The sequence below is a fragment of the Rana temporaria genome, chromosome 12 (assembly GCF_905171775.1).
Source record: "Rana temporaria chromosome 12, aRanTem1.1, whole genome shotgun sequence".
Classification (NCBI taxonomy): domain Eukaryota; kingdom Metazoa; phylum Chordata; class Amphibia; order Anura; family Ranidae; genus Rana; species Rana temporaria.
Window position 1 is genome coordinate 144,017,440 of NC_053500.1, and position 144,179 is coordinate 144,161,618.

The 144,179-nt window shown below is 47.5% G+C and overlaps 2 protein-coding genes across 2 annotated transcripts; one reads left to right on the forward strand and one right to left on the reverse strand.

The window, feature by feature from the left end:
* Nucleotides 1–22,159: 22,159 nt before the first annotated feature.
* Nucleotides 22,160–23,731, reverse strand: LOC120918388 (E3 ubiquitin-protein ligase TRIM39-like). Its single transcript, XM_040329933.1, has one exon. It carries the CDS (start codon nucleotides 23,729–23,731, stop codon nucleotides 22,160–22,162), a length of 1,572 nt encoding a protein of 523 aa, XP_040185867.1.
* Nucleotides 23,732–34,100: 10,369 nt separating this feature from the next.
* On the forward strand, nucleotides 34,101–58,240 carry TRIM16 (tripartite motif containing 16). The gene is made up of 6 exons (XM_040331084.1): nucleotides 34,101–34,693; nucleotides 44,189–44,284; nucleotides 45,687–45,920; nucleotides 47,080–47,251; nucleotides 53,285–53,380; nucleotides 57,375–58,240. The coding sequence occupies exons 1-6, from the start codon at nucleotides 34,187–34,189 to the stop codon at nucleotides 58,142–58,144; spliced, it is 1,875 nt and encodes a 624-aa protein (XP_040187018.1). The 5' UTR covers nucleotides 34,101–34,186; the 3' UTR covers nucleotides 58,145–58,240.
* The last annotated feature ends 85,939 nt before the right edge of the window (nucleotides 58,241–144,179 follow it).

Consider the following 144,179-nt stretch of genomic DNA (forward strand, 5'->3'; position numbering starts at 1 on the left):
CCCCGATAAATACGGTACCTGAAATAATAAAGTGGTTAAAAATGCAGCACAGTGCAAAGATAGGAACAGGGGGCCATATTCTCTTACATTTTCGGCGGGCGGCGCGTAAGCCATTTACACTCCGCCGCCCCAAACTACAGGAGCAAGTGCTGTATTCCCCAAACACTTGCTCCGTAGTTTGGGGCGGAGTAGTGTATTTGGCCCGGCGTATCCCCGCGTAAATCCAAGGGGGCGGCTTCTATTTAAATTAAGCGCGCCCCCGATTCTAACGAACTGCGCATGCGCCGGGCTTAAAATAGCCCAGTGCGCATGCTCCAGTTCTCGGCGTAAAACGTCAATGACGCCAACGTGAGCGTCATTGACGTAAAGTAGTATTCAAGAACGACTTAGGTAAACGACGTCCCCGACGGGAAAATATGACGCGGACCCGACGCCATACTTAACATGGCATACGGCGGAATGGCGTAAGCTTACCCCTCATATAGCAGGGGTAACCTTACGCTTACGGAAACTACGTAAACGACGATGACGCGGTGCAAATTAGTTCGGGAATTGGCGTATCAGGCTTATTTGCATAGTCAAATGAGAACTGAACATAAACGCCACCTAGCGGCCAGCGTCGAATTACATCCAAGATCCGACGGTGTAAGTGACTTACACCTGTCGGATCTACGCCGTATCTATGCGAAAATGATTCTAGGAATCATACGCATAGATACCCGGGGCCAAAAACAGAGATACGGCGGTGTTTCCTGAGATACTCCGTCCTATCTCTTCTGAGAATCTGGCCCTCTATCTGTTTTTATGGGGACATCAGTTGCAGTGCAGTGTAAACGGGTTGCAAAGGTTACAGAACGGGGACCCGGCACTTCTGAAAACTTGGCCAGACTCCACGCACCTTTGATCGGGGACAAAAGAAAGCCACTTAAAGGTGTCATACACCCGGCTATCAGACGTTTTCCCCCCTATACACACTGTTATTCTGTCCATTGTGCACACAAGTATTTTCTGACCCCCATCACATTTCTGACCCCCGCTGTGTCTGCAGATTAAGGATTTTTTTTTCCCTTCAATCCCAGGCCTGCTTTCAGACAAGGGTCTCCTTTCATGAATTCACTAACAGGATAGAAAAATCAATATCCCACTGAATAGGGGAGAGGGATTAAAAGGATTCCACTCTCTACTTTCTCACCGCGAGGATTCTTGCTGATTCTTTTTTTTTTTTAATGTTGCCTTACAACATACTTTTAACTCCTTTTGTATGGTTATGTCCAGGTGGGAGCTTGTTTGATGATCCGCCATTGTGACCGGCTGGATGAAAGAACTTCATAAAGGGTCCGAAAGACAGAAGATGGCGGTGAAAGGGATTGTTTATTAATGGGCGTGTGGAAAGGCACCGGATTGTACACAAGGAGTAGAGATAAGTGTGGCCGTCCCTCTGGACGTAACTCTGAACTTGCACTCTTTTACTCCAATCAGCATCATAAAACGCATGGAGAGTGAAACTGAAATTCCAGCGCTGCCAAAACACTATCAATAGTCATATCAGATACCCATAACAAATACAACCACATAATATCTGCACAAACATTTTAAAATGTAATACAACATGGATGGTGTCAGTAGGGTAGAGGACGGTGTCAGTAAGGCAGAGGACGGTGTCAGTAGGGTAGAGGACGGTGTCAGTAAGGCAGAGGACGGTGTCAGTAGGGCAGAGGACGGTGTCAGTAGGGCAGAGGACGGTGTCAGTAGGGCAGAGGACGGTGTCAGTAGGGCAGAGGACGGTGTCGACGGTGTCAGTAGGGCAGAGGACGGTGTCAGTAGGGCAGTGGACAGTGTCAGTAAGGCAGAGGACGGTGTCAGTAAGGCAGAGGACGGTGTCAGTAAAGCAGAGGATGGTGTCAGTAAGGCAGAGGACGGTGTCAGTAGGGCAGAGGACAGTGTCAGTAAGGCAGTGGACGGTGTCAGTAGGGCAGAGGACGGTGTCAGTAGAGTATAGGACGGTGTCAGTAGAGCAGTGGACGGTGTCAGTAGGGCAGAGGAGGGTGTCAGTAGGGTAGAGGATGGTGTCAGTAGGGCAGTGGACGGTGTCAGTAGGGCAGTGGACGGTGTCAGTAGGGCAGTGGACGGTGTCAGTAGGGCAGTGGACGGTGTCAGTAGAGCAGAGGACAGTGTCAGTAGGACAGTGGACGGTGTCAGTAGAGCAGAGGACGGTGTCAGTAGAGTAGAGGACGGTGTCAGTAGGGCAGAGGACGGTGTCAGTAGGGCAGTGGACAGTGTCAGTAGGGCAGAGGACAGTGTCAGTAGGACAGTGGACGGTGTCAGTAGAGCAGTGGACGGTGTCAGTAGAGCAGTGGACGGTGTCAGTAGAGCAGAGGACGGTGTCAGTAGAGCAGAGGACGGTGTCAGTAGGGCAGTGGACAGTGTCAGTAGGGCAGAGGACAGTGTCAGTAGGACAGTGGACGGTGTCAGTAGAGCAGTGGACGGTGTCAGTAGAGCAGTGGACGGTGTCAGTAGAGCAGAGGACGGTGTCAGTAGGGCAGAGGACGGTGTCAGTAGAGCAGAGGACGGTGTCAGTAGAGCAGAGGACGGTGTCAGTAGGGCAGAGGACGGTGTCAGTAGGGCAGTGGATGGTGGGTGCCAGTAGGAGGAATAGTGTCCCATCATCGGTGTCAGTGGGAGGAATAGTGTCCCATCATTGGTGTCAGTGGGAGGAATAGTGTCCCATCATTGGTGTCAGTGGGAGGAATAGTGTCCCATCATCGGTGTCAGTGGGAGGAATAGTGTCCCATCATCGGTGTCAGTGGGAGGAATAGTGTCCCATCATCGGTGTCAGTGGGAGGAATAGTGTCCCATCATCGGTGTCAGTGGGAGGAATAGTGTCCCATCATTGGTGTCAGTGGGAGGAATAGTGTCCCATCATCGGTGTCAGTGGGAGGAATTGTGTCCCATCATCGGTGTCAGTGGGAGAAATAGTGTCCAATCATTGGTGTCAGTGGGAGGAATAGTGCCCCATCATCGGTGTCAGTGGGAGGAATAGTGTCCCATCATTGGTGTCAGTGGGAGGAATAGTGTCCCATCATTGGTGTCAGTGGGAGGAATAGTGTCCCATCATTGGTGATCAGTGGGAGGAATAGTGTCCCATCATTGGTGTCAGTGGGAGGAATAGTGTCCCATCATTGGGGTCAGTGGGAGGAATAGTGTCCCATCATTGGTGATCAGTGGGAGGAATAGTGTCCCATCATTGGTGTCAGTGGGAGGAATAGTGTCCCATCATTGGGGTCAGTGGGAGGAATAGTGTCCCATCATTGGTGCCAGTGGGAGGAAGAGTGCCTCCTGCCCCCAATGTAGGAAATGCACCTGGATTGAAGCACAACACAAGGTATCTCACTGTGTGAATGATTTTATTTTTGATACATGAAAGTCCAAACCTGCCTGGAAAGTGATATCATTTCACGCCGCGAGTACCAATCATCACATGCGCCATTTTCTCCCCATGTGACCCCCTCACAGATAGCGCCGCATAGAACATTCCGGCCTCAGAATTATAGGATTCCGGGGTCTCTGTTACATAACACAGAAAAGCTCGGCCCGGATTCCCTCCAACAAGGCGGCCCGTGTTATACGTCCCCGAGCAACAAGGAGCTCTTCACCAATGGAAGAGAGAGAAAGAGAGAGAGTGGAGCACTTCTGCCCCCTGCTGTACAGATCTACACACTGCAACCTACACATCAAAGTGGACTTTGTTTTTTGGTAACATTTGCAAATCAGTCTGAATACATTCCTGACACAAAATACAGCAAGAAGATCATTTCCTCAGTCTCCCCTCCCCCAGTAACTTTTTTGAAGGAGGAGAAGTAATTTTCTCAGTCTCTCCTCCCCAGTGATCAGACTGTACACTGTAACTTTGTAGAAGGAGGAGGAAGCATTTCCTCAGTCTCCCCTCCCCCGGCGATCAGACTGTCGGTATCTCAGTCTGATGCCGCGTACACACCATCACTTTATGTGATGAAAAAAAATGACGTTTTTAAAAACGTCACTTTAATTGACTGTGTGTGGGGGAAAACGTCGTTTTATGTCTTGTAAAAAACGACCAAAAAAAATTGAAGCATGCTTCAATTTTATGTGTCGTTTTTCAAAAGTGCACTTTTTACTTCACAGAAATTGACCGTGTGTAGCAAAAAACGTCGTTTTCTAAGACGTTTTTTCATCCACGCATGCCCAGAAGCTACTTATGAAGCAAGCTTCAATGGAAAAAAGTGGTGAGAACGTAACCTCACTTTGCTAGAACATTGTGAGAAAAACGATGGTGTGTAGGCAACTTCGTCTTTGAAAATTGAAGTTTCAAAAACGTCATTTTTTACTTCACAGAAAGTGTCGTTTTTTTTCATCACATAAAGTGATGGTGTGTATGCGGCATGAGGAGTAGATGGTGCTCCTGGATGATGCCTGAACAAAGATGGCTCCGTCCTTCTGGAGAGATAGGCCCAGATTCACAAAGCACTTACGCCGACGTATAACAAGTTACGCCGACGTAAGTGCAAATGTGCGCCGTCGTATCTGTGCGTCGGACCCACAAACTAACATGCGCCTAAAAACAGGCTACACACCGCCGATGTGTCTTGCTTACGCCGGCGTAGGGTGGGCGCACATTTAGGCTGGGCGCATGGTGCCGCTCCCATTGATCAGCCATTCAAACATGCAAATGAGGGAAATACGGCGATTCACGAACGTGCGTGTGCCCGGCGCATGCTACGCGAGATGCGCGCAAGTTCTACGTCCGGCGTAAAGTTATTCCCCATAAATGAGGTGCAACCCAGCAACAGACATGCTCAGGTCTGCACCAGGGAACACAAGCCGGCGTATTGTGCGTTGGACGTGTGTCTGGCTGGGCGTAGGTTACGTTCACGGCGTACGCAGTGATCCGGCGTAGCTCAGGCAGTTGTGCCGGCGTGGTTGTGAGCAGGCGCGGGGGGGTGTGCGCATGCGCAGTTCGTGATATGTACCTGTCTGGCGCTCGGCCCATCATTTGCATGGGCTCTCGCCTCATTTGCATGGGTCACGCCCACTCCCACCTACGCTGGCGTACGCCTACGAAACCCACGCCACGCTGGCGCATCGTTGGGAGCACTGGCTTGCTGAATTCAATGCTTGCCTCTCCGCGCTGCGTTGGCGTAGCGTACGGCGGTTACTCTACGGCGGCGTAATGTGCGCCTTGCTCTCTGTGAATCTGGGACGATATACCTGACACTCAGCACTTAATATGAAATATCTTTGTGACTTTTTTGTTGCATTTTTAATTATATAAAAATATAAAAGAGAAGTTGCTGCTCTCACCTTGAGTTCATCCCCATAAAGGAAGAATCTGATGGAGGTTCGGCGTCCTTTTCCTATGAGGATTTCTTCAATGTGCTCCAATCTTCTCCTAGAGATCAAAAAAAAAAGAAAATGTAATAATAACAAGCGGGCCGGATAAATGGGCGCCACCCCATGCCCAGCTCCCAGTCTGTGCGCCTCTGCTCAGGACATCAGATTTGAAGCTTTTTCAGGGACAGACTTTCAGGGCCGCCATCAGGGGGGTACAGGCAGTACACCTGTAAGGGGCCTGGAGGTCCCCAGGGGCCCGGATGGCAACCCCCTTTAAAAAAAATTGCCGGATGGCAACTCCCCTTTTTTTATTTTATTTTTATTAAAAAATATATATATATTTTTATATATTTTTATTTTATTTTTTATTAAAGGGCCAATTTTTTTTTTTTAGGGGTCCCCAGGGGCCCGAAGGCCCCCAGGGCCCCGGATGGAAACCCCCCTTTTTTTATTTATTTTTTATAGGGTACGGGGGGCCCCGGAGATCCCCAGGGCCCCAGATAACAACCCCCCCTTTTTTTATATAAAAAAATATATATGTATATATATATTTATTATTATTATTATTAAAGGGCCCAGAGGTCCCCAGGGCCCTGGATGGCAACCCCCCTTTTTTTATAAAAATTTTTTTTTTAAATATAATTTTATATATATATATATATATATATATATATATATATATATATATATATATATATATATATATATATATATATATATATATATATAATTTTTTTTTTTTATTAAAGGGCTCAGAGGTCCCCAGGGCCCCATGTGGCAAACCCCCTTTTTTTTATTTGTTATAAATGTTTATTTTTTATTTATGTATATTTATTTTTTATGTTTTTATTAAAGGGCCCAGAGGTCCCCAGGGCCTTGGATGGCAACCCCCCCCTTTTTTTTTTTTTTATAAATGTTTTTATTTTTTTATATATTATTTTTTTTTTATTAAAGGGCCCAGAGGTTTCTTTTTATTATCATTATTATTATTAAAAGGACCCAGAGGTCCCGGATGGCAACCCCCCTTTTTTTGTAATTTTGTTTTATAAAAAAAAAAAAAAAAAAAAAATTGTATATATATATATATTTATTTATTTTTTATTAAAGGGCCTAGAGCTCCCCAGATGGCTACCCCCCTTCTTTATATATATTTTTCTTTATTTCTTCGAGGGCCCCCCCCTGCTTCTCAATTCGCAGCAGCCCCCCCCCCCCCCCGGTTCTCAATTTCAGGCGGCAGCACCCCCCCCCCCCCGGTTCTCTGCTCCAGGGGGCCCATGCCTGAAGCTGTGTAAGGGGCCCCATAATTCCTGATGGCGGCCATGCAGACTTTTCTGTGATTGGTCCCAAACACGCATAGAAATTTTCTTTCAGTGGGATTTAATCACCAGGGGCGGGGTTATTTTTTGCTAAAGAAACAAAAAAAAAAAAAACCTCAACATTTTGAAACAATAAAACGATTTTTGGAGTTTGTTATAAAATTTTGCAAACGGGTAATTTTTCTCCTTCACTGATGTGTGCTCATAGGCACTGACGAGGCGGCACTGAGAAGTAGAGCTGACGGGGGGCACTGATAGGTGACACTGATTGGGATCAATGGTCCCTGTAACAGAACTGACACTACAGAGACCCGCCCCCGGCTGCATTGGGAACACAGGAGGTCGGCCACTGGGCATGGGCGCCATTCACATAACACGGTGCATTTTCAGAATGCTTTGCACAGAATCTTCTGATTGGATGAGGTGGGGTGTGACACAGTGGCGGTGCGTCCATAGAGGGCGCAGGAGCGCCGACCCCTCTCTCTCTCCTGCACCGCCACTGAAATACAATACATAGATTCGTGCGTTGCATGAATCTATGTATTGTCGCCGCTGACGCCCAACTATTCAGATGGCCGGCCCCCCTGGTGAGAGCCAGCCATCTGAATAACGGCAGCTGGTTGGCTTTGAAAGCGTCTGTCAGGGCCGGCGGCTCTGATAGGCTTTCCGATTACAGCCTGAGGGCTTCCAAATAGTTAACCAGGGGACGCAGGGGGTGTGCGTTCCCTGTTTAACACTGACACGCGTCTCAGCCAATCAGGTTCACCGGGTGGGGGAAATCTGACGGCATTTAAGGGGCAAACTGGCGGCAATTGATGGGCACAGTGGCAACAATTGATGGGCACAGTGGCTGCGTTTGGCATGGCACAGTGGCGACAATTGATGGGCACAGTGGCGACAATGGCATGGCACAGTGGCAACAATGGCATGGCACAGTGGCAACAATGGCATGGCACAGTGGCAACAATGGCATGGCACAGTGGCAACAATTGATGGGCACAGTGGCAACAATTGATGGCGTGGTACAGTGGCGACAATTGATGGGCACAGTGGCTGCGTTTGATGGCATGGCACAGTGGCGACAGTTTTATGGCACAGTGGCTGCGTTTGATGGGCACAGTGGCGGCAATTGATGGGCACAGTGAGGCTGCAATTGATGTTTATTTATTTTTTTCGTATGTTTGGGCCCCCCCAAAAATTGATGGGCACAGTGGTGACAATTGATGGGCATGGTGCTGACAATGGCATAGCACAGTGGCGACAATTGATGGGCACAGTGGCAACAATGGCATGGCACAGTGGCGACAATTGATGGGCACAGTGGCGACAATGGCATGGCACAGTGGCGACAATTGATGGGCACAGTGGCAACAATGGCATGGCACAGTGGCGACAATTGATGGGCACAGTGGCTGCGTTTGGCATGGCATAGTGGTGACAATTGATGGGCACAGTGGCTGCGTTTGGCATGGCATAGTGGTGACAATTGATGGGCACAGTGGCGACAATTGATGGCATGGCACAGTGGCGGCAATTGATGGGCACAGTGAGGCTACAATTTTTTTTTCCGTTTGCGCCCCCAAAAAAATGTGGAAGCCACTGGTGCGACATCTCCTCTCCACCGCATCCAATCAGAGACCACTTTGTTTTCACTGAGAAAATGCAAAGTGATCCTTGTGTGACACCCATGCCAAACTGCCAACCTCCCATGTTCACAATACAGCAGGGCAGCTGCTGGGCATGGGACCCAGAAGCTAGTGCAGATCACTGAGGTAGCGGTTTAGTACTCTATTCATCCTGTAATCATCAAAAGGGAAAGAAAACGCAAATTCTTGTCCCCAGAACAGGAACAGAGGGGAAATCTTCCAATGGGGACACCCAGAGATTCTCTCACTCTGGAGGAATTTGCTGTCACTTCCTGTTTTGCCTATGGGACAGGAAGTGGAGGGAAATCCCCCCAATGGGGACACAGATGCCAAAAAAAACCTGAGCGTGGTTATAATCCTCCCTTGTACTACCCAAAATGGGAAAAAAAAAGTTTTACTTTAATACATGCAAGTGGACATGACAGGAAACGTAACCTGTGATTTGCTTGTGAAGACAGAAACAAATGTCAACCCCACCAGCAGCACATTCTCACCTTGCTCTTTCACCACTCTGAAAATGAAGGAAATACCCGGTACTTCCAGGTATGGAGGAGAATGTCACTGTCTCCAGGTAACAGAGGTGATCCTTGGTGAGACAAAATGGCCGCTGCCCTCACAGGAGTGGGAAAATCACCTCATGACTGAAGAGACACAGTAGGCCACACCCCCTATACTGCAGTGCTGAGGTGACCAGGCCACACCCCTTATCCTGAAGCAGTGAGGTAACTAGGCCACACCTCCTCCTGCTCCTCCACAGTGACTGTGAAGACTTTGCCACTCGCTCCCTCTTCCATAGCTCCCAACTGTCCCTGATTTGGAGGGACTGTCCCTCTTTCCTCCTCATTTGTCCCTCATGTTGGTCCGATCTATATAGTTCTATATAAAATGCACTCTATTAGGTAGATTCAGGTACAATAGTGTAAAGTTACGGCGGCGTAGCTTAGCCTGTTTAGGCTACGCCGCCGTAAATTAGCTAGGCTAGTAATGATTCTCAATATACTTGCCTGCTAATCTACGGCGGCGTAGCCTAAAGCGGGCAGGCGTAAGGGCGCCTAATTTAAATAGGTCGGAGGGAGGCGTGTTTAACGGTAATGAGGCGTGACCTCACGTTTTTTTGCTACTGCGCATGCGCCGGGCGCCTACATTTCCCAGTGCGCATTGCGGCTAAGTACGCCGTACGGGCCTATTGATTTTGACGTGGACGTAAACGACATAACTCCCGATTCGCGGACGACTTACACAAACGACGTAAAAAATTCGAACCTCGCGGCGGGAACGGCGGCCATACTTTAACATTGTTATTCCACCTCATAGGTGGAATAACTTTAGGCCGCCTAAGGCCTTACGGAAACGGCGTAAATCGACTGCGGCGGCCGGGCGTACGTTCGTGAATCGGAGTACAAACTCATTTACATATTCTACGCCGACCGCAATGGAAGCGCCACCTAGCGGCCATCCAAAAAATTGCAACCTAAGATAGGACGGCGCAAGCCGTCTTATCTTAGTTATGTTTAAGCGTATCTCTGTTTGAGCATACGCTTAAACATAAGTCGGCGTAGATTCTGAGTTAGGTCGACTAATCTACTGATAAGTCGGCCTAACTCTTACTGAATCTACCTATTTATGTTTCAAAAAGTATTTCCCAGCGCTAAACCTTTCATCCAATCTCTAAATTGCTGCATTTGTAAATTTCCAAGTCCAATATAAAGGAATAGTATTGGTAAAAAAAAGCCCTTGTACAAAAAAAAGCTCATGCACAGAAGCGAACACATATGTAAACAGCATTCAAACCACACATGTGAGGTATCACCGCGCACGTTAGAGCGAGAGCAATAATTCTAGCACTAGATCTTCTCTGTAACACTAAACATGTAACCTGTATACATTTTGTAAACCGTCGCCTATTGAGATTTTTAAGTACCATGGTTCGTCATCATTCCAGTAGTGTGCACAATTTTAAAGCGTGACATGTTAGGTATCCATTTACTCGCTGTAACATCATCTTTCATATTTTACTAAAAAAATGGGCTATGTATTATGTTTTCTTGCATTAAAATTCAGTAAAGTGTATTCAAAAAAAAAAATGGTTTAGAAAAACTGCTGTGCGAATACCGTGAGACATAAGAAATTGCAAAGATCACCATATTATTATTCTGTACACCACAAAGACAAGGCCCATGGGCCGAATGTGCCCCCCCAGGCCATTTCATGTGGCCCACGCACCTCTCCTGCAGCTGGGGTACCCCTCTCATCTCTGTCCCCATTTTGTCTCAGCAGTCGGCAGCAGAGAGGAGGACAAATTCTGTACCTCTCTGTGCAGCCTGCAGCACTCCCTCATCTCTGTCCTCACCTTGTCTCCACATTCAGAAAACTCCAGCCCTCCTGTGGTCCTCCTCCAGACCCTGGGCCTTTCTGCTTCCCAGCTTTATCCCCAGCTTCTTCCTGGCAGCAGCACATGGTAAAGGGGGTGCACCACTGAGATGTAAGGGAGGGTGGGGCTACTTTTGACATCTGATGCAAGGTGGGAAGTGGGATACTCTGGACATCTAGTTTTACAGATACAACCGGCCCTTTGAGGGCCACCATGATGCTGATGCGGCCCGTGGCGAAATTGAGTTTGAGGATTCCCCACAGATGATCAATAGGGTTTAGGTCTGGAGACACGCTTGGCCAGTCCATCACCTTTACCCTCAGCTTCTTTAGCAAGGCAGTGGGGGCGCTCAGCGCGGCGATCGGTGGTGTGGGGTGCCAGTCTGACACCCTGCATCTCCGATCTCGGTAAAGAGCCTCCCGCGGAGGCTCTTTACCATGTGATCAGCCGTGTCCAATCACGTTGTAAACAGGAAGAGCCCTTGATCGCCTTTTCCTCACTCGCGTCTGACAGACGTGAGCAGAGGAGAGCCAATCGGCTGCTCTCCTGACGGGGGGGGGGGGGGGGTCTGTGCTGATTGTTCATCAGCGCAGCCCCCCCTTGGATGCCCGCCCAGGACCACCAGGATGGCGTCCACCAGGGATTGCCACCACACTGGACCACCAGGTATGCCACCCTAGACCACCAGGGAAATGCCAATCTGCCCAGGCAGCTGCCAAACAATGCCCATCCACATCCGGCGGAGGCTCTTTACCACGTGATCAGCCTTGTCCAATCACGGCTGATCACGTTGTAAACAGGAAGAGCCCTTGATCGCCTTTTCCTCACTCGCGTCTGACAGACGCGAGCAGAGGAGAGCCAATCGGCTGCTCTCCTGACGGGGGGGTCTGTGCTGATTGTTCATCCGCGCAGCCCCCCCTCGAATGCCCGCCCAGGACCACCAGTATGGCGTCCACCAGGGATTGCCACCAGATTGGACCACCAGGTATTGCCACCCTAGACCACCAGGGAAATGCCAATCTGTGCCCAGGCAGCTGCCAATCAATGCCCATCCACAATGCCTACCAGCGCCACCAGGGATGCCTATCAGTGCCCATCAGTGTCCAGCAGTGCCACCTATCAGTGCCCAGAAGTGCTGCCTATCAGTGCCACCCATAAGTACCCACCATTGCAGCCTTTCAGTGCCCATCAGTGTCGCCTATCAGTGCCCACCAGTGCCACTCATGAGTGCCCATCAGTGACGCATATCAGTGCCCATTGTCTGTGTCCACCAGTGCCACCTCATTGGTGCCGCCTTATCAGTGCCCATCAGTGAAGGAGAAAACATACTTATTTACAAAAACAAAAGAAAAACTTTTTTTATTTGTTTAGCAAAAAAAAAAAAACGCAGAGGTGATCAAATACCACCAAAAGAAAAAATGATAAAAATTATTTTTGGGTACAGCGTTGCACGACCGCGCAATTGTCATTTAAACAGCAACAGCGCAGAAAGCTGAAAATTGGCCTGGGCAGGAAGGGGTTGGCCCGGTGTTGAAGTGGTTAAGCAGATACACGTCGGCCACATGTGGACCCCGAGCCACTGGTAGGGTTACAATGAGACGAGCCTTGTTCTTGGGTGAAGTGCACCTAGAACTGCCCTGTGCGCTGTGAGCCCGGCTCAGGATAAAAGAGGATTATCTCTGCTTTACACAACTGACCGCTCGGTTTAAGTCGCACCCGTAACTCTCATCCCTCCTTTTATGTTCTCCTTTGATCATCTTATGAAGGATCCAATATGTCCTGACGGGGATGAGACATGCCAAAAAATTCCGGCTCTTCATCTTCCTAATGAGTGCGCCGCGTATCTCTCACCTCGTTATGGAAAAATACTCAAATCCTCCTTCAAGGGGAAAAGTCGCCAGCGAACGTTCGATCCCTGGGGCTGGGGGCGCTGTGCTTTCTTTATTTTTTTGTTGTTTTAGGGCCAAAACGCACTGTATATAGTGTAGTGTAGTGGTCAGAGCTCCTAAATCTGGTGCAGCTCTGCATAGAAACCAATCAGCTTCCAGCAGCGGCGGCTGGTGCTCACAATTTTTTTTCGGGGGGGGGGGGGGGCAAACAAACTGAAAAAAAAAAAACATCAATTGCTGCCACTGTGCCATCAAACGCAGTCCTGGTGCCCATCAAACGCAGCCACTGTGTCCATCAAACGCAGCCACTGTGTCCATCAAACGCAGCCACTGTACCCATCAAACGCAGCCACTGTGCCCATCAAATGCAGCCACTGTGCCCATCAAATGCAGCCACTGTGTCCATCAAACGCAGCCACTGTGCCATCAAACGCAGCCACTGTGCCATCAAACGCAGCCACTGTGTCCATCAAACGCAGCCACTGTGTCCATCAAACGCAGCCACTGTGTCCATCAAACGCAGCCACTGTGCCCATCAAACGCAGCCACTGTGTCATCAATTGCCGCCACTGTGCCCATTAAACGCAGCCATTGTGCTCATTAAACGCAGCCACTGTACCCATAAATTGCCGCCACTGTGCCATCAAATGCAGCTACTGTACCCATCAATTGCTGCCAGTGTGCCCATCAAACGCAGCCACTGTGCCATCAAATGCAGCCACTGTGCTCATCAAACACAGCCACTGTGCCCATTAAACGCAGCCACTGTGCCCATCAAACTCAGCCACTGTACCCATAAATTGCCGCCACTGTGCCATCAAATGCAACTACTGTACCCATCAATTGCTGCCACTGTGCCCATCAATTGTTGCCAGTGTGCCCATCAATTGCCGCTACTGTTCCCATAAATTTCTGCCAGTGTACCTATCAATTGCTGCCACTGTGCCCATCAATTGTTGATGCTGTGCCCATCAATTGCTGATGCTGTGCCCATCAAACGCAGCCACTGTGCCCAATTGCTGCCAGTGTGCCCATCAATTGCAGCTACTGTGCCCATCAAATTCTGCCAGTGTGCATCCCCCGCCCGCCTGACACTTACCTGTCTCGGTGGGGCATCGGGTCACGGCGGCGATGTCCTCCGCGCTCCTCAATGTCTTCTCCCGTCCTCTGCTATGATTGGATGCTTGATAGGTGTCCAATCACAGCGCCTGTCGTTTCAGCCAATCAGGTGACAGGTAACAGACCCAAGCACCTGATTGGCTGAGAGGCGGTTCAGTGTTAGGAAACCGAATATTAATTTGCTTTCCTAACACAACGCTGAGTGAACTGCGAGCGCCTAGCATGGCACCCGCTGTTCACCTTTTTGGACGCCTATTAGAACCTATGGCTCTAATCAGATGCTTCCAAAAAATACCCCGCCGCTGTAATTCAGGTGCCTGAAAAGGGGTTGGGCACCTGAATAGGGGGTGGCAGCGGCGACCATAGATAGATGCAGGCAATGCATCTATCTATGGTAATAGACAGGTGGCAGGAGATAGGGGGCGTCGCCCTTTATGGACACACCGCCACTGGCTTCCAGTTTTTATTTTCAAAAGCCTAATTGAAGAAGCTGAAGTTAGAAGCTGATTCATGCAGAGCTGCTCCGGATCTGCTCCCCCCATTAGAATTTTCACTTTTTGTTGATCTTTTGTTATTGTCGAATTTCATGCTATGTGGTTACGGTGACATCTAGTGGTGAAAGTAGGTTTATGCACAGAAATAAGCACCAGCAATTTCGTTCTAGTTCGATTTTTAATCACTATGCCACGTACACACCATCATTTTTCGGCATGAAAGAAAATGTTGTTTTTCAGCATGTCCAAAAAAACATTGTTTTTCCAACTTCATCATTAAAAACGACGTATCCCACACACCATTGTTTTTAAAAAATTATGAACAAAGCGCGGTGACGTACAACACGTACGACGGAACTCTTGGGCCCCGTACAGACGACCGAACATGTCTGCTGAAACTGGTCCGCGGACCAGTTTCAGCAGACATGTTCGGTCGTCTGTACAGCCGAGCGGACAGGATTCCAGCGGACATTTGTCCAGCCGACCGTTTTCGAGCGGACAAATGTTTCTTAGCATGCTAAGAAACATGTCCGCTGGAATCCTGTCCGTCGGACATGTTCGGTCGTCTGTACAGACTTACCGTACATGTCCGAGCGGCCACCATCCCTCGCATGCGTCGAATCACTTCGACGCAGGCGTGGAAGCATTGAACTTCCAGGGCCGCGCACGTCGCCGCGTCATCGTCGCGGCCTCGTCACCGCGTATCGTGTACACGCGGATTTCTGTATGATGGTGTGTACAGCCATCATACAGAAATCTCCGGGCGGACATGTACGCTGAAAACGGTCCGGCGGACCGTTTTCATCGGACATGTTTGCCCGTGTGTACGAGGCCTAAAGGGGAAGTTCAATTCGCCTTTGGGCGGCTTTAGCTGATTCCTTGTTAGTAAAAGACGATTTGCGCTTTTCTGTCTGTTAGAGCGTGATGAATGTGCTATCTCCATTATGAATGATAGTTTTACCAGAACGAGCGCTCCCGTCCCATAACTTGCTTCTGAGCATGCGCGGGTTTAAAACGTCGTTTTAGCCCACACACGATAATTTTTTACTACCAGAAAAACGACATTTTTTTAAAACAACGTTAAAAAATGCAGCATGTTTGAAATTTTTTTTGGTAGTTTTTCAAAAATGCTTTTCATGGTTTTGGATTTCCCATCTTTTTCAGTCTCGGTAACAATGGTAAGCAGGACAAATGGAGGGGGGGGGGGGGACGACGACACAAAGCAACACAAATCTGGATAAAACCTAGAGCTGGTCGATTTTGGCCCCAAAAAAATCTGCAATCTTTTTAAAAAAAAACTTGATTCACGATTACAATCGAGTTGGACACCGCGCCGGTCCTAAGGAGCTGCGGGCAGGAGTTTTTAGGCTTGGGCCTAGTCCGCCGCGATCCTAGGAAACGGCTGCGTACTAGACCGAAGCCGCGGCCTCGCCTAAAAAATCCTGCCCGCAGCTCGCCGCGATCCTGGGAAAAGGCCAAGGCTTTGGCCTAGTCCGCGGCATCTGGCCTCGTGCCCTTGTCCCAGGATCGCGGCGAGCTGCGGGCAGAATTTTTTAGCCGAGGCCGTGGCTTTGGCCTAGTCCGCAGAGCGCCAGTCCTATGGGAAAAAAAAATTGATTTGGTCAAAATCTGAATCATTTGACCCAGGGTTTGACAAAGCCAAAAAACGCACCCCGTCCCGCCAAGCTCGCGCGCAGAAGCGAACGCATACGTGAGTAGCACCCCGCATATGTAAACGGTATTCAAACCACACATGTGAGGTATCGCCGCGATTGGTAGAGCGAGAGCAATAATTCTAGCCCTAGACCTCCTCTGTAACTCAAAACATGCAACCTGTAGAATTGTTTAAACGTCGCCTATGGAGATTTTAAAGGGTAAAAGTTTGTCGCCATTCCACGAGCGGACGCAATTTTGAAGCGTGACGTGTTGGGTATCAATTTACTCGGCGTAACATTATATTTCACAATATAAAAAAAAATTGGGCTAACTTTACTGTTGTCTTATTTTTTAATTAAAAAAAGTGTATTTTCTCCCCAAAAAAGTGCGCTTGTAAGACCGCTGCGCAAATACGGTGTGACAGAAAGTATTGAAATGACCGCCATTTTATTTTCTAGGGTGTTAGAATAAAAAATATATATAATGTTTGGGGATTCTAATTAGAGGGAAGGAGATGGCAGTGAAAACAGTGAAAAAACACATTAGAACTGCTGTTTTGCTACTTGTAATGTAACTACTTGTAATGTCAACGGCCACCACAAGGTGGCGCCAGATCACAGAAGGAAGCTTAGGCCTGCAGAAGGCGGCAAAGCTGTGGCCTCAATTACCGGCCGGCCTGCGCCGGCCGGTAATTGAGGCCGTGGCTTTGCGGCCTACTGCAGGCCTAAGCTTCCTTCTGTGAAGGCCGCAAAGCCGCGGGCCGGTAATTGAGGCCGCGGCTTTGCGGCCTTCTGCAGGCCTAAGCTTCTTCCCAGGCGCCAGGTCACAATTTCTTGTCGCAGTTGCGACTGGGCGCCTGGATTTTGTCGAGCCCCGATTTGACCTAATTTTATTAATGCAGATGCAGTTATTATTATTATTTTTTTTATAAAAGGTGGACAGTGCCTTTAAGGTCTCCTCCTAACATCCCCATGCTGCGAATGAACATTCCTTTAATTAAAGGCTTTAGTAAATCTGCCAGAAACTCGTGAAAGCTTGGCCTTAGTCGCAAATCATGCAAAAACAGATTTAAAAATCCTTTGGTCAGCGGTAAATCTTTCTGTATCCTTCTCAATTTACAAGTGGTAAAAACTATTACACTAAATTGCATGTGAGCCTTAGCTTACATCTTTGGTGCATGCTGGGAGATTTTCCAATCCCTGTTGTAATCCTTAGATGGTAATTGATCTGCAGCTTTAAAGCGTAACTCCACTTTTGTTGGGAAGAAAAACCCCTCCCCCTCTGGATGATCTCTGTACGTTGCAGGGATTGTAACAAACTTTGTTGCAGATTCCTACCTTTTGTTACTTTGAAGAAATAGCTGTTTGTTTCTCTGTGTCCATGTGAAAAGTGACTGTGAATGGGAGTGATTTTATAATTATCAATCAGCTGCTGCACCTGCAGGGCTCTAATGTGGAAAGTGGCAGGGTCTGCAACATCCCTTTAGACGTTTCCCTTTAGTGATATCCCTCCCAAACATACTTTTTTGTTGCAGGGGACGAGCGAGTTTGGGGTGGGGGAACTTGACTGGCCTGCACAGAGTCCTGACCTAAACCCGATAGAACACTTTTGTGCCTTCTTTTCCAACATCAGCGCCTGACCTCACAAATGCTCTTCTGGAGGAACGGTCAAACATTCCCGTAGACACCCTCCTAAACCTTGTGGGACGGCCTTCCCAGAAGAGTTGAAGCTGTTATAGCTGCGAAGGGCGGAGCCAACTCAATATTGAACCCTCCGGGCTAAGACTGGGATGCCATTAAAGTGCATGTGTGTGTAAAGGCAGGCGTCCCAATACTTTTGGAAATATAGTGTATATACCTGGTACCCAGCCTGCGGTCCATTGGTGTAGAATCAGGTTGCTAGGTATCCATAACCCTGGCGCCCAGCCTGTGGCTAGGGTTGCCACCTCATCCCTTTAAACCTGAACACATATGAATTTCACAGGTTCTGAGGCTAATTCAATGGCAGTAAGGTACCAAGTGAGTATAATTACCACCTTAACCACTTAAGGACCGCTTAATGCCAATATACGTCAGCAGAATGGCACGGCTGGGCACATGGACGTACAGGTATGTCCCCTTTAAGATGCCCAGCCGTGGGTGGCGAGCGCCCGGCGGGGGTGCGCTCGCGACCCGGTCCTGTCCTCCGTGACCGCGCCCGCACAATTTCCCAATCGCGGGACACCGGCGACGATCGGGAAATTGTGACCTGGCGCCCAGGGAAGCTTAGGCCTGCAGAAGGCCGCAAAGCCGCCGCCTCAATTACGATTGCGGAGCGCGGGCTGGCCGGTAATTGAGCCTGTGGCTTTGCGGCCTTCTGCAGGCCTAAGCTTCCTTCTGTGATCTGGTGCCATCTTGTGGTGGCCGTTGGCATTACAAGTAGCAAAACAGCAGTTCTAATGTGTTTTTCACAGTTTTCACTGCCATCGCCTTCCCTCTAATTAGAACCCCCAAACATTATATATATTTTTTATTCTAACACCCCAGAGAATAAAATGCAATACTTTCTGTCACACCGTATTTGCGCAGCGGTCTTACAAGCGCACTTTTTTGAGGAAAAAAATACACTTTTTTTAAATTAAAAGATAAGACAACAGTAAAGTTAGCCCAATTTTTTTTTATATTGTGAAATATAATGTTACGCCGAGTAAATTGATACCCAACATGTCACGCTTTAAAATTGCGTCCGCTCGTGGAATGGCGACAAACTTTTACCCTTTAAAATCTCCATAGGCGACGTTTAAAAAAATCTACAGGTTGCATGTTTTGAGTTACAGAGGAGGTCTAGGGCTAGAATTATTGCTCTCACTCTACCAATCGTGGCGATACCTCACATGTGTGGTTTGAACACCGTTTACATATGCGGGGCGCTACTCACGTATGCGTTCGCTTCTCACGCGCGAGCTCGGCGGGAAGGGGGGTGCGTTTTTTTTGGCTCCTAACTTTTTTAGCTGGCTCCTAGATTCCAAGCAAATTTGTCAAACCTTGATGTACAGCCCTTGGGGACATCAGGGGCCACATATAAGGCCTCCTATACCTTGTACATTGATCACCACTTACTTATAAGAACAGGTTGTATAAAAAAATTAAAAATAAAGAAGCATCTTTTTTTTATTTATTTGCATTTTATTAAAGATAAATGTATATATATTGCTTGTATATGATTTTTTCTAACAACACAATACAGATCGATAGCACACATAGCCAATGAGGACTTGTTAAAGTGGACCTGTCATTAGATTGTTACATGCATAGTAAGTACCAGTTAGCAATACTCTGATCACAATGTGGCTCCTCCAGAAGGGCCCGGCTGAATTCTGAGCAGTGTGCTTCCCCCACGTGTTTAATTGTATTGGGAACGACCATTCAGCTGGAAAGGACCGCGACAGGTGAGTTAAAATGGTTGTTTTCCTCTGTGCTGTCCTTTCCCCATTGTTAGAAGCAGTACTGATAGTTTCAAGTATAACTGAAGACAAAACTTTTTTATTTTTTTATTTGGATGGGATGGAGACAGGGCCGCCATCAGGAATTATGGGGCCCCTTACACAGCCCCCTGGAGAAGAGAACCCGGGGGGGGGGGGGGTGTGCTGCCACCTGAAATTGAGAAGCGGGGAGGCTGCCACGAATTGAGAAGCGGGGGGGGGGGCCTTTACAAAAAAATAAGAAATAAAGAAAAATATATATAAAAAAGGGGGGTAGCCATCCGGGGCCCTGGGGACCTCTGGCTGGGCCCTTTAATAAAAAAAATATATATATATATATATAAATATATATTTAAATGTATTTATTTTTAAAAAGGGGGCCCTGGGGACCTCTGGGCCCTTTAATAATAATGTATATATATATATATATATATATATATATATATATATATATATATATTACACACATTTTTTTTTTTTAGAAAAAGAAATTACAAAAAAAGGGGGGTTGCCATCCGGGACCTTTAATAAAAAAAGAAACCTAAATAAACATTTATTAAAAAAAAAAGGGGGGGTTGCCATCCAGGGCCCTGGGGATCTCCGGGCCCCTGGGGACCTCCGGACCCCTAAAAAAAAAAATTGGCCCTTTAATAAAAAAATAAATAAAAATATATAAAAAATATATATATTTTGTTATAAAAAAAAATGGGGGTTGCCATCTGGGGCCCTGTGGGCCTTCGGGTCCCTGGGCACCTCCAGACCCCTAAAAAAAAAATATATATATATATATATATTTTTTTTTAAAGGGGGTTGCCATCCGGGCCCCTGGGGACCTCCGGGCCCCTTACAGGTGTACTGCCTGTACCCCCCTGATGGCAGCCCTGGATGGAGATAGATTAGAACCCCTGTCAGGTTTTTATTGCTGTCTGTGTCCCTGTTAGGGGAATTCATCCCATCTGTAAGTAGTAAAGAGTAAAAGAAAACCCCACATTTTGGGTTGTCACCAGAACAGTAATAGAGGGGAAATCTTCCACTGGGGACACTAGTTCTGGTGACAACCATGGATTCCCTCTCACTTCCTGTTTTGGCTATGGGACAGGAAGTGAAGGGGGATCACAGAAGAAAAAAATAATTGAAAGGGGTTATAATCAGTGGCAGAGTGCTCAATTTTTTTTAGGGGGGGGGGGGGGAGGGGGGGGCAAACAAACCACCCGACCACTCAGTGGTTGGTACTAACGCAGTAGGACTCTGGCTTGTGTGTTGGCGGTGACGCAAAGCCGAGAGATCGCTCCAATGAGGACAGCCATCTCCCGGATCTCCCCGGTACTGGCCAATGCGGTCGCTTCTCCTCTCGGCCAAACGGGTCTTAAGACTCGCTTCCTGATTGGCTGGGAGGAGAAGCAGGAAGACAATAGCGAATATTAATTCACTATTGTCACACAACTGGGTGGGCTCAGGGCGTAGTGCTCTGCGCCCCGAACACACCCTTTTTTTAAGCCTATTAGAGACTCATGCCGCATACACACGATCATTTTTCGGCATGAAAAAAACGTTGTTTTTCAAAAACGGCATTTAAAATGATCGTCTGTGGGCTTCACATCATTTTTCAGATTCTGAAAAACGACAAAAAAAAAACAGGATTGGGGGGCTGACATATATACAGATGTGAGGGGGCTGGCATATATACAGGATTGAGAGGGCTGACATATATACAGTACAGGATTGAAGGGGCTGACATATTGTATATACCTCCCAACTGTCCTTGATTTCGCGGGAATGTCCCACGATTCGCTGTAAATCCCGCACGCGAGCAGCGATATAGTCCCGCGAATTTTGCGCCACCCCCCCTCGCCATTACCGCTACCCCCCGCTCACCAACTCTGATCCACGTATCCCCCCCCCCCCCCCCCCGCTCAACTACTTTGTTCTGCGACCACGTAATTCTCCCCCCCCCCGCTCAACAACTCTGATCTGCCGACCCCCCCGCTCTACAACTTCGTTTGGGGGGTATACTCATTTGTCCCTCATTCTGAAGTTGAAAAGTTGGGAGGTATGCATATATACAGGATTGAGGGGGGGGGGGGGGCTGAGTGCATACAGGTGAGGTGGTTGGTGTGTGGATTCGGTGGGATGGTCTGTGGGCAAGCCCTGGGGAATGTTGGTGATCAGGCTGGGGGGGGCAGTCCCAAAGCTGTTTAAGGGGCCCACAAATTTCTGATGGCTGCCCTGCCTGTGCTACCACTGCTTTGCCCCAGCCCTGACCCTATGTATACAATCAAATGTTCCTAAATTACAGACATTTTTTTTTAATTAAAAGTACTGTGGAGCCTCGGATTATGAGCATAATCCGTTCCAGGAGGATGCTCGTAATCCAAAGTACTCGCATATCAAAGCGAGTTTCCCCATTGAAGTCAATGGAAACGAAAATAATTTGTTCCGCATTGACTTTAATGACATGCAAAACCGCATGCGGCCAGAGGCGGGGGGCACCGGAGAGCCTCGGAAATGGCCGGAAAGGCCCAAGGACAGTTCGGCTGACCTCGGCAAACCTCGGAAAGACGCCTTCCCGAGGTTTGCCGAGGTTAGCCGAGCTGTCCTCAGGGGTTTCCGTGCATTTACGAACAGCGCTGATCGCAGCCGATTGTTCAGCTCTGGCGTCCCTCCAACTCCGCCTCTGCAACTACTGCACACCGCTTTGGCCTGAATCCTGCTCGTATTGCGAGACAACAGTCGCAAACTGAGTTAGGATTTTAGGAAATACAGCGCTCGTATTGCGAAACACTTGTTAACCGCGTTACTCGCAATGCAAGGTTCCACTGTATATGTGATCAATCCCCAAAACTATTCCTGACCCAGAATTGTCACCCATGCACTATCCCAGACACTTATGGCAGCATGGAGGGGCTGTGTAAAGGTGGTGGCAAAGGTATGTACTGGTACAGTCAAGTTGTTTAAATCATAAAAGGTCAGGCGCCCAGCCTCGTAATCCAGACAGATCCTGAATTTCCTACAGCCAAACTTGACATTAAGATGGATCTGTTTTCTGTTGTGCAATGTAAAATATTGATTATTCCATTTGCAAAGACTCCATGACTTATCATTCTTCCCAATAATGGCCTGACTTCCCTCCCTATCAATGTTGGCATAGGCCACCCCCACCATCCAGTTGCCCGTTTCACCAGTTTCTACCTCCCAATAATGTCTTCCACTTGAAAAAGCCTCAACACTCAACACCTGGTGATACTGAAATCTTTCCGGCCCCCTCGGACGACCTTGGTTCACTTGCCACGAGGCAGTTTTGCAGTCGTCCGAAATAAAAACATTATTAGCCGCCGTCTTGATTTCTAGCGTTATTTTCGCCTCTCTCTCGGACAGCAACGTATTCTTATAGCTACTGAAAATATCAGACAAACCCTTATGTAATGTCTTTAAAAAACAAGACTCGTCCGCGTCTTCTTCCGTCGTCTTGCTACAATCCATTACATCGTCTTGATCCTTACTTTCGAAACGTAAAATCGGGTTGCCGCCAAGATCTAGCTCTTGCAAGACGGCGATGGGATCGGTCATGCTACACAGCTCCATGATGTGATCCATCTTCTCGCTCAGTTCCCGCTTCTTCTTGTCCAGTTCGGAGATTTGCTCCGCGATGTCGTTCAACGTTTCTTTGTTCCGAGCTTTGATATCTTGCAGGGTTCTTTCCTTGAGCTTCTCCAGCTGTCGTTGGATGTCGTTAAAGATGGAGGACACCTTTTCTTGGGTCGCCTCGAACTTACGCTCCAGTTTTTCCTTGGGCTTCTTCAAATCTTGTATCTTTTTCTCGACGTCCGTTTTGGCGAGGTTGAGTTCGTTGTGGACATCCATCAACTTTGCCTTTTGCTTTTTGCAAAAGTCACTTAGGAGCTCCATCTGGTGCCCGGTGTGCTGTCCTGACAAGGTACACGAAACGCACAAGTGGGCGGCGTCTTCGTCGCAGTAGTACATGAACACTTGATGGTGAGTGGAACATTTGACTTTGTTGAAGGAGGAGATGGGCTCACACTGGATGTGCTCTGGTGACTTGCTGTGGACTTTGAGGTGTTTTTCACACAGAGAAGCTTCGCACATTAGACACGATTGAACAGCAGGTACAGAAGATCCGATACAGTACGTGCAATAAATCGCTTCCTTCTGCGTCATTTCTGAATAACGTCCCGCAATATTTCCGAGGGTTATGTTCTTCTGCAGAGCAGGACGTTTCCGTAATTCCCTCCTGCATTCGGGGCAATTGTAAACCCCAGATGCCCCCTGGGTCTCCACCACCTTATTAATACAGACCAGGCAGAAGTTGTGTCCACATTCCAGCGTCACGGGATCCGTAAAAATGCTCAGGCACACGGAACAACTCAGCTCGTTGCTGACATCGAACAACGCCATGGTGGAGGACAAACCGAAAGTAAAAGCTGCTAACATGTTTGTCAGGAAGTACGGCGCTGAGCTGTTAACCCTTCACGATCTCAGCTGTAGATCGCTTTGTAGCTACGTGAAAATAAGAGTGAAAATGATACGTTCGTAACAAGTTTCTTATATAAAGAGAAGAAATAGCCCATCCTCATAACATGTACAATCAAAGGGCTTCGGGGTTACATTGTAACATTTTTAGTTATTTTTTGTAACCTGTGAGTGTGCCTTTTAAGAAGAAAAACATCAGAGCGTCGTGGGTGTGTCTTAAAAAGGGTGGTTTCTGACCATTACGACAAACAAAACGTAGACGAATTGTACTCTATCTATAGTTTAAAACATTTTTAACAAGGTAACTTACTTTAACCACTTAACCCCCGGACCATATTGTTGGTCAAAGACCGGAGCACTTTTTGCGATTCGGCACTGCGTCGCTTTAACTGACAATTGCGCGGTCGTGCGACGTGGCTCCCAAACAAAATCGGCGTCCTTTTTTCCCCACAAATAGAGCTTTATTTTGGTGGTATTTGATCACCTCTGCAGTTTTTCGTTTTTGCGCTATAAACAAAAATAGAGCGACAATTTTGAAAAAAAATTATATTTTTTACTTTTTGCTATAATAAATATCCCCCAAAAATATATAAAATTGTTTTTTTCAGTTTAGGCCGATACGTATTCTTCTACCTATTTTTCGTAAAAAAAAAATCGCAATAACCGTTTATTGATTGGTTTGCGCAAAAGTTATAGCGTTTACAAAATAGGGGGTATTTTTATTATTTATTTTTTACTAGTAATGGCGGCGATCAGCAATTATTTTTTGGTATTTCGACATTATGGCGGACACTTCGGACACTTTTGACACATTTTTGGAAACATTGGCATTTTTATAGCGATCAGTGCTATAAAAATGCATTGATTACTATAAAAATGCCACTGGCAGTGAAGGGGTTAACACTAGGGGGCGGGGAAGGGGTTAAGTATGTTCCCTGGATGTGTTCTAACTGTAGGGGGGTGGCCTCACAGAAGATCAGCATTTCCCCCCCCTGACAGGACCGGGAGCTGTGTGTTTACACACACAGCTCCCGTCCGCGCTCTGTAACGAGCGATCGCGGGTGCCCGGCGGTGATCGTGACCGCCGGGCACGCGCGCGGGAGTCAGGAGCGAGCGGGGGGGTGCGCGTGCCCCTAGTGGCCAATAGGAGAGCCGACATTATATGTTACGTGCTCTTGCGCAGGAGAGCCGACCTGTCGTCGTAAAACAACGGCGGCTGGTCTGCAAGTGGTTAAAGGGGCTGTAAAGGTTTGTTTTTTATTTTCTAAATAGGTTCCTTTAAAGTGGTTGTAAACCCAGAATAAAAAAATAAAAACGCCTGCAAGACAAGGCATAATGAGCTAGTATGACTAGCATACTAGCTCATTATGAGTTACTTACCTTAGATCGAAGCCTCCGAAGCCGTCCTCGTCTCCCCCTCTGGCCGCAGACATCTCTCCGGAAGGTTACTTTCGGATATCGCTGCTCCGCAGTGGCGTCACTAGGGTTGGTGTCACCCGGTGCGGTAAAACATGGTGTCATCCCCCCTCTGTCTAGGCTGCCCAGCACCAAGCAGGCAGCGCACGGGGCGCACCCCAAACCAGCCCCTGTAAATGATAGTATAGGGCAGTATAGTGGCAGGTTAGGGTAGTATAGAGTGGTATAGTGGCATGTTGGTGTAGTGGGGTGGTATAGGACAGGTTAAGGTGGTATAGGGCATGTTGGGGTGATATAGGGTAGTTTGGGGTGGTATAGGGCAAGTTAGGGTGGTACAGGGCAGGTTGGGGTGGTATAGTGCAAGTTAGGGTGGCATAGGGCAGATTGGGGTGGTACAGGGCAAGTTAGGGTGGCACAGGGCAAGTTGGGATGGCATGGGAAAGGTTGGGGTGGTACAGGGCAAGTTAGGGTGGCATTGGGCAGGTTGGGGTGGTATAGGGCAAGTTATGGTGGCATAGGGCAGATTGGGGTGGTACAGGGCAAGTTAGGGTGGCACAGGGCAAGTTGGGGTGGCATGGGAAAGTTTGGGGTGGTACAGGGCAGGCTGGGGTGGTGCAGGGCAGGCTGTGGTGGCACAGGGCAGGCTGGGTGGTACAGGGCAGGCTGGGGGGGGTACAGGGCAGGCTGGGGTGGTACAGGGCAGGCTGTGGTGGCACAGGGCAGGCTGGGTGGTACAAGGCAGGCTGGGGTGGTACAGGGCAGGCTGGGGTGGTACAGGGCTGTTTGGGGGGGGGGGTACAGGGCAGGCTGGGTGATACAGGGCAGGCTGGGGTGGTACAGGGCATGCTGGGTGAAACAGGGCAGGCTGGGGTGGTACAGGGCAGGCTGGGATTGCACAGGGCAGGCTGGGCATGTCAGCTAAAAAAAAACAAAAAAAAACGGGATGGTGTCACCCCTCTAGCGGGTGTCACCCGGTGCGGACCGCACTCCCTAGCAACGCCTCTGCTGCTCCGGCGCTGTGATTGGCCAGAGCGGCGAGGACGTCACTCCGTGCATGCGCGCGGGAGCCGTCACACCTACAGGTAAGCCTTAATCTAGGCTTACCTTGTAGGTGCAAGTTGCAAGTGGGTTTACAACCACTTTAGGATCGTGCATTGCTGGTTCACTTACCTTTTCCTTCGATTTCCCTTCTAAATGTTTTTTTTCTTTGTCTGAATTTCTCACTTCCTGTTTCTCCTCAGTAAGCTTGCCCCCATCATCCGAGCGGTGGTTAGTCAGCCAGAACAGCTTACTGAGGAGGAACAGGAAGTGAGAAATTCAGACGAAGGAAACAAAGTAAAAAAACATTTAGAAGGGAAATCGAAGGAAAATCTGGGAACCCTGATCTAAGGAGAGGGACACTGAGGACCCTAAAGTATGGGTGGAATTTGGGCACCCCGTTGAAAGGGTGGACTTTGATGTAAGGCAAGATCTTTGGGGAATCTAATGAAGGGGGGACCCTGATGTAAGGAGGTGACACAGGGGACCCTGATGTAAGGAAGGGGACTCTGGGGAACCTGATTAAGTGGGACTGTAAGAGGGGAAGAGGAACTTTGGGGACCCTAGTAAAGGGGGGGGGGAGACTCTGATGTAAAGAGGGAACTCTGGGGACCCTGATGTAAGGGGGAGACTCTGATGACCCTAAAGAAAGGGCGGACTCTGATATAAGGGGGAGGGACCTCAAGGACCTTGATGTAAGGGGGACAGGTTGGGTGCATTTCTCTCTTCTGTCAATAGGTGGCACTGCTGCCTTTGGCATTAGAATGTCAAGACCACAGTGAGTTCAGGTTGTGAATAGACACAATTTCTCAGCCAATGAGAGTAGCTACTTGGCATGCTGGGATAGTCTATTTTCAGGGTAATGAGTCAGGTGATCAGTGCTCTTTTAGCCCCGGGCTGAGGCCTGGGGGCTGTATGTGAAGCAGCAGCTGAAGGTTAGGCCTTAGGCTGCATTCACACCTCGGCGTACAAAATCGCGGCGTTTTGTCCCGCGAATTGCGACGACAAATAGCGGCGTTTTGTGCCGCGATTTGTGAATACAGCCTTCACCCCCTCTATGGAGATGGTTCACATCTCCTATGCCGAACGCCGAAAGCCGCCTGAAAAAAAGGTCCGGGACTTTTTTTCAGGCGGCAGGCGTACGGCGTTCGGCGTGGATATGTGAACCATCTCCATAGAGGTGCATGTTAAATCATCCCTCTGGTGTCTCGGGGCTGCAGCGGCGTCGCACTACAGGCGTATATACGCCTAGGTGTGAACGGGGGCTAAGCGTGAGGCCTTGCTACATGTGTAGAGGCTCAGCCCGAGGAGATACAGGCATTACACCTGTAAGGGGTCCGATGGTCCCCAGGGACCCGGCTGGCTCCCCTCCCATTTTTTTTGCATTACACATGTAAGGGGCCCGATGGTCCCTGGGGCCCCTTACAGGCCCGGCTGGCCCCCCTCCCGTTTTTTTTTGTTTAATTATTTTATAATTATTTTTTGCATTATACCTGTAAGGGGTCCGATGGTCCCCAGGGCCCCTTTCAGGCCTGGCCTGCCCCACCTCCTTTTTTTTATTTTTTTTATTTTTTTGTTATTTTTCTGCAATACACCTGTAAGGCCTCGTACACACAACCGAACATGTCCGCTGAAACTGGTCCGCGGACCAGTTTCCGCGGACATGTTCGGTCGTCTGTACGGCCGACCGGACCGTTTTCCGGCGGACAAAAATTTCTTAGCATGCTAAGAAACTTGTCCGCTGGAACGATGTCCGCCGGACATGTCCGATGGTCAGTATGACCGATCGGACATGCCTGCTGGCCCGAGAACCCGCGCATGACGTCTAAGTGATTCGACGCATGCGTGAAAGCATTTAACTTCCGGGTTCGCGCACGTCGCCGCGTCATCGTCGCCTTCACGTCGTCGTCACGTCACCGCGTATTCTGTCCGCGCGGATTTTGGTTTGATGGTGTGTACAACCATCAGACCAAAATCTCAGAGCGGACATGTCCGATGAAAACGGTCCGCGGACCGTTTTCATCGGACAGATCCGGTCGTGTGTACGAGGCCTTAGGGTCCCCAGGGCCCCTTACAGGCCCGGTTGGCCCCCCTCCCGGTTTTTAATTTTTTTGCATTACACCGCACTTTTTTTCGTCAGCCCCCCCCTCCCGTTCTCTGCTCTAGGGGGGCCCTACCTAAAGCTGTGTAAGGGGCCCCAAAATGGCTGCCCTGTGTCTGCCTATTTTGTCTCGGAGTCTGCCAATTGCTATTGCATCTACCTAAGGGTGTTCGGGCCCTAACCCTCTCTCTCCCCCAGTTCTTGCATAGCTCCCAACTGTCCCTGATTTCCAGGGACTGTCCCTGATTTGGAGCAATGTCCCTCTGTCCCTCATTCCTCCTCATTTGTCCCTCATTTTGATCTGATCCATATAGTTGTATATAAAATGCACAATTTATCTTTCAAAAGTGCTAAAAATGTCATCCAATTTCTAAAGTGCTGCATTTGTACATTTTAAAAGCCAATATCAAGGATTAGTAGTGGTAAAAAAAAAAAAAGCCTTTGTGGATTTTATTAAACTTTTTTGGGGTTAATTCTCCCTTAAGGGGGTGCGGCAGGGGGGCGTGTCCTATGCCTACATACGTTTGTTAGTAGGTGTCCCTCATTCTCATCTCAAAATGTTAGGAGGTATGGTACTTGTTTAGAGAAAATAAATCTCTTTTTTTTCGCAAAAAAATAAAAAAAGTGACTGGCGCCCATCATTCTATCTTGCATTGCACCCACTATGCCTAGTAACCAAACTCTCCAAAGAAGGATGTCAGCTCTCCCTGACTCGAGCGAAAAACAAAATAAAATATTATGGGGCAGATCCACAGACGCTGCGCTGGGCGCAGCGTATCTAAGATACGCTACGCCGCCAGAACTTATCTTTTTTAAATGGAATCCACAACGAATCCGCGCCATAAGTTACGGCGGCGTAGTGTATCTATTGCGGCGTAAGGGCGCGGAATTCAAATGGATCTAATGGGGGGCGTGTTTTATGTTAATACGTCGTGACCCGACGTAAACAAAGTTTTTTTGGAACTGCGCATGCGCCGTCCCTGGGGCATCCCAGTGCGCATGCTCGAAATTAAACCGGAACCCGCCAATGCTTACGACGGTGATGTCATTCTACGCAAATTCCTATTCGCGAATGACTTACGCAAACGACGTAAAAAATTCAAAATTGTACGCGGGAAGGACGGCCATACTTAACATTGAGTACGCCTCAGTATTGCAGCTTTAACTATACGCCGGAAAAAGCCGAACGCAAACGACGGAAAAAAATGCGCCGAGCCGGCGTACGTTCGTGGATAGCCATAAATAGCTAATTTGCATACTCGACGCAGATTTCGACAGGAACGCCACCTAGCGGCCGCCGAAAAATTGCAGCTTAGATCCGACGGCGTACGAAGACGTACGCCTGTCGGATCTAGCCGAGATGCCGTCGTATCTTGTTTTGAGGATTCAAAACAAAGATACGACGCAATAATTTTGAAATTACGCCGGCGTATCAACAGATACGCCGGCGTAATTTCTTTGTGGATCTGCCCCTCTGTCTTTTAATGTTTCGAAGGTGGAGCTCTTCTGAAAAAGAATGCTGCTGCTGTACATTGTGACGTGTCTGGGATTTATTCATGCAGACTTGCAATGTTAATAAAAGGCTCAGGAAGCAAATAAACATATAAAAATGTTACATATAATAAAATACACGGCAATCATAAAATGTGTTGTTTAAATGCATGTAATTATGTAACATATTAAAATAATTTACTGATGTTCAGATGACATTCTTGGCTGCTGTTTGTCTGTTTTGTTCATGGTCAGAGATGTTTGCAGGAAGAGAAACTAATCGGAAGAAGGAGCCTACTCCAGTGTTTCACAGTCCTCAAGGCACCCCCAACAGGTCATGTTTTCAGGATTACCCTCAGATGAAACGGCTGTGGTAATTACCAAGGCACTGAAATTAATCAAATCCCCTGTGCAATATAATGGAAAGCCTCAAAACATGACCTGTTGGGGCACGGACAGGCAACTGGGCGCACAGGTACGTCCCTTTAAAATTTGCCGCCGTGTGGTCACAAACGTTTTTTTTTTTGGCAAAAATAGGTAGAAGAATACGTATCAGCGTAAACTGAGGAAAAAAAATGTTTTTATATATTTTTGGGGGATATTTATTATAGCAAAAAGTAAAAAATATATTTTTTTTTCAAAATTGTCGCTCTATTTTTGTTTATAGCGCAAAAACGAAAAACCGCAGAGGTGATCAAACACCACCAAAATAAAGATCTATTCGTGGGGAAAAAAAGGACGCCAATTTTGTTTGGGAGCCACGTCCCACGACCGTGCAATTGTCAGTTAAAGCGACGCAGTGCCGAATCGCAAAAAGTGCTCTCGTGGTATATAACAGGTTCACAAAGCATATAAACATATACAGTAAAACCTCGGATTGCGAGCATAATGCTTGCAACATGCTTGTAATCCAAAGCACTTGTATATCAAAGCATTTTTTTTACAGAGTATAAAAGAGAAGAGAGGCGCCTCTAAGTGTAGCAATAAGTTGCTAAATGTTGTCCCTTCATTAAATGTAACCATATTGCTACACTTAGAGGCTCCTCCCTTCTCTTTTATACTCAGTTGTGACATGACGCTACTCTTATATCAAGACATCGCTTGTATATCAAGGCAACATTTATTAAAACATTTTGCTTGTCTTGCAAAACGCTCTCAAACCAAGTTACTCTCAAACCAAGGTTTTACTGTAAACATTTTACATATAATAAAATACACGGCAATCTTAAAATGTGTTGTTTAACTGGTTGCCGACCAGCCGCCGCAGTTCTACGACGGCAGGTCGCTCTCCTGCACGAGAGCCCGTAGATCCACGTCGGCAGGGGAAGTAGCCACTTGGGACGTGCGCCCCCCGCTCGCTCCTGACTCCAGCGCGCGTGCCCGGCGATCACCGCTGGGCACCCGCGATCGCTCGTTACAGAGCGGAGACCGGGAGCTGTGTGTGTAAAAACGCAGCTCCCGGTCCTGTCAGGGGAGAAATGCCTGACCAGCGATGTATGAACAGCGATCAGTCATTTCCCCTAGTGAGGCCACCCCCCCTTACAGTTAGAACACACCCAGGGAACATACTTAACCCCTTCCCCGCCCCCTAGTGTTAACCCCTTCCCTGCCAGTGGCATTTTTATAGTAATCAATGCATTTTTATAGCACTGATCACTATAAAAATGCCAATGGTCCCAAAAATGTGTCAAAAGTGTCCGAAGTGTCCGCCATAATGTTGCAGTACCGCAAGAAAAACGCTGATCGCCGCCATTAATAGTAAAAAAATAATAATAATAAAAATGCCATAAAACTACCCCCTATTTTGTAAACGCTATAACTTTTGCACAAACCAATCAATAAACACTTATTGCGATTTTTTTTACAAAAAATATGTAGAAGAATACGTATCGGCCTAAACTGAGGAAAAAAAAGTTTTTTTATATATTTTTGGGAGATATTTATTATAGCAAAATTAAAAAATATGAATTTTTTTCAAAATTGTTTATTTATTTTTGTTTATAGCGCAAAAACTAAAAACCGCAGAGGTGATCAAATACCACCAAAAGAAAACTCTATTCGTGGGGAAAAAAGGACGTCGATTTTGTTTGGGAGCCACGTCGCACGCCCGCGCAATTGTCAGTTAAAGCGACGCAGTGCCAAATCGCAAAAAAAGTGCTCTGGTATTTGGCCAGCCAAATGGTCCGTGGTTAATAACAGGTTCACAAAGCATATAAACGTATACAGTAAAACCTCGGATTGCGAGCATAATTCGTTCCAGAAACATGCTTGTAATCCAAAGCACTTGTATATCAAAGCATTTTTTTTACAGGGTATAAAAGAGAAGAGAGGCGCCTCTAAATGTAGCAATAAGTTGCTAAATGTTGTCCCTTCATTAAATGTAACCATATTGCTACACTTAGAGGCTCCTCTCTTCTTTTTCAGTTGTGACATGACGCTACTCTTATATCAAGACATCGCTTGTATATCAAGGCAAAATGTATTAAAACATTTTGCTTGTCTTGCAAAACGCTCTCAAACCAAGTTACTCTCAAACCAAGGTTTTACTGTAAACATTTTACATATAATAAAATACAGGGCAATCTTAAAATGTGTTGTTTAACTGGTTGCCGACCAGCCGCCGTAGAACAGGTCGCTCTCCTGCACGAGAGCCCGTAGATCCACGTCAGCAGGGGAAGTAGCCACTTGGGACGTGCGCCCCCCGCTCGCTCCTGACTCCAGCGCGCGTGCCCGGCGATCACCGCTGGGCACCCGCGATTGCTCGTTACAGAGCGGGGACCGGGAGCTGTGTGTGTAAACACACAGCTCCCGGTCCTGTCAGGGGAGAAATGCCTGACCGTCTGTTCATACAATGTATGAACAGCGATCAGTCATTTCCCCTAGTGAGGCCACCCCCCCTACAGTTAGAACACACCCAGGGAACATACTTAACCCCTTCCCCGCCCCCTAGTGTTAACCCCTTCCCTGCCAGTGGCATTTTTATAGTAATCAATGCATTTTTATAGCAATGATCGCTATAAAAATTTCCAATGGTCCCAAAAATGTGTCAAAAGTGTCCGCCATAATGTCGCAGTACCGAAAAAAAAACACTGATCGCCGCCATTACTAGTAAAAAAAAAAATATTAATAAAAATGCCATAAAACTATCCCCTATTTTGTAAACGCTATAACTTTTGCGCAAACCAATCAATAAACGCTTATTTCGATTTTATTTTACAAAAAATAGGTATAAGAATACGTATCGGCCTAAACTGAGGAAAAAAAAGTTTTTTTATATATATTTGTGGGGGATATTTATTATAGCAAAAAGTAGAAAATATTGCTTTTCTTTCAAAATTGTCGCTCTATTTTTGTTTATAGCGCAAAAACTAAAAACCACAGAGGTGATCAAATACCACCAAAAGAAAGCTATATTTGTGGGGAAAAAAAGGACGCCAATTTTGTTTGGGAACCACGTCGCACGACCGCGCAATTGTCAGTTAAAGCGACGCAGTGCCAAATCGCAAAAAAAGTGCTCTGGTATTTGGCCAGCCAAATGGTCCGTGGTTAATAACAGGTTCACAAAGCATATAAACGTATACAGTAAAACCTCGGATTGCGAGCATAATTCGTTCCAGAAACATGCTTGTAATCCAAAGCACTTGTATATCAAAGCATTTTTTTTACAGGGTATAAAAGAGAAGAGAGCAGCCTCTAAATGTAGCAATAAGTTGCTAAATGTTGCACCTTCATTAAATGTAACCATATTGCTACACTTAGAGGCTCCTCTCTTCTCTTTTATACTCAGTTGTGACATGACGCTACTCTTATATCAAGATATCGCTTGTATATCAAGGCAAAATTTGTTAAAACATTTTGCTTGTCTTGCAAAACGCTCTCAAACCAAGTTACTCTCAAACCAAGGTTTACTGTTGAAATGTTACATATAATAAAATACACGGCAATCTTAAAATGTGTCGTTTGAATGCATGTAATTATTTAATATAATAAAATAATGTACTTATTACAAAGGTTACACAAAGTAACAGTGCTCCTTTAAATGATTTTTTATAGGAATGCTGTACATACTTCGCATTGTCCTTGCATGCCTGATGTTCAGCTGACATGCCTGGCTGAGTCTGTTTGCAGGAAGATCTGAATGTAATCTGAAGAAGGCGCCTACTCCTTGCCTTACTCCTCGCTCCTAACCTTCCTGCCTTTTCCTCCTTCTGGCACGCAGATGGTTAATGGCTCCTGGCTGCATTGCTCATTCAGGTGTGGCTTTCTCACAGCCCTGCTGATATCCTGCTGTGTGGAGTTGGAAACTGCAGAGAAAGTTAGAGAGCTCTGAGGACATGGCCGACACTTCCATCAAACCCGTCTCCAAATGCCAAAGCTGCATAGAAATTCCAACCTTCTCAGAGTCAGAGGACCCTAAGGTGGTCAAGTATTGTAAAAGCCGCTCCGTCACGGAGCTGGGATCCTTAAAGGTTACGTCCAATGGCTCCACCGCTGCAACTTCAGTTAATGTGCATCTTCCAGGCGACAAGGAGGCTGAGGGTGAGGCAGTCCTTTGTGACTTCTGCTTGGAGGAAAAGGTGAAAGCGGTGAAGACGTGCCTTACCTGCGTGGTGAATTACTGCACCACCCACCTCAGACCCCACTTAGATAACCCCAAGCTGCACTCCCATCAGCTGGTGTCCCCTCTGAGCGATACCGACTTGCGGACTTGCGCTTTGCACAACAAACCCCTGGAACTCTTCTGCAAGTTGGACCTCTTGTGTATTTGCGAGGAATGCGCAGAGTGGCAGCATAAAGACCACCAACCGATACCCTGCGCCGAAGCAAAGAAGCAAGTAGAGGTATGTGGAGCAACCCCATATGGACAATCGATCAACGTGTATCTTTGGGTAGAGTTTATTTTACAAAATTGCACAAAATTTTATTGGGCTTTAACATTTTCAAGAGAGTTGAGTTGAGAGGTATGTTGATATAGCGCGGTCTTACCCCAAAGGGTCCCAGGGATGGACTGGCCATTGGGACTACAGGGAGTTTCCCGGTGGGCCGATGGCTTAGTGGGCTGACTTCAGTGACAGTGGACCACCGCCCCCCTCCGCTCCTCTGTCTCTCCCTCCCTGGAGCGCTCACCTCCTCTCCATCCCCGCAATGCTCACCTGGGGGGCAACAGAGTAGCCGGGGGAAGACCCGTCGGAGCAGGGGGGACCAGAAGGAGCACGGGGGAGGGGACAGACAGCTGACTCAACAGCTATGGCCTGGGAGTTTCTCACTTCTGCCTAATTTTGTCCCATGGGGGGGGTGGGGGGCACCGAACTGATTCTTTGCCCGGGTACTGCCTATAAGAGTACCAATACCAGCAGTTTTACTCTAATAAAGTAGAATGGCTAGTGAAGGGGGAGAGGGGGCTTGGGTGGCGGGGGCAGGGGGGGCGGGCGTTGTCCGGCCGCTATAGGAGAGACCTATAAAAGTGGGCCAGTCTGGATGAAGTCCAGGGCCAAATTTTTGTCCCAGTCCAGCCCTGAAGGGTCCCGACATTGGTGGTATACCAGCGGTTTAACCGACAAGAAAGGGACAACAATTGATAACCAATGGCATTGATTTTCGTATCAGAAATTACAGACAGTCATTGTTGCAATCGGAAAGTCGAATAATCGGGGGAAAGATAAATTGAATATTAACTGTAAATCCCAGTGAGTGGAAGGTAATTATAGGGGAACGTATAGTAAATTAGATAAAGGCACTTATTACAAGGTATGGGGTAGAGCAGGGGTAGGCAACCTCGGAACTCCAGCTGTTTTGAAACTACAAATCCCATCACGCCTCTGCCTCTAGGAGTCATGCCTGTGATTGTCGGGGTCGTGCAATGTCTCATGGGACTTGTAGTTTCACCACAGCTGGAGGGCCGAGGTTGCCTCCCTCTGGAGGTAGAGTATAAATGAAAATGAGTTGTAGAGACATAAAAGGGGGGGAAATACAAGAAAAATTGGAAAGAAAGGGTCGGGTTGTGCCAGGGTTAAGAGGTCAGGGGTGAAGGGGTAGGGGGTTGCAGGAGATTTCCTTGGGATCCGGGTGGCCATACAGCTCAATGAGCACCATGCAAGTTATGTTAAAGTAAAAGTCCATTCAAATACTAACCATACTTAAACCTACTCCCACCCCCATTCTAACTACCCTATTCTATACTTACCTATTCTGAGGGTGCTCCGGTCTGGTCATAGGATCCCTCCAGCTGCTGGCTTCAGTGAAAAGAGAGATAGCCGACAAAGTAGGCTGTATGGGGCCCCGTGATTTATAACAGCAGCCCTGCCCAAAGGCATTTTCGACTGTCCTTCCTCTATACCAGGGGTCTCCAAACTGACGTCACCGGATCTCCGACGGAACTCCCTGAAGGCCCAGAAGCCGGCGGAGAGGTGAGTACCAATCAAAAGAATTTTAATCGATCAAAAAGATTTTGAACGATCAAAAAAATTAAAGATTAATCGATTAATTAAAAGTTAATTTGCACAGCCCTAGTTTTTAACCATAAGTAAAATTTAAAACAGGTTCTATTATTTTTTTCACGATAAAAAAACGATGGGGCCCACACATGATCGGTTCGTCCGATGAAATCGGTCTATTTTTCATCAGACTAACCGATCGTGTGTACGGGGCTTTAGAGGCGCCTCATTTCTATTTTATACTCTGGAGCTCCTGCTGGATTTTGCTTCTAATGCCCTTGTGGAGGCTTCCATTTCTGGATGAACATTTTATGGACACACAACCAATCACATCGCTATAATCTTTTTATATGGTCTATAAACTGAAGATCTTATGAATAAATGGTTGTGGAACAAATCATTTGCGTTTACATTATTTCTTATGGGGAAAATTGCTTTGATATACAAGTGCTTTGGATTACAAGCATGTTTCTGGAACGAATTATCCTCGCAATCCAAGTTTTTTTCTGTATATAAATCCAATAACCGTGGAATGTTTCAAGACAGATGTTGATTGTCCAGGAATGGGATGGGAAGTTTGAAAGTTGTGGACACACCCCGTTCTAGTTACATAATCCCATCCTTGGTGTCAGGAAGTCTGCTTAGATGGTAATTGTTCAGTTTATTTGGATGAGGGTGTGGATTATTGCCAAATCACTGGGGTAGAAATGTTAAAATGTTTCTACCCAAGCAGATTAAGTTGGCTGTGCTACTTGTGTGGCTATAAACTCTAATGCCGCGTACACACGATCGGAAATTCCGACAAGAAAAGTCCAATGTGAGCTTTTGGTTGGAAATTCCGACCGTGTGTAGGCTCCATCGGAATTTTTCTGTCGGAATTTCCGCCAAGAAAAATTTGAGAGCAGGTTCTCAAATTTTCCGTCAAGAAAAGTTCTTGGAGGAAATTCCGATCGTCTGAATGCAATTCCGACGCCAAAAAAACACGCATGCTCAGACTCAATTTGACGCATGCTCGGAATCATTGAACTTCATTTTTCTCGGCTCGTCGTAGTGTTGTACGTCTCCACGTTCTTGACGGTCAGAATTTGGTGTGACCGTGTGTATGCAACACAAGTTTGAGCCAACATTCCGTCGGAAAAAAATCCACGATTTTCCGATCGTGTACACGGCATAATGCCACGTACACACGCTTGGAATTTCCGACAACAAATGTTCGATGTGAGCTTGCTGTTGGAAATTCCGACTGTGTGTAGGCTCCATCGGGACATTTGCTGTCGGAATTTCCGTTCTCATAAATGTCGGTCGTGTGTAGATAATTTCGACGCACAAAATTCCACGCGTGCTCTGAATCAAGTACGAGACAAAAGCGCCTGGTAAAACTAGCGTTCGTAATGGAGATCGCACATTTGTCACGCTGTAACGGACTGAAAGGCACGAGGCTGAAAAGCGCGAATCGTCTCTCACCAAACTTCTACTGGTATGGAACTTCCCGCGCAATTGTCAGTTAAAGCAACGCCGTTCCGTATGGCAAAAAAATGGCCTGGTCATGAAAGGGGGTAAATCTTCCAGAGGTTAAGTGGTTAATATTTGTATTGTATACATTATAGATGCCGTTAAATAAATAAAACTCTCACTACAAGTGTTCCGAAAAACTGTCCAGTCTGGGAAGGGCGGGTATTTTCGGCTTTTGTCATGGAACAATTGTTTCTCGGTATCTATGTGTCATACATATGATGACTCCTCATGGTGAGAGATAACCTGTGACAAAACATTTCCACTTTCCAGTCAAGGAGAACTCGTGAGTTTGGCGCCCCCACCTCTGCAGGCGTCTGGGTGCAAAGCACCCTGTGCACCCTGCCTAGGATGGGCCCTGGGCGATCCTATTGGATGCCTAGGAGGAGAAGGGATGAGATGACCAGCGGAAGCCGCCATGATGCAAAGGGGGAGGAGACACCCGCCCGTCGCATCGCTGCCTGCCCCGGAACCTAGATGGGGGTAAATGCTGGCTGACCGACTGACCGTGAAACCCTGTGTGGGGGGGGGGGGTTGGGGTGGTGGTTTGCGGCCCTCCCCCCCCAAAAAAAAAACACCAGCTGCCGCTGGGTATAGTGTATCAATTTTAATATTTATTACATTAGAGACTGCAGACGTAGTACAGGAGACAGTCAGAGACTGCAGACGCAGTACAGGAGACGGTCAGAGACTGCAGACGCAGTACAGGAGACGGTCAGAGACTTCAGACGCAGTACAGGAGATAGTAAGAGACACATCGGTTCTGGACGGACATAAACAAGGAGAGAAGGAGGGAGAGGAGAACTTGGTGAGTTTGGCGCCCCCCACCTCTGCAAGGCCCTGGGCGATCCTATTGGATGCCTAGGAGGAGAAGGGATGAGATGCACGGGGGAAGCCGCCATGATGCAAAGGGGGAGGAGACACCCGCCCGTCGCATCGCTGCCTGCCCGGGAACCTAGATGCGGGTAAATGCTGGGTGACCGACTGACCGCGAAAAACTGTGGGGGGGTTAAGGTGGTGGTTTGCGCCCCCCCCCCCCAAAAAAAAACACCAGCCGCCGCTGGGTATAGTGTATCAATTTTAATATTTATTACATTACACCACAAGCCAAGGAGATCTTCTGGGATGTAGAAGCTGCGTTTCCTTCAGAGCGCATGCGCGCATGACGTAATCGGCGGGGTATACAGTAAATTTCTCCTAGACAATGCAAGTTTAGGAGATATGTACAATACCTATAAGGGAAGACTATAATAAGGCTTATCTATAGGAACAAACAAACCAGGGGAGGTTACTTCCTCTTTAATCCATTACAACTGTGAAGTCTTTGAAGCATCTCTGGATTGCCCCATTGTTGTTGTTAACGCTCATTAAAGCTGATTCTCTAAATGAGTAGAATGTCCACCTAGTGATGTAAAGCTGTGTTCACTTCAAACACCCGATTCTGTGAGGGACAATTCCTTTTTTCTTTCTCTTTTTTCTAGATTTCCCCTACACATAGCCAGATATTAACTAACAGTAAGCTACGTTAAACTGTGTATTTCCCCAAAAATTTGCCTAACTGTTTGTCTATCAAAACTGCATGTAAATTCCTTCTGTGCGATGCAAAATCCGACTATCTTCTCTGCAGATCGAATGTTACTCATTTCAACAAAAAAAAAAACGTGTTAATGAGGAAAAATAACAGACCAGACCTGGTGAACCTGATTGGCTGAGACGTGTGTCAGTGTCAACCAGGGTCTCAAAAATATTCCAATTGCACACCTTCCTGGAAAATGGCCGATAAGAAAGAAGGGTGCTGAAGCGAACCGGAAAGGCAAACATATTCGCCAGCACACCGAGGATCATTTAGAAAAACATCCAGAAATTCTTTAATGCATAGAAACGATCAAAACGGCAACGTTTCGAGGTCGCACAAGACCTCTTTGTCAGGCAAATGATGATCATTTGCTTGACGAAGAGGTCCTGTGCGACCTCGAAACTTTGCTGTTTTGATAGTTTCTATGCATTAAAGAATTTCTGGACGTTTTTCTAAATAATCCTCGGTGTGCTGGCGAATATGTTTGCATGAGTGTCAACCAGGGAACGCACACCCTGAGTGCCCTCTGGTTAACCAATTGGAAGCCGATTAGAGCCCACAGGCTGTAATCGGAAAGCCTATCAGAGCCGCTGGATCTGATAGACACTCCCAAAACACACCCACCGCTGTTATTCAGATAGCCGGCGCTCAACAGGGGGCCGGCCATCTGACTAGTGGGCGGCAGCGGCGACAATACATAGATTTACGCAATGCATGAATCTATGTATTGTTGAGTGACAGATGCAGAAGAGAGAGGGGGCGGCGCTCCTGTGCCCACTATGGACGCACCGCCACTGTCTATGACTCTCGGAGGTCTGGCAATTGTAAATACGGCCATATACTCGCCTGGAGAGCCGAGATCGCCCTGTTTTTTTTTTTCGATCTTATACTTTCCAGCCTGGAGGAGAGATGTGGGGTCTTACAGATTTAAAGAGGACCTGTCACGCAATATTCCTATTACAAGGGATGCTTACAGAAAGTGATAGACCTCAAAGTTGGGATTTTTAAGGCAATTAAAAAAAAAATGTTGAGTTTTGATTTCCAAAAAATGTTGAGTTTTTTGATTGCATCGCATAGTAGTCCATTATGTGTCACTTACCTGAAACCGAAGCCTGCGACGTCCCCGATTACCTGGAAGCGTCCATCTTCCTTCTGGGGGTCGCGTGACGTCACTCACATGCACGGTGTGAGCTTGATAAAGTGCGTAAGCACCGAATACTTTGGCGCATGCGCAGAAGAAATCCTCGTACGGGAAACTGTAAATATCTCCTAAAACAAGTAGGTATAGGAGATATTTCTTTCACCTACAGATAAGCCTTAATCTAAGTTTACCTGTAGGTGAAAGTGTGTTGTAAGGGTTTACAACCACTTTAAGAAGATAAGATAGAGAAAAACCTTGGAGGGAGGCGGCAGCACATGATGCATAAACGCCGGCTATTTGTCTATGCACGGGTTGTCTGACCGAGGGGGCGGAGCTCCACATATCGGCCCCGCCATTCCCGATATCAGAGCTTGACTTTGACAGCTCCACTCACTCTCAATGCTACTGCGGCTGTACGGTCCCGGCTTGCCCACCAATTCCTGGCTGTGCTGGATGGATAGTGACATTGCTGCATGTCCTTCTAGGGCTAGGCTGTCAGCAATATGTATGGGCACCCCCCCCCCTCCCTGAATCCGGGGACAGGCTTGGCCTGGAGACACTGCCCCCAGGAAACCGGGGACGTCTGGTCACCCTACTCTTTAAGCTAAGGTTACCAAATTTTTAAAATGAAATCAAGGACATATTTTTTTTTTTTTTACTAGTAATGGCGGCAATCAGCCCATCGCCGCCGCTGACCTCACAGCCTGTCAAGTCTTACTCTTCAGGCCCCAGCTACTGCTGGGTGGGGAGGAAGATATGCAGGCTGGCGGCTGGTCGGGATTTGAGCCCAAGGCAGAAGGAAATGCGAGCGAAGCTGAATGGGCATGCACCCGAAACTGAAGAAATATTCCCTCCCCTCCGACCAGCTCAGAAAGGGGCACAGATAATGGAAAAAATATACACCCCCTAAGCTAGTAGGAGCGGCAGAGCGGGGGGTGCAATTCAGAATTTTTTTCTAATTCTGCACTGACTGTCTTTGAAATTTGCCCCAGCCCCTGTTCAAATACAATCCGGGGACAGACTTGGTCAGGGGACAGTGTCCTCAATCCGGGGACTGCCCCCCGGAAACCGGGGACGTCTGGTCACCCTACTCTTTAAGCTTTGACAAAAAAAAACTAGAAGATGATTGGTTCCTATGCAAAGCTGCACCAGATTTTGCACTCTACAGTTTTAGTAAATCTTTCCCCCCAATGTATTAAACCTCTTAAAAGGATTACAATTGGCTGTACATTCTGGGACTTGTAGTTCCTCTAGAGCTGCAGAGTCAATAACAGGATGCTGTATACCGCACACAGGCTGTATGTATCCATCAGGAATTATGGGGCCCCTTACACAGCTTCAGGCATGGGCCCTCCTGGAGCAGAGAAATTGAGAAGCGCGGGGGGGGGGGGGGGGGGGGGGATGTGGGTGCTGCAAATTGAGAAGCGGGGGGGGGGGCCATTACAAAAAAAAGGAATAAAGAAAAATATATATATAAAAAAAAGGGGGGTAGCCATCCGGGGCCCTGGGGACCTCTGGGCCCTTTAATTAAAATAAAAAAATAAATTTTATATATATATATATATATATATATATATATATATATATATATATATAATTTATTATTATTATTTTTTTTAAAAGGTGGTTGCCATCTGGGCCCCTTACAGGTGTACTGCCTGTACCCCCCTGATGGCGGCCCTGTATGTATCTAAGCTGTATACAGACTGATCAGCAGGCAAAACGCCCAGTAATTGTTTTCAAACCAAAATATACAGTATTGTGTTCTCAGGAATATTATGAAGTGGACCCGTCCCGGGATATGGGAGTGTCCTGTTCTGCCCTGGAAAACATTTCCTGCTGTGAGCCGGTTTATATCAGATTGTACGGCATCAATAATGGGAATATGTTTGCCCAAAATAAACCTTGCAGTATCGGCTGACCTATTTTGCAACTAATTGGTGCCCTGTAGCATCCAGCAATCCGATTGGTCACTTCCAGGTACTGAATGGTGTCATGTATGTGTGTGTAGACAAAGCTGTTAGCACTCCAGGCTGAACACAGATAAAATACATACAGTAATACCTTTTGGATTATGAGCATAATCCATAATTCCAGAAGCATGCTTGTAATCCAAAGCACTTGTATACCGAAGCGAGTTTCCCCATAGGAATCAATGGAAACTCAGATTATTTGTTTCCCCATGACTGCTGGTGTATGCAGTACTGCAGGTGGCCAGAGGTGTGGGGGGCACTGCTGGTGTATGCAGTACCGCAGGTGGCCAGAGGTGTGGGGGGGCGCTTCTGGTGTATGCAGTACCGCAGGTGGCCAGAGGTGCGGGGGGCACTGCTGGTGTATGCAGTACCGCATGTGGTCAAAGGTGCGGGGGCGCTGCTGGCGTAGGAACTACAGTATGAGGTCAGAGATGTGGGGGGCGCCGGTGTATGCAATACCTCATGTGGCCAAAGATGCAATGGCACAGCTGGTGTATGCAGTACTGTATGTGGCCAGAGGTTCGGAGGCGGCGCTGTATGCGCTGTATGCAGTACCGCATGAGGTCAGAGGTGCGGGGGGTGCCGGTGTATGCAGTCCCACATGAGGTCAGAGGTGCGGGGGCGCCCGGTTCACCGGTTCTGGTTATCGGTAACCTGATTGGCTGAAGCGTCATCGAGGGCGGGAGAAGACATCGAGGGACGTGGAAGGACTAGGAGGATGGCTGACTTCCAGAAAGGTAAGTGCCGGGCGGGGGGAGGGGCATTTTACAGGGCACAGTGGTGACAATGGGCACAGTGGTGACAATTGGCACAGTGGCAGCAATTAAAGGGCACAGTGACATCAGTGGCGACAATGGGCACAGTGTCGACAATTGATGGGCACAGTGGCTGCGTTTGATGGCATAGCACAGTGGTGACAATTGATGGCATGGCACAGTGGCTGCGTTTGATGGCATGGCACAGTGGTGACAATTGATGGCATGGCACAGTGGCTGCGTTTGATGGCATGGCACAGTGGCTGCGTTTGATGGCATGGCACAGTGGTGCGAATTGATGGCATGGCACAGTGGCTGCGTTTGATGGCATGGCACAGTGGCTGCGTTTGATGGCATGGCACAGTGACTGCGTTTGATGGCATGGCACAGTGGTGACAATTGATGGCACAGTGGCTGCATTTGATGGGCACAGTGAGGCTGCAATTTTTTTTTTTTTTTTCGTTTGCGCCCCCCCAAAAACTTTGAGCACCAGCCGCCACTGGTGGCAACCCAACAGGCCACGTCCTCAACGCGTTTCGCTCTGCCCTCCGAAGCTCAGTCAGAGATCAGCCACAAGGGGAGTGCATTGTTTTCAGTAAGTTGACTGATTTTATAGGTTTCATCGTGGGCAGTAAAGCGCAACTGTTGTGCAGCTCTTCAAAGTAGAAAATAAGAATAATGAGAATAAAATGGCACCACACAAACTTTGATAGGAGTCTCACCAGTAAGCACAATGAAAGCTCTGCTGAATCTGCCTGCTCAGAATAATGATATTCAGGGGAGGATTTTAACACGTCTGCAGTTTTTTCCCAGCAGCCCCGTGTCTGATGTCGGCCCGGAGGGAGCTCATATGATCACGCTGGGGCGTAGGTTTGAAATAACAAAAAAAAAAAAAAAAACGGGGATCTAAAGTAAATATAATTTTTTTTTATTTCCTGTCTGCAGGAGGAACTACAGAAAATAGTGACGGACTATGACTGGAAGCTGAAGTCGGCTGAGAACTCCATCGTCAAATTAGAAGCCAATAGCACATCAATACAGGTGAGATCTTCGGAGGCTTTAAAGCGCTCAACATCTGAAATGGTCAAATCATTTTCTACGGAAAAAAAAAAAAGCATGGTGTCTCCATACATCTAAATATCAGATACATGTACAATTTTTTTTTTTTAATTTCTTTCTTGCGGTGTGTGATTTTGCCTTTTCATATAAAATTCTATATAAATAAAGGAAAATTCAGCGCTATGTGATATTAACCTTACTAGTGTTAATATAAATACCAAGGGCCAGATTCACGTAGAAATGGATCGGCGCAGCGTATCAGAGATACGCTACGCTGCCGTAACTTTTCCGGCTTTGGTTCGAATCCTGAAAGATTGCGAGTGAGTGAGTGAGTAACTTGTATAGCGCAGCAAATGCGAACTTAATCGCCTCAAGGCGAAAGTTACGGCGGCGTAGTGTATTTCTGGTGGCGGAATTCAAATCGGCGATTAGGGGGCGTGATTCATTTAAATGAAGCGCGTCCCCGTGCAGATTGAACTGCGCATGCTTCATTTAGAAATTTCCCGCCGTGCTTTGCGCGAAATTACGACGCAACGACGTAATTTTTTGAACTTAGACGTGACTTGCGTCCATCCCTATTCATGAACGACTTACGCAAAAATAAAAAAAAATGCAAATTTCAACGCAGGAACGATGGCCATACTTAACATGGCAAGTCTATCTATACGCCGCAAAATACCAGCTTTAACTATACGCCGGAAAAAGCAGACTACGTAAGAGAATGCGACGGCGGCGCGTACATTCGTGGATCGTCGGAAAAAGCTAATTTGCATACCCGATGCGGAATACGACGCAAACTCCACCCAGCGGACGCCAAAGTATTGCATCTATGATCCGAAGGCGTACGAAGCCGTACACCTGTCGGATCGAACCCAGATGCTGTCATTGAAAAAGGTATACAGTGGAACCTCGGATTACGAGCATAATCCGTTCCAGGAGAATGCTCGTAAACCAAAGCACTCGCATATCAAAGCGAGTTTCCCCATAGAAGTCGAAAAGGCCTAGGGACAGCTCGGCTGTACTCGGGGAAAACCTCAGAAAGACTTGGGAACTGAGTATTTCTGAGTTTTTCTAAACGGCTCAGATTGGCTCTGGCGCACCTGCACCTCCACACCGCTGTGGCTTAAATCCTGCTTGTTTTGCGAGGCAACACTCACAAAAAAATTGCTTGTATTGCGAAACGCTCGTTAACTGTGTTACTTGGAACCCGAGGTTCCACTGTATCAACAATACCCTTCACTGGAGATACCTGAACTTAATCATTTGGAAAGGGGTCCTCGAGGGCCATATAGAGTGTATATTGCAGCTTTGTATCCTTTCCACACCATAACTTGGATCATTTTAAGCCTTTCCCTTTTTTAATTGTGAGTTCTGCATTCCTCAGAATTCTGTCACGGAAGCCAGAAAGTCCATCGACCTTCAGTTTGAAGAATTACAGGAAGCGGTGAAGAAAGCCCACACCAAAGTCCTAGATTTCCTGGATCAAAGGGAGAAGGCGGCGATCAACCAGTCTGTAGGGATCAAGACCCACCTGGAACAGAAATGCAACGACCTGAAGAAGACCAAAGCCAAAGTGGAGGACATCTCCAAACACAAGAGCAAGTCCTGTTTCCTTCAGGTAAGAGTTGTCAAATAAATATTAAGACAAAAAGTAAAGAACAATAATGGCAACTAGTCTATTATCATTTTTAATGTTTATATAGAGTCCAGTTTTTGCTTTTTAAATTCTTGGGTAGCACGAGGGATGGTTAAAAAGCAAAGAAATTGGAAAACCTCTCTTAGATAGTTGCCACCAGGAGAGGTGACCCCATTGGAATATTTCTCCTCTACTCCCTTCACCATTGTACAGGGATGTCTTAATGGCATCATGGGCCCCTGGGCAAAGTAATGCACTGGGCCCCTACCAGACTGCCCCAATTTACGCAACTACTCTCAAGAATTAAACTATATATAGTTGATTAGAATTAAACATATATTTACTAGTACTTTCAATAACATCAATTTTAAACAATATAAAAAGCATTCCATAAATCAAAGACTAATCAAGACAAAGGGCACAGTACAGGGGTGGAGGCAGAAGGGCACAATACAGGGGGGTCAGGAGGGCACAATACAGGGGGGTCAGGAGGGCACAATACAGGGGGGTCAGGAGGGCACAATACAGGGGGGGGGTCAGGAGGTCACAATACAAGGGGGGAGGTCAGGAGGTCACAATACAGGGGGGGTCAGGAGTGCACAATACAGGGGGGGGGGTCAGGAGTGCACAATACTGGGGGCTCAGGAGGGCACAATACAGGGGGGGGAGGTCAGGAGTGCACAATACAGGGGGGGGAGGTCAGGAGTGCACAATACAGGGGGGGTCAGGAGTGCACAATACTGGGGGCTTAGGAGGGCACAATACTGGGGGCTCAGGAGGGCACAGTACAGGGGTGAAGCCAGAAGGGCACAATACTGGGGGGGTCAGGAGGGCACAATACTGGGGGGGTCAAGAGGGCACAGTACAGGTTCCAGGACGCTGTTCAGGACTCGGCCATCCTGGGACAGCTTTGTAAAAAGCGTGACTGGCCCAGCAAATCCGCGACAGTTGGCAAGTATAATGTAATGCAAGAGTATCATGGGCCCCTTATGCACCTGGGGCCCATGGACAGTTCCCTGGGGTGCCCATGCATTAAGACAGCCTTGTTATTGTATCCAAAACAAAAAAAATCTTGTCTTCGTTTGCTTTTTTTATTTTTTACACCCCTCTTCTAATCATGCCTGTTGCGCTGCCTTCATAGGAATACTGTGAATTTAAGAAGACTGTGGGTGACGACACGATCCCCAGCGTTTATATCGGGCTCAAAGACAAGTTGTCTGGGATCAGGAAGGTGGTGACGGAGTCAACGGAAAAACTTATTCAGCTGCTGCAACCCTCGTACATAGACACGCTTGAAGAGTTTGCAAAGGAAGGTGGGTCGTTGTTACGTTGGCCATACACACGTGGCTCTGACATGATATTTATAATTGTAATGTATGTGTGTTTGAGATCCATTTCATCTGAAGAACCTGTAGGCCTGTGGTCAGGGTGTCTGGCATTGGGTTCTGGTCCCTTCCTACCTCCAATCCAAACACAGATTCTAATAGTATATGATAACCTCAGGCCATGTTTCACACTTTATAGCATTGTATTACATCGTTTTTTTCTTCCATGGCAAACAGAAGGTCCTCTTTTTTGCCAGACCCCAATACAAATGTCTTTAACCTCTTGCTGGCCCCCAGCAGTACATTTATCGCTGGTGGGCGGCAGCCCCGGGCAACGCAACGTACCCAAACATTGCGGTTTATTTTCTAGTTGTCTTCCAGTGATGTTTGTAAAAAGAGTTGCTTAAAGTGGTTGTAAACCCACATTTTTTACTTTTTCCTACAGGTATGCCTATAATAAGGCTTACCTGTAGGTATAAAGAATATCTCCTAAACCTGTACGGTTTAGGAGATATTCCCCTCGCAATGCGCCGCTGATTGCAGCGGCGCATGCGCAGGGGGGATCCTCGGCTGAAGGGCCGGCCCCGCTGACCCATGTCGGATTGAAATCTCCCGCGCGCACGTCTCCAGTGACGTCATCGCCGCTTCAGCCAATCACAGCGCTGGAGACACGCTCGGCTCGGCGTGGACCAGGTAAGTTCCCTACCTCGTTCCAAGGTAAGTATTTCATAATGAGCTAATATGCGGTGCATACTAGCTCATTATGGCTTTTGCCTTGCAGGGTTAAAAAAAAAAAAATATATATATATATATGCGGGTTTACAACCGCTTTAACCACTTTTCATCCAGTCCAATTCTGGCACTTCGCTCCTACATGTAAAAATCATATTTTTTTGTGCTAGAAACTTACATAGAACCCCCAAACAATATGTATGTTTTTTTTAGCAGAGACCCTAGACAGAGAATACAATGGCGGCTGTTGCAACTTTTTATCTCGCACTGTATTTGCGCAGCAATTTTTCAAACATGTTTTGTTTGGAAAAAATTTTTTTTTTTGCATAATGTGAAAGATGATGTTACACCGAGTAAATAGATACCTAACATGTCACCCTTCAAAATTGCACACGCTCGTGGAATGGCGCCAAACTTCGGTACTTAAAAATCCTCATGGATGACGCATTAATTTTTTTCACTGGTTACATGTTTTGAGGTACAGAGGAGGTCTAGGGCTAAAATTATTGCTCTTGCTCTAACGTTTGCGGCGATACCTCACATGTGTGTGGTCTGAACATCGTTTTCATATGTGGCGGGACTTACTTATGCGTTAGCTTCTGCGTGCGAGCACACGGGGGCAGGGGCACTTTAAAAAAAAAAAATATGTTATTGTTAAAGCGGATGTCCGCTGAAAAAAAAATATTAAAAGCCAGCAGCTGCTGACTTTTAATATTAGGACACTTACCTGTCCTGGAGTCCAGCGACGTCCACAGAAGAGGACGAGTCTCTCTGCTGCCCAACCCCCCGCCATCCTCGGTGAGGGAACCAGGAAGTGAAGCGCTCGGGCTTCACTGCCCGGTTCCCTACGGCGCATGCGTGAGTCGCGCTACGCCTGCCGATTAGCTCCCGCTGTGTACTGGGAGCCGAATGTTCCCAGAACACAACAGAGGGGGAGGTGACGTCATGCCCGCAGTCTGCCCGAGACTGTGTGGCCGGAAGTGGGTGCAAATTCCTGTCTTTAGACAGGTATCTGCACCCCCCTCCCCCCTGAAAGGTGTCAAATGTGACACCGGAGGGGAGGAGGGTTCCGATCAGCAGGAGTTCCATTTTAGGGTGAAGCTCCGCTTTAATTTTACTTTTTACTAATAAAAAAAACAAAAAAACATTTAGTTTACTTTTATTCCTATTACAAGGACTGTATAAGCTTGACAGGTCCTCTTTACAATGAGATATGGGGGGGGGGGGGGGGTCAATAAGACCTCACATCTCACCCCTGGAAAGCCTGAAATAAAAAAAAATTAAAATAAACCGACCTCAGCTTCCCAGACGTTTTCTTTTTAATGCAGATGCCGGGCGTGATGTCATAACATAGCATCGCCTCCGACGATCATAGAGACTCCGTGACCATCTGGTCCGCCAGTAATCTCTATGGTCGTCATCCGGCGGCGGCCGATTCTTTGTGTCCCCGATGCCACGGGAGAGCCTGGAGAAGCACTGTATGGCGGCGGGAGGGGGGGACATCCCCTCTCGCTGCCCGTAAGAACGATTAAGCGGCAGAACAGCCGCTATGATCATTCTTATGGTGCAGGGAATCGCCGGCTCTAAAAATCCCCACACAAAGTCAAGGACGTTCCTATACGTACCTTAGGCGGGAAGTGTTAAATTCACTTAAATGAAGATATGCAAGTAGGAATAGAATAGTACCGTATTTATCGGGGTATAGCGCGCTCCCGCGTATAGCGCGCACCCCTAAAGTTGCCCCCATTCCTGTGAAAAAAATCGTTTTTTGTAGTTACAGTTTTGGTGTCTTGAGCGGCGTCCATCGGCGAATCCGGCGTCCGTCTGCGGCTTCGGGTGTCCTCTTCGTCGGGTCCGGCGTCCTCACGTCCTCCCCGCTCGTTTCCCGCGCCGAGTTTTGAATACTGCGCCAGCATATACCGAGCGCAGTACACTCGGGCAGGCTCGGCAACTGTCGCGCTCACGTCCTGTACGTCCAGGACGTGAGCACGGAAGAAGACGAGACTGGCCGACTATACCCGAGTGTACTGCGCTCGGTATATGTCGGCGCAGTATTCAAAACTCGGCGCGGGAAAGCGGGTATCGGCGTATATCGCGCACCCATGATTTTGCCCTGATTTTCAGGGCAAAAAAGTGCTCGATATACGCCGATAAATACGGTAATCAGTAGTGTTTGATAACTTTGTGTCATTAGTAATGATGGTATTGGGGGTGTATAGCATACATTAGTAGGGCTCTGTAGTGCATAATGCGGTTCCTCCCTGACTGTAAATTCCTTTCCTCAATGACTGTGCCTTTACAGAACACGCCAAGCATTGCATGCAAACAAAGGAAACGTGATAATAGATTTAACACGGGCAGATAAACAATCTCAACAAAGATTATGATTCAGGATAGTTATCGGCTCCTATTGGTACATGACGTGTCGGTTGACCGTTTTCTGTGAGCAAATGTTTAAACTTGTGTTTTAAGTGACCTAAATGGCCTCAGATGTTTGTAAGAGGCTGGTAGTGAAATGTCTGAAGAACAGAACTGAGGATAAAAAATAAAAAATGTAAGTTACATATTTAAGGTGCAGGCTCAGTCTCTTCACTTGACTTCACACACAGCAATCAACTACTTTGTTACAATAGACTTCACCAGCCGCCCCGTTGGTTCCAGGTCATTGATCCATTAAGGTTTTGGATTGCAGTTGTGGATCTTGTACTAATAAAGGTAAGGTAATAATGGCAGCTCCCATTGTTCCGTCTCAGGGACATATAGCTAAACCTTCTTGTCCCATAAACTTCAGATACCATATTTGTTTGATCTCAGTTTTATTAGAACAAGCCAGGTGAAACTACAAAATAACAGAAATGGACCTCAATAAGTACAATATTACACACATCACAGCATACATTACAGAAACAACAATCTACAATAAAGGATGAGATCGTAAAAACTTACCGTATTTATCGCGGTATTACGCGATCCCGCGTATACCGCGCACCCCTAAAGTTGTCCCGAATCCTGTGGAAAAAAAGTATTTTTTCGTACTTACAGTTTTGGTGTCTTGCGCGGCGTCCATCGGCGGCCTCGTCGGGTCCGGCGTCCGTCTGCGGCTTCGGGTGTCCTCTTCGTCGTGTCTGGCGTCCTTCTGCGGCTTCGGGTGTCCTCTTCGTCGGGTCCGGCGTCCGTCTGCGGCTTCGGGTGTCCTCTTCGTCGTGTCTGGCGTCCTTCTGCGGCTTCGGGTGTCCTCTTCGTCGGGTCCGGCGTCCGTCTGCGGCTTCGGGTGTCCTCTTCGTCGGGTCCGGCGTCCTTCTGCGGCGTCCTCGCGTCCTCCCTGCTCGTTTCCCGCGCCGAGTTTGAATACTGCACCGACATACTGTATACAGAGCGCAGTACACTCGTGTATTGTCGGGCAGGCTCGGCAACTCTCGCGCTGACGTCCTGTACGTCCAGGACGTGAGCGCGGAAGGAGCCGAGACTGCCCGACTATACCCGAGTGTACTGCGCTCGGTATATGTCGGCGCAGTATTCAAACTCGGCGCGGGAAAGCGGGTATCGGCGTATACCGCGCACCCACGATTTTGCCCTGATTTTCAGGGCAAAAAAGTGCGCGGTATACGCCGATAAATACGGTACTTTTTAAGGTCTCTAAGGGGTGATGGCGATAGATTGAGAAATACATGTCTTGCTTCCTGCAGTATCTTCTCAAAGAATATTGGTTACTTCACTTCCTGTGAAGATTCTACCCAGAATTCCCTGCTTACTAACAACTTCCTTAACTACACATACAGTAAATCAAATAAACAGAACAACTGCAGCAATGCCAAAAAAGAACACTAGATGGAGCCTGCACTCCACATATGTAATTTTAACAACACAGATACAGATAATCAGCATAGACATCTGGTGACGGAACACCCATAAGTTTCCCGTTAAAGTGGAAGTTAAAGTTGATTTCCAGGCATGGTTTTAATTGCATGGTCATACAGTATTAGTCTAGCTTAGACCAATGTAAATATACATATCCCATACCTTAGACTCTCTATAGTAGTCAATGCTACTACAGTGATTGATGTGCTCTTCTTCTGGGTCTTGTCCCAGCCCAAGCGTTTGTAATTTTGCATAGTGATCACAGGGCTCGCTCTCTTAGCACAGGCGCCATTCACAGAACACCTTGTATGTATTTATTTTTTAGAGGAATACAAGGCGTACTTTGAATGAACGATTTGGGGCAGCAACATCACGTTAAGCACAAGACGTGGAAGACTGCTGTAGCCGCCGCAACTACAGTGATCACCGTGGTCTTCCGCTTCTTGTGCCGCTCATGGCGTCACCGTCCCGCCTCATCCAATCAGAGAGTGGCATGTACTCAGGGCAGCCATTACGAATTTTGGGGACCCTTGCACAGCTTTAGGCAGACAAGTGTAATCTCTTTTCTCCTGACGCAAGATAATAAGGAGGGGGGGGCTGGGGAACTTTGGGCCCCTTACAGGTGTAATGCAAAAAAAAAACAGGAGGGGGGCCAGCCGGACCCCTGGGGACCATCGGGCCCCTTACAGGTGTAATGCCTATACCCCCCTGATGGCGGCCCTGCATGTACTCATTGATACAAATACACAGTGTTCTGTGAAAGGTGGCAGTGTACGTCCATGACGCTGTAGGGCCAAGGCGCGCTGCACCATTTGTACCATTGGTATGGTGCTGGCAGTTGGTTCACCCGCACCATGGCAATACAGGTCTCTGATTAAGGGCATGCAGCATGCAGGCCCACCCTATATAATCAGGGAAGATAGAAGTCCCCCTCCCCCAGACCTCCTTTTCCTCCTGGCCTGCTACCGGAGCCAAAAGATAGGGTGGGTACCGTATGGTGATGGGGGACTCATTTTTAAGGGGGTCTCTAATGTATGTGCGGAGATTCTGATTTGATGGGTGGACCTCTAACACGATAGGTGGCCTCTGCTGTGCAGAGGGGCTCTGATGTAAATGGGAGGACCTCTAAAGTGATGGCGGACCTCTGATGTGATGAGGGGGGGGGGGCACTGATGTGATGGGGTGGCTTTGATGTGAAGGTGGGACCTCTGATGTGATGGGGCAGCTTCTAACAAGATAGGGGTCCTCTGACATGATGGACGACCTCTAATATGAAGGGGTGGCATTGTCCCAGGCTCAGGTTTCTCATTGATATTGATGAACATTTACATATTTTTTACATTTTAGAGTGGGGTACTTTGAGACTGTGCATACTTTTAAATATAAATCTAGAAGAAACTCAATTGTTAATTTTTTATACATTTTTTTCAGATGAGCTGTCAATCAAGAATGTGGTGTCGGCAATAGTCCCTGCCAACCACAGGATATCGGCTCCGGAGCCCTCAACAAGAGAAGAGTTCCTAAAATGTGAGTGATTTTAGAGCACGCTTTTGGTTTTCGTTCACCTGATTGGTGAAACCATTTTTACCACAACAGAAATGGGTAAAATCTTAATGCATGGGCACCCCTGGGCACTAACCAGGGGCCCCAGGTGCATAAGGGGCCCATGCTACTCTTGCATTCCATCATACTTGCCAACTGTCCTAGATTTGCTGGGCCAGTCAAGCTTTTTAATAAGCTGTCCCATGAAGGCCGTGTCCTGAGCAGCGTCCTGGAACCTGTATTGTGCCCTTCTGACCCCCCCCCCCAGTATTGTGCCCTTCTGACCCCCCCCCCCCCAGTATTGTGTGTGACCCCCCCCCCCTGTATTGTGTCCTTCTGACCCCCCTGTATTGTGTCCTCCTGACCCCCCTGTATTGTGTGTGACCCCCCTGTATTGTGTGTGACCCCCCCTGTATTGTGTCCTCCTGACCCCCCTGTATTGTGCCCTTCTGACCCCCCCCTGTATTGTGCCCTTCTGACCCCCCCCTGTATTGTGCCCTTCTCACCCCCCCCCTGTATTGTGTCCTCCTGACCCCCCTGTATTGTGCCCTTCTGACCCCCCTGTGTCTCTGATGTGTCCGTTGCATTGTCGCAGCACTGCTAAAAATCGAAGATCACAGGCATTGGTAGTAAAAAAAAAAATTATAAAAATGGCAAAAAAAAAAATTATGCAAACTAATCAATATACGCTTAATGCGATTTTTTTTCTTTTTTTTTCTTTACCAAAAATATCTAGAAGAATATATATCGGCCTAAACTGAGAAAAAAGGGATATTTATTATAGCAAAAAGTTTTAAAATATTAGTTTTTTTTCCAAAATTGTCGCTATTTTTTTGTTTATAGCGCAAAAAAATTAAATCGCAGAGGTGATCAAATACCACCAAAAGAAAGCTCTATTTGTGGGCGAAAAAAGTTAAAGCGACGCAGTGCCAAATTGTAAAAAGATGCTCTGGTCAGGAAGGGGGGTAAAACCTTTGCGGGGCTGAAGCAGTTAATTGCGGACACGTTGCATTTTGATGCAATGCACAGAACAATGTTTTCAGGGTGCTCGTGCGGTAACCTGCGTTGATGGTTTGCGAAAAAATGTGCATGGTGTGAATGAGCCCTAAAATATTTCCTGTATTGTGGGCCAGATTCAGAGAAGAGATACAACGGCGTATCTCCTGATACGCCGTCGTATCTCTGAGATACGATTGTCGTATCTATGCGCCTGATTCATAGAATCAGGTTACGCATAGATAGCCCTAAGATCCGACAGGTGTAACTTGTGTTACACCGTCGGATCTTAGGCTGCAATTCTAGGCCGGCCGCTAGGTGGCGATTCCATTGCGGTCGGCGTAGAATATGCAAATGACTAGTTACGGCGATTCACGAACGTCCACGATGCCCGTTGATCTAAATTTACGTTGTTTCCGTAGCGATACGCGTTGTAAAGTTAAGGCTGCCTCCTAGGTGGTCTAACCAATGTTAAGTATGGTCGTCGTACCCGCGTCAAAATTTTAAATATCACGTCGTTTGCGTAAGTCGTCCGTGAATGGCGCTGGACGCCATTTACGTTAACGTCAAACCAATGACGTCCTTACGACGTCATTTAGCGCAATGCACATCGGGTAATTTGACGGACGGAGCATGCGCAGTATGCTCGGAGTGGGAACGCGCTTAATTTAAATGGTGCCCGCCCCATTTGAATTAGGCGGGCTTGCGCCGAGCGGATTTGCGTTACACCGCCGCAAGTTTACAGGTAAGTGCTTTGTGAATCAGGCACTTACGCCGTAAACCTGCGGCGGTGTAACGTAAATGGGATACGTTACGCCGCCGCTGCGTAACGTAAATCTACGTGAATCTGGCCCTGTGTCTTTATAGACGGCCTGAATGAGCAGTGCCGGGAATTGGCCCGTGTTTCCTTGTAACAATGCGGTTCCTCAGGTTACTGTGGTTGCTCGCGCTGTAACGTTATACCCAGGGTTGTATGTAGGTCACCCTCACCGTCGGATTATCTTTCATTATCTGAGGACATAGTGATACTGGGTGGAGGGCGTGACTTTAAATGCATTACAATGAACTCTGCCACGCATTTCCTCTGTTGATCTTACAAAGTCATAAACGCCAAATGTTGCAATTTTTGTTTGCAGAACTATTCAACGGACATCCAATAATCGCAGAAACTCCATACTAATCTATTTATAAAAGTGTCGTGATAAGAACTTTATTTGTCTACAACAGCCAATCATATTCAGATTAGTACTGGAAATGTACTTTGTTAATCCCATTGTTTTCTCTACGGCAATACAGATCAATCTTATTGAACAGAAGTCAGGCCTAATTGGAGCTGTCCCTTATATACAAACTGTTTGGGGTTGATTATTGTCCGAGAATAGGTGGTTAAAGTGGATGTATCGTGACTGCGACATGGCGGACACATCGGACACTTTTGATGCCATTTTGGAACCATTGTCATTGATACAGCGATCAGTGCTATAAAAATAGACGATTACTGTAAAAATGTCACTGGCAGTGAAGAGGTTAATCAATAGGGGGTGTTAAAGGAGTTAAGTGTGTCCTAGGGATGTGTTCTAACTGTGGGGGGGGGCGGGGCTACATGTGACACGACCCTGATCATCGCTCCCAATCACAGGGAGCTGTCATCAGTGTTCTGTCACTAGGAAGAACAGGGAAATGCTTGTTTACATCAGAATTTCCCTGTTCTTCTTCTCTGCGAGACGACCTTGGGTCCCGCGCACTCGCGGTCGGACTCACGGAGCTTGCGGCGGACCCACAATGCTGCATCTTAAAGGGGACGTACCTGCGCACGACGATATACGACGACATAATGGCTCGGCTGGGCATATGGGCGTACAGGTACGTCCCCTTTAAGATGCAGCATTGTGGGTCCGCCGCAAGCTCCGTGAGTCCGACCGCGAGTCCGCGGGACCCGCGGTCGTCTCACAGAGAAGAAGAACAGGGAATTTCTGATGTAAACAAGCATTTCCCTGTTCTTCCTAGTGACAGAACACTGATCACAGCTCCCTGTGATTGGGAGCGATGATCAGTGTCGTCTCACATGTAGCCCCTATTGGTTAACCTCTTCACTGCCAGTGTCATTTTTACAGTAATCGTGCATTTCTATAGCACTGATCGCTGTATCAATGACAATGGTTCCAAAATGGCATCAAAAGTGTCCGATGTGTCCGCCATGTCGCAGTCACGATAAAAATCAATGATTGCTGCCTCTACTAGTAAAACAAAAAAAAAATATGAATAAAAATGCCATAAAACTATCTCCTATTTTGTAGACGCTATAACTTTTGCACAAACCAATCAATAAACGCTTATTGCGTTTTTTTTGTTTTGTTTTTTTAAACCAAAAATATGTAGAAAAATACGTATCGGCCTAAACTGAGGGAAAAAAAATGTGTTTCTTTATGTATTTTTGTTTTTTTTATATTTATTATAGCAAAAAGTAAAAAATATTGCTTTTTTTTTCAAAATTGTCGCTCTATTTTTGTTTAAAGCACAAAAAATAAAAATCGCAGAGGTGATCAAATACCACCAAAAGAAAGTTCTATTTGTGGTAAAAAAAGGACGTCAATTTTGTTTGGGAGCCACGTCGCACGACCGCGCAATTGTCAGTTAAATCGTCCGGGGCCGAAGTGGTTAAGGCTTCAGCATACCAAGACATTTTGGACAATTTCATGCTCCCAACTTTGTGGGAACAGTTTGGGGATGGCCCCTTCCTGTTCCAACATGACTGTGAACAGGGGCGTAGATAAGGGGAGAGTTAGGGGGTCCAAACCCCCCCCCCATAGCATCAGTTAATTTCACAGCAGCCAGGCTAGTGCACCAGTACCCAAAGCAAGCCCCATAAAGACATGGATGAGCGAGATCCTGCACCGCGACTTTTTATAAATGTGTTTATTTCTATTGTCCGATTTTTATATTTTTACATGTTTTTTATTTTTCCTCCTATCTACCCTTGCAGATAAATCGAATGTTACATTGGACCCAGCGACGGCTCACTGTTTTCTGAGACTGTTACAAAACAACCGCAAAGTCTCCAACGCTTCCCCTTGGCAGCAGACCTACCCCGACTGTCCAGAACGATTTGAAAACTTCTGCCAGGTCCTCAGCGCAGAAAGTTTTTACGTGAGCCGCCACTATTTTGAAGCCGAGTTCAAAGGCGAGCTCTTCTACATCGGCGTGACTTACAAATGTATCGACAGGAAGGGCTCGGAGAGCAACAGCGCCATAACGGGCAACGACTTCTCCTGGGCCCTGAAGTGGAACGGCAAAGAGTTCTCCGCCTGGCACAGCGAGGTGGAGATTCCAATAAAGTCAGGGAAGTTCTCAAGGATCGGCGTCTACATTGACCACCAGAGAGGAACTGTGGAATTCTACGGTGTGACCGACTCAATGACACTCCTGCATAAGTTTGAGGGGCCTTTTGCTGAACCCTTGTATGCAGCCTTTTTGCTTCCCAAGAAGGAAAACTCGGTGACTATTATTGCACCCGAAAACATGGCCCAATCTGTGGAGGCATTGCCACCACCTGAGACCAAGGTGACCACAACCACCTCGAAAGAAACCATCACAGCGAATACCAAGACCGAGGTTACCATCAGTACCACTGTTCAGATCATCAAGATGGAGAAAAACATTACAGATGCCTCAACCGTGTCTACAGATGGAAAAACCAACAACCAAATAACGATGGAGACAGAAAAAACGTTGACCAAAATCAGCACTGTGTAGTGCCTCAGCTTGTGTTATCTAGAACTGTTTAACCGCTTGATGACCGGCTCACGCCGTTATACGTCGGCAGAACGACATGGCTGGGCAGATCGACGTGTGTGTGTGTGTGTGTGTGTGTGTGTGTATGTGTGTATATATGTATATGTATATATATATATATATATATATATATATATATATATATATATATATATATATATATATATATATATATGTCGCCTTTAAGATGCGGCATTGTGGGCGCGCGCCACCGCGAGCTCCGTGACTCCGACCGCAGGTCCTGCGAACTCTATGTCCCGCGATCATCTCACGGAGAGGAAGAACGGGGAGATGCTGATGTAAACAAGCTTTTCCCCCAGTCTTCCTAGTGACAGGACACTGTACACCGCTCCCTGTGATCGGGAGCGGTGATCAGTGACGTGTCACACACAGCCCACCCCCCTACAGTTAGAAGCACTCCCCTAGGACAAACGTAACCACCTTCAGCGCCCCCTACTGGTTAACCCCTTCCCTGCCAGTGTCATTTTTACAGTAAACGGTGCACTTTTATAGCACTGATCGCTGTATCAATGACAATGGTCCCAAATGTGTCCGATGTGTCCGCCATAATGTCGCAGTCACGATAAAAAACGCTGATCGCCGCCATTACTAGTAAAAAATAAATAACAAAAAAATGCCATAAAACTATCCCCTATTTTGTAGACGCTATAACGTTTGCACAAACCAATCAATAAAGGCTTATTGCGATATTTTTGGAAAAAAAATTAAAAAAATGTAGAAATACGTATCGGCCTAAACTGAGGAAAAAAATTGCATTTTATATATATTTTTGGGGATATTTATTATAGCAAAAAGTAAAAAATATTGCTTTTTTTTTCGAAAAGACACACCCCCTTCCTGCCCAGGCAAAATTTCAGCTTTCGCAACTGCGCCGTTTTAACTGACAATTGCGCAGTCGTGCGACGTGGCTGCCAAATAAAATTGACGTATTTTTTCCCCCACAAATAGAGCTTTCTTTTGGTGGTATTTGATCACCTCTGCGGTTTTTATTTTTTGCGCTATAAACAAAAATAGAGCGACAATTTTTGCTATAATAAATATCCCAATTTTTTTTTTAACAATTTTTTTTTTCTCAGTTTAGGCCGATACATATTCTTCTACATATTTTGTAAAAAAAAAAAAAAAAAACGCAGTAGGCGTATAGTGATCGGTTTGCGCAAAAGTTATAGCGCCTACAAAATAGGGGACAGAATTATGTTTTTTTTTTTTACTAGTAATGGCAGAGATCTGCGATTTTTATTGGGACTGCGACATTATAGCGGACACATCGGACACTTTTGACACATTTTTGGGACCATTCACATTTATACAGCGAACAGTGCTATAAATATGCACTGATTACTGTATAAATGTGACTGGCAGGGAAGGGGGTTAACACTAGGGGGCGAGGAAGGGGTTAAATGTGTACCCTAGTGAGTGATTCTAACTGTGGGGGAAGGGGACTGACTGGGGGAGGTGACCGATGCTGTGTCCCTATGTACAAGGGACACCGCATCGGTCTCCTCTCTCCCTGACAGGACGTGGATCTGTGTGTTTACACACACAGATCCACGTCCTTGTCTAACGGCCATTCGCAGGTACCCGGCGGACATCGCGGCCGCCGGGCACGCGCATCGGCACCGCAGTGACGCGGCGGGCGCCCCCCCCCCCCCAGTGGCCTGGAGGAGCCGAGGACGTCAATAGACGTCCTCCCGGCATTTGAGAGCCACCTTGTGGCTGTCTTTTGCCTATGGCCCCTGGTTAAAATGTGTTGGTGTAATCGCAAAGATGGTATAAACAAACGCATCAAATAACAATATCAACCTGAGGCAAAAGCGTCCATCCAAACATGGCACGGTAGGAAAGCCTTTTGGGGGGGTTGTACCCCCTTCTTCAGAGCTAATCCAACCTCAGAGAACCCTACGCTGTGTTTGCACACTTACAGATGGCTATATTCATTCTATTTTATTCTATTCCTTTAGTTTCTATTCTTTTCTATTCTATTCTGATTTCTATTCTATTTTTCCTATTCTGTTCTATTCTATTATTTTATATCCTATTCTATTCTTTTCTCTTCCATTCTCCTTATTTTCTATTTTATTTTATTCTATTCTGCAGCCTAAGTAGGAATCCTCATCCTTGTACCTTGCAGTATTTATTGCATTGTTTAAAATACATTTTTGTAATTCGAATTCGTTTTCAAATTTAAATTCTGAGAATTCGTTCTTTTTTTTTTTATAACTTATTTTGGATTCGTGGAAATTCGTTACTTTTGTGATTTAGAAATTTGGATACAATCAATTCATAACTAAATGAATCTCGCATGTCCAAAAGGAGGTTGGGTGAAACTATGGGAGCTAGGAGGCACTGTGGGCAGTTGGTGGGTCTGCAGCTGGCCGGAGGCCTGGGAGGAGGGAAGCCACGGCCTTGTGGTTGAGAACCACTGCTATAGATCTCTAACTTTTCGACTTACTTAAAAATTATTTTAAGAAACAACATTTCAGCTGGCTGACTGTCAACAACATACGCTATATTGTCAGAAGTATTGGGACGCCTGCCTTTACACACACATGAACTTTAATGGCATCCAGGGCTGGATTGGGACAAAAAGTTGGCCCTGGACTTCTTCCAGACTGGCCCACTTTGACAGGTCTCTCCAATGTCCAATGGCAGCCGGACAACTCCCCCACCCCCCCCCCCCCCCCCCGGCCACCCAAGCCCCCTTTCCCCCTTCACTAGTCATTCTACTTTATTAGAGTAGAACGGTTGGTACTGGTACTCTTATAGGCAGTACCAGTGGGGAAGCTAGACATTATTTCACCCGGGGCAAAGAATCAGTTTGGTGCCCCCCCCCCCCTTATGGGACAAGATTAGGCAGAAGTGAGACACTCCCAGGCCATAGCTGTTGAGTCAGCTGTCTGTCCCCTCCCCCTATGCTCCTCTGTCGACATCCCTGCTCCTCTAGTCCCCCCTGCTTCTTTGTTCCCCACCAGGTGAGCACTGTGGGAAGGGAGAGACAGAGGAGCGGAGGGGGGTGGCGGTCCACTGTCACTGAAGCCGGCCCACTGAGCCATCGGCCCAACGGGAAACTCCCTGTAGTCCCAATGACCAGTCCATCCCTGCTTGTGGACGGCCTTCCCAGAAGAGGTGAAGCTGTTATAGCTGCAAAGGGCAGAGCCAACTCAATATTGAACCCTGCAGACTAAAACTGGGATGCCATTAAAGTTCATGTGCGTGTAAAGGTAGGCGTCCCAATACTTTTGGCAATAGAGTGTAGGCCCACTCAATACACGCACCCTAAAAACAAATAAGAACTAGTGAATGGCATGGAAAAATGTTTGTGTTCCAAATTTTAATGTTTCTTGTAGGGTTTAGCAGTCCATAAAATATGTTTTGTTGGTTTTTGGTGTCAGGAGGAAAAAGTGTTATTGTTGTATTCTTTTGTAAATGACTTCCAACACTGCCATAGAGAACGGAAAGATATGATGGAGCCCCGGAGGAAAACTGGAGGAATAAAAGGGAAAATATCTTCTTGTTACTAAATAGGGAAAAAAATGACATTAAATGTAGCTTTTGATGCTCATTTGCAAATAAACATTAAATTATCTTGTGAATTGGATACTTTGTTATTATTATTATTATTATTATTATTATTATGTTTACATACAACACTTATTATAACAACAGTTTGGGCTTTACAATATGAGTGGAAAAATTACAACGTTATGATCTCACTTGTATAAAATGTTTTATTTTAGCTAGATTCAGATAGCCAGGCATATCTTTGAGGCGGCGTAGCGTATCGCATATACGCTACGCCGCCGTAAGTCAGAGAGGCAAGTGCTGTATTCACAAAGCACTTGCCTCCTAAGTTACGGCGGCGTAGCGTAAATGGGCCGGCCTAAGCGCGCCTAATTCAAATGTGGAAGAGGGGGGCGTGTTTTATGTAAATGATTCGTGACCTGACGTGATTGACGTTTTTTACGAACGACGCATGCGCGGTCCGTAGACATATCCCAGTGTGCATTGCTCCAAAGTATGCCGCAAGGACATATTGGTTTCGACGTGAACGTAAATTACGTCCAGCCCTATTCGCGAACGACTTGCGCAAACGATGTAAACATTTTCAAATTTTGACGCGGAAACGACGGCCATACTTGACATTGGCTAGGCCAGCTATTTGTTCAACTTACTTTACGCCGGAAAAAGCCTTACGTAAACGACGGAAAAAAATGCGCCGGGCGCACGTATGTTTCTGAATCGGCGTATCTAGTCATTTGTATATTCTACGCCGAACTCAACGGAAGCGCCACCTAGCGGCCAGTGTAAATATGCACCCTAAGATACGACGGCGTAGGAGACTTGCACTGCTCGTATCTTAGCCTAATTTAAGCGTATCTGGTTTCCACGGCGGCGTAGATTCAGAGTTACGACGGCGTATCTACTGATACGCCGGCGTAACTCTTTGTGAATCTAGCTATTTGTGTGGATGTGACAAACATTTGCAGAATCAGGATGAAAATTCCCATACTTCTGTTGTGTGTGTGTGTGTGTGATTCCTAATTAAATAGGGAATAAAATACCCTCCCAGCAGCCAGCATCAGGTGGAAACTGATTACTGGGATCTGCTGGCTGCTGGGAGACAACTGCTGGTGGACACTGGAACTACAGCCCTCCCACGCAGGCATTTACAAATAAGCATTAAACTAGTAGCGCCACCTAGTGGCCACAATTAGTATTTTTTCCTGAAAAACTTCAATCAGGAAAAATAAAATAAAGATTGTGGTGCTGATGAAATAGGAAAAATGTTGTCTTTGGGAAATAGATGTATGAGTGCTGCCAACATTGCTGCAGAGGTTAAAGAGGTGGGGTCAGCCAGGGCTGTCTTTAAGACAGGGCAAAGGGGGCTGCTGACCCCCAGGCTCAGTCATTGTTGTGGGGCCCAAAGCAGCTGCCCCTTTGAGCCTACACTGCCTGAAAATAGGTGACAAGTGGATTTAGGAAGGCCCAAGAAAATGTTTGCCCAGGGTCCAATCAATATTAAAGACGGACCTGGGATCAGCCTATCAGTGCTCAGACCATATGCTGCACACTGCATCAAATTGGTCATCCCAGAAGGAAGCCTCCTCTAAAAATGATGCACAAGAAAGACTGCAAACAGTTTGCTGAAGACAAGCAGACTAAAGACATGGATTACTGGAACCATGTCCTGTGGTCTGATGAGACAAGATAAAGGTATTTGGTGTCAGATGGTGTCAGGCGTGTGTGGCGGCAACCAGGTGAGGAGAACATAGACAAGTGTGTCTTGTCTACAGTCAGGCATGGGGGTGGGAGTGTCATGGTCTGGGGCTACATGAGTGCTGCCGGCACTGGGGGGCTACAGATCATTGAGGGGAACCATGAATGCCAACATGCACTGTGACATACTGAAGCAGAGCATGATCCCCTCCCTTCAGAGACTGGGCCGCAGGGTAGTATTCCAACATGATAACCACCCCAAACACACCTCCAAGACCACCACTGCCTTGCTAAAGAAGCTGACGGTAAAGGTGATGGACTGGCCAAGCATGTCTCCAGACCAGTGGCGGCTGGTGCTCAAAATTTTTTGGGGGGGCGCAAACAAACGAAAAAAAAAAAAACATCAGTTGCAGCCTCACTGTGCCCATCAATTGCCACCACTGTGTCCATCAAACGCAGCCACTGTGCCCATCAATTGTCGCCACTGTGCCATCAAACGCAGCCACTGTGCACATCAATTGTCGCCACTGTGCCATCAAACGCAGCCACTGGGCCTTGCCATCAATTCTCGCCACTGTGCCCATCAATTGCCACCAGTTTGCTCCCCCCCATCGCCCGGCACTTACCTTTCTCGGGTCAGCCATCCTCAATGTCTTCTCCCGAGTCCCGCCCTCGATGTTGCTTCAGCCAATCAGGTTAGCAGTAACCAGACACGGTGAACCTGATTGGCTGAGACACGTGTCAGTGTTAACAAGGGAACACACACCCCCTGCGTCCCCTGGTTAACTATTTGGAAGCCGATTAGAGCCCACAGGCTGTAATCGGAAAGCCTATCAGAGCCGAAAACCAGCAAACTGCTGTTATTCAGATGGCCGGCGCTCACCAGGGGGCCGGCCATCTGAATAGTGGGCGGCAGCGGCGACAATACATAGATTCATGCAATGCATGAATCTCTATGTATTGTAGACTTGAGTGACGGTGCAGGGGGGAGAAGGGGGTGGCGCTCCTGCGCCCACTATGGACGCACTGCCGCTGCTCCAGACTTAAACCCTATTGAGCATCTGTGGGACATCTCAAATGGAAGATGGAGGAGCGCAAGGTCTCCAACATCCACCAGCTCTGTGATGTCATCATGGAGGAGGGGAAGAGGACATTAATGGCTGTGTGTTGAGTTATTTTGAGGGGACAGCAAATTGACACTGTTATACAAGCTGTACACTCACTACACAACATTGTAGCAAAGGGTCAATGGCCACAAAACATAAAAATCCAATTAATGCGCACAAAAATGCCTTTGCAGTTACACCATCATTGGGCTGTATATAGCCTGTGCAGAAAGCAGAGCTGTGGGAGGGACCCAGCAGGCTCCACCCACTACAGAAAAAACGACACGAGGGGGCGGAGACAAGACCAGTCCCCCTGCACAAGGAGAGAATGCAAAAATCTAGGAGGGGCTCAGCAGGCTCCACCCACTACAAAAACCTCCAGGAGAGGGCGGAGACAAGACCAGTCCCCCTGCACAAGGAGAGAATGCAAAAATCTAGGAGGGGCTCAGCAAGCTCCACCCACTACAGAAAACTATAGGAGGGGGCGGAGACAAGATCAGTCCACCTGCATAAGGAGAGAGAGCAGAGCTGTGGGAGGGGCCCGGAAGTCTCCACCCACTACAGAAAACTACAGGAGGGGGTGGAGACAAGACCAGCCCTCCTGCACAAGGAGAGAGAGCAGAGCTGTGGGAGGGGCCCGGCAGGCTCCACCCACTACAGAAAACTACAGGAGGGGGTGGACACAAGACCAGTCCCCCTGCACAAGGAGAGAGAGCAGAGCTGTGGGAGGGGCCCGGCAGGCTCCACCCACTACAGAAAACGACAGGAGGGGGTGGAGACAAGACCAGTCCCCCTGCACAAGGAGAGAGAGAGCAGAACTGTGGGAGGGGCCCGTCAGGCTCCACCCACTACAGAAAACGTCAGGAGAGGGCGGAGACAAGACCAGTCCCCCTGCACAAAGAGAGAGCAGAGCTGTGGGAGGGGCCCGGCAGGCTCCACCCACTACAGAAAACATCAGGAGAGGGCGGAGACGAAACCAGAGTTCAGCTTTAATCTCTTGTCCCCCCCATGTAACACATATGTGTGGCGGCAAAGAGGGTGGGCTTTAACCCCCGACACGCCACACACATGTGTCTATGGACATTAGTCAGTCTTTACTAATGAATGGGACCATTTCCCGATCATGTGACGACTTTGACAGCCAATCACAGTGGTCACCTGATGGGCCAGTCCTTCCCACCCCCCCCGGGGGGGTGTAAAGACCCTGTTAAAGGAACTGGGGCTGGACAACGAAGGGTTAAAGATCCACAATCATATTTGTTCTAAAGATCTTCCGAAGTTGTTGTTTTTTTCTCTCCCCACTTAAGAGCGCGAGACGCTTATTTCAATGTCATCGGCCGTGTAGCTGCTGTCTCACGCCTCATAAAACCCGCGCACGTTGGCGTTCCCCGAACGACGATATCCATTATTGCCGGCGTTTAATGCGAAGCGCTCGGCCTGTTTCTCTTCTGACACGAAGTCAGAATTTATGACGTTATCTCTCAGGAAAACCGGTGACATTTCGGCTGAGAAATGCCAAGCGTTCCGCTGAGCCCGGCGCATTTCCCCCCCCCCCACCGCCACCCGACGCCGGGGGGAGGAGGGGAGGGGGAAAGCAGTTTCTTTTTGATCTTTATTAGCTGGGTAATTGTTATGTGCAAATCAGGCCACTTGTGCGCCGATAGCGAGCCTCACCTTTAATGAAATTAAGCCGTTCCTGTAATAATCGACGGAAGGAACGCGTTTAGCCAACTGGCGGAGATAATGTGCAGCCGGTGCATTGGGGACGTAACGATGCGGCAACGCGCTTGACATTACCTGTCCTAATATATGCTAAGCGCGCGCGAGGGGGGGGGGGGCGCTCTACGCTCACAATTAAAGGGGAATCGTCCCATGTGGAGAAAGATAACAGTGTTGTAGAGCGGACTGAAAACGTTACAAAATTGCTACTAAATTATAAAAGACATCCTGCAGAAATTGCATGTACATTCTTTCTGTGAAAATGGGGACACAATTGAATGTTGCTAAGCTATTTGTGTCTCCAGGTCAAATGTTATTCATTCTTAGAGAATAGACTGGAAAATACTGCATTATGGCCACTAGATGGAGTGGGCAATCATATTAACCCCCTTCTACCTGGCCTATTGAGCCGGAGCTCTGTTATACTAGGAGGACATCGTATGATGCCCTCCCAGGATCGTGTCTTGCGCATGCCCCACGTGGCGAGCTCCGGCGCACCAGATGACAGATCCCTGTACCGGCCCACTGCCTTTACCATGTGATCGCTGTGGCCAATCACAGCAGATTACATGACAATTGTACACAATGAAAGGCTTTGATTCATGTCATTCATTGTTTACTATTGTGATGAGCTCTGTGATTGGTCACAGTGATCACATGGAATAGACAGGGCCAAGTACAGTCCATTCGTACCACATGATTAGCTGTGGGTAGATCACATGACAATTGTACACAATGAAAGGCTTTGATTCATGTCATTCATTGTTTACTATTGTGATGAGCTCTGTGATTGGTCACAGTGATCACATGGAATAGACAGGACCATTCACAGTCCATTTGTACCACTTGATTAGTTATGGCCAATCACAGCAGATCACATGACAATTGTACACAATGAAAGGCTTTGAATTCATGCCGTTCATTGTGTACTATTGCAATGAGCTCTGTGATTGGTCACAGTGATCACATGGAAGAGACAGGGCCAATCACGGTCCATTAGTACCACCCTATTGTGTGTTCTAACTGTGAGGGGGAAGGGGATTGAATATAGGAGATGACAGATCCAGTGGCGGCCCGTCCATAGGGACGCACGGGCGCCGCCCCCCTCCCACAGTCACAAAAAAATAAAAAAATAAAAAAAAACGGGCCCTTTAAGAACTTTTATTCGGCTAAAATGTCATTTTGACATTTTAGCCGCAGTTCTGGCGGCCGTCTATAGAGGGCGCTGCAGCGCCACCCCCTCTCGCAAATAACACACATTCGTGCATAAATGCACAAATGTATGTTATTGTTGGTTGCCAGCGCTGCCTGGTCTATTCAGATAACCGGATGCGGGACGCCGGTTACCCGAATAGCGGCAGCTGGTTGGCTGAGGGGAACTGCCTATCAAAGCCAGCGGCTCTCATAGGCTTTTCTCCGGCTCTCAGCTGTCTATACTCTGAGCGCAGGCAATCTGCGCTCATTGTATAAGACAAACGGCCGTTTCAGCCAATCAGGTTCCCGGATTCTGGTTATCAGGAACCTGATTGGCTGAAGCTTCACCACAACGGCAGAAGACATCGAGGGAGCACATGGAATCCTCAGGTAAGTGCTTTTTACAGGGAAAGGGGCACAGTGACATCATGGGGCACAGTGGTGACAAAGGGCACAGAGGTGACAATTGGCACAGTGGCATCATGGGGCACAGAGGTGACAATGGGCACAGTGGCATCATGGGGCACAGTGGTGAGTGACAATGGGCACAGTGGCATCATGGGGCACAGTGGTGACAATGGGCACAGTGGCATCATGGGGCACAGTGGTGACAATGGGCACAGTGGCATCATGGGGCACAGTGGTGACAATGGGCACAGTGGCATCATGGGGCACAGTGGTGACAATTAAAGGGCACAGTGGTGACAATTGGCACAGTGGCAACAGTTGAGGGGCACAGTGGCTGCGTTTGATGGCATGGCACAGTGGTGACAATTGATGGCACAGTGGCTGCGTCTGATGGCATGGCACAGTGGTGACAATTGATGGCACAGTTGCTGTGTTGCATGGCACAGTGGTGACAATTGATGGCACAGTGGCTGCGTTTGATGGCATGGCACAGTGGTGACAATTGATGGCACAGTGGTTGCGTTTGATGGCATGGCACAGTGGTGACAATTGATGGCACAGTGGCTGCGTTTGATGGCATGGCACAGTGGTGACAATTGATGGCACAGTGGCTGCGTTTGATGGCATGGCACAGTGGTGACAATTGATGGCACAGTGGCTGCATTTGGTGGCATGGCACAGTGGCTGCGTTTGATGGCACAGTGGCTGCATGTGATGGGCACAGTGAGGCTGCAATTTTTTTTTTTTCGTTTGCGCCCCCCCAAAAATTTTGAGCACCAGCCGCCACTGGACAGATCGTGTTTTCCACTTTGTAGAAAGACCTGATCTGTCCTTCTCTCCTCAGACAGCACAGGGATTTGGGTGTTTACACACAAACCCCCCCCCCCCCCGAGCTCCCGCACATGATCGCGTGTGGCCGCCGACCACACGTATCGGGTTCCGTGCCATGCAGGGTGCGCGCCTGCGCCCTCTGGTGGCTCTCCTGGGCGGAACTGTATATATACACACAGGATTTTGCCCAGGAGAGCCATTCTGCCGCAGTATATCCGCGTGAGCCGGTCGGGAACCGGTTAAGTGGGCTTTACTCTTTAATGGCCCGGTACGTGCATAGACCCAGTATGATGTGGGCACTGTGATTGGCTTCACCAGGGGTGAGGGTGACAGGGTGACAACCGAGGAGCAGAGTTGGGAGACAGGAACAGAGCGTTGCAGGGCCGATCCTAGGGTCACAGGCGCCTGGGTGCAGAAATATTTCTGACGCCCCCACACGGGCGTGGTCATTTTACTAACTCCTCCCCTTTACTCATGTTTCTATGGCAATGAATCAACCACAGAGATGCTCCCCCACGAAGTCTTCATTACCCTGGGATTCTTACATGATCTCTTAACAATAAACAAAATACAGGAAGAGAAGCAGAGTACTTTATTGGGACCTGGAGGGGGGGGGGGCTCTCTGATGGACACAGAGAGGGCTTCTGTTAGAGAGTCTGTTAGAAAGATCCCCAGACATAGTACAGACATGATACAGGAGATGGTCAGAGACTGCAGACATGGTACAGGAGATGGTCAGAGACTGCAGACATGGTACAGGAGATGGTCAGAGACTGTAGACATAGTACAGGAGATGTTCAGAGACTGCAGACTTCGTACATGAGATGGTCAGAGACTGCAGACTTCGTACAGGAGACAATCAGAGACTGCAGACATAATACAGGAGATGGTCAGAGACTGCAGACACAGTACAGGAGATGATCAGAGACTGCAGACACAGTACAGGAGATGGTCAGAGACTGCAGACATAGTACAGGAGATGTTCAGAGACTGCAGACATGATACAGGAGACAATCAGAGAGTGCAGACATAATACAGGAGATGGTCAGAGACTGCAGACACAGTACAGGAGATGATCAGAGACTGCAGACACAGTACAGGAGATGGTCAGAGACTGCAGACATAGTACAGGAGATGGTCAGAGACTGCAGACTTCGTACAGGAGATGTTCAGAGACTGCAGACTTCGTACAGGAGACAATCAGAGACTGCAGACATAATACAGGAGATGGTCAGAGACTGCAGACATAGTACAGGAGATGATCAGAGACTGCAGACATAGTACAGGAGACGATCAGAGACTGCAGACATAGTACAGGAGATGGTCAGAGACTGCAGACATAGTACAGGAGATGGTCAGAGACTGCAGACTTCGTACAGGAGACAATCAGAGACTGCAGACATAGTACAGGAGATGGTCAGAGACTGCAGACATAGTACAGGAGATGGTCAGAGACTGCAGACATAGTACAGGAGACAATCAGAGACTGCAGAATAATACAGGAGATGGTCAGAGACTGCAGACACAGTACAGGAGATGATCAGAGACTGCAGACATAGTACAGGAGATGGTCAGAGACTGAAGACATTGTAAAGGAGATGGTCAGAGACTGCAGACACAGTACAGGAGATGATCAGAGACTGCAGACACAGTACAGGAGATGATCAGAGACTGCAGACATAGTACAGGAGATGGTCAGAGACACATGAGTTCTGGACGGACACACACCTATGCTCAGTTCAGGACGGACACAAACAAGGAGAGAAGGAGGGAGGGGAGAACTCTGCCACTTTAGCGCCCCCACCTATGCAGGCGCCTGGGTGCAAAGCACCCTGTGCACCCTGCCTAGGATCGGCCCTGGAGCGTTGTCACCTTGCCCAAATGAGGACCTTCATGGCAGGACCACCAGTAATGATTTAATGAAAGTTGCAGATTTAATAAGATTGGAAATTATATTTTATTGATCGGGATTACGCTGACTATAAGTCATGTGGTTGGACGAGACGGTAGGGTGTCCAGCAGTGACATCTATTATAAGACTTCTGTAATGCCGTCACGTCTATGCCCGTCGTATTAATGTGTCTCCACATCACATTTCCTCCAGTAGACCTCTCAGACTCAGAGCAATACATAAAGTAATGAAAGGCTCGTATTTTTCCCTCCTGGAGGCTTCAACAGCCGAATGACTTATGGGGCGAGATTGTAGCTTGGCCCTGATCTGAGATCCTCTGTCTGTCTTCCATCATCGAGGAGAGCAGCTGTTACCCTGCAAGCTCTCATTTCCTAAATCTCAGGCCTCTGGGCTATCAATGTTGGACCCGATATAAAGAACCGGCGATGATGAATGGATTGAGTTCAGATGGACTGGTATGTCTGACGCGGGGGGCCGGGCCGTGCCGTTCTTCCAGTTTGGCATCTCGCAGTAAGGCCTGGGACTTTCTAAGCCTTTGGACTCAAATATCAAGACCGAGATCCGATTCCATGGGGCAGACCCCCCCTGGGGGAGTTCAAATCCAAAAATCCAGCCATCGTTGCCTTTTCTCTTTGCACTTTATTAACGGCGTCTGGAACTTCTTAACGGCGGTGGCAGACAATAACCTGGTCTTTGGAATGGAAGGCTTTTGGACGTGGGCTACAGGGAGCTTTACGAAACGACTTCGAACCCAACATCAAACGCTCAAAGGGGCCTAATGTGTCTTCAGTCGTTACTCTTAAATAGACCAGCCCTTCAACGTGGCCGCCGGTGATGTCACCTCCTTTTTAATTTCGACAAATGCTTTAGACTGGTCCCCCGGTGGGGAAAAAAAAGCGTTTCAATGAGATGTATGAAATGTCGAAATGTCATCTGTACAATTCGGGGGGAAATTCCAGGCCAAGATTTATGGAGGCGAGGTGGCCTCCAGGGTCACTGTAGAATAAATGTATTTCTCTGGAATTGGGTGGTGTTGAGGGATGCGCCACAATCAATGTGATGTGTCGCCAAAAGGCAACGAAAACCCCAAAATAAAAAAGTTAATGAGTAAAATATAATTTTTTTATGGAATTTTAAGGTAGAGTAAATCATAATGACTTAGGGCCAGATTCACAGTGGAGATACGCCGTCGTATCTCTCAGAGTATCTATGCGACTGATTCATAGAATCAGTTACGCATAGATCTCCCTAAGATCCGACAGGTGTAATTGTTTTACACTGTCGGATCTTAGGATGCAATACCGCGGCCGCCGCTGGGGGGAGTTTGCGTCGTAAACCAGCGTCGGGTATGCAAATTAGGAGTTACGGCGATCCACGACGGTTTTTCGCGTTCGCTACGTCGCCGCTAGTCTAGTTTCCCGTCGCAAAGTTAGTCGTCGTTTTGGGTACCTTAACTTTAGTCAGCAAACGTATTGCTGTCTAAAGTATGGCCGTTGTTCCCGCGTCGAAAATTAACGTCGTTTGCGTAAGCCGTCCGGGAATACGGAAGTACGCTACGCGCGTCGCCATTCGAAAAAATTACGTCACTTCGTGCAAAGCACGGCGGGAGTTAGGAAACGGAGCATGTGCAGTAGGTCCGGCGCGGGAGCGCGCCTAATTTAAATGGCACACGCCCGGCGTAGTTTTCATTGCAAGTGCTTTGTGAATCAGGCACTTGCGAATGAAAACTTGCGGCGGTGTAACGTATCTACGATACATTACGCCGCCGCTAGTCTACGTGAATCTGGCCCTAAGGACCCATTAAGATCCCGCGCATGCGCGTGGGAGCCGCCGGTAACGGCACAGCAGCTGAAAAAAAGGAATGAGCAGACCGTTTCTTCAGTGCGCATGTGCTGATGACGTTGGCACATGTGGATACAGTGAATATCTACTAAACGGTGCAAATTTAGAAGAAATTCACGGTACCCACAGGTAAGCCTTATTATAGGCTTACCCAGTGTGGGCGCAGTAGCGCCGCCCCCTCTCCCCTGCACCCGTCAATCTCCAATAGATAGATTCATGCATTGCATGAATCTATCTATTGTCGCCGCTGACACCCTCTATTCAGGTGTCCGGCCCCCTGACGAGTGCTGGCCATCTGAATTACAGTCGTGGTGGTGTTTTGGAAGTGACTGATTAGAGCATGTGGGCTCTATTGGGCTTACAAATGGTTAAACAGCTGGCGCACTGCTGTGTGTTCCCTGTTTAAACAATGCTGTGTTAGGGAATCGCTTCCCTAACACTGACCCGCCTCTCAGCCAATCAGGTGCACCGGGTCTGGTTACCGGTCACCTGATTGGCTGAAGCGTCAGGCAAGCAGAGATGACATTGAAGACTCGGAGGGAGCATGGAGGAGCGCTGACCCAAGAAAGGTAAGTGCTGGGCAGGGTGGGGGGGGGACTGGCTGCATTTGATGGGGGCAAACTAGCGGTATTTGATGGGGGCAAACTGGCGGTATTTGATGGGGCAAACTGGCTGCATTTGATGGGGGCAAACTGGCGGTATTTGATGGGGCAAACTGGCCGTATTTGATGGGGAAAACTGGCGGTATTTCATGGGGAAAACTGGCGGTATTTGATGGGGGCAAACTGGCGGTATTTGATGGGGCAAACTGGCGGTATTTGATGGGGCAAACTGGCTGCATTTGATGGGGGCAAAGTGGCGGTATTTGATGGGGGAAAACTGGCGGTATTTGAGGGGGCAAACTGGCGGTATTTGATGGGGCAAACTGGCCGTATTTGATGGGGAAAACTGGCTGCATTTGATGGGGGCAAACTGGCGGTATTTGAGGGGGCAAACTGGCGGTATTTGATGGGGCAAACTGGCCGTATTTGATGGGGAAAACTGGCTGTATTTGATGGGGCAAACTGACTGCATTTGATGGGGGCAAACTGGCGGTATTTGATGGGGCAAACTGGCGGTATTTGATGGGGCAAACTGGCGGTATTTGATGGGGCAAACTGGCGGTATTTGACAGGCAAACTGGCAGCATTTGATGGGGACACTGGCAGTATTTGATGGGGGAAAATGGTGGTATTTGAGGGGGCACACTGGTGGTATTTGATGGGACAAACTGCCGGTATTTGAGGGGGCAAACTGGCTGCATTTGATGGGCACAGTGGCTGCGTTTGATGGCACAGTGACGACAATTGATGGGCACAGTTGCTGCGTTTGATGGGCACAGTGAGGCTGCAATTGATGTTTTTTTTTTTTTCAGTTTGTTTGTGCCCCCCCAAAATTTTGATCACCAGCCGCCACTGGGCTTACCTCTAGGTAAAAGTGGTGTTACAGGGTTTACAACCACTTTAAATAAACATACGCCTGCATTAAAGGGTGTAGTTAACCGGAGTTCAGCTTTAAAAAAATAAAAAGTTTAATGACATTTTCTTACACAATAATGACTCCCTGTTCAGTCATCCTATAAATACCGTAAGGGGGCCTGCTAAAGCAGTTTGACGCAAAATCATTGATAAGATCAAAAAAGGATCATTCATAGCAGTAAGCCAGTTTTGGTGTGTTTTGTAAGGGCGTGGGAACGAGGTCATTATTTTGTATGGACCAGCCGGGTGTTCTGATCAATGAAAGATTACTGAAACTAAAATAAGTATACAGAGCTGAGCACTGGGTGCTGTAATCATGAGTAGCCACAAGAGGGAGGCCACGCTCTATTCTGAGCCTGGCCCAGTTATAATAAAGTGATCCTGAAAGCAGAAAGCCTGACCCACCCAGGACTACACATCTCATCCCTCCTTCCCCACACCCCAGGACTACACATCTCCCCCCCCCCCCCAGAGACAACACATCTCATTTCCCCTTACCCTTTCAATCAATTCCCAATTATCTCATATCTTTTTTCTTTCTCTCCCTCTTTTTCTCTCTCCCTCAATTTGTGTGTTTTTTTATTCCTTCCTTCCTTTCCTTCATTCCTTTTTTATTTCTTTGTCTCTTTTCTTTCTTCTTTCGTTCTTTTCTATCCCTCTCTCTCTTTGTTTTTTCTTCACTCTCCTTTTCTCTTTCCTCCCTCCATCTCTTTTTTCCTCCCTCCATCTCACTCCATCCTTTTCCCTCTCTTTCCCTCTCCCTTTTTTCTTTCTCTCTCACTCATTTCATCTTTCTTTCTTTCCTTCCTTCCTTCCTTCTTTCTTTTTCTTTCTTTCTCCCCTCTCTCTTTTTTCTTTCTTTTTCTCTATTTCTCAGTTATTGTTTATTTTCCTCTCTCATCTTTCTCCCTCTTTTTTTTCTTGCTTTTTTTATTTATTTTTTCTCTTTTCTTTCTTCATTTTTATCTTTCTTCTTTCCTTCTGTTCTTTCCCTCTCTCTATCTCTCCTTTTCTCCTTTTTTTCCCCTCGCTTTTTTTTCTCTCCTCCCTTAATCTGTTTATTGTTCTTTTTACTTCTTTCTTCTTTTTCTTTTTCTCTCTCATTCACCCTTTTTTCGCTCCCTCTCTTATCGTCTCGCTTCCTTTCTCATCTTGCTCTTTCTACTGCTTTCCCTCTTCTTTTTTCTTTTCTTTCTCTCTCTTTTCTGTCTTTCTTTTCTTTCTCTCTTTTCTTTCTCTCTTTCCTTTCTTCATTATTTTCTTTCTCTCTTTTCTTTCTTCATTCTTCTCTCTCTCTCTCTTCTTTCTTTTTTCACTCTCTTTTACTCTTTCCTCCCCCATCTCTTTCTCATTCTTTTTTCTCTCTCCCTCTCTTATCGCCTCTCTTCTTTTCTCACTCTCTTTCTCTATTGCCTTTCCTCATTTTTTATTTTATTTTCCCTCTCCATTTCTCTTTCCTCCCTCCATCTCTTTCTCAATCTTTTTTCTTTCTTGATTTTTCTCTCCTCTTTGTTCCCTTTCTCTCTCCTCCCCTCTTTCATTCTTCCTACTCTATTTTTACTTTCTCTCTCTCTCTTTTTCTCTCTCCCTCTCTTATTGTCGCTCTCCCTTTCCCGTCTTCCTCTCTTTCCCTCTCTACTGCCTTCCCTCTTCCTTTCTTTCTTTTCTCCTTATAATATATAGGACACTAAATTATCAATAACTCAGATCTGTCTGTCTGTTTATCCATTAATCTATCTATCTATCTATCTATCTATCTATCTATCTATCTATCTATCTATCTATCTATCTATCTATCTATCTATCTATCTATGTACACATTACACAGAATCATTGACAAGAGGATGCAGTTCTGCCCAGAGCCACTCTAAAAGCCCTGCTTTATCTGACAGCAGAAAAATGATATTAAAGCTGACTGGGATTCCTGGCATTCACCGCCCTGAACTGCACCACCAACAACAACTGCTGCGTACAAGACTGGGAAAACACAGAATGTTTTCGTATGCGCAGAGAGATCGGCCGCGGGGAGCTGGATGCACGTATTTAACCTCCAGACTTTAATGTGGAGCTGCACCTGGAAAATTCCTCCAGCGCTGTGCGTATCCCATCCACCAGAAGGTCATCAATTACTCTTTTCGCCAGAAACATCTGGAAGACGAGGCTGAATTATGGGATAATATCTAACACAGGAGTTTATAGCATCACATATATAATGCAAGGGGTCCATCACCACTGCTAAAACCAGTGAGCCAAGAGCTCTGCAATGACAGGAAAGGGCCAGATGGTGGCGCCAAACCAGCTCTGTTTTTTTTTTATAACCTATAGCTTACAACTGCTGCTTGCCTTTCCATGAGGTTACATAGAAAGCATTAGAGCAGAACTCCAGGCAAAGACATAAATGAATGCCGTTCTCTAAAAATAAGTTATAAAACATCCATATGCATAAACTTCTAAACAAAAATAAAAATGATCAAAATCAAAAATGATCAAAACGAATCATACCCTGGAGATAAAATATGCCTAAACACTACCCCAAAGTGGCCACGTGGTGGCAGCAGAGTACAACGTTTTTTAGACAAATCCACTAAATTTGTGAGCAGTAACTTTCTGAGCCAAAATAAATGTATAAACAACAAACTATTTTCCTTTCATACTCATAGAGCAATGTTTTCACTAATAATAGAGAAGGGAAAAACTGACAAACACAGGTTTTGTGACTTTAAAAGAGTTGGTCAAAGCTTTTTTTTTTTTGGTCATACTTATATTGTGGGGCACTTTCTTTTGCTCTCCTGTGACCCAGAATCAGCTGACAGCAGGCTAAAGCCTGCTATCAGCTGACATCACAGAGCCGCTTCAGGATCTAGAAGGATCCCGACCATATTGTCAGGATTCACTCAGCTGCCTGATCGGCAGCTGATTCCTGTTCTCAGGGAGTCTGAGCCAGCTGCACCCACCCCTTCTTTTCTTTATTTTTTTGGTGAGGGCTTGACATCTTCATCCTGACTTTGTTACCTGAAAACAAGCATGCAGGAGGTTCAGACTTCACAGCTTTCACCGCTACATGCGTGTGCCAGTGCCTGGGTAGCTATGCCTCCACCTTTAAGAACATGTCACCAGTAGCAGATCATATACTTCTGTCCTCCAGGGTTTAGCAGGATCTTAAATATATTTAGGGTACATTCACTCCAGGTCAGAGGTGTGTGCAGCCTGTTGCATTAGGGTGTGCACCTGAAAGCTCAAAAACATGGTGCCGACCTCTCACTGTGTTCATTCAGAAAGGAAAGGGGCCGGTAAATGACATTACCCCTTCCCCCACTCATCCTGAAATATCATTTATGTATGCCCACTGCAGTAGCCAATGGGAGAGGAGGGAAGCCAGCCATGCTGTGGGAGGGGACACTGGGCAGCAGGGGGAATCTGCACTACAGGGAGTGATTAGGGTGTGCCTGGGCACACCTGGCACACCCTGTGCACACGCCTATGCTCCAGGTGCAGTGGACTGCCTTGGGCAGCAATTCCAATGCAGTCCCACCACATACTTACTGCAACACAAGGCCAAATGCCTTGTCTCCAGTGTGGCTGTTTTACAACACTGTGTTGCGGCGGTGTACAGACGGTGTGCACTGATAAAAAAAACACTGCATGCAGTACTTTTTTCCAGCACAGTGAAATCATTGCACACCGGCCATTAGAACTTTATGAAATGTTACTGTGTGACATTTCAATCAAGTTTGTTTTAAAAACAAAAGTCAACAGTGCGATGTGCTGGGACTGGCATATCAGTAATGCCTGCACTGCAACGCACACTGACCGATGAATGAATGAAATGAATGAATGAATGAATGAATGAATGAATGAAAAAACTTATATAGCGCGGCACATGCGAACTAAATCGCCTCTGGGCGCTCGTTGTTCCTGTCTCTCTTGATATCAAAAGAGATGAGTTTTGATCTTTCTTCTGAAGGTCAGGTGGTTTTCCTCCAACCGAATCCTGGTTGGTAAAGCATTCCATAGTCTGGGACCTTGAAGCGCAAATCTTCTTTTTCCTTTGGACTTGATCGACGCATTGTAATGCAGCGGCTGGTATGAATGGACCCTTAGTGGGGAAAGGAGGAAAAAGAGAGAGAAAGGAGAAGGCAGAAGAGAAGGAAAAAAAGAAGAGAGACCATAAGTGAGGGAGTGGGAATGAAAGAAAGAGAGAGAAAAATTAATAAAAGAGAGGACAGAACGAGAGATTGAAGGAGAAAGAAAAAAAGAAAGAAAGAAAGAAAGAAAGAAAGAAAGAAAGAAAGAGGGATGGCAGAAGAGAAAGAAAGAAAGAAAGAAAGAAAGGAAGAGGGATGGCAGAAGAGAAAGAAAGAGGGACGGCAGAAGAAAAAGTAAGAAAGAGGGATGGCAGAAAAGAAAGAAAGAAAGAAAGAGGGATGTCAGAAAAGAAAGAAAGAGGGATGGCAAAAGAGAAAGAAATAGGGATGGCAGAAAAGAAAGAAAGACAGAAAAAGGGATGGTAGAAAAGAAAGAAAGTTATAAAGAAAGTTATAAAGAAAGAAAGACAGAAAGAGGGATGGCAGAAAAGAACGAAAGTTATAAAGAAAGAAAGAAAGACAGAAAGAGGGACGGCAGAAGAGAAAGAAAGAAAGGAAACACATGAAGTGAGGGACAGAGAGACAGAAAAAAAAGAGTGGGGAGAAAAGGAGAGTGAAGTTAAGAGAAAAGGAGAGATAGAAAGTAAAAAAGAGGAAAGAAGAAAGTAAAAAGAAAAAAAAACAGATGGAGGAGGGGGGAAGAGAGGGAGAAAAAGAGATGGAGAAAGAGGGACAGCAAAAGAGAAAGAAAGAAAGACAGAAAAAGGGATGGCAGAAAAGAAAGAAAGTTATAAAGAAAAAGGGACGGCAGAAGAGAAAGAAAGAAAGAAAAAAAGAGGGATGATAGGAGAAAGAGAGAGTGAAGTTAAGAGAAAAGGAGAAAGAGTGGAGAGATAGAAAGAAAAGAGGAAAGAAGAAAGTAAAAAGAACAAAAAACAGATGGAGGGGGAGGGAGAGAGAGAAAAAGAGATGGAGATAGAAAGAAAGAAATAAAAATAAAAAAAGACATGATATAAAGAGAGAGATGAAAACTGAAGGAAGTAAAGAGAGTAAAGCCTCGTACACACGATCGGATATCTGATGGAATCTAATCCGATGTATTTTTTCGTCGGATATCCGATGAAGCTGACTTTCATCAGTTTTGCCTACACACCATCAGTCAAAAATCCGATCGTGCCAAAACGCGGTGACGTAAAACACGATGACGTGCTGAGATTAATGAAGCTCAATGCTTCGGAGCATGCGTCGACTTGATTCTGAGCATGCATAGATTTTTGACCGATGGACTTCCACAGAGACGATCGTTTTTTTCTATAGTTCTTTTTAATCCATAGGAAAAATTTAAAACATGTTCTATTTTTTTTCCCCGATGGAAAACAAACCAATGGGGCCCACACACGATCGGTTTGTCCGATGAAAACGGCCCATCGGTCTGTACAGGGCTTTAGGGATCTCCCAGCAGAGGTAAAGATGGCGGATATGAACATAGTCCAGAGTCAGACAAGGAGTTCAGTCACGATGGATCACTGGATCTTTTTCTGCCGTCACTCTTCCAGTTTCTGTCTATATACTGTACATGGATGATTTGGTTATTTTACATGCTGATATCCTGAAAGAAACATCTTTCCTCCGGCACATCTCATGGTGACAGGAGAGTGACAAGGACCAGAGAATGAGAGTCGTTTCCAAGAGGCTTAATAATGGGATTTTCCGCAATGGCCCCCGTGACGGACAGGCTTCTCCCTTCCCCAACATAAAGGTAATAGGAAATGTAACATTTCTCCCCTCCGCCTCCCCTACACACATCTCAGATCACAGAGACATCTTATCCCGACGTCACTCTTCTTTGATGTCTCACATTAGGTTTTATTGGGAGTTTGTTTTGTTTTACTTTTCCTATTTTATATAATTACCTGAGACTCAGAGATGAAGACAGATTTCCTTTCATGGCAGATTTCAAAAACATTTCCTACTCGCTGTCCTTGTGAGACCAACTGAGTGTCCTCTTTACATCTTTTATATTTTGCTTATATTTCATATTGGGTAGGCTGCCATATGTTGGGCGGGCTCCTGGTGCCCAACCTGTGGTGGTCCTAGGAACCTTTGGTTCTTACTGTTATGCCACGTACACACGATCGGAAATTCCGTCAAGAAAAGTTGGACGTGAGCTTTTGGTCGGAAATTCTGACCGTCATTAGCGTCAGTACCAGTCGTTGGGGCATTAATATTAATAGGTATAGAAATGAAGTGGCAGCGATCTCTATCAGTCTCATGTCACATGTCCCTGGTAGCCAGTATCTCCTGCAACATGTTTCCGATCTCCAACCACACCTGTAGCATGTTCTCAGTCCCAGACATTCTCCTGTGGTATGTCCAGAGGCTCTGACAATCTTCACTAGCATTGCATGCATGGACAATTCTGTGCCACCTCTAGGGGACATTAGGGGCCCTACTTGAGGACCCCTTTATACAGAAACTGGACTACCACTGATTAAACGATGAATACAAGGTATGGAAAATTTTACATAGTTACGTTGGATCAATGTAAGCCTGTATATGCCATACCTGTGAGATCGCCATGGAAGCTGAAAATCCCTGCAGTAGGCACCGCTACTCCTGTGATTGTAGCTAGTTTCCGGGTCTTGTGCCAAGCGGCCACAATGCGGCATACTGAACACAAGTCATCCGCTTGATACAGGTGCCATTCAGAGAATGCTTTGAATTTTCTCAATTGATGTAAATTGTTCTTTGTGTAGAACAGGTGGCGTCACTCACCTCTCCCCCTCATCCAATCAGAGAGTGCTTTGTATTCATTGAGAAAATGCAAAGTGTTTCCTGGCACCAGTGCGGCAGGGCAGCCACTTGGCAGGAGACCCAGAGGCCATAGGCAACCAAGCTGGACCATTGTATCTAAATTAAAATTGCCCTACCTGGAATTTATCTTCAAGCAGAAAGGGAAACAGAGAGAAAAAAGCTCTTGTTACAGGGTGTTAGACCCCTCAAGGCTATAGTCTAACTTCTTGAATTCTAGGCAACCGTTCTGTCAAACATTCTTCTTCTTTCCCAATGGTCCATAAATCATGCTACCCCATGAGTTCTGAGGACCTCCTTAGGAGGAGATACCCACTAGAATGGGAAAAATAGAAGTCAGGTAGATGTTTACCTAACCACTGGGAACTAATTAAAGGAGAAGTACAGCCAAAGCTCATTTGCCCGTAATTCTCCTGTGGATCAGAGAAGTGCAGTTTGTGTTGCAGTCCTGTGACCTGTTTTCAGCAGACAGCGGGCTGAAATCCACTGACGTCACAGAGCCGGTCCAGGTTCGGGGAAAATCGGAGACCAGTAGCTATAGCAGTAGAGAGGTTCCCACCCACCAGCTGAATAATAAGGTCAGCAGTAGCTCACCCAGGCATTTGACACAGGCTCATCCGAGGTGTGAAGTCTAAGCTCACCAGAACTCCTGATGGTGGAGATGGGTTTTGCTGTGTGTTAGTACCGGGTTGTGAATGCTGGCTCTGTGCCGCTCTCCTCCTCGTGACGTCACTGGTTGTTACATGCCAGGCGGGCTTCTGGCTAGCAACCAGTTTGGGCAGTGAGCCAGGGACCAGTGGTAAACGACCTAAAGCAGTCTCCGCCGGCCAGTATTCCACCCCAGGCTGACAATGAGCAATACCAGGGCCATTTTAGGAAGAGATCTCTGTAAGTGCTTTGCTGCCTAGCCACTCAGGAGCACCCCCTTCATATGGTGCCCATGGCGCTTTCCATATCTGCCATACCCTGGTTGTGGTCCTCAAGGTTGTGCAAACGGAAGTGAGCAAGCCGAGATCCAGTAGCCAATATAGCAGGTAGGGATCAAGCAGAAGTGTAGTCGGTGAACAAGCCAAAGGTTGGTAACGAGTGGTAGCAGGTTGGGATTAAGCAGAAGTTCAGTCAAGGAACAAGACAAAGGTTGGTAGCGAGTGGCAGCCGAGAAATGGTTAGCAGCAGGAGTGACAAGAGCGAGATATTGGCTGGAGAGAGCACAATAATCTGGAAAACAGGAAGTGCAAATTCGTGGCTTAAATAGGAGGTTCCTGGGAGGAGCAAGGAATTCAAGGTTCACAAGACAGAAGGCAGGATTGTCCAATGGATCAGAGAGAGGGCTGTCCAGCATTTCAGGTGGCTCAGCAATAACAGACACTGCCAGACACAGCAGAGGTTGCAGGTTAAGGCCCGGGTCCTGACACTTGATGGATAGCCCTGTCTGTTGTGAACTCTCTGATCGATTTTTCCTTTGTATGAACTCACATGAAAGTCCCGGCACCTCCTGGATGTTTTTTCTTCATTGAAAAAGTTGGGGAAAGCTGCTCCCTAGAGAGACAGTCTGTGTGATCGAGTATTTCCTAGTTGCAACCACTTGCAACTGAGTAGAGCCCTGAAGTCCCAGGTAACGTTACTGCCTGCCATGACCCTATTCGAAAAAATGGGAAGCAGGCCTTCCATTTTGTTACATTCCTGTTTACTATTTTAAGTTGTCCGGTACCAGAAATGGGTTTTATTTGGAGTAAACTGGGGGCCACTTTATTAGGTACACCTTGCTAGTAGAGGGTTGGACCCCCTTTTGCCTTCATTCTTGGTGGCATAGATACAACAAGGTGTTGGAAACAATCCTCATAGATTTTCCTCCATTGTGACACGATAACATCACACAGTTGCTGGTTGCACGTCCATTATTTCAATCAGTTGACTATGGAGACCATTGAAGTGCAGTGACCTCATTGTCCAGTGGTGAGATGATTGTAGCTCTTGTGACATGGTGACATTATCCTGCTGGGAGGAGCCATCAGAAGATGGGGACACTGTAGTCATAAAGGGATGGACATGGGTCACCAACAATACTCAGGTAGGTCGTGGTGTATAAACCATGCTCAATTGGTACTAAGGGGCCCAAAGGGTGCCAAGATCCCCCACACCATTACACCGGTGATACAAGGCAGGATGGATCCATGCCACTGAGAACGTCCTATTGATGATGAAACGCGTCTGGGAGGACGTGCAGTGACGTCACCACGCTAAGGAGGAAGGGCTCCTAAAGTTTGCCGGCCGGCACTTTTTCGCTTATATGCTGTTTTTAAATCGATGTTTGATGAGCCTGAGATCGTGCCTGGTGTTTTCAAATGCATAGAAAGCTTGCCCTCTGGTAAGCGGCCTTACATTTCTGGTGAAGGGATCACTTTAATAATACAATACCTGTCACTTTGGGTGGTGTGAGCTTCCAGGACCTTGTATCTGCATGAACTGTACTGTCATTGGAGACATATGCTGATTATTGCATTCTATGGACTTGATTTATACCATACCCTGAATGTAATTTTACCTGTTTAAAATCTCTTTGGCGCGGCTTTGTTTTGTATGTATGGATCCATGCGCCAGATTCTGACCCCACCATCTGAATGTCGCAGCTGAAATCCAGACTCCTCAGACCAGGCAACGTTTTTCCAATCTCCTATTGTCCAATTTTGGTGATCCTGTGCCAATTGCAGCCTCAGTTTCCTGTTCTTAGCTGACAGGAGTGGCACCCGGTGTGGTCTTTTGCTGCTGTAGACCATCCGCTTCAAGGTTCCATGTGTTGTGCATTCAGAGATGGTATTCTGCATACCTTGGGTGTACCAAGCGTTTATTTGAGTTACTATTGCCTTTCTATCATCTGCCCATTCTCTGGTTGAGGCATTGTCCTCCACACAACTTCCGCTCACTGGATATTTTCTCTATTCCCCACCATTCTCTGTAAACCCAGAGAGATGGTTGTGTGTGAAAATCCCAGAAATTCCCAGACCAGCCAACAACCATGCCACAACCAAAGTCACTTCAATCCCCTTTCTTCCCCAACCTAATCGTTCTCTTTGTTCTTCTCAAGACCTCCTGCTCTCTAGCTCTCTCATCACCTCCTCTCATGCTCGTCTCCAGGACTTTTCCAGAGCCTCTCCAAGCCTATGGAACTCCTTTCCCCAATCTGTCCGTCTATCTCCTTTTAGCTTTTAGAGGATCCCTGAAAACCCTCCTTTTCAGAGAAGCCTATCCTACCCACACCTAACAACTGTACTTTAATTTTGTCCATCTGATCATCCCCCACATCTACTACCCTTTGTCCCACTTGACCCTCCCTTCTAGATTGTAAGCTCTAACGAGCAGGGCCCTCTGATCCCTCCTGTATTGAATTGTATTGTAACAGTACTGTCTTCCCTGATGTTGTAAAGCGCTGCGCAAACTGTTGGCGCTATATAAATCCTGTATAATAATAATAATAATAATTCTCATGCTCAGTTTCAACTTCAGCAAGTTCTCTTAGATGCCTAAATGCATGGGCCCATATTCTCATAGAAGTTACGATGGAGTATCTCAGGATACTCCATCGTAACTCCCTTTTTTGGCCCGTGTATCTATGCGACTGATTCTTAGAATCATTTTTGCATAGATACACTTAAGATCCGCCATCTGTAAGTCACTTACACTGGCGGATCTTAAATGTAATGACGCCGGCCGCCGCTAGATGGCATTTACGTGAAGGACTCATTTGCGTATACAAATGATCCTTCTACGCCGATTCCCGAACGAGTTCGCGTTGCGTAACTGTCGCTAACGTCGTTTGCGTAAGCGGAAATTTAGTCCTGCTATATGAGGAGTAAATTTCCGCAAGTCCCACGTAGGCCATGTTACGGATGGCGTCGGGTCCGCGTCGTGTTTTTTCGACGGGTACGTCGTTTCCGTAAGTCGTTCTTGAATACGACTTTACGTCAATGACGCACACGTCGGCGTCATTGACGTTTTCCCGCCGAGAACTGGAGCATGCGCACTGGGCTTTTTGAAGCCCGGCGCATGCGCAGTTCATTAGAATCGGGGGCGCGCTTAATTTGAATACAAGCCGCCCCCTTGGAGATCCGCCAGGCTACGCCGGGGCATTTACACTCCGCCGTCCCAACTTATGGAGCAAGTGTTTCGGGAATACAACACTTGCTCCTGTAAGTTGGGACAGCGGAGTGTAAGTGCCTTAAGCGCAGCCCGCGGATTTTTAGAGAGAATATGGGCCATGGAGTTGCTGCCGTGTGATTGGCTGATTAGCAATTTGTGCTACCGAGCAATTGAACAGGTGTACCTAATAAAGTGGCCAGTGAGTGTACTTTTGTAATTCAGCAGAAACGGGTTCCATAGGAGAACCTGGACAATAAATATCACGTGGCGAGATTCTCTATAATAAATAACAGAAGTATTATGAAGTGCCTATGAAGTATATATACGGCGTGTATAAAACCTGTCATCGTATTGACAGATTTATGTCTGAAATTAAGGCTTGTAATCTGTTTTAAAAGATTTTATTTCTGCCTGAGCAGTTGGGGCGAGCGCAGCTTGCGCGCGGGACGGGCGGCACAGTGCGAGGAGGAGAGACACGGAGCAGCTCATAAAATGCTCGTTTGCGTCTCGCTTATTCCTGGGCTAATTGGAAGGTGAGCGCGTTTTACTTTGTTAGGTGAAATACAACTGGCATTTATGGAGGTTATAAAGCTTTTCTTTTCCCCGCTGAGAGGACCCCGCAGGCAGAGAGAAGCACTTTACATAATTGCCGTTTTTTACCGGATTGGGTTGTGTATTTCTCATGAACCTGGCGCTGGCGGGTTACTAGAAATGAGCCGCGCTGGCGGTCAGGGGCCTCGGCGGAGGAGGGGGGGGGTCATCTTTTACAGCACGTCTTAAAAGAAATTAATTTATTATTGTTATTATTCTGGCAGGAAGATAAAAATAAGCTTAGCAACTTCAGCACCATTGGTAATAACCTTACAGGAAAGCTGCGCTGAAATCAATACCGGGGCGATCGCTGACCAACCATCCTGTGAAAATGATAATTACCGTATTTATCGGCGTATACCGCGCGCCGGCGTATAATGTGCACCCCAAGCTGAGAAGGGAAGTTTAGGGAAAAATATTACATTTTGGATGTCTTGCCCGGCGTCCATCGGCGGCCTTGTCCGGCGTCCGTCTGCGGCCTTGCGCGGGGTCCGTCCAGCCTTGTCGGTGTCCGTCTGCTGTCTTGCCCGGCGTCGCGTCCATCGGCGGCCTTGTCCGGCGTCCGTCTGCGGCCTTGCGCGGGGTCCGTCCAGCCTTGTCGGTGTCCGTCTGCTGTCTTGCCCCGCGTCACGTCCATCGGCGGCTTTGTCCGGCGTCCGTCTGCGGCCTTGCGCGGGGTCCGTCCAGCCTTGTCGGTGTCCGTCTGCTGTCATGCCCGGCGTCACGTCCATCGGCGGCCTTGTCCGGCGTCCGTCTGCGGCCTTGCGCGGGGTCCGTCCAGCCTTGTCGGTGTCCGTCTGCTGTCTTGCCCGGCGTCACGTCCATCAGCGGCCTTGTCCGGCGTCAGTCTGCGGCCTTGTGCGGGGTCCGTCCAGCCTTGTCGGTGTCCGTCTGCTGTCTTGCCCGGCGTCACGTCCATCAGCGGCCTTGTCCGGCGTCCGCCTGCCGGGGGTTGCAGCGTTGTGTGTTTGAGTTTGGTGCCTCGGTCGAGCTGTGCAGAGCCGGATTTCCGGTGTGTTCGGCTCCTCTCGGCTTCTCTCGGCTCCTCTCGCGTGGCTGCGGGTGGAGCCGAGCGCGGCCGAGCCTAGCCGAGTGCCCAGTACACTCGGCTCAGCCCGGTCTTTGTCAGCGGCGCTCTGAGACAGCGAGGATCGGCGTATAACGGGCACCCACTATTTCCCCTGATTTTAAGGGGAAAAAAGTGCGCATTATACGCCAATAAATACGGTAAATCTCTTCAATAATTTCAGAGTCAGTGTAGTAGCGCCTATCAGTCCTGCCTCTGGAGGACCCAATTATTTTTCTCCTTCTGAGCTACACGGGAGGAAAAGTCTTTACTATCCTACATGTAGCACGACCTCCTAAGGCAGTGGTCATCAACTCCTGTCCTCAGGGCCCACTAACAGGCCAGGTTTTATGTATTACCTTTGGGAGACGCAGACTAGAATACTGCAATCACTGTGTAACAAATGATATCGCCTGTGATGTATTTCAGTAATCTTGCAAACCTGGCCTGTTAGTGGGCCCTGAGGAAAAGGTTGATGACCACTGTCCTAAGGGACTGCTTGGAGTTACCTGCTCATCTGCACTGCCATGACCTGGTGAACATTCCAACCCACCTGACACTCTGGGTTCCGACATCCTTGTACACTGTAAAGCAATGGTCTCCAAACTGCGGCCCTTTGCTTGCTTTTATGTGGCCCTTGGGGTGCTATTTTATTCACTGACAACAATGAAGGGCAGAATTCATACAAGTGACATTAACGGTGGAGAACAGTTCCTCCCAAGGACACCAACATTGGGACCCAATGACACCAATGATGGGGCACAATTCCTCTCAATATCACCAATGATGGTGCTCCGTGACATCAATGATGAGGCCCAATTCCTTCCAATACCAACAAGGTCTGGTGAAGACCGGTTAGTGTTTAGACTCCACACCTCGGGTGAGCCTGTGTCAACTGCCAGGGTACTTATCCTGCTGATTGGTGTGAACCTCTCTACTACTATAGCTACTGGTCTCCGAGCCTGACCCTTGACTATGACAGTAAGCTCCTCTGGGGAGGGACTAATGGATCAATATATAGTAAACCGAGTCATCAGTCCCTCCCCAGAGGAGCTTTGTTACAGACCCAGTTTTACTGAGAATAATATCAAAACTTTAAACTTTCTGTGGTCCCATCCAACCTCAGTTGCTGATTCTATGGAAGTCTGGTTTATAAAAATCAGTTTGTGTTTTATATTTAGTAGCCTTTTAATAGCTGCCATTAGACCGCGAGGCTTCCCGTCTGCTCTCTTGCACGTTGCCGGATGTGACACACGTGCTTTTAATTATCAAACGCAGTGGTGCAGATAAGAATGAAATGATATCATAATTCACCATGAAGTCATCTCTTTAGCCATCTTGCCGGGATGTGGAAGTCTTTCATGTGGTCTTCTTCGGATTGGATGTCAAACAAGGAGCGCCGAGACCTCCATCGCCGTTCAGCTCCCTGAGGGGGGCGCCGTTCTGGGAGTGGAGCAGAATCCTGAAAAATGTGATCGCAAATGAATGTGGATTGTAAAATAATGTAACCAGTTTATCTTTTCAAATTTGTAAATAAAATGCACTTTTTTATCTTTCAAAAAGTGTTTTCCCCAGCGCTAAACATTTCATCCAATTTCTAAATTGCTACATTTGTAAATTTTAAAAGCCAATATAAAGGAATAGAAGTGAAAAAAAAAGCCCTTGTGGATTTAAAGGGGTTGTAAATTTACATTTTTTTCCCCCTAAATATCTTCCTTTCCCTCAGTGCAGTCCTCCTTCACTTACCTCATCCTTCGATTTTGCTTTTAAATGTCCTTATTTATTCTGAGAAATCCTCACTTCCTGTTCTTCTGTCTGTAACTCCACACAGTAATGCGAGGCTTTCTCCCTGGTGTGGAGTGTCGTACTCGCCCCCTTCCCTTGGACTACAGAAGAGTCAGGACGCCCACTAACACACAGCTCCTTTCTCTATCTGCAATGTAGAGAGCGTCCTGACTCTCCTGTAGTCCAAGGGAGGGGGGCGAGCACGACACTCCACACCAGGGAGAAAGCCTCGCATTACTGTGTGGAGTTACAGACAGAAGAACAGGAAGTGAGGATTTCTCAGAAGAAATAAGGACATTTAAAAGCAAAATGGAAGGATGAGGTAAGTGAAGGAGGATTGCACTACAGTAAAGGAACCTATTAAGACCCCTTTCACACTGAAGCGTTTTTACAGCATTTTAGTGTTAAAAATAGCGCTCATAAAACGCTCTTCATGCATCTCAATGGACCCTTTCACACTGAGTCCTGCAAGCAGCATCTTTGGAGCAGCTTTTGGGCCCAGAAAAAAAAAACGCTCCAAAAACGCCCCTCTCCATTGAAATGAATTAAAAGCGCTGTAAAAACGCCCTACCCTTTCACACTGAGGCACGGCAAAAACTCCCTAAAACGTTAGACCCCCTTTCACACTGAGGCGTTTTTCAGGCCGCCTGAAAAACTCCTTCACTGCCTACTCAATGTGAAAGCCCGAGGGCTTTCACACTGAGGCGATGCGCTGGCGGGAGAGAAAAAAATCTTGTGTCAGCAGCATCTTTGGAGCGGTGAGAGGAGCGGCATGTATACCGCTCCTTCACCGCTTCTTCCCATTTAAAATAATGGGAAACCTCGGCAATACCACCCGCAATGCGCCTCTGCAGAGGCGCATTTCGGGCAGTATTAACCCTTTATCGGCCGCTAGCGGGGGTTAATACCACACCGCTAGCGGCCAATTCCCGCCGCAATCCCGGCGGTATAGCGCTGCTATTTTTAGCGGTGCTATACGGCCACCACGGCTCCCGCTCCAATGTGAAAGGGGCCTTAGGGTCTTAGCGGTGGTTTACCAGCACATTGGGATTGCAGATGAGGCTTCGCTCGAAAAACGCTCTAATATTGCTCGAAAAACGCCCCAGTGTGAAAGGGGCCTTAGGGAAAAAAATGTACCTTTACAACCCCTTTAATTAACCTTTTTTTTGGGTTAATTCTTCTTTAAGGGGGTGTGACAGGGGGCGTGTCCTATGCCTACTTACATTTGCTAGTAGGTGTCCCTCATTCCCATCTTAAAATGTTGGGAGGTGTGCATAATGCCCATACATCCTGGGAGGGTGAGGGGGCAGTTTGGCATGTTCGCCCCGGGCTCTAGGTGACCTTGTGCCGGCACTGGGTCAGAGGTGGCCACATGGGCATTTTTGGAATAAACCAGAGTGGTAAGCCCCTGGGTTGAACCCTGACCGCCCCCACCAATGCCAATCAAGTTTATTTCAAACCTACTTTGCTGACCTACGGTGCCCCCCCGGAGTTATCAATCACTCAGCTGTGAGGCCCCCCCCCCGATTGTAAACGACTCCCCCGTCCACCTCGAATTGCATTAGCACCTGTTGGAAAGTGTGAACTTTCTGCCGAATGGAAAAGGCCGATCGCCTTCGAAGAGCTGATTGGCGCTTAGGAGACGTAATTTATAGAGTGACAAAAGCTCGGCTGAGGTCATTTGTTTGGCGAGAGAGCGGAGGTAGGCCACTAGTTTGCCGGGAAGACAGAATCCAGAATCCCCCCAGTAAGCGCTCCTGGGCAAACACGGGGTTCTCCGGGGCCCCCGCGGCAGACAAAGCTCCTGTTATGTGTTTAGCATGTGAAGGGGCTGAATGGCGCTCTTACACGGGAGGAGATTCTGCACAATTTCACGTCAAATAGTAAAAAAAAAAAAACTTGCAGCTGTATAACATTAGTGACAATGGCGGGCTTTTCCAGTGACAGGCGTTAGAGCGCCATTACGCAGGATTTACAATGTCGCTTTCTGCGGGTGCTGAAAATCACTCGGCTCGTGGAAAAAGCGAGGAAAAAAAAATGACCTCATGGAAGGCTGAAGCCATCGTTTTTATTTTTTTGTTCTTCATATTTTTATCATTACCTAACAAGACTTTACTTGTTGAGCCGCAGCGCGAAGCTGGCCCAGCCGCGGGGGGCGCTAGATCGCCGCCGCACCTCAGACTTCAGAAAGTAAATGTAAACCCAAATTGGATGGTATTTCGTTTGCTAAAGTCCTGCGTGTCATAAACTATTTCCATGTGTTTTTTTTTTTTACTTTATGTTATCTTTATGTTATCTTTTGTTGCATTATAGCAGAGGACTCCAAACTGCGGCCCAGGGGCCAGATGTTGTCATTGCTTAATTTTATCTGGCCCTCAGGGCACTATTTTATTTACTGACACCAATGATGAGTCACTATTCCTCCCACTGACACCAATGATGGGACACTATTCCTTCCACTGACACCAATGATGGGACACTATTCCTCCCACTGACACCAATGATGGGGCACTATTCCTCCCACTGACACCAATGATGGGACACTATTCCTTCCACTGACACCAATGATGAGACACTATTCCTCCCACTGACACCAATGATGGGACACTATTCCTCCCACTGACACCAATGACGGGACACTATTCCTTCCACTGACACCAATGATGAGACACTATTCCTCCCACTGACACCAATGATGGGACACTATTCCTCCCACTGACACCAAGGATGAGACACTATTCCTCCCACTGACACCAATGATGGGGCACTATTCCTTCCACTGACACCAATGATAGGACACTATTCCTCCCACTGACACCAATGATGGGGCACTATTCCTCCCACTGACACCAATGATGGGGCACTATTCCTCCCACTGACACCAATGATGGGGCACTATTCCTCCCACTGACACCAATGATGGGGCACTATTCCTCCCACTGACACCAATGATGGGACACTATTCCTCCCACTGACACCAATGATGGAGCACTATTCCTCCCACTGACACCAATGATGGGGCACTATTCCTCCCACTTATACCAATGATGGGACACTATTCCTCCCACTGACACCAATGATGGGGCACTATTCCTCCCACTGACACCAATGATGGGGCACTATTCCTCCCACTGACACCAATGATGGGACACTATTCCTCCCACTGATACCAATGATGGGACACTATTCCTCCCACTGATACCAATGATGGGACACTATTCCTCCCACTGACACCAATGATGGGGCACTATTCCCCCCACTGACACCAACAGGTAAGCCTTATTATAGGCTTACCTGTAGGTACAGGTGGTAGTGCAGAGTTTACTACCACTTTAATGAAAAATAAATTAATGATGGGATGTGGGGTTCCAGCACCTTGTAACTCTGGGCCCCTTTACATTACACAGCACCCTGCACCCTTTTACATTACACAGCACCCTACACCTCTGGACCCTTTTACATTACACAGCACCTTGCACCTCTGGGCCCCTTTACATTACACAGCACCCTGCACCTCTGGACCCCTTTACATTACACAGCACCCTGCACCTCTGGGCCCCTTTACATTACACAGCACCCTGCACCTCTGGGCCCCTTTACATTACACAGCACCCTACACCTCTGGACCCCTTTACATTACACAGCACCCTGCACCTCTGGACCCCTTTACATTACACAGCACCCTGCACCTCTGGACCCCTTTACATTACACAGCCCCCCACAGTTTGTTACACAGACACCTCCCTAGCAGTTCTGGACCCCTGCATGTTACACTGGGGGGGGGGGAGACGTTACATGCGGCCCACCGGGCATATACCCGGTATGCCCCATGGCCAGTCCAGGCCTGGTTTTAGGTATCGGTGCATTTGCATGAGTACCGATACCTGTGCAAATACTCGGTGCCGATACCGATACCGATACTAGAATCGGTGCAGCCCTATTGATAATTATAAAATCTTTCCCATTTACAGTCACTTCGCACATGGACACAGAGAAACAAACAGCACTGGGGTGGATTCAGTAAGCAATTGTGTTTCTGCGTATCCATAGTTACGCAGCGCAATTGCTTAGTTGCGCCGGCGTAACGACTTTTCTGTATTCAGAAAGCTCGTTACGCCGACTGCAGCCTAAGATATGACTGGCATAAGGCTCTTATGCCGTCGTATCGTAGGCTGCATTCTTACGATGGCCGCTAGGTGGCGTTCCTGTAGTGGTCAGCGTAGAGTATGCAAATTGCATACTCACGCCGATTCACAACCGTACGCGCGCCCTGCGTACGCATTTTACGTCATTTGCGTTCGTCGGGTTCCGCGTAAGGCTGCCCCTGCTATTAGCAGGGGCAGCCAATGCTAAGTATACCCGTCGTTCCCGCGTTGCGATGTTTGAAAATTACGTTGTTTGCGTAAGTGAATCGTGAATGGCGCTGGACGCCATTTACGTTCACGTTAAAGCAAATGATGTCCTTGCGACGTCATTTGCTGCAATGCACTACGTTCGGCGCGGGAACGTGCCTAATTTAAATGATCCACGCCCCCTACGGGATCATTTAAATTACGCGCGCTTACGCCGGCCATTTTTACGGAGCGCCCACTCAAATTACGGAGCTACTGCTTCGTGAATGAAGCGTAGCGCAGGTAATTTACGGAGGAGCAACGTTAAAACGGTACGCTGCGCCTCCGTATGAGTGCGCGCCCCTACCTGAATCCACCCCTATGTCTTCAGAGCAACAAAAAGTAGGAATCTGCAACCAATTTTTTGAGAAATCCCTGTAACGTACATCGATCACCCAGAGGGGAACGTTCTTTTCTCAACAAAAGTGGAGTTACGCTTTAAGACATCCGCATGGCTAATTTACAACGCATATATAATACATTTACGTTATATAAATGTCAATTGTAGTTGATCCCCAAATTCCCAGATTTTGATTTAAATGAGGGAAATTGTTTCGGAGGAATCATTTCTAAAAGTAACGCTTTAAAACAACAATGTATATTAGCGGCGGTGGCGGTGGCGGCGGCGTCTATAGACACGTCAACATATAATTTCAGGTGAACCATTTTCCCGGTAAAACCCAGACTGATGTTTTCACTAATGGAGGAAAAAGCGCAAACAGGGGCGTGGCGGGTTCATTAAAATGCTTTATCGCATCTCGCAAAATGACGCAGCGGCGCTATAAATTAATGGTTATTTATCGCATTTAAATATGACTCTCGGTGACAGTAGATGGATTGCCGGAGTTTGGGAGGGAATCTTTTATCATAAAGCGAGCGCGGAATGTCTGAATTATCTGTGATTAATCAAACTATCTCAGAAATACTGATGGATGGCGGCGGTGGCGGACTCCTTCTCCCAGACTGCGAAGAGGACCTGTCACGTCTGGAGTAACAATCAACAACAAGCAACAAGTTGAATGTAGACGTAAACCTGTGCACCATAAATCATTCTCATTGGTTTCAATAGTTGTATTTTTTATTCTTTGTTGCATTTCATTGCTGCGGCCTTTTTTCCTGCCTTCATGCACTCCAGCAGGGCGGGTTCCCTGATGGTGACAACAGTGGACCATGTTTGCGAAATGCAGAGTCGCCATCAGAATCTTGTGTGACAACTCAGTAGCTCAATTGGGAGACAGGAATAGAGTGTTGTCACCAGGGCTGTCTTAATGAGAGCTGGAGGTGTGCCTCTGTGTGTCTGTGTAAATCCAGGAAGTGAACAGGCAGCAGCTTCAGCTGCCCACAGTCAAAATGGCTGCAGCCAGACTCAGCGGAGGGGGATTTCTGCAGCATATTTGGCAAGTACAGAATCGCCGTATATATAAAATAAGATGCAAAGTGGTTGGAGGGAAGCTTCAGAATGGCAAAGATGATTTTATTACAAATGATGTGAGCGGACTGCAGTTCCTCTTTAAAGGGTATTTTTGGGCAAAAAACAATTGCTTTGGTAAATTGTTGCGCGTATAACGTGTGATATAAATGACAACGATCTCCATTTTATTCTCTAGGGTCTCTGCTGAAAAATATATAATATTTGGGGGGTTCTGAGTAATTTTATAGCAAAAAAATTGAAAGTTTTTACATGTATAAGTAAAATGCCGGAATTGGTTTGGGGTGCAAAGTGGTTAATGAATACAAAGTTGCATTGTTTTGTATCTTTCACATCTGCCCCCCCCCCCCCAACACACACATAGAGGTCTATGCAGTGACAACATGTTTCAGTTGTAGGGGATTATTAATCCTCCATCTCTCCGGCCTCCATAAATTAGAGGCCTCGTAGACGGAGGCCGCAGCCATCTCAAGTATGTCTCGAAATCTGAGATGCGTTGGTGCCGCACTGTTCCAGGGGAGACAGTGAATCTATTGTAGGATCGGGGGGGGGTAATTGAATTCTTAAGGTGTGTGTGTCACCAGCTTTGAGCGCCTGGCAGAGATTGAAGCTTTCTCCAGACCTGAGTGGCGGGCCCTGATAACTAAATCCCTTCTATCATTCTCTCAGTGCGAGTGATACCGGGCGCAGCGGCGGCCCGTCACAGAGCTGTGACAACAACGCGTTCGGGGGGGGGGAAAAATAGGGAAACGCAAACTGCAAAACGCACGGCTCCAGACGTTGTACCAAGCGTGATATTGCTAGAAAATGAGATTATTTTATGAACCGCTGCTTCCTGACACCTGAAAGGGAATCCATCTGCCGTCCCTTTAAATGGCTTTACCTGTTAGAGATATGGAAACGGGTGATTTTCAGTTGAATACATTGAGCCCCGGAGATCTGGCGAGAACGGCGCTTCAGCGAAAAGTCAGGCGGGGTGCTGGAAATTCTGCCTCGGAAATTGAGATAACCCCTTCCCTGCCAGAGAATGTTCTGAATTTTTTTTGCACACATGTAAAAAAAATTTTTTATTTATTTAATTTTTTTATGTAATTTACATGAAAATAACATACACATTTCCACATGGATATACAAAAAAAAGTAAAGAAAAATGCGTAAAGAAAGAAAAAAAAAACAGTATGATAAACATTGATGTTAACATAAAAATCATCGATAACAAACATGTGACCATCTATTAAAGCTGCAACTGTATGTATAACAAAAATCAGGGTGAATATAAATCAATGATCTAAGAATAAATTAAAAGAATAGTATTTTTTGGATTCAAATCGATTTTTTCTGAGACCTGCTCTGCTACACACGCTTTTTTATACCGTGAGTGTTCCCGGTAGGGTGACCACGTGTCCTGTATTTCCCCGGGACCAGGGCCGGCCCTATGATGGGATTGCCGCCACTGTGCCCATCAATTGCAGCCACTGTGCCCATCAAATGTAGCCACTGTGCCCATCAAACGCAGCCACTGTGCCATCAAACGCAGCCACTGTGCCCATCAATTGCAGCCACTGTGCCCATCAAACGCAGCCACTGTGCCATCAATTGCCGCCACTGTGCCATCAAATGCAGCCACTGTGCCCATCAATTGCAGCCACTGTGCCCATCAAACGCAGCCACTGTGCCATCAATTTCCGCCACTGTGCCCATCAATTGCAGCCACTGTGCCCATCAAACAGAGCCACTGTGCTCATCAAACGCAGCCACTCTGCCCATTAATTGCTGCCAGTGTGCCCCTTAATTGCCGCCACTGTGTCCATCAATTTCTGCCAGTGTGCCCTCAATTGCCGCTACTGTGCCCATCAATTGCTGCCAGTGTGCCCATCAATTGCTGACACTGCCCATCAATTGCCACTACTGTGCCCATCAATTGCTGCCAGTGTGCCCATCAATTGGCGCTACTGTGCCCATCAAATGCTGCCAGTGTGCATCCCCTGTCAGTGTGACACTTACCTGTCTCGGTGGGGCAGCGGGTCACGTCGGCGATGTCCTCCACGCTCCTCGATGTCTTCTCCCGTCCTCTGTTATGATTTGACGCCTGATAGGCATTCAATCACAGCGCCTGTCGTTTCAGCCAATCAGGTGGCAGGTAACAGACCCGAGCATGAGCATGAGCACTTGGAAACGTTCACGGACGGCGCATGCACCGTTCGTAAAAAAACGTCAAATACGTGGGGTCACAATTAATTTAAATAAAACACTCCCACATCATCCACATTTGAATTAGGCGGGCTTACGCCGACACATTTACACTACGCCGCCGTAACTTAGGGCGCAAGTTCTTTATGAATACGGAACTTGCGCCCTAAGTTATGGCGGCGTAATGTATCTGAGATACGTTACGCCCGCCGATAGATACGCAATTGTATCTGAATCCGGGCCAGTGTATTTAGATATTTCATTAAACTCAAAGAAAGAAAAGATCTAATATTTTTGACGGATCTTGGAACCAGACTGGCTCCTTGTTGAGAAAAAAATAAGTGGGGGGGGGGAGAAGAGATTGCAAAACACGTCAGCATGGGAAAAAAAGTAATTTTCTTGACATTTTTCTGGAGAGAATCCATCAAGTCCTGAATACTGCACTTCATTTCCACGCTGAGCCTGGAATATCAATAAACTACTGTAAAGTTTATCATCAAATCAGAGCCAATGTGTAGGTAGAGCTTTCTTCTTTTTTTTTTTTAGGGTGATCCATTGAAACATTGTATCCGTCTGAGTGTCAGAGACTCTATCTCGTGAACTCTTCAGAATCATGGTGGGGCCCCCAGGAGCTCATCTTACCATGACATATTGAATGCATTCATCATTTCTCACTGATTTTTCAAACACAAGCCGCTTGTAAACAGCTTATGATTAATAAGGCTACCTTAGTTGGCCTTGATTTCGTTCTAAAAAAGATGTGTGGCTCTATGCTCGCTGAATGTAGGCAATATTTCGCATGGCTTTATCAGCGATGGTAGCTGCCCCATGGCACTTATTTAAATGGTTGCCTTTTCTTAAAATAAAATTCTTATTTTTTTAAAAAAAATCATACTTTGTTTCATCTCAGAGATGCTGATCTGGACAGGCTCACGTGGCATTTGGTGACAACGGTGGATCACGCCTTGCGTATTGTGTGGCCACTTGTAGTCTCCTGCGGCAGCCTGGGCAGTGGCGGTGCACCCATAAGGGGAGCATGGGCGCCGCCCCCTCTCTCCTGACACCGATCTCTGTCACCATAGATAGATTCATGCATTGCAGTGGCTGCATTTGATGGGCACAGTGACTACATTTGATGGGCACAGTGGCTGAATTTGATGGGCACAGTGGCTGCGTTTGATGGAACAGCGACTACATTTGATGGGCACGTGGCTGAATTTGATGGGCACAGTGGCTGCATTTGGTGGGCACAGTGGCTGGGTTTGATGGGCACAGTGGCTGCGTTTGATGGCCACAGTGGCTGCATTTGATGGCCACAGTGGCTGCGTTTGATGGGCACAGTGACTGCGTTTTATGACACAGTGGCTGCATTTGATGGGCACACTGGCTGAATTTGGATGGGCACAGTGGCTGCGCTTGATGGGCACAGTGGCTGCGTTTTATGGCACAGTGGCTGCATTTGATGGGCACGGTGGCTGAATTTGGATGGGCACAGTGGTGGAAATTGATGGGCACAGTTGCTGCGTTTGATGGCACAGTAGCTGCGTTTGATGGGCACAGTAGCTGCGTTTGATGGGCACAGTGGCTGCGCCTGATAGGCACAGTGGCGGCAATTGATGGGCACAGTTGTTGCGTTTGATGGCACAGTAGCTGCGTTTGATGGGCACAGTGGCTGCAATTAATGTTTTTTCAGTTTGTTTGCGCCCCCCCAAAAAATTTGGAAGTGATTACAGGAGAGGTTTTTCCTCCGCTTCCCTCCTGAACAGAGTTTTTTTTTTTTAATCCGGCACGTCAAACTGTATCTCATTTCACAATTATGCTGAAACATTTTACAAATAAGTTACAGATGCATAATTAGGAGGAGCTGTAAATCCTGTATTAAGGTCACATTACATTGCATGTACTTTTTTAATTCATTACATCTTATTGTTTGCGATGGATTTTTCTTTTTTTTTTTTTCATGTCAGAACACCCACGTTTGCATTTTAATGCGGAACCAAAAGGCATTTTCCTAAAACATGCGAGCAAGCAGGCTAGGTTGACTGACTGACTCTTGCGTTGTCCTACAACTGGCAAAAGGAAGTAGTCCAAAAGACCGGCGCTCAAGGAGGAGATGACACCTTGAGGACTTTAGAGTTTAGAAAGGAGGTAAGTTTAGTGGCTTTAGTCCTGCTTTAAAGTGAAAACGGTAAGTCTGCTCCTCTTGCTGTTACAGGGGAACCTCGGATTGCGAGTAACGCGGTTAACGAGCGTTTTGCAATACGAGCACTCTATTTTAAAAAAAAACGGACTCGGTTTGCGACACGAGCAGGGTTCAAGCCAGTTGGGTGGGGGCGCTAGAGCCAATCAGAGGCGATCTGCGCCGTTCGGAAATGCTTGGAAAATCACTGAAATACTCAGTTTCTGAGGTTTTCCGAGGTCAGCCGAGGTGTTCTCTGCCCCTTTCCGAGTGTTTACGAGGCTCTCCGGTGCCCCCCCCCCCTGCCTCTGGCCGCATGCGGTATTGCATGCCATTGAAGTCAATGCAGAACAAATTATTTTCGTTTCCATTGACTTCAATAGGGAAACTCAAAAACTTGCTTTGATATGCAAGTACTTTGGATTTCGAGCATTCTCTTGGAATGGATTATGCTCGTAATCCACTGTATGTGCAAGTATGCATGGCATACTCAACAGTCTGCTTGCCTTCCTCAAGCACTGAGAGATCAGAGATGTTCTATGTCGCTCAGTGCCATTAACTACCAGTCTTCCTATGGGTTCTCGTTGTTTCTTCCCAGCCGTTGAGTGGGCACCCAGCTCCCAAAGTGCCCCTTAACCTCCCATAGTGGCCCACAGCGCCCCTTTCAGAGCCCTCACCCCCCTCCAATGTGCCCCCCCTTTTAGAGCCTACATAGCCTTCAATCCCTCATAGGGCCCCCAACCTCCAACAGGGTCAAAAGAGACTTGGATGGATGACAGCACTCCAGCAAAATATTCCTTTACTTTCACTTCAGTGGCTTCTCTGAGCAGGCACACCTATCAAAAAGGAGATAGCAGCCATAGGCCAGGCAGAGGCTGAATAAACATGGATGCCAGATACTCTGCTGCATCCCCCCACCAAGGTAAATGTAGCCTAAAGCAGTGGTTTCTTAACCACTAGGCCAGTGGTTCTCAACCTTCTAGTCCCGTGACCCCTTGTTAAAATGTCCCAAGTGGTGGGGACCCCTAACAGTAGTTGGGATGAGTGGCAATGCTGGGGAGAGTTCTGATCGGCCAACTTAGGTGCTCTTGATCAAGGTCATCTGCTGATCTGAGAACTGTAGTGGGGACTTTTAATGGCAACTATAATCACAGGTAGTGTTACTTTCTGTGTCTCCAGCTTTGTGGTGTCTCGTAGCATAAACACCTATGCCGAAATCTGGAGGTGGTGTCTCCTCCAGCCCCTCCCACTACACATTTCTCACCAGTCAGCTGACCTTAGTCTCTGCCCCAAACCCATGTCTTGAACTAAATGGGCGGCTGTGAAGAGGCTAAGTGGGTGGCCGCTGGCTCCAGGAACAGCCCAGCTGGGCGGCCGCGAAAAGGCTGGAAGAGTGGTGCGGGGTTCAGGAACATCCCAGGATTCGGTGACCCCTGGGAAATCATCATTTGACCCCCGAGGGGGTCCCGACCCCCAGGTTGAGAACCACTGCACTAGGCCATGGCACACTGCTGGGTCAAGGCCTTCCTTCTCCCAGGTGTCTAGCCAGATTTAGATCTCTTAACCTCCTACATTGCCTCCAAGCTTCCATAGTATCCCCCAGCCTTTCATAGTGAACCCCTGAGAGCTTTTTTCAGGCTCCACAGTGCCCCCCCAAACCTTCAACAGTGCCCCCCATCCTTCCGCAGAGACACCAGCCCTCAGTAGAGCCCCAACATTGTCTCACAATGCCCCGCTAACCAGTACCCGAGCTACCAGGGTCACAAAGGTCCCACTTGTGACCGGGCTCTGGTACCATACAAGGGCCCCAAGATGGCAGGAAGGGGGCCTGCCGAAGAAGGGTCCTGATGCTTGAAGAGAGTTAAAATGGTTGTAAACCCTTACATATACTCGACAAAGGGACTGGCCCGGTACACAGAGATTAAACAAATCCTCCTACTTAAGTTGTACCTGTTCATCTGCAGCCCCCTTCTCTCTACATTTATTCAAAGTGCTGAATTTTATAACTTGTCTAAGAATTCAGGGAAAAAAAGAGGGTGAAGATGTGAAAGTTACACACTGTAGAGATCAGTAAGGAGAGCTCTGACAGCTGATTGAAGGAAAGGGACACCCTCCCCCTCCTTTCACACAGAACACAAGAGCAGATCTGAGGCTGCCAATCAGCTGGAGCCCCCTCCCCCATCACCATTTTTCTCTTGGTGTCAGGAAAACTTGTTAGAAGTGGCTCATGTTGATAGCAGAGGAACAAAGCAGCAGACTGAAATGACACTTGTTGTTCTTAATTGAGACAAGTACACACTAGAGAAGGATATGCTTTGTTCATATTTCATGTCTTAGGTCTACAACCACTTGAGAAGTGGGAAGGCCCCAGGATCGATGGAAAGGGGGGGGGGGGGCTTCATGGTGTCTTGCACCAGGGCCCTAAAGGTTCTAGTTATGCCTCTGTCTCAGACTTTCCAAAGTGCCCCTCAGCCCCCCCCCCCCCCGCCCCCCAGAAACCTCATCCCTTTGAGGGCCACCAAGTCTGTTGCAGAGTCCCCTCACCCCCTCTAAAACCCCACCCCCCAAAATTGGAACCACTTCCCATCCGTAGCTTTCCAGCATTGCCATACAGATTTTAAATTTCCAGTTTTATTGCACGGAAGGTTTTGGCAGAATTTACTGGGCCCAACCAGGTTGAGGACCTCTAATCTGACCCAACAAGATCCAACATCCCGCGGTGTCACGTCATTCTTCGTTCCTCTCCTCCGCTTTATTTTTCCGCGCCGTTATCCCTACCCAGTTTACTCGGCGAGGAAAAGAAGAGACGGGAACTGGAGCCAGTTTTATTAATGTTGCACTTTATTATTTTAATTAACTTCTTGCTCTTTCTTGCGGCAGTAATTATTTTTTAATCAGATCAGTGAAAAACCAGACAGGGCTTGGCCAACCTTCGTTACCTTCCACAGATAGGTGTTGTTCGATTAACTTAATTAGCTTGTCAAGGTTTTTCTTCTAATATATTGCATTACCGGAGAGAGGGAATGTTCCTGGTGGCTTCGAGGTTAATTAAAATATATAGCGCGTTGGAAAGTAGTCAAACATCGGTCCACTTCCAGGCTCTTTTATTTGTCATACGTTCCAGGTGGAAAACACGCAAACGCTACGGCTTGGTGAATCAATTAGCTTCTGTGCGTCGTACAAGTTCCTAAGGAAGGCGATCGCTGATCATGCCCTGTTAAAAACCGCGCCTGGGAACGTCAAGAGAAAACAAAATTAATTAGTTGTACACTTCAGTCCAGCGCTTTATATTTAAAGTGGATTCTGCTTAATGTGTCAGTGTAACAGTTACTAGCACATTATGAAAGTACTTACCTTGGAACGAAGCCCTCCAGCGGTGTGCTGCCACCGTCAGGGCATCCATCGTCCCCCGGTCTTCCTTTTGGGTTCGGGGGCTTCCTGCTGTATGGGGGGCTGGGGGCGCGATGACGTCACTCCCTCCGGCACAAAGCTCTGAAGGTGCGGCACGTGTATGCTCCTAGAAGTTAAATAGTGTTATCCTATGTGCTCATGCACACTACTTTAGGCTATTATAGGTAGATTCAGGTACATTGGAATAACTTTAGGGCGGCGTAGCCTAGCCTGTTTAGGCTACACCGCCGTAAATTAGCTAGGCTAGTAGTGATTTTCTATCTACTTACCTGCTAATCTACGGCGGCGTAGCCTTAAACGAGCGGGCGTAGGGGCGCCTAATTCAAATTGGTTGGAGGGGGGCGTGTTGTATGGTAATGCGGCTTGACCTCACGTTTTTTGAAGTTTTTTGCTACTGCGCATGCATCGGGCGCCTACATTACCCAGTGCGCATTGCGGCTAAGTACACTGTACGGGCCTATTGATTTCGACGTGGACGTAAACGACGTAACTCCCGATTCGCGGACGACTTACGCAAACGACGTAAAAAATTCGAACCTCGCGGCGGGAACGGCGGCCATACTTTAACATTGTTATTCCACCTCATAGGTGGAATAACTTTAGGCCGCCTAAGGCCTTACGGAAACGACGTAATTCGACTGCGGCGGGCTGGCGTACGTTCGGGAATCGGCGTACAAGCTCATTTACATAATCTACGCCGGCCGCAATGGAAGCGCCACCTAGCGGCCATCCGAAAAATTGCAAGCTAAGATAGAACGGCGCAAGCCGTCCTATCTTAGCATTGTTTAAGCGTATCTCTGTTTGAGCATACACTTAAACATACGGCGGCGTAGATTCGGAGTTAGGTCGGCTTATCTACTGATAAGCCGGCCTAAACCTACCTGAATCTACCTATTAGTGTGCTTTTAGCTTCAGCATCTAGGAGAAAAAAAAAATAGTTTTTGTAGAATTTCTAGGAGTGTTTTTCCAGGAGAAACGCGCCTAAACGCTCTTAACCGTTTGCCGACCGCCGCATGCAGATGTACGTCGACAGAATGGCACGGGCAGGCAGATTAGTGTACAGGTATGTCACTTTAAATCTGCCGCCAAGCGACCGCGCGCCTGCCGCGTGAGCGTGTTCGCGGTTCCCCGGGAACTTGATGTTCCCGGGCGGCCCACGATTGCGGTCGGCAAAGGCAGAACAGGGGGATACGTTTGTAAACAAGGCATTGCCCTATTCTGCCTAGTGACACTGTCACTGATGGCTTTTCCCCGTGATCGGGAACGGTTATCAGTGACGTGTCACGTGTAGCCACGCCCCTAACAGTAAGAATCACTCCCTAGGGAACACTTATCCCCTTCAACGCCACCTAGTGGTTAACCCCTTCACTGCCGGTGTCATATTCACAGTAATCAGTGCATTTTTATAGCACTGTTCGCTGTAAAAATGACAATGGTCCCAAAAATTTGTCAAAAGTGTCTGATGTGTCCGCCATAATGTCGCAGTCACGATACAAATCGCTGATCGCCGCCATTACTAGTAAAAAAATAATTATTAATAAAATGCCATAAAACTATCCCCTATTTTGTAGACGCTATAACTTTTTCGCAAACTGATCAATAAACGCTTATTGCGATTTTTGTGTAGAAGAACACGTATCGGCCTAAACTGAGGAAAAAATATGTTTTTTTTTTATATTTTTTGGTATACACTGATTAGAAGTACTGATTGGCACTGATTAGCAGGACTGGTAGGGACTGAGGGGACCGATGTCCCTGTAACAGAAGCCGGAAAACCAGCTTCTATTTACTTCCGTGATCAACTGTCATTGGCTGACAGCTGATCACGTGGTAAAGGGCCACTGTGATTGGCCTTTAACCCCCTTCTGTGATTAGCCAAGGCCTGAGGAATCGCAGAGCGCGCCAGCCTGCCAATACCATGGTATGGCAAGGACACTGATCCTGGGCATACTGCGCCAGATTCACAGAAGAGATACGACGGCGTATCTCCTGATACGCCGTCGTATCTCTGTGATCCGGCCATCCTAACTATGCGACTGATTCATAGAATCAGGTTACACATAGATAGCCCTAACATCCAACAGGTGTAATTGACTTACACTGTCGGATCTTAAGGATGCAATTCTAGGCCGGCCGCTAGGTGGCGAGGCCATTGCGATCGGCGTAGAATATGCAAATGATTAGTTACGGCGATTCCCGAACGTCCGCGCTGCCCGTCGATCTAACTTTACGTTGTTTCCGTCGAGTTAGGCCGCGTAAAATTAGGGCTGAGCCCTAGGTGTTCTAAGCTATGTTAAGTATGGCCGTCGTTCCCGCGTCGAAATTAAAAAAATTACGTCGTTTGCGTAAGTCGTCCGTGAATGGCGCTGGACGCCATTTACGTTAACGTCTAAACAAATGACGTCCGTGCGACGTCATTTAGCGCAATGCACGTCGGGTAATTTTCCCGACGGAGCATGCGCAGTACGTTCGGCGCGGGAACGCGCCTAATTTAAATGGTGCCCGCCCCATTTGAATTAGGCTGGCTTGCGCCGATCGGATTTATGTTACACCGCAAGTTTACAGGTAAGAAATTTGAGAATCAGGCACTTACGCTGTAAACCTGCGGCGGTGTAACGTAAATGGGATACGTTACGCCGCCATGGAGTAACGTAATTCTATGTGAATCTGGCCCACTGCTCCCAGCTCCCTGGGAAAACCCAAACAGCACCCTAGTTAAAAAGCACTGGCCTAGAGATCACTCCTTTTTCCCAATTTGCACAGAATGTATGGTCATAATGTATTTTTTTTTTATAAATATAGACCCCACTGTGTCCTATGTGGTCACCAAATTAGTAACAAGGGGAAGTCTTCTTGACAACACAGAAACCAGAAGAAATGATACAAAGGCACTTTTTGGCTCGGCGTGTGTGGCGGCTGCAATGTATACCTTGCCTGGGGGAAGAAATATTCTAGAATTGCCCACTCATAAAGAAAAAAGTTTTCCAATGAAGGTTGGAGATGCCCAACTATTTCAGTCTGATTACCAGCCAGGAGCCTGAAACCAAAAAAAAAAAGGAATCTGAATAGGACTCAGATGTCCGGCGTCTTTGGCTAATTGGGAAGAATTGGACTGTCTTTGCAAAAACACTGTAACATTTTCAACCTCAAGAAGACGGCTACCCCAAGAGATAAGTGGAAGACTAGACAATTGAAAATATAAAATCATAGAAGGGCAGAAGCAATGGAAGAACCAAAAAAATGTGCCAAAAAATTTACTTTGACATAAAATCTTTGAGAAGAAGGAAAGTGTTCTCGTTTTAATAGAATCCCGGTAAAGCGAAAAATCTTCCAAGGCATCTCCAAGATGTGTTGGCACAAAAGACGAGCATAGATGATGAAAACCAGTAAGGAAATACTTAGTCATAACTTAGAGATTACCGTTTAATGATATTCCTCCTGATTTTGGAAGTGCAACTGTCCCATGGAAGGCTGTTCGCTCCTGGAATGATCTGGAAGGAATTATCTTGGTCTGGCTCTATCAAGGCAAGGAGAGCCAGAAACATCACTTCTGATACTTCTACTTGTTTGTCTTAAGTAGACATCAAAAAGAATACCGGGAGGGTGTCTTCAGATTTGGAAGCCATGAAGCTTGGCTTGACAGTCTCCGGAGTCAAGATTGAAGAGACCACAAGAATCTGCGGCTATCGGCCTTTGTTATGTATTAAGGTTATTTTTCTATTCGGGTGGAACATAAAAAAAATGCCAGGGTTAAATTGAATGTAGAAGGGTGATGGCGCTGGGTCATAAAAATGCAATTGGGGGTGATTTATGTCTGGATGTCTATTACTAAACAGTGAGAAAATATTAACAAATTAGGTATAGGGATCTTGCCTTAAACTGGCCTTAAACTTGCCTTTGTTATGTATTAAGGTTATTTTTCTATTCGGGTGGAACATAAAAAAAATGCCAGGGTTAAATTGAATGTAGAAGGGTGATGGCGCTGGGTCATAAAAATGCAGTTGGGGGTGATTTATGTCTGGATGTCTATTACTAAACAGTGAGAAAATATTAACAAATTAGGTATAGGGATCTTGCCTTAAACTGGAGTGTCCCTAGTTTAAATATTATGGGCCAGATTCTCGTAGATCGGCGTATCTTTGCGCGGGCGTAACGTATCCGATTTACGTTACGCCTTCGCAACTTAGACGGGCAAGTGCTGTATTCTCAATGCACTTGCTCCGTAAGTTACAGCGGCGTAGCGTAAATAGGCCGGCGTAAGCCCGCCTAATTCAAATTTGGAACAGGGGGGTGTGTTTTATGTAAATAACTTGTGACCCGACGTGATTGACGTTTTTCACGAACGCATGCGCATGCGCCGTCCGTGCCAGTGTACATTGCTCCAAAGTACGCTGCAAGGACGTATTGGTTTAGACGTGAACGTAAATGACGTCCAGCCCCATTCACGGATGACTTACACAAACAACGTAAAATATTCAAAATTCAACGCGGGAACGAAGTCCATACTTAACATTGGTACGCCGCATGAAAGCCACCATATAGAAGGGGTAACTTTACGCTGGGAAAAGTCTAACGTAAACGGCGTATCTGTACTGCGTCGGCCGGGCGTACGTTCGTGAATTCGCGTATCTAGCTGATTTACATATTTCTAGGCGTAAATCAGCGTACACGCCTCTATCGGCCAGCATAAATATGCAGTTAAGATCCGACGGCGTAACAGACTTACGCCGGTCGGATCTAATAGAAATCTATGCGTAACTGATTCTAAGAATCAGGCGCATAGATACGACCGCCCAGACTCAGAGATACGACGGCGTATCTGGAGATACGCCGTCGTATCTCCTTTGAGAATCTGGGCCAAGAGGTTTGTAGCTAGGCTGTGACGAGCCTGAGCTCTGTTCATTGGGTTTCTCCTAAGCCTGAGGACATTGTTTGCTTCTGTATGTTTCCGGGGGTATTTTCTGTTGGACAGAGTGAGCAGATACAAGGTTGTGGGGTTACGAATATTTATTCTGTCCTGCCCTACCACTGAGGGGTTTATGTCATTGATGTGGGGCTGGGGAAGAGAATACTTTTTTGGGGAGACTTTGTAGCTGAGAAAGGTCTTTTCTTCCCAGGCTCTGCCTTAAGAGGACGTCTTGCTGAAGGGTCCAGGTCTTTTCTGCACCGGACGTTGCCTGGAAAAGATGTCTTGGTGAAGGATCCAGGTCTTTTCTGCCCAGACGTTGCCTGTTGAGGACATCTTGGCGAAGGGTCCAGGTCTTTTCTGCCCAGACATTGCCTGTTGAGGACATCTTGGCGAAGGGTCCAGGTCTTTTCTGCCCAGACATTGCCTGTTGAGGACATCTTGGCGAAGGGTCCAGGTCTTTTCTGCCCTGATGTTGCCTGGAGAGGACATCTTGGTCAAGGGTCCAGGTCTTTTCTGCCCAGATGTTGCCTGGAGAGGACATCTTGGTCAAGGGTCCAGGTCTTTTCTGCCCAGATGTTGCCTGGAGAGGACATCTTGGTCAAGGGTCCAGGTCTTTTCTGCCCAGACGTTGCCTGGAGAGGATGTCTTGGTGAAGGGTCCAGGTCTTTTCTGCCCCGATGTTGCCTGGAGAGGACATCTTGGTCAAAGGTCCAGGTCTTTTCTGCCCAGATGTTGCCTGGAGAGGACATCTTGGTCAAGGGTCCAGGTCTTTTCTGCCCAGATGTTGCCTGGAGAGGACATCTTGGTCAAGGGTCCAGGTCTTTTCTGCCCAGACGTTGCCTGGAGAGGATGTCTTGGTGAAGGGTCCAGGTCTTTTCTGCCCCGATGTTGCCTGGAGAGGACATCTTGGTCAAAGGTCCAGGTCTTTTCTGCCCAGATGTTGCCTGGAGAGGACATCTTGGTCAATGCATGCATGAATGTATGTTATTAGACTCAGTGGCGGGCGAGAGCCAGAGGGGGCGGCGCTTCAGCACCCTCTATGGACGATCCGCCACTGAGGAAAACCCTAATCACTACCCTGCCTCTCCACCTCGTCCAACCAGAGAATACTTTGCATTCATTGGGAAAAGTGTTTTCTGAATGGCACAGGACCTGGAAGCTATTGGAAGATCTCTGTAGCAGCGGCGCCCACTACAGACTAGAAGTGGCCCAATCTGTAAAATTGTAACTATGTAAAAATTGTCGTTGCCAAGAATTCAGCTTTAAATATTATTGGCTGCTGGAAGTTATTGCACATTGCTGCTGCTTTTGGCAGAGCTCCTGCTACACCATCACTCTCGGATACTCTGGAAAACCACATCACTAGGAGATAGTGTTACATCATTTTTCCTTCTTACGCACAGAACAGGTTAAAAGCGCCATGTGCCTTCCTTAAAACTGATATCCTTGATCACGAAAGGCGTCTTAAACTCTGAAGTCAAAGAATCTTAGAGTCTTGACTAAAAGCGACAAGACAGCAAAGGAGATGAACACACAAGGCGAGCCTCAAAGGCTGTATTTCGCGAAAAAAAAGAGAGAAAAAAAAAAGGAAAAAATTATATATAAATATAGACGGAAAAAGACCCGAGAACTAGAGGAACGCTGCTGTCGGCTGGCGCCCAGAGATAAGACGACGATATATCACAGTTTGACACTAATCATATTTGGGAGCGTTAAGTCAGACCAGAATCTCACATTATGTTTTTCTTCTTTTTTTTTTTTCGCTCGCATATATTTCGTGAGTTCAAAGGAGTTCTGAAACTCGTTAGCGTGATGTAAAAATCCTCTTAACTCCGAAACAGAAGAATTAAAAAAAAATAAAAAATAAAGGCAGAAGAGGAAGTGATAAGGAAGTGTTGTTTCCTCAATAATATCTTTTGAGTTTTAAGACGGCGAGTAAGATTTCCGACTCCGTATATTAAAGTGGAATTTCAGATCATAGTCTCAAACTATGCAAATGTGCCAAAGCTGACACTTTCTTTCGTGTATGTTGTTAGCTAAATGAAACTATATGGCGATAGAAGATTAAAGCTAAAAAAGAAAAAGAAAAACCAAACCTCCTTCTTGCCCCCCCCCCCACCACTAACCACCCACAGGTGACCCCCTTCTTCATAGAGGCTCCCCAATGCTTATGTAGCACCCTCTAGTGTGCTAGCTGTAAATAGTTAGTGATTAGTGTAGGTCAATTTTAGCTTGGCTGAGAGCCAGGCCTGGGATGAATCTGGGTCAGGGCTGAGTGACTCAGGGAGGCTGGATGACTCGGCTCCCCGATGCTTATGTAGCACCCTCTAGTGTGCTAGCTGTAAATAGTTAGTGATTAGAGTATGTCAATTTTGGCTTGGCTGTGAGCCAGGCCTGGGTTGAATCTGGGTCAGGGCTGAATGACTCAGGGAGGCTGGATGACTTAGCAAGCAGCAACTCTGGTACCTCCCCTCTACTTGATGGAACCTTGAAGAAGCTTCCAGTAGCATGGGTGGAGAGCGGAAGAAGGAGTCAGTAAATATGTAATTTACCGACTCCTACCTTTTCTGAATGCATTAATATATCGTCTTGCAGCCAGCAACAATTGAACCCCCAGCAGCAACCAATAATAGACCCTATAGCAGCCAGCAACAATAGTTTCCCCAGCAGCCAGCACAATACATCCCCTAGCAGCCAGCATTAATAGACCTTCTAGAAGCCAGCACAATAGATTCCCCAGAAGCCAACATTAATAGATCCTCTAGCAGCCAGGAACAATAGATCCCCCAGCAGACAGAATTAATAGATCCCCCAACAGCCAGCATTAATAGATCCTCCAGGAACCAGCAATAATAGATCCTCTATGAGTCAGCAACAATAGATCCACCAGCAGCCAGCAACAATAGATCCTTCAGCAGCCAGCAACAATAGCCCCCCCAGCAGCCAGCATTAACCTATCCCCCAGCAGCCAGCATTAATAGATCCACCAGCAGCCAGCAACAACAGACCCATCACCAGCAAGCATTAATAGATCCTCTATCAGCCAGCAAAATTAGATACCCCAGCAGCCAGCATTAATATATTCTTCCTCTAGCAGCCAGAAACAACAGACCCCTTCCTCAACAGTAGATCCCTCCCAGCAACAATAGACCCACTAGCAACATAAGATTCCCCAGCAGCTGGCATCATTTGACCCTTCAGCACACCACACTACTCCTTGCCATTGCATACATTCTGTGCTGGAGGTCCCAGAACTGCGTTCCCCCCGTGTTCCTGCTGAAAAAAAGCCCTGCCCACTACTTTTCCTTTGTAGTAGAAGTGTAGCGAGTTACAACTCTAGTCCCTGCGTACAAGGGTGGCTCCATATAGTAGAGAAAGAAGTCACTTTTCCATTCCACTTATTTGTATTTTTCTGTGTGTAATTGAACTGCATTATGGGCCAAATTCACGTAGAATCGCGGCGGCATAACGTATCCTAGATACGTTACACCGCCGCAATTTTTCATCGCAAGTGCCTGATTCACCAAGCACTTGCGATGAAAACTACGCCAGCGGCCTCCGGCGCAAGGCGGGCCAATTCAAATGGGCGTGTGCCATTTAAATTAGGTGCGCTCCCACGCTGGACCTACTGCGCATGCTCCGTTTCTTAACTCCCGCCGTGCTTTGCGCGCCGTGATGTCATTTTTTTGAACGGTGACGCGCGTAGCGTACTTCCGTATTCCCGGACGGCTTACGCAAACGACGTTAAATTTTGAATTTCGACGCGGGAACGACGGCCATACTTTAGACAGCAATACACTTGCTGACTAAAGTTAGGGCACCAAAAAAAACGACTAACTTTGCGACGGGAAACTAGACTAGCGGCCGCGAAAAACCGTTGTGGATCCGCCGTAACTCCTAATTTGCATACCCGACGGTGGTTTACGACGCGAACTCCCCCCAGCGGCGGCCGCGGTACTGCATCCTAAGATCCGACAGTGTAAAACAATTACACCTGTCGGATCTTATGGATATCTATGCGTAACTGATTCTATGAATCAGCCGCATAGATAGAAACAGAGATACGACGGCGTATCAGGAGAAACGCCGTCGTATCTCATTTGTGAATCTGGCCCAAAATTACTATTGTACTGCAATATGGTGACATCTAGTGGTAGGTTGGAGCCACTACAACATGTTTATTTATGTTAAGTGGTATCTCCCTATAATTCTACTGCTGTTATTTATTTCAGCCCTAGCTTAGACTCTACCTGTTTCTCCCATGTTCGATCAGTCAGTGATTATTTCTTTGTGAAGACTGGGCCTAGCAAAGTTATCGGGGGGGTTGATTTACTAAAACTGGAGAGTGCAGTGTCAAAGCTTAGTTGGAACTGCTGATTGGCTCCCATTCACAGCAGCACCAGATTTTGCACTCTCCAGTTTTAGTAAATCGAGCCCCCTGGAAAAGTGTCTCTCTGTGCGTGGGCACCCAATGAAGAGGAGGGGCCAGGAGCACCACCGAGGGACCCCAGAAAAAGAGGATTGAGGCAGCTCTGTGCAAAACTAACTGCACAGTCAGGTAAATATAACATGTTTGTTATTTAACCACTTAAGGACCGCCTCCTGCAGATATACGTCGGCAGAATGGCACAGCTGGGCACAAGCACGTACAGGTACGTCCTCTTTAAGTGCCCAGCCGTGGGTCGCGGTCGCGCGCCCGCAACCCGGTCCGAAGCTCCGTGAACGTGACCGCGGGACAGCTGTGTGTAAACACACCTTCCCCGTTCTTCACTGTGGCGCCGTCATTTATCGTGTGTTCCCTTTTATAGGGAAACACAATCGATGACGTCACACCTACAGCCACACCCCCCTACAGTTAGAAACACAAATGAGGTCACACTTAACCCCCTACAGCGCCCCCTTGTGGTTAACTCCCAAACTGCAATTGTCATTTTCACAGTAATCAGTGCATTTTAAATGCATTTTTTACTGTGAAACTGACAATGGTCCCAAAAATGTGTCAAAATTGTCCGATGTGTCCGCCATAATGTCGCAGTCACAAAAAAAAATCGCTGATCACCGCAATTAGTAGTAAAAAAAAAAAATTAATAAAAATGCAATAAAACTATCCCCTATTTTGCAAACGCTATAAATTTTGCGCAAACCAATCGATAAAGGCTTATTGCGATTTTTTTTACCAAAAATAGGTAGAAGATTACGTATCGGCCTAAACTGAGGAAAATTTTAATTTTTTTTATATTTTTGGGGGATATTTATTATAGAAAAAAGTAAAAAATATTGCATTTTTTTCAAAATTGTCGCTCTATTTTTGTTTATAGCGCAAAACATAAAAACCGTAGAGGTGATCAAAAATCACCAAAAGAAAGCTCTATTTGTGGGGGAAAAAAGAACGCCAATTTTGTTTGGGAGCCACGTCGCACGACCGCGCAATTGTCTGTTAAAGTGACGCAGTGCCGAATCGCAAAAAGGGGCCTGGTCTTTTACCTGCATATTGGTCCGGGTCTTAAGTGGTTAAAGTATAAAAAAAAAAAAGAGTTTTTAAACCAGATAATAACAATAATAATAAAACCAATGAGAAATGTTTTCAGGGACTTAGAATGGTGCTTGAGGACATCGGGGATTTTTTTCTCAACTATGAACGTCTAAAATTATAATTACCCATCTCCTAGCTGTCCCAGTTTTGGCAAGAATTGGTTGAATTTATTACATTTATTTCCTTTTGTTATTTTTGGTATAAAAGGAATTGTGTGTCTATAAGGAAACATGAAATTTAACAACAAATGTATGCTCGGGCTCATGTCACAGCAATTTTCTTTTTTATCTTTTAGAAGAGTTCACCAGGAAACACTGCCACCTGCTGGAAGCAAAAGGATTGTAAGAAGAAGAACCCATTGAAGTGGTAGTAAACTTTTCTATTTTTATACGTACAGGTAAGCTTTATTTTATTGAACGTGCACCGTTTAGGAGATATTCTAGCGAGCAGCATCCGCAGACGTCAGCTTTAGAGCTGCGTGCCGCGGTCGAGACTCCTGCGCGCATGCGTCCACTGACATCCATGATGGAGGTTATTAATGTGTGCACTGACACCTGTGCTGGGGGTTATTATTGTGTCCAAGAGGGGGGAGTGGGCATGCAATTTAGCATCTTCGCCCTGGGCACTAGTTGACCTTGTCCTGCCACTGTCTTGAGGACTCTGCTCCTTCCTCTATAACTCTCCTCTCCTGAAATATTCTGCTGGAGGACTCTGCTCCTTCCTCTAAATACTCTCCTCTCCTGATATACTCTGCACTGCTGGAGGGCTCTGCTCCTTCCTCTATAACTCTCCTCTCCTGATATACTCTGCTGGAGGACTCTGCTCCTTCCTCTATAACTCTCCTCTCCTGAGATACTCTGCTCTGCTGGAGGACTCTGCTCCTTCCTCTATAACTCTACTGTCCTGTAATACTCTGCTCTGCTGGACGACTCTGCTCCATCCTCTATAACTCTTCTGAAATACTCTGCTCTGCTGGAGGACTCTGCTCCTTCCTCTATAACTCTCCTCTCCTGAAATACTCTCCTCTGCTGGAGGACTCTGCTCCTTCCTCCATAACTCTCCTCTCCTGAAATACTCTGCTCTGCTGGGGGACTCTGCTCCTTCCTCTATAACTCTCCTCTCCTGAAATACTCTGCTCTGCTGGGGGACTCTGCTCCTTCCTCTATAACTCTCCTCTCCTGAAATACTCTCCTCTGCTGGAGGACTCTGCTCCTTCCTCTATAACTCTCCTGATATACTCTGCTGGAGGACTCTGCTCCTTCCTCCATAACTCTCCTCTCCTGAAATACTCTGCTCTGCTGGGGGACTCTGCTCCTTCCTCTATAACTCTGCTCTCCTGAAATACTCTGCACTGCTGGAGGTGTCCTCTCCTGATATACTCTGCTCTGCTGGAGGTGTCCTCTCCTCTCCTGTACACAGACCCTTATGGACAGAGTGATAATTAGTTGCAATAATGTGTCTATCTTTCACACAGAGATGTATCTTTTTATACACTCCAATGATCCACATTAAATGTTTACGCCATTAAAAAATGTATATTTTGCTGACTGATTAACTTCAAAAAGCTCTTTGTAGAGATTATCGGCGTCATTTAAGTTTCGCCGGGTTTCTTCAAAGAGCGAGGAGAATAAAGTCATTTCATCGTTTGGACTTTGCGGCGAGGAGCCCGGCTCTGTTTATCTGCAAGGAGAAATGTTGCGGGGGCATTTTCCGCGACGCTTTATTAATATTCGCGAGGTCTTCCGTGTCAACAACTGCATAAGGGGATAAAGCAAATATGTTTTCCCGCTCGATAACTTCACAGATTCTTTCCTTCGTCCTGTGAAAGCGATATTCCAAATTATATGTGAAGGCGAAAAAAAATCCATGGCAACCAACTTTAAAGGCTGTGCGCAAATTTTAATGAGACCCATGAATGTGCACCGTTTAGGAGATATTCTAGCGAGCAGCATCCGCAGACGTCAGCTTTAGAGCTACGTGCCGCGGTCGAGACTCCTGCGCGCATGCGTCCACTGACATCCATGATGGAGGTTATTAACCACTTCCATATCGGGGGGCACTTGCGCACCTTCCCGCCCAGGCCAATTTTCAGCTTTCAGCGCTGTCGCAATTTGAATTTGACAATTGCGCGGTCGTGCTACACTGTACCCAAATGACATTTTTATCATTTTGTTCCCACAAATAGAGATTTCTTTTGGTGGTATTTGATCACCTCTGGGATTTTTATTTTTGTGCAACAACTAAAAAAACACAGAAATTTTGGAAAAAAAAATTGTTTTTATTTTTTTCTGTATTTTTTTTTGTAAATAAGTAAGTTTTCTTCTTCAATTATGGGCACTGATATGGCGGCACCGATGAGGTGGCACTAGTAGGCACCGATGGGCACCGATAGGCGGCACTGATAGGCGGCGCTGGTATGCTGCACTGATGGGCACCCATAGGCGGCATTGATGGGCACTCATAGGTGGCACCGATGGGCACTCATAGGCTGCACTGATGGGCACTCATAGGCGGCACTGATGGGAACTCATAGGCGGCATTGATGGGCACTCATAGGCGGCACTGATGGGAACTCATAGGCGGCATTGATGGACACTCATAGGCGCACTGGGCACTCTTTGGCGGCACTGATGGGCACTGATAGGTGGGCCCTGGGCATAGATGGGCACTAAGAGGTGGCACTGATGGACACTGGGTGGCACTGAGAGGTGGTACTGATGGCATGGCTGGGCACAGTCAGTGCCCATGTTGCCAGTCAGTGCCCATTTGTGGACACTGATTGGCATTGATTGCATTCAAAACATTTTTTTTATATCTATTTGTGCTTTATTGAGCACTGGGGGGCACTCCCTGGTGGTCCAGTTTGGGGGATCCGAGGGGGGGCTGCGCTGATAAACAATCAGCGCGAACCCCCCCTGTCAGGAGAGCCGCCGATCGGCTCTCCTCTACTCGCGTCTGTCAGACACGAGTGAGGAAGAGGTGGTCAACGGCTCTTCCTGTTTACATCGTGATCAGCCGTGATTGGACACGGCTGGACACGGCCGGAGGCTCTTTACCGAGATCGGAGATGCAGGGTGTCAGACTGACACCCCGCATCACCGATCGCCGCGCTGCACGTCCCCACGGGGGCGCGCCGGCATTAAATCCTGCAGGACGTCAATTGACGTCCAGTCAGGATTTCACAACCACTTCCCGGACGTCAATCTCCTATTGACCGGGCGGGAAGTGGTTAATGTGTGCACTGACACCTGGGCTGGGGGTTATTATTGTGTCCAAGAGGGGGGAGTGGGCACGCAATTTAGCATCTTCGCCCTGGGCACTAGTTGACCTTGTCCTGCCACTGTCTTGAGGACTCTGCTTCTTCCTCTATAACTCTCCTCTCCCGAAATACTCTGCTGGAGGACTCTGCTCCTCCCTCTATAACTCTCCTCGCCTGAAATACTCTGCTGGAGGACTCTGCTCCTTCCTCTATAACTCTCCTCTCCTGAAATACTCTGCTGGAGGACTCTGCTTCTTCCTCTATAACTCTCCTCTCCTGATATACTCTGCTGGAGGACTCTGCTCCTTCCTCTATGACTCTCCTCTCCTGATATACTCTGCTGGAGGACTCTGCTCCTCCCTCTATAACTCTCCTCGCCTGAAATACTCTGCTGGAGGACTCTGCTCCTTCCTCTATAACTCTCCTCTCCTGAAATACTCTGCTGGAGGACTCTGCTTCTTCCTCTATAACTCTCCTCTCCTGATATACTCTGCTGGAGGACTCTGCTTCTTCCTCTATAACTCTCCTCTCCTGAAATACTCTGCTCTGCTGGAGGATTCTGCTTCTTCCTCTATAACTCTCATCTCCTGATATACTCTGCTCTGCTGGAGGACTCTGCTCCTTCCTCTATAACTCTCCTCTCCTGATATACTCTGCTGGAGGACTCTGCTCCTTCCTCTATAACTCTCCTCTCCTGATATACTCTGCTGGAGGACTCTGCTCCTTCCTCTATAACTATCCTCTCCTGATATACTCTGCTGGAGGACTCTGCTCCTTCCTCTATAACTCTCCTCTCCTGATATACCCTGCTGGAGGACTCTGCTGCTTCCTCTATAACTCTCCTCTCCTGATATACTCTGCTGGAGGACTCTGCTCCTTCCTCTATAACTGTCCTCTCCTGATATACTCTGCTGGAGGACTCTGCTCCTTCCTCTATAACTCTCCTCTCCTGAAATACTCTGCTGGAGGACTCTGCTCCTTCCTCTATAACTCTCATCTCCTGATATACTCTGCTGGAGGACTCTGCTTCTTCCTCTATAACTCTCCTCTCCTGAAATACTCTGCACTTCTGGAGGACTCTGCTCCTTCCTCTCTGCTTGTTTTGCGTTTAATAGCGTTTTAAAGGGTAAGCTGCAATATAAAATGTCGGGACACACCGTTGTAACCTACGCACATATGTTTCCCGACGTCCCGGGACATATCTCGATGTCACCGGTTTAAAAGATGTCCATTTAATCTCCCAAATTGTTCATTTTTGCATTCTATTTTATTTTTTGTGTTTTTTTCCCCCTCAAACTCCTGGACCGCAAATCACCGTAGATTGGCTCTGTCAATAAGTTGCTTTAAATTGCTTTCAATGTGAAATTGAATCCAGGCAGAATGTCAAACGGAATTACAGCCGCTTGACACAGAGCCAGGAGAAAATTTGTCCCGTTCTTATTAACAATCGCTGTAAGATGATTAAAAATCAGACATTAATCCCGACGCGTTCTTGCGTTCCAGCAAGGGACGTGCGTTCTACAACACAAGAGGGGACGAGCGTTCTACAACACAAGAGGGGACGTGCGTTCTACAACACAAGAGGGGACGTGCGTTCTACAACACAAGAGGGGACGTGCGTTCTACAACACAAGAGGGGTCGAGCGTTCTACAACACAAGAGGGGACGTGCGTTCTACAACACAAGAGGGGACGTGCGTTCTACAACACAAGAGGGGACGAGCGTTCTACAACACAAGAGGGGACGTGCGTTCTGCAACACAAGAGGGGACGTGCGTTCTGCAACACAATAGGGGACGTGCGTTCTACAACACAAGAGGGGACGTGCGTTCTGCAACACAAGAGGGGACGTGCGTTCTACAGCACAAGAGGGGACGTGCGTTCTACAGCACAAGAGGGGACGTGCGTTCTACAGCACAAGAGGGGACGTGCGTTCTACAACACAAGAGGGGACGTGCGTTTTACAACACAAGAGGGGACGAGCGTTCTGCAACACAAGAGGGGACGTGCGTTCTGCAACGCAAGAGGGGACGTGCGTTCTACAACGCAAGAGGGGACGTGCGTTCTACAACGCAAGAGGGGACGTGCGTTCTGCAACGCAAGAGGGGACGTGCGTTCTGCAACGCAAGAGGGGACGTGCGTTCTGCAACGCAAGAGGGGACGTGCGTTCTACAACACAAGAGGGGACGTGCGTTCTGCAACGCAAGAGGGGACGTGCGTTCTACAACACAAGAGGGGACGTGCGCTCTACAACACAAGAGGGGACGTGCGTTCTACAACACAATAGGGGACGTGCGCTCTACAACACAAGAGGGGACGTGCATTCTACAACACAAGAGGGGACGTGCATTCTACAACACAAGAGGGGACGTGCGTTCTACAACACAAGAGGGGACGTGCGTTCTACAACACAAGAGGGGACGTGCGTTCTCCAACACAAGAGGGGACGTGCGTTCTACAACACAAGAGGGGACGTGCGTTCTACAACACAAGAGGGGACGTGCGTTCTACAACACAAGAGGGGACGAGCGTTCTACAACACAAGAGGGGACGTGCGTTCTGCAACACAAGAGGGGACGTGCGTTCTGCAACACAATAGGGGACGTGCGTTCTACAACACAAGAGGGGACGTGCGTTCTGCAACACAAGAGGGGACGTGCGTTCTACAGCACAAGAGGGGACGTGCGTTCTACAGCACAAGAGGGGACGTGCGTTCTACAGCACAAGAGGGGACGTGCGTTCTACAACACAAGAGGGGACGTGCGTTTTACAACACAAGAGGGGACGAGCGTTCTGCAACACAAGAGGGGACGTGCGTTCTGCAACGCAAGAGGGGACGTGCGTTCTACAACGCAAGAGGGGACGTGCGTTCTACAACGCAAGAGGGGACGTGCGTTCTGCAACGCAAGAGGGGACGTGCGTTCTGCAACGCAAGAGGGGACGTGCGTTCTGCAACGCAAGAGGGGACGTGCGTTCTACAACACAAGAGGGGACGTGCGTTCTGCAACGCAAGAGGGGACGTGCGTTCTACAACACAAGAGGGGACGTGCGCTCTACAGCACAAGAGGGGACGTGCGTTCTACAACACAATAGGGGACGTGCGCTCTACAACACAAGAGGGGACGTGCATTCTACAACACAAGAGGGGACGTGCATTCTACAACACAAGAGGGGACGTGCGTTCTACAACACAAGAGGGGACGTGCGTTCTACAACACAAGAGGGGACGTGCGTTCTACAACACAAGAGGGGACGTGCGTTCTCCAACACAAGAGGGGACGTGCGTTCTACAACACAAGAGGGGACGTGCGTTCTACAACACAAGAGGGGACGTGCGTTCTACAACACAAGAGGGGACGTGGTGAAGGTAATGGGGGGGAAGGGGGCTTTAACTCTTGAGAGCTTCTCACTAGTGGCAGCTGGTGGCAATTTTTTTTTTGGGGGGGGGGGGTGGCGCCTATCCATCCGAGTGCACCACCCCCCCCGTCTTTTCGAACAGCCCCTGCACTTATCCCATCTTGGTCGTGAGCCCTCCCCCCCAGGCGGCAGCTTCACCCTGGGTCTCCTCCTACTTTGGCTTCCCAGCAGCACAGCTTCCCCTGCGTCTCCTCCCTCCTCCTCAGTGGCCAATAGGATCGCTTCTCCTCTCGGCCAATCGGGTCTCAGGACCCGCTCCTTGAGTCGGTATTGGCTGGGAGGAGAATAAGGAAGACAATAGCGAATATTAATTTTTTACTGTCACACAACTGGGTGGGCCCGGGGGCACAATGTTCTGCGCCCCGAGCCCACCCTTTTTTTTATAAGCCTATTAGAGCCTCTGGCCCGGATTCAGGTAGATTTGCCCCTTATTTGCGGAGGCGCAGGGCAGCGTTTTTGCCCTGCGCCCCCGCAAATTTACTGCGCTACCCGCGATTCACGGAGCAGTAGCTCCGTAAATTGCGTGTGCGTTATGTAAACTTGCCCTGCGTAAGGGCGCCTAATGTAAATGATCCCGTAGGGGGCGGGAATCATTTAAATTAGGCGCGCTCCCGCGTCAAGCGTAGAGCGCATGCTCCGTCGGGAAACTTTCCCGACGTGCATTGCGGCAAATGACGTCGCAAGGACGTCATTTGCTTCAAAGTGAACGTGAATGGCGTCCAGCGCCATTCACGAATCACTTACGCAAACGACGTAGATTTCAAATATCGCGACGTGGGAACGACGGGTATCCTTTAGCATTGGCTGCGCGTGCTATTAGGATGTGCAACCTTACGCGAAACCCGACGTACGCAAATTGCGTACGCAGGGCTCGCGCAACGTTGTGAATCGGTGTTAGTATGCAATTTGCATACTATACACTGAGCACAATGGGAGCGCCCCCTAGCGGTCATCGCTAGAATGCAGCCTAAGATATGCGTGGCATAAGAGCCTTATGCCACGCAGATTTTAGGTTGCAGTCGGCGTTACGATGTTCCTGTATCAGGAGCATTCGTAACGCCGGGGCAAGTAAGCAATTGCGCTGTGTAACCTATGGTTACACAGGCGCAATTGCTTCTTGAATCCGGGCCTCTGTCTCTAATCACATAGCTCCCAACTGTTCCTGATTTCGAGGGACTGTCCCTGATTTGGAGCAATGTCCCTCCATCCCTCAATCCTCCTCATTTGTCCCTCATTTTGGTCTGAAGGCTGGGAAGAGGCCTTCAGCACACACATGGATCTGGTGCAATGTCATTTTTGCTTGGAAGCACAAGAAAAGTAAAAAATATCCAGTTGTCGGAGAAGGAGAGAGCTGGAGATACAAACAATTCATTTCTTGGGGTGAAGGTCTGCTTAAAGTATTTCATTAGAGCCTTCACACAGCTTGAATGTAAATAGGTGTGAGCTTGTCTTCTCCGTCATACAGGATGTCTGGGAGGCAGCAAGGTGAGGCTGAGGAAAGAAACGCGCTCCGCTCCAAGCTTCTTGACAGTTCCGTTTCGCTTAAAATTCACAGTCACACCTTCACCTATAAATACCGCTGACTACACCGAGAGCTCTTTGCAGGCGACGCAAAAGCCTCGCAACCTCACACCTTTCCTCCGGGATGATATTTCTTTTTCATTCCAGAAGTAACCGAGAAGAGCATCAGGGGGGCTTTTAAAGCCCGATAGAAACAGATGTCACGAAAAGATGAAAGTTTTGGAAATGCACAAAGCCTTGTCTCTACATCTAATGACTACGTACGGAGGAAGCAAAAAACAAAAAAAAAAGATAATGATAAAAGTGCAGAATTTCCAAGCAGAAGCAGCCTAGTATAAACTAGGTGCAATGCCTTTTTCGGCCTCTAGTACATGGTGGCGCTATTACACCAGATGCCAACAGGCCATGTACACCTTTAAAAATTTAACCATTGGGGAGATTTATTGCAATGCGTATTGACATGAGTGGGTGTTTTGTGTTTAGGTGGAAATGAGGCATGATAGGAAGAAAGTAAGAATGTTTTAAAGAGCATTTCCTATTTTATGTTTTATGGATGGTCCACGGGTCATTGGCCGGGTGAACAGACAAGGGTCGTCTTTGGTTTCAACCAAATGTTGAGATTAATTAGGTGTAACTTGCTCTCTTCACGTCATAGCATGTTCAACGCAGGAGGAAGAGGCGCTACTCTTCTGTATATTGGTCAAAAATACAGATGTGGCGCTACCCCCGGAGGAGCTACTGGTTTGTTTTGGGTGGCACATTTACCTCGTGGCTCTCCGAATTCCTAGGGGTGTATGGTGCAAATACTAGAAGTAAAGGAATGTCCGCAACTGGTGTCTTCTGCTGTGCTCTTTATTACCCAGCCGGGTAAAAACAATGGCCCGGATTCAAAGAGATTTGCGCTTTATTTGCGGAGGCGCAGGGCAACGATTTTGCCCTGCGCCCCCGCAAATTTGCTCCGCTGCCCTCGACTCACGGAGCAGTAGCTCCGTAAATTGCGAGGGCGCGCCGGCAAAATTGCCCGGCGCTAGAGCACGCAATTTAAATGATCCCGTAGGGGGCGGGAATCATTTAAATTAGGCGCGCTCCCGCGCCGAGCGTAGAGCGCATGCTCCGTCGGGAAACTTTCCCGACGTGCATTGCAGCAAATGACGTCGCAAGGACGTCATTTGCTTTCAAGTGAACGCCATTCACGAATCACTTCCGCAAACGACGTGAAATTCAAATTTCGCGACGCGGGAACGACGGGTATACTTTAGCATTGGCTGCCCCTACTATTAGAAGGGGCAGCCTTACGCTAAACACGCCGTACGGAAACGACGTAACTTGCGTACGCAGGGCTCGCGCAACATTGTGAATCGGCGTTAGTATGCAATTTGCATACTATACGCTGAGCACAATGGGAACGCTACCGAGCGGCCATCGCAAGAATGCAGCCTAAAATCTGCGTGGCATAAGAGCCTTATGCCACGCAGATTTTAGGCTGCAGTCGGCGTTACGATGTTCCTGAATCAGGAGCATTCGTAACGCCGGCGCAAGCAAGCAATTGCGCTGCGTATCTATGGTTACGCAGGCGCAATTGCTCTCTGAATCCGGGCCAATAAAACTTGTGGTGAAGAAGGTAAAGTTGAAGGAAGAAGAAAAATAGCAGATTCAGGCGTAGTAATAGGGAAACAGTCCTGCTCCCACGTGTGACACTTCTTTGCGCCACTCCTGCCTGATTGGGAATAGCGTACCTGGACAGGCCTCTCTCACTGACCTGGCGGCCAGAGTGTCGCGCAAACCTTTCAGAAGAAGTCACTGCCACAGACCCTCCTGGAATGGATTCAGTAAGAAACCTCTGCCACAGGCCCTTCTGATTGTAGTTACGGAGATGTACCTCCTTAGTGAGATTGTGCCTGGATCTCCTTCTAATTCCTTTCAGGTACCGACTGACAGGTGACCAGCCTCCCAGTGTCCGGATACCGCGATCCCCGGTGGATTGTCGAGACCCTATTGGATCGCCAGCCTCTCATTGGCTCTCCCAGTGGCGGCTGGTGCTCAAAATCTTTGGGGGGGGGGGGGGGGGGGGCAAAAAAAAAAGAAAAAAATTGCAGCCTCACTGTGCCCATTAAATGCAGCCACTGTGCCATCAATTGTCACCACTGTGCCATGCCATCAAACGCAGCCACTGTGCCATCAATTGTCACCACTGTCTGTGCCATGCCATCAAATGCAGTCACTGTGCCATGCCATCAAACGCAGCCACTGTGCCATCAATTCGCACCACTGTGCCATGCCATCAAACGCAGCCACTATGCCATCAATTGGCACCACTGTCTGTGCCATGCCATCAAATGCAGTCACTGTGCCTTGCCATCAAACGCAGCCACTGTGCCATCAATTCGCACCACTGTGCCATGCCATCAAACGCAGCCACTGTGCCATCAATTCGCACCACTGTGCCATGCCATCAAACGCAGCCACTATGCCATCAATTGGCACCACTGTGCCATGCCATCAAATGCAGCCACTGTGCCATGCCATCAAACGCAGCCACTGTGCCATAAATTGTCACCACTGTGCCATGCCATCAAACGCAGCCACTGTGCCATCAATTGTCGCCACTGTGCCAATTGTCACCACTGTGCCCTTTAATTGTCGCCACTGTGCCCATCTGATGTCACTGTGCCCTTTAATTGTCGCCACTGTGCCAAATTGTCGCCACTGTGCCCATTCATACCGCTGTGCCAATTGTCCCCACTGTGCCCATTGTCCCCACTGTGCCAAATTGTCGCCACTGTGCCCATTCATGCCGCTGTGCCAATTTTCCCCACTGTGCCCATTGATGTCACTGTGCCCTTCGTCGCCGCTGTGCTCTGTAAAATGCCCCTTCCCCCACCCGGCACTGGCTCTGATAGGCACTTCCGTACAGCCAACCAGCTGCTGTTATTCAGGTGGCCGGCGCTCTAGGTCCGGCCATCTGAATAGACCAGCGGCAGCGGCCGCAATAACATCGATTCATGCAATGCCTGAACCCAGTCGACCACTGGGCTCCCTGCCACGACTCAAATGTTCCGGACCCACATGGACCCGGAACCAGGTAGGCCATAACGCCGGGGCGCCGTGGTGCAGACACCTTAAAGGTGGATGCCGCACTTGAAGAAGAAGACCCAAAACTAATGGCGTCTGCCCCATAAATACCCTCCCCCAGCATGCACAGCTAGGCTCAACCCTCCTGATTGGCTGCTGGGGAAGAGCACCCAAACCTTGACTCCACTGCTGCCACCTACTGCACTGGGGTGGGAAAAACACCCCAGTACAACAGAATGAGCCCACAGTACAGGCAAGCTGAGACAGAGACCTAATTTGAACATTTTAACCAGATCAGAGTTTAACTACACTCTGATCTCCCACTGAATGTAAATAGCACCGGTACTTTGAAGTAACCAGGCGCTACACAGACATAAAATTGTCTTGGAAAATTATTTTTGATGATATTTCTTACAAATGATTTAAAAATTTAAAATAAACTGAGATACAGCAATACCTAGGATTACAAGCATAATTCGTTCCAGAAGAATGCTTGTAATCCAAAGCACTCGTATATCAAGTGAGTTTCCCCATAGGAAATAATGGAAACTCAGATAATCCGTTCCACAGCCACTGCTTGTCTATGCAATACCGCATGTGGCCAGAGGTGCGGGGGAGCCGGAGACAATAAAGTTGCCGATGCAGTAAAGTTACGCCGTTTACGTTAGGCTTTTCCCGTCGTATAGTTGCCCCTGCTATATGGTGGCATAAGTGCGGCGTAACAATGTTAAGTATGGCCGTCGTTCCCGCGTCGAAATTTGAAAAAGTTACGTCGTTTGCGTAAGTCGTCCGTGAATGGGGCTGGACGTCATTTACGTTCACGTCGAAACCAATGACGTCCTTGCGGCGTACTTTGGAGCAATGCGCACTGGGAAATTCCACGGACGGCGCATGCGCCGTTTGGGAAAAGCGTCAATCACGTCGGGTCACAGTGCATTTACATAAAACACGCCCCCCTGATCCAAATTTGAATTAGGCGGGCTTACGCCGGCCGATATACGCTACGCCGCCACAACTTACGGAGCAAGTGCTTTGAGAATACAGCACTTGCCCGTTTAAGTTGCGGCGGCGTAACGTAAATCGGATACGTTACGCCGCCGCAGAGATACGCCGCTGGACGTGAATCTGGGCCTAAGACTGGGATGTCATTAAAGTTCATGTGCGTGTAAAGGCCGGCGTGTAGTTTATAGTGGGCTAGATTCAGGTACCGCTGCGCACTTCTTACGGAGGCGCAGCGTACCGTTTTTGCCCGGCGCCCCCGCAAATTATCTGCGCTACGCTTCATTCACGAAGCAGTAGCCACGTAATTTGCGTGGGCGCTCCTCAAAAATGCCCGGCGTAAGGGCGCGTAATTTAAATGATCCCGTAGGGGGTGTGGATCATTTAAATTAGGCGCGTTCCCGCGCCGAACGTAGTGCGCATGCTCCATTGGGAAACTTTCCCGACGTGCATTGCGGCAAATGACGTCGCAAGGATGTCATTTGCTTCAAAGTGAACGTAAATGGCGTCCAGCGCCATTCACGATTCACTTACGCAAACGACGTAAAATTTAAACTTCGCGACGCGGGAACGACGGGTATACGTAGCATTGGCTGCCCCTGCTAATAGCAGGAGCAGCCTTACGCGAAACCCGATGAACGGAAACAACGTAAACTGCGTACGCAGGGCTCGCGTAGGGTAGTGAATCGGCGTTAGTATGCAATTTGCATACTATACGCTGACCACTACGGGAACGCCCCCTAGCGGCCATCGTAAGAATGCAGCCTACGATATGACTGGCGTAAGAGCCTTATGCCAGTCATATCTTAGGCTGCAGTCGGCGTATCGAGGTTCCTGAATCAGGAGCATTCGAAACGCCGGCGCAAGTAAGCAATTGCGCTGCGTAACTGTGGTTACGCAGACGCAATTGCTACCTGAAGTGTATTTATTTAGGAGGATTTGTTTTATGTTTGTGTCATTACCTGAGGCCAGTCACTTCATTGGGTATACGGAAGGGTTTAGAATGATAAAGTCACGGAAGGAGGACGCATTTTACTCGGCCAATTTAAATAAATTGAAATCTCTTCACAGCGGCTAAAATGTTGCTTGTTCATTATTCCCAACTATAGAAGTTGCAGCGAGTTAAAGGCACATTATTATGAAGTCAAGGTGGCAAGGCCTCTGACCCGCAAATTAGCATCTGTCAAATGATAACACAGAGGACTTTGTAACCGTTTCCCATGCAAAGGGAGGAAAGGATGTTAAATTATCTCTGGCATCTAACTCCCGCTGGTCCTCACTTACTGGAAGACTTAGCATAATAGATTGGCACTCCGGAGAGGTCTTGGCACCATGGGGCATCTTCCTCTCCTTTTTTTTTTTTTAAAGAGCGGTGAAACTGGAGACCGGAAAAAAATAAAATATGCTTGGATACTTTAACGGGACATATGGAGGAGAGCGTGGAGGTCAAGAAACTCCTTCCAAAAAGTGGAAGGGGGAATTGCCCCGATTGAATAATGTCCGGCAGAACTGCCTGTCCAGGTCTGTAATACACGGCGCTAATTGTCTGGAAACGCGCATACATCAAAAAGCCGCTGGTTCGGTCAATGAGCGCTCTGCTGCTTCAATGTCCCATAATGCTCGGTGAACAAGTAGATTGTGTGTGGCGTTAATCACTTAACCACTTCAGCCCCGGAACCATTTGGCTGGCCAAAGACCGGGCCACTTTTTTGCGATTCGGCACTGCGGCGCTTTAACTGACAATTGAGCGGTCGTGCGACGCGGCTCCCAAACAAAATCGATGTTCCTTTTTTCCCCACAAATAGAGATTTCTTTTGGTGGTATTTGATCACCCCTGCGTTTTTTTTTTTTTTGCGCTATAAACAAAAAAAAGCAAAAAATAGAGCGACAATTTAAAAAAAAACTTTTCACATAAAAAAATGCATTTAAATTGCATTGTTTATTGTGAAAATGACAGTTGCAGTTTGGGAGTTAACCACAGGGGGCGCTGTAGGAGTTAGGGTTCACCTAGTGTGTGTTTACAACTGTAGGGGGGTGTGGCTGTAGGAGTGACGTCATCGATCGAGTCTCCCTATAAAAGGGATCACTCGATCGATGCAGCCGCCACAGTGAAGCACGGGGAAGCCGTGTTTACATACGGCTCTCCTCGTTCTTCAGCTCCCGGTCCTCGCTCTGTAACGAGCGATTGCGTGTGCCCGGCGGCGAGCGCGCGCCCCTATTGACTGACGTATAGCTACGTGCTCTCGCCCAGCAGAGCCGACCTGCTGCCGTATAACTGCGGCGGCTGGTCGGCAAGCAGTTAAATACTGCCAAAGGAAAGCTCTGTTTGTCTTAATAAAAGTGTTGCATGACCGCGCAATTGTCATTCAAAGTGTGAGAGCGCTGAGCGCTGAAAGTTTGCCTGGGCAGGAAGGGGGTGAAAGTGCCCGGTAGGTAAATGGTGAAAGAAGGGGTCATTTATTTTCTCTGTGTAATGTGGACTGTGGCCCAGATTCTCAGTGGAGATACGCCGTCGTATCTCTGAGTTGTGCCGTCGTATCTATGCGCCTGATTCTTAGAATCAGTTACGCATAGATTTCTATTAGATCCGACCGGCGAAAGTCTGTTACGCCTTTGGATCTTAACTGCATATTTACGCTGGCCGCTAGGGGCCCGTACGCTGATTTACGCCTAGAAATATGTAAATCAGCTAGATACGCGAATTAACGAATGTACGCCCGGCCGACGCAGTACAGATACGCCGTTTACGTTAGGCTTTTCCCGGGGTAAAGTTACCCCTGCTATATGAGGCGTACATGCGGTGTACCAATGTTAAGTATTGACGTCGTTCCCGCGTCAAATTTTTTATATTTTACGTTGTTTGCGTAAGTCGTCCGTGAATGGGGCTGGACGTCATTTACGTTCACGTCGAAACCAATACGTCAATGGGCGTACTTTGGAGCAATGCACACTGGGATATTCCACGGACGGCGCATGCGGCGTTCGTGAAAAACGTCAATCACGTCGGGTCACAAGTTATTTACATAAAACACGCCCCCCTGTTCCAAATTTGAATTAGGCGGGCTTACGCCGGCCTATTTACGCTACGCCGCCGCAACTTACGGAGCAAGTGCTTTGAGAATACAGCACTTGCCTGTCTAAGTTGCGGAGGCGTAACGTAAATAGGATACATTACTCCCGCACAAAAATACGCCGATCTACGAGAATCTGGCCCTGTCTGTGCTGCACAATGGTATCTCCATTACATTATACACAAGTTATTTTTACAGTGCAAAAAAAAATTAAAACCCAGATTTCAGTTTTTTTTCTAAAACAGCCATTGACTGACCTCGTCTGTGTAAGACATTATTTTTGGGAAAACAGAATTCTGGAAAAAATAAAAAAATAAAAATCCCGATCCTGTACAAGTGCCTTTTATTGAAATTTCAATGTAAAGAAATCTCAGAAGAAGTAACGGCGCTTCTTAAAGATGATTTGTCAAGCGGAGAGATTCCCTTCCTCCCTTCAGATGCCCCGATAAATCACACTCAATTGATTTTCCAGCAAACGCCGCGCTGCGCACTAAATCAAAGCCTTTCTGTTGATAACAGGTAATTGTACAGCCAGAAAAACGGGCGCATTAGTCTGCCAAAGATACGAAACATTCGCCTGACGGGGGCCACAGACCGGAGGTGAGAACTGTTGCCACTTGTCGGTGGCGGGTGATGGATACGCTTTCAGATACACTTGGAAGAACAACAACAATGGACGCCCTTGGAGTTCCCATGAGAAAAAAAAAACTCGATTTTTATTTTCAGATAAGTTGAACGGCGTCCCCTTTACCCCATTTTGGACCAGAAGATTCTCACCGATGCATTTTTAGTGCTTTTTGCATTTTACAGATTTGCACTACAATCCATTCCGACCAGCGCACGACGATATACGCCGGCACATGGCTGGGCAAATGAGCGTACAGGTACGTCCCCTTTAAATCACGGCATTGTGGGCGTGCTAGCTGTAACCGTGCCCACAGGACCCGCGGACTCGATGTCCCATGATCGGGTCACGGAGAGGCAGAACGGGGAGATGCCTTTGTAAACAAGGCATTTCCCTGTTCTGCCTAGTGACAGGACAGTGCTCTACTGTTCCCTGTGATCGGGAGCGGCGATCACTGTCGTGTCACTGGTAGCCCAGCCCCACACAGCTATCGGGTCACAGAGCTGAAGAACGGGGAGATGTTAGTGTAAACACAACATCTCCCCGTTCTTCCTAGTGACAGGTCACTGATCGAATGCTCCCTCTCATCGGGAGCAGTGATCACTGTCGTGTCACTGGTAGCCCACCCCCCACACAGTTAGAATCACTTCCTAGGACACACTTAACCCCTTCAGCACCCCCTAATGTTTAATCCCTTCCCTACCAGTGTCATTTTGTAAACAAGGCATTTCCCTGTTCTGCCTAGTGACAGGACAGTGCTCTACTATTCCCTGTGATCGGGAGCGGCGATCACTGTCGTGTCACTGGTAGCCCAGCCCCACACAGTTATCGGGTCACAGAGCTGAAGAATGGGGAGATGTCAGTGTAAACACAACATCTCCCCGTTCTTCCTAGCGACAGGTCACTGATCGAATGCTCCCTCTTATCGGGAGCAGTGATCACTGTTGTGTCACTGGTAGCCCACCCCAAACAGTTAGAATCACTTCCTAGGACACACTTAATCCCTTCGTTCTCCCTCCGCTGTTTGCATAGCGTCGGATACTGCCTCCGACAAACTACGCATGCGCAGTGTTGACAGCACGCCAGCTGATGAACATATCAGCTGGAGTGACATTTTGGTACTGCGCATCTGTTGACCCAGCGGAGGCATTTTTTGGACGGGAGGCAGTATTGGACACGACGCTAGCACCGGCTGATTGTTCAGGACACAGGCAGAACAGCGACCTGCCTATGTAAACAAGGCAGATCGCTGTTCTGTCAGTAGGGAAGGCATGGATCCTGTGTTCCTGCAAAGCAGAGACATGGATCTATGTCTCCTCCTAGTTAAAGCACCTCCCCCCACTACAGTAAAACACTGGCTAGTTAACCCTTTGATCGCCCCTGATGTTAACAGTGACAGTGCAAATCACTGTATTAGTGTCACTGGTCCCCAAAAAAGTGTCACTTAGTGTCCGAAATGTCGCAGTCCCGCTGTAAGTCACTGATCGCCGCCATTACTAGTAAAAAAAAAAAGTTACATAAATATATCCCATCATTTTAAAACGCTATAAGTTTTGCGCAAACCAATCAATATACGCTTATCAGGATTTTCTTTACCAAAAACATGTAGCAGAATACTTATTGTCCTAAATTGATGAAGAAATTACATTTCTTTACATTTTTTGTTAGATATGTTTTATAGCAGAAAGTTTTTTTTTTATTATTTATATCAAAATTGTCGGTTGTTTTTCTTTTATAGCGCAAAAAATAAAAACCGCAAAGGTGAGCAAATACCACCAAAATAAATCTCTGTTTGTGGGGAAAGAAGGAAATCTATTTTATTTGGATACAACGTCGCACGGCCACACAACTGTCAGTTAAAGTAACGCAGTGCCGTATCGCAAAAAAATTGCCTGGTCATGAATGGGGGGGAGTAAATCTTCCAGAGCCGAAGTGGTTAAAAAAATGTGTGAAACATAATCAGTCATGTTGTTATTTTTTTTTAAATCAGTTAAAAAATCTGTATAATATGAGGTGATAGATGCTGAAATAAGATCTAAAAGGGTGTTCCCTTTTGTGGTACATTTTGGACTTAAAAAAACAAAAACAAAAAAAACAGCAACTCCAATTGGCTGCTCATTAGCCAGACTGACAGTGCAGGTGCAGGAAAGTGACTGACACCTGAGAGGTTCAGGGTGGTTTCCATGGGGAGTTCATGATGTACATGAGGCCTGCTCTCCATGCACAGCCACACCCTGACACCTTCTACCTCAGGTTACCTCAGGCTTGGCCCCATTTATCATCAGGACATCAGAGAAGGAACTCCACAAATCAGCCCACTACTATAGTTCTATGCCTGACCCAGGTCCCATGTCCTCTGGATGGGGTTCTACCAGCAAATTCTCCACAGACTGTACCAGGTCCCATGTCCTCTGGATGTGGTTCTACCAGCAAATTCTCCACAGACTGTACCAGGCCCCATGTCCTCTGGATGTGGTTCTACCAGCAAATTCTCCACAGCCTGACCCAGGTCCCATGTCCTCTGAATGGGGTTCTACCAGCGATTTCTCCACAGACTGTCCCATGTCTTCTGGATGGGGTTATTTTAGCGAATTCTCCACATGGAAGGTGCACATCGCATGCAGACAGCCGAAGCAGAACCGAACAGGACCTGAGGTAACCTGACCCCCTTTACCTTTACAAAATGGCCGCCCCCCTGCAGTGACTGGAGTCCATTGTGTGTACTTTTCTGCAGCATATAGGTTTCACTTCTGTAGGTAGTTTGGAAATGGCAGGGAAGAACACAAAATGGCTGCCAGAAGCTCTGCTTTGGGTCTTTTTGCTATGGCTCCTTTAGACGTTTGTTTGGGGGGGAAGGGGCATAAACTGATGTGTTTGCAGTACTGCCACCGAGCATGATCTATTCAAGCACATTGGGACGTGTGGCAGCTGCCTTGCAACCGTGTGCAATGCTTGTGGTGCAACATTTATGAGGTAAAACAGGTGATGGGGAGGCTTCATATCGCCTCCTCACTGCCTGTCAAACATCTCTAAAAAGAGATCCAAACACAGATTACTTTTCTGAGGCACACCAATTTAGCAACACCTCTAAATCTAGCCTTTGAGTTGTGAGAGAATTTACCATTTCCTGAGGCCATGTGGACTTTTCTTAGAGAGCACATTGCCGCCCTTTACTTGTACTTGCCTATACATACGTACATATATACTGTATATTTGGTAATTTTATCTGATTTCCAAGCACAATCTTAAAGAATTATCAGATAAAAAAAAGCTAACCTGTTTTCCCAACAGCAAATAATACAAAATGGCTGCCATTTTGTATGTGCCTTCCTTCAATTACAATATGTATAAGGCCTCATTCACATAGGCGATGCGGCCCATACACTGTGAATCCGCCATTTGTTCATGCAGCTAGAGCTGCCAGGTGCTGCATGCAGGCAGCCCTTGTAAATCTATGGGGATGCAGTGGCTGTACAGACACAGCCGCTTGCCTAAATTTGATAGGAATGTGAGGGAGAGCAGCCCTGAATGCACGCTGTCTGTGTTTGGGACCCCGCACGCCGCACACCTGCCAAATACACACAAACCTCAGTGCCTGTGTTAATGAGACCCTATGAGTAATAGGAAAACCATTTTATGACGTAAAGTGGACCTAATTTCCTGACAGGGACATAAACAAAATGGCAGTCATTTTGTGTATTTCTTCCTCTGATTACAGTAGGTATTATGAGTAATAGGAACACCATTTTATGAGGTAAACTGGACTTTATTTCCTGACAGGGACATAAACAAAATGGCAGCCGTTTTGTGTATTTCTTCCTACAAGTACAGTAAGTATTTTGAGTATTAGCAACACCATTTTATTGGGTAAGCTGGATAGGATTTCCTGACAGGATCATACACAAAATGGCAGCCATTTTGTATGTTCCTTTCTACAATTATAGTAAGTATTATGAGTGATAAGAACACATTTTCTGAGGTAAAAAAAATTCTGAGGTAATACACTTATAGTACATTGAGAAGAAGTCAGACAATGACTGCCCACAGTGATGGTCAGTAGCCATTGTGCTTGGTTTTAGCTTCCACCATAGGAGGATATAGCATTCTCTGAGGCAATCTCTTCACTGAGATAGCGGGTCACATCGAAGGCAGGCATTTTGTGTACTATTCTGTTGTTTACAATGTTGAGATGAACATGCATTTCATACAAAATAGGTAGCAAAAATGTCACTCAACTGCATATTTTTGCCCCCCCCCCCCAATATAAATAGCGATATCAGTGCTAATTATGAACATTTGCGCGAGTACTTTTATAGAAAATGAATAGGCTCAAATCACACTGCAAAGAATCGCATGCGATTTGAACAGGAATGTGGTGTGATTCCTGTCCGAATCACATGCCATTTCCCCCCCCCCGCTCCTGTGTCATAGTGCCTTCAGCCTGGGTTCACACAGGGCCAGATTCACAGTCAGCGGCGTAATTTTGTGCGGGCGTAACGTATCTGCTTTACGTTATGCCTCCGAAACTTAGACGGGCAAGTGCTGTATTCTCTAAGCACTTGCTTCGTAAGTTGCGGCGGCATAGCGTAAATCGGCTGGCGTAAGCCCCGCCTAATTCAAATTTGGATCAGGGGGGCGTGTTTTATGTAAATCTACTGTGACGGGACGTGATTGACGTTTTTTCCGAACGGCGCATGCGCCGTCCGTGGAATTTCCCAGTGTGCATTGCTCCAAAGTAGGCCGCAAGGACGTCATTGGTTTCGACGTGAACGTAAATTACGTCCAGCCCCATTCACGGACGACTTACGCAAACAACGTAACTTTTTCAAATTTTGACGCGGGAACGAAGGCCATACTTAACATTGCTACGCCGCACTTATGCCTCATATAGCAGGGGCAACTATACGCCGGGAAAAGACTAACGTAAACGTCGTAACTTTACTGCGTCGGTCAGGCGTACGTTCGTGATTTCGCGTATCTAGCTAATTTGCATACTCGACGCGGAATTCGACGGAAGCGCCACCTAGCGGTCAGCAAAAATATGCAGTTACGATCCGACGGCGTAAGAGACTTACGCCTGTCGGATCGAATGGATATCTATGCGTAACTGATTCTAAGAATCAGGCGCATAGATACGACGGCACAGATTAGGACTTACGGCGGCGTACATGGCGCTGCGCCGTCGTAAGTCCTTTCTGAATCTGGGCCACAATCTTTTGCTTGCTTGGCAGGCAGTATTTCTTGCCAAATGGGACCTGTTCAACTGCTGGTGTGGGTTTTTTAGGGATTAAAACAGGTGATGAGGCAACAAAACCACCTCCTCGTCGCCTGTCTTGTAGAGCACCCCCTAAGGAACCACAAGTAAATTAGGATCCCCCACCCTGCACAGCCAGGCACACCGGATCTTCACAACAACCACTCTTGGTCAGAGAACAGTCCGTGACTTTTCTTTTTTGTTATTTATTGAGTGTAATAACTTGGATAGGGATAGGGGGTTATGGGATGGCCATTTGACTTTAACAACTTCAGGGACAACTCTTCCTATATACAGTCTCTATATACAGCTCCTTTCTTCCTCCAGCGCTCACTTGCTTGCAGAACCCATCTGGAACACTGTGAATACCTGAAGTCACTCAGTCAGATGAAAGCAATGGCCCATTACGGGTAGGAACCCTGAGGCCCGTTTGTTGTGTAGCAGAATTTCAGTGTCCAGCTTGCATCACTCTTGTGGATACTGATCCAAGCACCATCTCTTCAGGCACTGCCAACCCACCTGGCAACTAGCCCTCCAGCCCAACTTCTCCCGACTGTCCTACCAGACTGACCCTCATTAGCCCACCCGGCTGACTCCCAGGAGATCTCCGGGACGTGCTGAGCTGCTCCTGCTGTCCTCTCTCCTTGCTCCCGTGCCTCCAGGAAGGGCTTCCTCTGTGTGTTTTGACAGGATCCTTGCAGCACCTGATTCCCATGCCCAAGGTCAGCCCCCCAGACTGGGGGACCCCCTCAAGGGCCACCAACAGCCTCCTTAAAGCGGTGGTTCACCCTGCAGAACAACATTTTAGCATACAATTCGGCGCGAGCTACAGTATGCCGGTCTTAATTTTTTTATCGCCGTACTCACAGTGTAATCGTACATAGTAGATTCTGACTGCCCGCGGGGAATGGGCGTTCCTTTCAAGAGGGAGGGTGATTGACGGCCGGCTCTGGCGCGTCACGCTCCCCGAAGACAGCCGTAGTAGGTCTCGGCTCTTCACGGCGCCTGCGCACAGACTATGCGCAGGCGCCGTGAAGAGCCAAGCCTATTTCGGCTATTTCCGGAGAAGCGTGACGCGCCAGAGCCGGGCGTCAATCACCTTCCGTCTGGATTGGAACGCCCATTCCCCCGTGGGCAGTCGGAATCTACTATGTACGATTACACTGTGAGTACGGCGATAAAAAAATTAAGACCGGCATACTGTAGCTCGCGCTACTATGCCGAATTTTAGGCTAGAAGAAATTTTTTTTATTTTTTTTTTTATTTTATAGGGTGAACCCCCGCTTTAACACTCCATTTCTATCTTCCATCTGACTGCCCCTCCCTGGCATGACTCATACCTATTTATGAGGTCACCTGCCCCCTGCCAGCCCTTTACTGGGGATTGGCTGCGCCCCTTATAAATATTTTAAGCAGCTCCTCCTAGCCTCCACCCACCATGTCTAGAACATTCTCCAATATCCCTGAAAACAGGGGAAGGCACCAGAGAGGCTGCTAGGAGGAGTCACCCAGCCCTGAGTCACTAAACCCAAACCCAGATACCCAGCTTAGCCCTGAACCAAACCTACATTTTCCTACACTAACAACATAGCACAGTAGAGGGTGCTACAGTCTAATTTCCTCTGAAAAGCTATTCAATGCATATTCGCTCTTCAGAGGGCACCGTAAGTGTAAGCAAGCACTAAAGGATGATCACATATTGATGTTGAATCGGCAAGCATGTACTGACCAGTATTTATTCCATACAGAGCTTTTCATATCTGCAGCTTTATGAATGTTTTTTCCCCCAGCTTGCGGAGCTTTAACAGCCTTTTCATTTAGGAAGCAGAATCCATAAATCGGCTTTAAGATGGGTCAGTCCTGCCGCTTTATTATTTGCCAATATGTTTAGGGACTCTGGGTCCCTGGAAGTGTAATACAAAACCGGCACTACCTCATCCGTGACACTTATTGATATAGAGAGGCGTTTGTCGCTCTTCCAGCTGTTCAAAGATCTTATTGACAAAATGGTTCATTTATAAATAAAATCAGCTCTGTAAATGAAACAGTTCGGAGTTCCAAACCCATGCATGCGCAGTCCGCTCTTCCTTAGCTTCTGGGAGAAAGATCCTATTAGTGTGTCTCAGAACTTGGGCAGGACGGGGCTGATCACCTCAGTGGGGATTTTTTTTGCGAGGGTTTGCGGATGTATCTCATGGCCTAATGTTTTTTTACCAACTTCAACTCCGGAAGGTTTTACCCCCCCCCCTCATGACCAGGCCATTGTTTGCTATTCAGAGCTGCGCTACTTTAACTGGTAATTGCGCCGTCATGCAACACTGTACTGAAAAGACATTTATGAAATTTTTTTCGCCAGTGCTCGATAAATCCCGGTCGCCAGGGCGACTAGAAATAGGGTCCTGGCGACTTGGCTTGGAAGGGGGGCTGGCACCATCTGGTGGTAGCCGTTGGTATTACAAGTTAAGCATTACAAGTTAAACAGCAATTCTAATGTAATTTTTCACTATTTTTCACTGCCATCTTCTTCCCTCTATCTAGAACCCCCAAACATTATATATATTTTTTATCCTGACACCCTAGAGAATAAAATGGCGATCGTTGCAATACTTTCTGTCACGCCGTATTTGCGCAGCGGTCTTACAAGCGCACTTTTTTGGGAAAAAATTACACTTTTTTAAATTAAAAAATAAGACAACAGTAAAGTTATCCCCATTTTTTTTAATATTATGAAAGATAATGTTACGCCGAGTAAATTCATACCCAACATGTCACGCTTCAAAATTGCGTCCGCTCGTGGAATGCCAACAAACTTTTACCCTTTAAAATCTTCATAGGCGACGTTTAAAAAATTCTACAGGTTGCATGTTTTGAGTTACAGAGGAGGTCTAGTGCTAGAATTATTGCTCTCGCTCTACCAATCGCGGCGATACCTCACTTGTGGTTTGAACACCGTTTACATATGCGGGCGCTACTCACGTATGTGTTCGCTTCTGCGCGCAAGCTCGTCGGGACGGGGCGCGTTTTCTGGCTCCTAACTTTTTTAGCTGGCTCCTAGATTCCAAGCAAATTTGTCAAACCCTGATTTTCACACAAATAGAGCTTTCTTTTGGTGGTATTTAATCACCCTGGTTTTATTTTTTAATAAATAAATTAAAAAAGACCTAACATTTTTGAAAAAATAAATAATAATTTTACTTTCTGCTAGAAAACATATCTAATAAACCAATTAGTTAAATAAATTTGGCCCAAAATGTACTCTGCTACATCAGTGGCGGCCCGTCCATTATGGGCACCTGGGTGCCGCCCCCTGTCTCCAGGCCACCCCCTATATGCATAATGGATAGATTCATGCATAGCAACCTATCCATGGCCGCTGCGGCCACCCCCTATTCATGCGTCCGGCCCCTTTCGGGGCATCGAGTGCATGAATTACAGCGGGGGGGGGGGGGGGTTTTTTTTTTTAAGTACATGATTAGAGCAAGAGGCTCTAAAAGGCTTTATAATAGGCAGGAGAGTGGGAGATCGACGGTGATGGAGGGCAGGAGAACGGGAGGCCGCCAGTGATGGAAAGCAGGAGAACGGGAGGCTGCCAGTGATGGAAAGCAGGAGAACGGGAGGCTGCCAGTGATGGAAAGCAGGAGAACGGGAGGCTGCCAGTGATGGAAAGCAGGAGAACGGGAGGCTGCCAGTGATGGAAAGCAGGGGAGCGGGAGGCCGCCAGTGATGGAGAGCAGGAGAACAGGAGGCCGCCGGTGATGGAAAGCAGAACGGGAGGCCACCGGTGATGGAGAGCAGGAGAATGGGAGGCCGCCAGTGATGGAGAGCAGAACGGGAGGCCGCCAGTGATGGAGAGCAGGAGAACGGGAGGCCGCAAGTGATGGAAAGCAGAACGGGAGGCCGCCGGTGATGGAGAGCAGAACGGGAGGCTCCCAGTGATGGAGAACAGGAGGCCGCCAGTGATGGAGAGCAGAACGGGAGGCCGCCAGTGATGGAGAACGGGAGGCCGCCGGTGATGGAAAGCAGAACGGGAGGCCGCCGGTGATGGAGAGCAGAGCGGGAGGCTGCCAGTGATGGAGAGCAGGAGAACAGGAGGCCGCCGGTGATGGAGAGCAGAACGGGAGGCCACCCGTGATGGAGAACGGGAGACCGCCAGTGATGGAGAGCAGGAGAACGGGAGGCCGCCAATGATGGAAAGCAGAACGGGAGGCCGCCAGTGATGAAAAGCAGAATGGGAGGCCACCAGTGATGGAAAGCAGAACGGGAGGCCGCCGGTGATGGAGAGCAGAAGAATGGGAGGCCACCTGCTCAGGAGAGCAGAAGAACGGAAGCCGCCACTCTGGAGAGCAGGTGAAAGGGAGACCGCCGGTGATGGAGAGCAGGAGAACGGGAGGCCACCAGTGATGGAGAGCAGGAGAACGGGAGGCCGCCGGTGATGGAAAGCAGAACGGGAGGCCGCCGGTGATGGAGAGCAGAACGGGAGGCTGCCAGTGATGGAGAGCAGGAGAACAGGAGGCCGCCGGTGATGGAGAGCAGAACTGGAGGCCACCCGTGATGGAGAACGGGAGGCCGCCAGTGATGGAAAGCAGAACGGGAGGCCGCCAGTGATGAAAAGCAGAACGGGAGGCCGCCAGTGATGGAAAGCAGAACGGGAGGCCGCTGGTGATGAAGAGCAGGAGAATGGGAGGCCGCCGGTGATGGAGAGCAGAACAGGAGGCCGCTAGTGATGGAGAGCAGAACGGGAGGCCGCCGGTGATGGAGAGCAGAAGAATGGGAGGCCACCTGCTCTGGAGAGCAGAAGAACGGAAGCCGCCACTCTGGAGAGCAGGTGAAAGGGAGACTGCCGGTGATGGAGAGCAGGAGAACGGGAGACTGCCATTGATGAAGAGCAGGAGAACGGGAGGCCGCCAGTGATGGAGTACGGGAGGCCGCTGGTGATGGAAAGCAGGAGAACGGGAGGCCGCCAGTGATGGAGAGCAGGAGAACGGGAGGCCGCCGGTGATGGAGAGCTGGAGAACAGAAAGCCGCTGGTGATGAAGAGCAGGAGTACAGAAGCCGCTGGTGATGGGGTAAGTGTTACCGACCGACGGGGGGTGGGGCGCATACTGTTCGCCCCCCCCCCCAAAAAAAAAATCCACCAGCCACCACTGTGCTATATGTCTTTGTAAAAAGAAAATCCCAATAAGTGTATATGGACTGGTTTGTGTGTCAGTTATAGTGTCTACAACTTTGGTGTGTATATATACTGGAATTTTTTATAATTGTTTTCTATACTATTAATGGTGGTGATCAGCGACTGATAGTGAGACTGTGATAGTGCGGCGGAAAAATCTGACACTAACTGACGCTGGGTGAAACTGACTGACTGCCACTGACATCTCCAGTGACACAAATACAGTGATAATACTGTACTAATGACACTGGATGTGTGCCTAACAAATGTTAATTTGTGCTGCTATTTACTAAAGTCTCTTTGTTTCTTCTCCCTGTTTTGCAGGGAGAGGAAACAGAGAGACCGACCTCTCTATTCAGGGCCTTTTGTTTGATTGTCAACACAGGGCTCTGGGCTGTAATTGGAGACAGCCGATCAGCAGGTCTCAGCCATGAATCATTGGCCCGGGACCTGCTGACAAACAGGATTCGACGGGGGGGGGGGGGGGCGCGCACATGTGCCCTGTACCCGGAGGAGGCTAGCTATGTACAGGGGAGTCACTGTGCCCGTGCGGGCCGCCTGTCCGCAGTATATTGTGGGCGGGCGGCGGTCGTGGTCCTCAAGTTGTTAACTGCTTGCCGACCAGCCGCCGTCATTCGGCGGCAGGTCGGCTCTCCTGGGCGAGAGCCCGTACATTGACGTCCGCTTTCTGAGCGGCCCCTTGCTCGTCCGTGAACCCTGTGCGGGTGCCCGGCGGGCGCGATCGCCGCCGGGCACCCGCGATTGCTCGTTACAGAGCGGGGACACACAGCTCTCGGTCCTGTCAGCGGGGGAAATGCTGATCGTTTGTTCATAAAATGCATGAACAGAAGATCAGTCATTTCCCCATGTCAGTCCACCCCCCCTACAGTTAGAACACACCCAGGGACATACTTAACCCCTTCCCCGCCCCCTAGTGTTAACCCCTTCACTGCCAGTGGCATTTTTATAGTAATCCAATGCATTTTTATAGCACTGATCGCTATAAAAATGCCAATGGTCCCAAAAATGTGTCAAAAGTGTCCGAAGTGTCCGCCATAATGTCGCAGTACCGAAAAAAAATCGCTGATAGCCGCCATTACTAGTAAAAAAACAATATTAATAAAAATGCCATAAAAATACCCCCTGTTTTGTAAACGCTATAACTTTTGCGCAAACCAATCAATACACGCTTATTGCGATTTTTTTTTTTTTTTACGAAAAATATGTAGAAGAATACGTATCGGCCTAAACTGAGGAAAAAAAATGTTTTTTTATATATTTTTGGGGGATATTTATTACAGCAAAAAGTAAAAAATATTCTTTTTTTTTTCAAAATTGTCGCTCTATTTTTGTTTATAGCGCAAAGAATAAAAAACGCCGAGGTGATCAAATACCACCAAAATAAATCTCTATTTGTGGGAGAAAAAGGACGCCAATTTTGTTTGGGAGCTACGTCGCACGACCGCGCAATTGTCAGTTAAAGCGACGCAGTCCCGAATCGCAAAAAGTGCTCTGGTCATTGGGCAGCAATATGGTCCGGGGGTTAAGTGGTTAAACTGAGAAAAATATTGTGATTTTTATCGCACCGGGGCCCCTGGACTGCACTGTGCTGAACACAATCAGCTTGTTATCAGATCTCTCCTCCTGATCTGCAACCCAAACATCCACATTGCGGCTGTAAGATGTCATTTGGATCCTTTGTGAGATGAATGCTGTGATAAATGACAATGTTTTACAAACTTTCCTTGAAGTATAAAGGGCGATCGCAGAAGAGAGCTGTGCGCGCGATTCGTGTCTTTTTCTAACTGACAGCCATTATATATATTTTTTTTTTTACATTTTATTTTCGCATTAGTTACTATGTGATCCACCTACACGCTGTCAGGAAAAGCTCTTTAGAAAGAAACGTAAATGCGTGCCGCATCTTGAGCGCGGCAGTCCTCGCACTCACTGGAAACACGCTATACAGAGGTAAATGATGAGCTCCATGGGCGTATCAAATAGAACAAGCAAGTGTCTGTTTATTTCAAAGACGTAACAAAAGCTAAAATTTTCCTTCCTGATGAGTAACAAAGGATAACACACCAATATCAGAGATAAAAGATGTTCTTGTGTGCCTTTGTATCAAAGCAGAGGTCTCCAAACTGCGGCCCGGGGGCCAGATATGTCCCTTTGCTCGCTTTTATCCAGCCCTTTGGGCCCTATTCCATCCGCTGACTCCAACAATGGGGCATTATTCCATCCACTGACACCAACAATGGGGCACTATTCCATCCACTGACAACAATGGGGCACTATTCCATCCACTGACACCAACAATGGGGTACTACTCCATCCACTGACACCAACAATGGGGTACTATTCCATCCACTGACACCAACTATGGGGCACTATTCCATTCACTGGCACCAACAATAGGGTGATATTCCTCCCACTAACACCAACAATGGGGTACTATTCCATCCACTTACACCGACAATGGGACACTATTCCTTTCACTGACACCAACAATGGGGCAACATTCCTGTTACTGACACCACCAATGGTGCACTATTCCTTCTAATGCCTTTAGCCAGCCCTTGGGGCACCAACAATGGGACATAATTCCTATTGCTGACACCATCAACGGAGCGCAATTCCTTCCATTGTTTTTATCCAGCTCTTAGGGCACTATTTGTCCCCCTGACACCAACAATGGGGCACTATTTCTTCCCCTGACACCAACAATAGGGCACTATTCCTTCCATTGACACTTACAAGGCAGCACTATTTCTCCCGTTGACACCAATGACGGGGCACTATTCTTCCCACTGACACCAATGATGGGGCAATGTTCCTCCCATTGACACCAAAGATGGGGCACTGTTCCTCCCATTGACACCAATGATGGGGCACTATTCCTCCCATTGACACCAATGATGGGGCATAATTCCTCCCACTGACACCAATGATGGGGCACTATTCCTCCCACTGACATCAATGATAGGGTACTGCTTCATCCCCCTATTCCTTACACTGCCTCATCATTGGTATCAGTGGAAGGAATAGTGCCCCATCATTGGTATCAGTGGGAGCTATAATGTCCCATCCTTGATGTCAGTGGGAGAATTAGTTCCCATCTTTGGTGTGAGTGGAAGGAATAGTGCCCCAAGGGCCGAATAAAGGCAACCAAAGGGCCACATCCAGACCGCAGTTTAGAGACCCCTGATGTAGTCCATAAAAATAACTGGGAGCAATGTAACAGATAGCAGTCAGCACAGGAAATATCAGCTCACACAATTTTTTGGGGCAGGAAAAACGCTCCAAAAACGCCCCTCTCCATTGAAATGAATTGAAAAGCGCTGTAAAAACGCCTTACACTTTCACACTGAGGCACTGCAAAAACCCCCTAAAACTTTAGGGTCTTAGTGGTGCTTTACCAGCACATTGGGATTGCAGATGAGGCTTCGCTCGAATAACGCTTGAATAACGCTGTAATCATGCCCGAAAAACGCTTGAATAACACTGTAATAATGCTGTAATAACGCTCGAAAAACGCTTGAATAACGCTGTAATAACGCTCGAATAACACTGTAATAACGCTCGAAAAACGCTCGAATAACACTGTAATGATGCTGTAATAACGCTCGAATAACACTGTAATAACGCTCGAAAAACGCTCGAATAACACTGTAATGATGCTGTAATAACGCTCGAATAACACTGTAATAACGCTCGAAAAACGCTCGAATAACACTGTAATGATGCTGTAATAACGCTCGAATAACACTGTAATAACGCTCGAAAAACGCTCGAATAACACTGTAATGATGCTGTAATAACGCTCGAATAACGCTCGAAAAACGCTCGAATAACACTTTAATAATGCTGTAATAACGCTCGAAAAACGCTGTAATAACGCTCGAAAAACGCTTGAATAGCACTGTAATAACGCTGTAATAATGCTTGAAAAACGCTCGAATAATGCTGTAATAACGCTCGAATAGCGCTGTAATAACGCTCGAAAAACACTGTAATAATGCTGTAATAACGCTCGAAAAACGCTCGAATAACACTGTAATAACACTCGAAAAATCCTCGAATAACACTGTAATAATGCTCGAAAAACGCTCGAATAACGCTGTAATAACGCTCGAATAACACTGTAATAACGCTCGAAAAACGCTCAAATAACGCTGTAATGACGCTCGAAAAACGCTGTAATAACACTGTAATAACGATGTAATAACGCTTGAAAAACGCTCGAATAACGCTGTAATAACGCTGTAATAACACTGTAATAACGCTCGAAAAATGCTCAAATAACACTGTAATAATGCTATAATAATGCTCGAAAAACGCTTGAATAACGCTGTAATAACGCTCGAATAACGCTCGAAAAACGCCCCAGTGTGAAAGGGGCCTAAACACCAATGAGCAGACTTGCATTCTAATGTTGGACTCGCTAATAGTAGAAAGACCTTCGTATGGTAAATTAATAAAGCAAACAGATAAGTTACACTCCGTAAACACTCTACCCCTTTTATTATATATAGATTGTGCGCCAATGGCGATCGCATTTCGTTACTTTAAATCAAATTGTATACAGTGTAAAAATATACAATGAATTGTATATTCTGCCATCAATCGTATCACGTCTAAACATAATTCAAAGGGGCCCATTAATCACGCGGCTTCTGAAGCCATATTGAATCACAGCCAATTTACCAGCCATTCAGCGACTAATGAAGCTTCTATAGAGACCCGAGCGATTGTTCTAATCTGCCGTGATGTAATCAGTTTTTAGAGACAATATTGTCTGGTCGCTGGCTTCCATCTTGTACATTCCTCTGTGATTGCAAAAAAATTGAATTCAATGTCCATTTAAATGAGCAGGAAGCCTGGGATGGAACGGGAGGGCGATCGTATTACACCCCGATGCAATATGTTGGCTGGACGTTTTGGGAATATCAAATTCGATTGTGGCGTTTTTTTTTTTTAGTAGGTAGCGTCCACTGCTATATGAAAGATTTTAGGGAGCGTCTGTTATTCCTAAAGTGTATAAAAATGGAACATATTGCAGCTTACCTGTTTATTTGATGTGGTGAGAGTTTTCTTTATTTAGGCTTTTTTTTTTCTTTGAGGTCCCTTTTGCATGGAGAGGATTCCGATCAGTAGGGGATCAGCTCGCGGGGCGGGGCGGATGACAGGTCCATGTCCGCTCAGTTTATGCAGAGAGGACATTGACAGAGCCCTCTCTTCTCTATGGGCGGCTGCGAGAAAATGGACTCCTCTGTCTGCTTTAGACATGTGTGGGTCGTTTCGGACTAATATTCAGACACATTT

Coding starts and splice junctions, on each gene's coding strand:
- TRIM16 (XM_040331084.1), top strand. CDS start 34,187: ATGGCCGACACTTCCATCAAACCCGTCTCCAAATGCCAAAGCTGCATA. Junction 45,921..47,079: donor GCAAGTCCTGTTTCCTTCAG/GTAAGAGTTGTC, acceptor CTGCCTTCATAG/GAATACTGTGAATTTAAGAA. Junction 53,381..57,374: donor AAGAGAAGAGTTCCTAAAAT/GTGAGTGATTTT, acceptor CTACCCTTGCAG/ATAAATCGAATGTTACATTG.
- LOC120918388 (XM_040329933.1), bottom strand. CDS start 23,731: ATGGCGTTGTTCGATGTCAGCAACGAGCTGAGTTGTTCCGTGTGCCTG.